At 51.4% G+C, this 136382-nt stretch overlaps 1 protein-coding gene and 1 pseudogene across 2 annotated transcripts; one reads left to right on the top strand and one right to left on the bottom strand.

Annotated features, from left to right (window-relative positions):
* The first annotated feature begins 15649 nt into the window (after nt 1-15649).
* Nucleotides 15650-48968, top strand: SDC1 (syndecan 1). 2 transcript variants are annotated; one of them, XM_066234443.1, is made up of 7 exons: nt 15650-15798; nt 24819-24975; nt 25547-25825; nt 44261-44342; nt 45334-45770; nt 46552-46693; nt 46828-48968. In XM_066234443.1, the coding sequence occupies exons 3-7, from the start codon at nt 25760-25762 to the stop codon at nt 46995-46997; spliced, it is 897 nt and encodes a 298-aa protein (XP_066090540.1). In that variant the 5' UTR covers nt 15650-15798; nt 24819-24975; nt 25547-25759; the 3' UTR covers nt 46998-48968. The 2 variants fall into 2 exon arrangements, with proteins under 2 accessions (XP_066090540.1, XP_066090542.1); XM_066234445.1 differs by lacking the exon at nt 15650-15798 and having other exon boundaries at nt 24666-24975.
* A 23111-nt stretch (nt 48969-72079) lies between these two features.
* Nucleotides 72080-72755, bottom strand: LOC136308552 (ferritin light chain pseudogene; annotated as a pseudogene).
* Between the last annotated feature and the right edge of the window lie 63627 nt (nt 72756-136382).

Here is a 136382-nt window from a genome sequence, read left to right as displayed (position 1 = left end):
CAAAGCTCCATTGGAGCAAAGATGGCCCGGGCGCTGGGGATGGCTCTGTGGCCTCTGCCCCAGGCGCTAGCGTGGCTCTGGTCGCAACATGGCGACGCCCAGGATGGGCAGAGCATCGCCTCCTGGTGGGCAGAGCGTCACCCCTGGTGGGCGCGCCGGGTGAATCCCAGTCGGGCGCATGCGGGAGTCTGACTGTCTCTCCCTGTTTCCAGCTTCAGGAAAAAAAAAAAAAAAAAAAAAAAGAAGCCTATGGAGACAACCGTGGGTATGGAATTCAATGGTCAAAAGGAAGACTTCGCACTCTCTGTGAATCAGAATGGCCCACCTTCGGGGTTGGATGGCCACAGGCCGGGACTTTTAATCCCCGGGTAGTAAGGGCAGTCTGAAATATCATGACCAGGGATCCAGGCTACCCTGACCAGTTCCCCTACATTGATCAGTGGCTAAACTTAACAATGAACCAGCCTCAATGGCTAAAAGCATGCTCAATACAGAAAGGGCGCTACGTCTTCCTAGTCCAGCCAGATTTACCTCTAGGACAAAAAGGGGATTTGAGAAGAAGGACGAGGACTCCGCTAAGAAAGAATCAGTGTGCATATTGCAAAGAGAAAGGGCATTGGAAAAGTAAATGCCCCAAATTACAAGCAGCCAAGGCAAGTTCTAAGGTTTTGAACCTTGAGGACTGATGGGGCCAAGGCTCCTTTTCATTGAACTCCCAGGAGCCTATGGTAACAGCAGAAATAAGGGAGAGAGGACTGAGAAATGCGCTCTGGGAAATGTTTCTCCAACCTCTGGGGGCAAAGGATTGGCAAGTGAGAGGTTTGGGTGAGAGAAGAGTGGGAGGCCGGGCCAGGACGTACTGTGTGCAGAGCCGCGGGGGAGGGTGCTGGAGTGAGGTGGCGGGACGACTGAGGGTGGGGTCACTGGAGGAAGTAGAAACTAGTTTCAAATATTCAGATATCCACCTATTGACCAAAATAAGTTTTACCCATTTGGGAGATACAGGGTAGGAATAGTATTAAAAAATTAGAACTTTTCTTTAGAAGAATCTTAAAGTAAGAACCAAACCCCACTAGAATTTATGCTTAAGAATTTCAAAATTAGATTTTCCAATAATTATAATGTAAAATTGTCTAAAGATACATTGAAAACTCTGTAAATAAAAATGGTCAACTTTTAGAGCAGACTACTATCACTGGGCACTTACCCACGAGCAGGTGGCATAGCCAGGATGCAGCTGAGTGCAGGAGCGGGGTGGGGAAAGTAGGGGCAGCCAGACTGCAGCTGGCTGCATGAGAAGCAGCAGGCTCCTCTCACAGCTCCGGGTACCTGCCCCTCCCCCTCGAGCACCTGGAATCCCAGGCACCCGGACCGATTTCCTTATATTGACTTAATAGTGTAAAGCACTGTGGGTCAAAAAGAGGGTTAGCAGCTCTTTGCCAGCTGAGTAGTTATGAAATAGTGAGTGCATTTTACCATTCCTATTTTTCTCATTAAATCAGTGGTTCATTGGGATAGTAGTTTACAATCCTCTTATTGTAAATTGTACTAAATATGTACTAATGATAAGGTATATAGAATTGTATAGTCTGCCACATACAAAGACCTCCTTTTTATAACAAGGATCCGTTGTTGTGGAAAGAAAATATTTTTTATGTTAGAAATGTATATGTGCCTGACCAGGCAGTGGTGCAGTGGATAGAGCATCAGACTGGAAGGACCCAGGTTCGAGACCCCGAGGTCGCCAGCTTGAGCGTGGGCTCATCTGGTTTGAGCAAAGCTCGCCAGCTTGGACCCAAGGTCACTGGCTCGAGCAAGGGGTTACTCAGTCTGCTGAAGGCCCACGGTCAAGGCACATATGAGAAAGCAATCAATGAACAACTAAGGTGTCACAACAAAAAACTGATGATTGATGCTTCTCGTCTCTCTTCGTTCCTGTCTGTCTGTCCTTATCCATCCCTCTCTCTGACTCTCTCTCTCTGTAAAAAAAAAAAAATGTATATGTTATTTCAAGAGTCTTTTGTTAATTCTTCTTTTTATTTGCTGTTTCATAGCCCTGTGATGTTAAAATCATGGTTTAAATATTAGGGGATATGTAATGACTATTAATGTATTGATTATTAATTATGTCTTTTTTAGATGGTGTATAAATGTTCAGCTTATTATCATTTTTGAAGCAGTATTGTTCAATGTTAGGTCATCAAACCCAGAGTGACAAATATTAGTATTGATTGGCTTAACAGAATTCTCAACATAATAGGTGGAAAGGAGAAAATAGAAAATAGGTGACTGCCTGACCTGTAGTGGCACAGTGGATAAAGTGTCGATCTGGAAACACTGAGGTTGCCGGTTCAAAACCCTGGGCTTGCCTGATCAAGGCACATATGGAAGTTGATGCTTCTTGCTCCTCCTTTCTGTCTTTCAGTCTCTCTCTCCTCTCTAAAATGAATAAATAAAAAAAATATTAAAAAAAAGAAAAGAAAATAGGTGACTAATTGTGGTAGTAGGAAACATTTAAATTTTGTGCCCAGATTAAAAGAGCTAAAGGATGTGAACAGAAATCTGCTTCTCTTGAGCGTTTTAGACATTATCTGTTAGGGTGCATAAAATTACAGCATAAATAAGGTATGTTTTCTTGGAATGTAAAAGGAACATGTGATTAAGTAAAATATAAGATTTATTTTATGAAATATTGGTCATTTCAGTTGGTGCTTTTAACTAGATCTTTAGAATTTGAGGCATAGATGTAATAGGAAATAGTTTAAATCTTCCCCCCCCCAAGTGACCTATAGAATTAGAGAACTCAAAATCCCCTTTCTCAGGAAGCCTCAAGCCCTGACAGGACTGTTAGAATCTGTACTGTACATATACTGCCCCACTTAGGACAACCGAGACCACCTCAAGAAAATGTTTCTGGTTGCCTAGCTTAAGGATTCTAGCACCCAAGCAAGTGAGAAAATTTTGGACACTTTCTACCAGTTTCTGTTAGCCAGGATCAGAGAAGATACTAAGGCAGTCAACTTAGCCTTTACTTAGCAATCAGCTCTAGAAATTAGAAAGGAAATGTGTTATAAGTTTAAAAAAAAAAAGGTAACATCATCAGCTGCTTTAAAATAAATAAATAAAACTAAGCATTTCGGAAAGCATATTGCTCCTCCCTCACTCACATAACTCTGTTTGGCCCCTAGGATGGCTGGTTAATCAAAGACAGGTAAGATTCCTGCAGGCAGGAACAACCTAAGACAGGCATAGTCGAAGAGGGGCCATCAGGAGAAGGCTTAAGAACTAACAAAAGTGGAAGGAACTGAAGATGGCAGTGGAGTAGGCAGACGCACAGAATCCCAGCTCTCACCACCAAACTGGAATGTAAATCAATTTAGGAACAATCAGCATGAAAAACCAACTCTGAACTACAAGAACAGCTCTCAAAAGCCAAGGAGCAAAAAAGAAGCCACAACAAACCTGGTAGGGCTGCTTACAGGAACGGAGGAGGGGTGGTGAGGCTGAGAGCCCAGAGGGGCTCTCACTCCAGGGAAAAGAGCAGAAAATACTGCTCACAGCCACTTGCCTGGTGACCAGGGAGGTGTGTTGAAAGGACTGGCTTATCTTCCGAGTGGAAAGGGGAGAGAGAGGGACAGATGGTGAGGGGCAGAGGAATGCAGGGGATGACCTAAAAAGCTGACTCATCCAGTGCTGGAGGCGGCCATAGCTGGGGGAGGGACTGATCCTTCCACAAAACAAAAGACTAAATTGCTTCTGGACTACTGATCTCCAGACATCTCTCCAGTTCCAATCAGTGCAACAAGACACAGCTGAAAACAAGAAGTGGGGAGGAGGGGCAGTAACTCAGGTCTCCATGGAGATCTGAGATATACCTCCCCCTACTGAAGCTGAGAAAACACCTTGCCCCCAGAGAGATTAATTGGTAGAAGAGGCCTTCAGAGTCTCAGGTTACACCTACCGCATTCCTGGATACAGTTTCAAGGAAGCCCCCTGATAAGATCAGTAAACAAGACAATCACCTGTTAAGAAAACAAACAAATCAACACTTCAAAGTGGCCCAAATCCGAAAGTGGATTACAAATAATAGCTGATGCCAACCCAAGAAGACCTAGAAATAACACAATTGAAAATTAGAGGCAGACAACACCAAGCCTAGACTCAACCAGCTCTACAAACAAAACACGCAGACATAATGAGAAGACAAAGAAGTACAATCCAAATGAAACCACAAGAGAAACCTTCAGGAGATGAACTGAGTGATATGGAAATAACCAAACTTCTAGATGCGGAGTTCAAAATAATGATTGTAAGGATGCTTAGGAATCTTAGAACAATGGATGGTCATTACAAACACCTTAATAAAGAAATAGCAAGTACAAAAAAGGATATTGAAATATTAAAAAAGAATCAGTCGGAGATGACAAGTACAATATCAGAAATGAAGACAACAATGGAAGGAATTAAAAACAGGATGGATACAGCTGAGGATCAAATCAGCGAGTTGGAAAACAACTTGAATGAAGGCAAGAAAGCAGAGAAGAAAAAAGAAAAAAGACTCAAAAAGTCTGAGGAAACTCTTAGAGAGCTCTGTGACAACATGAAGAGAAATAACATCCGCATCATAGGGGTTCCTGAAGAAGAAGAGAAAGAACAAGGGATAGAGACTTTGTTCAATCATATCATAGCTGAAAACTTCCCTAAATTAATGAAGGAGAAACTTTCACAAGTTCAAGAAGCACAGAGAACTCCATTAAAGAGAAACCCAAAGAAACCTACACCAAGACACATAATTAAAATACCAAAGCTAAGTGATAAAGAGAAAATATTAAAAGCTGCAAGAGAAAAAAAAGCTATCACCTACAAAGGAGCCCCCATAAGGATGACATCCTACTTCTCAACAGAAACACTTGAGGCCAAAAGGGAATGGCAAGAAATATTCAAAGTAACACAGAACAAGAACCTACAACCAAGACTACTTTATCCAGCAAGGCTATCGTTTAAAATCGAAGAGAAATAAAAAGCTTCCCAGACCAAAAAAACTCAAGGAATTCATTACAACCAAACGAATGCTGCAAGAAATGTTAAGGGGCCTGTTGTAAACAGATCAAAGTGGGAAAAGAATATAGCAAAATAGGAATACAGCTTTAAAGAATAAAATGGCGCCTGACCAGACGGTGGCGCAGTGGATAGAGCGTCGGACTGGGATGCTGAGGACCCAGGTTCGAGACCCTGAGGTCGCCAGCTTGAGTGCGGGCTCATCTGGTTTGAGCAAAAAAAAAAAGCTCACCAGCTTGGACCCAAAGTCTCTGGCTCAAGCAAGGGGTTACTCAGTCTGCTGAAGGCCTGCAGTCAAGGCACATATGAGAGAGCAATCGATGAACAACTAAGATGTCGCAATGCACAACAACAAAAAAAAACTAATGATTGATGCTTCTCATCTCTCCATTCCTGTCTGTCTGTCCCTGTCTATCCCTCACTCTGTCTCTGTAAAAAAAAAAAAAAAAAAAAAGAATAAAATGGCAATAAACAACTACATATCAATAATAACCTTAAATGTAAATGGATTAAATTTAAATGATCCCATCAAAAGACATAGGGTAGCTGCATGGATAAGAAAACAAAACTCATACATATGTTGTCTATAAGAGACACACCTTAAAACAAAAGATGCACACAGATTGAAGGTAAAAGGATGAAAAAAACATTTCATGCAAATGGAAATGAAAAAAAGCAGGGGTAGCAATACTTATATCAGACAAAATGGACTTTAAAACAAAGGATATAGTAAGAGATAAAGAAGGCCACTACATAATGATAAAGGGAGTAATCCAACAGGAAGATATAACTATTATAAATATCTATGCACCTAATATAGGAGCACCTAAATATATAAAGCAGGCTTTGATGGATATAAAGAGCAAGATCAATAGCAATACTATAATAGTAGGGGATTTCAATACCCCACTAACATCACTAGATAGATCCTCAAGAAAGAAAATTAACAAAGAAACAGCAGACTTAAAGGACACACTAGATCAACTCGATTTAATAGATATGTTCAGAACCTTTCATCCTAGAGCAGCAGAATATACATTCTTTTCAAGTGCTCATGGTACATTCTCTAGGATAGACCACATGTTAGTGCACAAAAGTGGTCTCAAAAAATTTAAGAAGATTGAAATCATATCAAGCACTTTCTCTGATCACAATGGCATGAAACTAGAAATGAACCACAACAGAAAAGCTCAAAAATTCTCAAACACATGGAAACTAAATAGCAGGTTGTTAAATAATGAATGGATTAAGAATGAGATCAAAGAAGAAATAAAAAATATTCCTAGAGGCCCTGGCCAGTTGGCTCAGTGGTAGAGCATCAGCCTGGTGTGCAGGGGTCCCGGGTTCGATTCCTGGCCAGGGCACACAGGAGAAGCACCCATCTGCTTCTCCACCCTTCCCCCTCTCCTTCCTCTCTGTCTCTCTCTTCCCTTCCTGCAGCCAAGGCTCCATTGGAGTAAAGATGGCCCGGGCACTGGGGATGGCTCCTTGGCCTCTGCCCCAGGCGCTAGAGTGGCTCTGGTCACAACAGAGCGACACCCCGGAGGGGCAGGGCATCGCCCCCTAGTGGGCAGAGCGTCGCTCCTGGTGGGCGTGCCGGGTGGATCCCGGTCGGGCGCATGCGGGAGTCTGTCTGACTGTCTCTCCCCGTTTCCAGCTTCAGAAAAAATACAAAATATATATATATATATATTCCTAGAAACGAAATACAATGAGCATACAACAACTCAAAATTTATGGGACACAGCAAAAGCAGTACTGAGAGAGAAGTTTGTAGCACTACAGGCACACTTTAAGAAACTAGAAAAAGCTCAAATAAACAACTTAACCCTGCATCTAAAAGAACTGGAAAAGAAAAGCAAGTAAAGCCGAAAAGTAGTAGAAGGAAGGAAATAATAAAGATCAGAGCAGAAATAAATGACATAGAGGCTAAAGAAATAATACAGAGGATCAATGAAACTAGGAGCTGGTTCTTTGAAAAGGTAAACAAGATCAATCAACCTTTAACTAGACTCACCAAGAAAAAAAGAGAGAGGACTCAAATAAATAAAATTAGAAATAAGAGTGGAGAAATAACAACTGACACAACAGAAATACAAAATATTGTAAGAAAATACTATGAAGAACTGTATGCCAAAAAACTAGACAACCTAGATTAAATGGACAAATTCCTTGAAACATACAATCTTTCAAAAATCAATCTGGAAGAATCAGAAAACCTAAACAGACTGATTATACCAAATGAGATCAAAACAGTTATCAAAAAACTCCCACCAAAGAAAAGTACAGGGCCTGATGGCTTCATAAGTGAATTCTACGAAATATTCAAAGAAGAACTAACTCCTATCCTTCTCAAGCTATTTCAAAAAATTCAAGAGGAAGGAAGACTTCCAAGCTCCTTTTATGAGGCAAGCATAATTCTGATTCCAAAACCAGGCAAAGACAACACAAAGAAAGAAAATTATAGTCCAATGAATATAGATGCTAAAATCCTCAACAAAATATTAGCAAATCGTATCCAACAATATATGGGAAAAAATCATACACCACGATCAAGTGGGATTTATTCTGGGGAGGCAAGGCTGTTACAATATTCACAAATCAATCAATGTGATTCATCACATAAACAAAAGGAAGGAGAAAAACCACATGATAATTTCAATAGATGCAGAAAAAGCATTTGATAAAATCCAGCACCTATTCATGATCAAAACTCTCAGCAAATTGGAAATACAGGGAACATACATCAACATGATAAAAGCCATCTATGACAAACCCACAGCCAACATCATACTCAATAAGCAAAAATTAAAAGCAATCCCCTTAAGATCAGGAACAAGGTAGGGGTGCCCCCTTTCACCACTCTTATTCAACATAGTCCTGGAAGTCCTAGCCACAGCAATCAGACAAGAAGAAGAAATAAAAGGCATTCAAGTTGGAAAAGAAGAAGTAAAACTATCATTATTTACAGATGATATGATATTGTATATAGAAAACCATAAAGTCTCAGTCAAAAAACTACTGGACCTGATAAATGAATTCAGCAAAGTGGCAGGATATAAAATTAATACTCAGAAATCAGAGGCATTTTTATATGCCAACAATGAACAGTCAGAAAAAGAAATTAAGGAAACAATCCCCTTCACTATTACAACCAAAAAAATAAAGTACCTAGGAGTAAATTTAACCAAGGAGACTAAAGACTTGTACTCAGAAAATTATAAAACATAGATAAAAGAAATCAAGGAAGATACAAACAAGTGGAAGCATATACCGTACTCATGGTTAGGAAGAATAAACATCATTAAAATGTCTATATTACCCAAAGCAATCTATAAATTCAATGCAATACCAATTAAAATACCAATGACATACTTCAAAGATATAGATCACATATTCCAAAAATTTATATGGAACCAAAGAAGAATAAAGTGGGAGGTATCACACTTCCTGATATCAAGTTATACTACAAGGCCATTGTACTCAAAACAGCCTGGTTCTGGCATAAGAACAGGCATATAGGTCAATGGAACAGAACAGAGAACCCAGAAATAAACCCACAGCTCTATGGACAGCTGATATTTGACAAAAGAGGTAAGAAAGTACAATGGAGTAAAGACAGCCTCTTTAATAAATGGTGTCGGGAAAATTGGACAGCTACCTGCAAAAAAATGAAACTAGACCACCAACTTACACCATTCACAAAAATAAACTCAAAATTGATAAAAGACTTAAATGTAAGCCGTGGAACCATAAGCATCTTAGAAGAAAACATAGGCAGTAAGCTCTCTGACATCTCTCGCAGCAATATATTTGTTGATTTATCTCTATGGGGAAGTGAAATAAAAGACAGGATAAACAAATGAGACTATATCAAACTAAAAAGCTTCTGCACAGCTAAAGACAATAAGAACAGAATAAGAAGACAAACTACACAATGGGAGAACATATTTGACAATACATCTGATAAGGGATTAATAACCAAAATTTATAAGGAACTTGTAAATCTCAACACCAGGAAGACAAACAATCCAATCAAAAAATGGGAAAAAGAAATGAATAGACACTTCTCCAAAGAGGACATACAGATGACCAATAGGCATATGAAAAAAATGCTCAACATCATTAATCATTAGAGAAATGCAAATTAATACCGTAATGAGATATCACCTCACACCAGTCAGAATGGTGCTCATTAACAAAACAACACAGAATAAGTGCTGGCGAGGATGTGGAGAAAAGGGGACCCTCCTGCACTGCTGGTGGGAATGCAGACTGGTGCAGCCTCTGTGGAAAACAGTATGGAGATTCCTCAAAAAATTGAAAATCGAACTGCCTTTTGACCCAGCTATCCCACTTTTAGGAATATACCCCAAGAACACCATAGACCTGCTCCAAAAGGAGAAATGCACTCCCATGTTTGTGGCAGCATTGTTCACAATAGCAAAGATCTGGAAACAGCCCAAGTGTCCATCAGAGGACTAGTGGATTAAAAAACTTTGGTACATATATATACTATGGAATACTACTCAGCCATAAGAAATGATGACATCGGATCATTTATAATAACATGGATAGACCTTGATAACATTATATGGAGTGAAATAAGTAAATCAGAAAAATCTAAGAACTATATGATTCTATATATAGATGGAACATAAAAATGAGACTCAGAGATATGGACAAGAATGTGATGGTAATGGGGTGGGGATGGGAGGAGATAGGGTGAGTAAGGAGAGAGAGGGGGTGGGTGAGGGGAGGGGCACAAGAAAACCAGATAGAAGGTGATGGAAGACCATTTGACTTTGGGTGAGGGGTATACAGCATAATCAAATATCAAAATAATCTGGAGATGTTTTCTCTCAATTTATGTACCCTGATTTATCAATGTCACTGCATTAAACTTAAAAAAAAAGAACTAACAAAGGTGAGGCTCAAACCCTCACCCCAACAATGCAGGAGCCTGCTCCCCTGAAATAGTGGCCATTATCCACTGTCCAGGCACCAAAAGAGGGAGACTCCCTAGAAACTCAAGAAGAACCACGCAGCTGATGATACTACCAATAAGGCAGTGCTAAAACCAGTGGGGTTTTTAGGAAATTTTAGTGACTTTACTAGAATCCTTGTTGCCAAAGGTTTATTTGCAGCCAATTAGAAAAAGATTTTGCCAGCAGGAAAGGAATAATTAAGAATAAGAAATAATTAGAAAAGCCAGACTTAGAATCTATTACAGAAGGCATAATGTCTGAGTGTTTAGTCTGTGCCCAAATAAATACTAAGCAAAGTGAAGAAAGTATAAAGAGAAACAGGGAGAGAGGAACTTTCCCAGGTGAACATTTAGAAATAGATTTTACTAAAGTAATTGACAAGTAGGTAGAAGCTTTTCCTACTACAAATGAGACCACAATAACAGTTGTTAAGAAATTGCTATATGAAATTCTTTCCAGATTTAGCTTGCCCATTATAATGATGAGCCTGCATTCGTATCCAAGATCTCATAGCTAGTGGGTAAGGCACTCAATATTAATTGGAAATTACATTGTGCTTACAGGCCCCAAAGTTCAGGGCAGGTAGAACGCATGAATCGAATCGTAAAGGAAACTTTAACCAAATTTTTTTTAAAAACCGGTGAAAAGTGGCCCTCCTTAAGGCGAGGTCACCTCCCTCGCCTCTCCAGTACCGACAGCACTGCCTTCCCTTCCATCCACGAGGGCGTGGGGTCTCGGCGCATTATTATTTTTTGGGGGGGGGAATTTTTCTGAAGCTGGAAATGGGGAGAGACAGACAGACTCCCACATGCGCCAGATCGGGATCCACCCGGCACGCCCACCAGGGGCGAAGCTCTGCCCACCAGGGGGCAATGCTCTGCCCCTCCAGGGTGTCACTCTGCCGCAACCAGAGCCACTCTAGTGCCTGGGGCAGAGGCCAAGGAGCCATCCCCAGCGCCCGGGCCATCTTTGCTCCAATGGAGCCTTGGCTGCGGGAGGGGAAGAGAGAAACAGAGAGGAAGGAGGGGGGTGGAGAAGCAAATGGGTGCTTCTCCTATGTGCCCTGGCCGGGAATCGAACCCGGGTCCCCCACATGCCAGGCCGACGCTCTACCTCTGAGCCAATCGGCCAGGGCTTCTCGGCGCATTATTAACGGGCAGCTGGGCAGGTGGCGGCGACGACCAGGACCTGGTCATGCAGAGCTTGGCCCTCTTTTGTTTGCTCAGTACAGAGCTAGACAAAGCTTTTGCAGAAGTGCAGTTGCGGAAGCTCAACCTGCTGTGCGGTGACCGAGGACAAGCTTGTCACCCACAGATGCCCCTTCACAGCACACCCCAGCCTCAAGTCCAGCATGAGGCAGCAGAGATGGCTCTAAGCCCAGAGCCTGCAAGCAGGTCCCCTGTGCTAGCTATGACAGGCAGCCCTGTGCCCAAACCATCCAGCCGCCCCCACGCATCCCTCAACTGTCTGTGGGCCAGCCTGACGGAACCCAGCTCCCTAGAGGACCTGGTGGCCATGGGTGCCATTGGAGCAGTGCTCTTGGTCATGGGCGTGGTAGGTGTGGTGGGCAACGTGTACACACACGCTGGCAGTTGTGTGCCGCTTCCTATGTACCTCAGCCTCCATATATGTCTATGTTGTCAACTTGGCGCTGAATGACCTGCTCTACCTGCTCAGCATCCCTTTCATTGTGACCACCTACATCACCCAAAGACTGACTCCCACGTGGACAGGTCCACACACCATGATCCTGACCACTCCTACTGCTGCCAAGGTAGAAGGCATACCACATGGGTCCACCACAGCTGGTTGAAGCCTGCAGTCCCAGCAGAAACACCCTAGTGGACAGCAGAGACCGACTTCGCCAACCCTTGTAAGTTGACCCTGAGAAGGACAGCATGCTCTGCTCCAGCCACAAACTGGAAGCTGGTTGATCTACGTACAGCTAATGCCTGAAGAAACTCACTGAGGACCTTCTTTTAATTAGACTTTGAGGAAGGAGGGAAACTGAGGAAAAAGGAAAGCCAGAACAAGTTGTCTTAAGGTTTGATGCATGTACTGCTATGAGTCATACAGAAGGGAAGTATAAGTCCCTTTGCTAGAAGGGAAACTACAAGGTAAATGGAAAATATATATGTGCTTATACTTAACCTATGAATACTAGCTACTTAGAGGGAGGATATCTCCAAAAGGAAGTATACTTTAAAGAAAAATTACTTCTTGCCAGCTTGGTTGTCACTAAAGGTTAAGATTTTTTAAATTAAGAGTTCTGACTAAAAAGGAATTGTATGGTTCCGATAATAAAAGGTATAAAATATAGAAATACTTTTGAAAGAAAAAGGAAGAAAGTTTATAAAAATTAAGGGTTTATATAAGCTGCAGGTTTGTGCAGGTTGTAAGACATTAATCAGTAGCATTTGTTTCTTCAGTAGACTGTACAGTGGTGCCTTAAGATACGAGCAGACCAACATACAAATTTTTTAAAGATGTGAGCTGCAACTCGGTCCATATTTTTGTTCAAGATCCAAGTGAAATTCCAATATACGAGTCATGATCCAGGAAGCTGCCGCAGTTTTAGTGTTGTTTAAAGTAAAGAAAATGCAGTTTTAGTTTACATTTAGTGTTAAGAAAGTGCAGTTTTAGTTTACGTGTCTACAGTGCCTGCATCCCTTCCTCCCTCCCTCCTCCTCCTCCATTCACCTTCGTTATCCACACTCGTCTGTCTCCAAGGTGAGAATACAGTACTAAATAACACTTTTTTCTTTTATTTCATATATTTTGTTATGCATTGGTAAAGTATACATGCGTGTTTCTTAATTAAAAACAAGTCTTTTTTTAATAATTTTCTTTTTTTTATTTATTTTTTATTTTTCTGAAGCTGGAAACGGGGAGAGACAGTCAGACAGACTCCCGCATGCGCCCGACCAGGATCCACCTGGCACGCCCACCAGGGGCTACGCTCTGCCCACCAGGGGGTGATGCTCTGCCCCTCCGGGGCGTCGCTCTGCCGAGACCAGAGCCACTCTAGCGCCTGGGGCAGAGGCCAAGGAGCCATCCCCAGCGCCCGGGCCATCTTTGCTCCAATGGAGCCTTGGCTGCGGGAGGGGAAGAGAGAGACAGAGAGGAAGGAGGGGGTGGGGGTGGAGAAGCAAATGGACGCTTCTCCTATGTGCCCTGGCCGGGAATCAAACCCGGGTCCCCCGCACGCCAGGCCGATGCTCTACCGCTGAGCCAACCGGCCAGGGCCTTTTTTTTTTAATAATTTAGGATGGTTTGGGGATGTTTCACAGGGCTGGAACAGATTAAATCTATTTCAGTTATTTTAAATGGGAAACTTTGTTTGATATACGAGTTGACTGACTTATGAGCTCGGTTACAGAACGAATTAAACTCGTATCTCAAGGCACCATTGTATTACTATTAATAAAAACATCAAGTCTACCTGTTAAATATCTGTTGCATGTTATAGGCTGATATTCCTACTCAACGGCCTCATGCACCTCTTTAAAATGAGTCAAGGATTTGACTCAGGATATAGAACCAGTGGGGAATGTGATAAGGTACCAAGGAACTGTAAAACTTAGTATTGGCAACACCATTTTAAAGAGGAAAAGTCAGGCTTCTTACCCCCTCCTTTCTTTAGAGAGTGGAGGGAGAAGGATGTGGGAGCTTCCTAGCTTACAAGAATGACTGGGTCATCTAGTTTAACTCTAGTTCTATGAAAGAATAAAGGTTATCTGAAGAACTTCCTTTTCCTTTCAATAAGAGACAATATTTACATATCTTAAACTGATTTTAACTCTTCCTCCCTTCCTGGAATCCTGAGAGTAACACATACCTCTAGATCAGGGGTCCCGAAACTTTTTACACAGGGGGCCAGTTCACTGTCCCTCAGACCATTGGATGGCCGGACTATAAAAAAAACTATGAACAAATCCCTATGCACACTGCACATATCTTATTTTAAAGTAAAAAAAACAAAATGGGAACAAATACAATATTTAAAATAAAGAACAAGTAAATTTAAATCAACAAACTGACCAGCATTTAAATGGGAACTATGCTCCTCTCACTGACCACCAATGAAAGAGGTGCCCCTTTCAGAAGTGCAGCACCGGTTGGATAAATGGCCTCAGGGGGCCGCATGTGGCCTGCAGGCCGTAGTTTGGGGACCCCTGCTCTAGACAAAGAAATGGGAGGTAGACACTAGAAGATTTGTAAATGTCTTTGATATGTAAAACGACATCACTATTGTGTTACCTTGTAAGTTTTAATAGGTAGGAATGTTTTTTATAGATCCTATAGACGAATGTTGTAAACTTGTTAATGATTGATTATTGTGTCATGCTCCTCCTTTTCCCCTAACCTATATGTGATCAGGTCTATATAACTAGCTTCAGGGCTATTTTGCACACAAACGATTTGAGTCAGCTATACCCCATGTAAGTCATATGCGGCCAGTTTATTAATAAATCTCCTCCTAAAAATTCTTCTGTATCTTGCCTTGGTGTCTCTACATAAACCTGCAGAATTAAGGTATGCTACTTTACAACAATTCTGCTAGAAAATTAGAAATCTGGCTTCTTATGTGCAATTCCCTCATGGAAATCTTTTTAAAGGGTAGATGTCTGCAGGCCAAGTGCAGCCCTGGCGGCTGTCAGTTTGCAACCTTGGCCAAATACAGTCTTGGGAATGGAATGCGAGTCACCTAGTTGTAGAGTGAATTTGCATATGTATCATGGGGCTGGAGGTCAGGTTCAACTGTGTGTGTGTGTGTGTGTGCGCGCGCGCGCCCGTGCGCGCACACCACACGCACATGTGCACATGTGCCACACACAGAAACCTGCTCCTGCATGACACCATGCTTTTTCTAGCCTGACTGTTGTGAGCTCAGGAGTCCTTCAGTGTCCACTCCAGGGTCTTCCCTGGGGGGCTTGAGAGTGCCTGACTTCTCTAAGGATTGTTTCTATTTACCTGTTCTGATGGCAGGAAAAGTGCTCAGTGTTTTGCATGGTTTCATTTCATCTCCACTGTCTGAGTTCAGAATGCTTGAAGAACTTGTCCCAGGTTGCCTGGGGAGAGGGCTGTTAAAGCTGAGCACCAAGTCTCTGCCTCGCCCAGTCCCATGGTCACAACACTAACATACAGGTAGCACCAGTGTAAGCCTTGCACCGTGCTTATTGAATAATAAACTTTTTGAGGTAGGTTCCAGGATTTTGCCAATGCATAGAGGAACAAATTAAAGCACAGAGAGGTTAGGTTACTTGCTCAAGGTCACACAGCTAAGGAAGCGCTAAGAATTTGCAAGAGAAAACTGCATACGATAGCTAACTGAGAGGGTGCCACTGCCATGGGTGAGAGAGAACTGGCCTGCAGCTCCCCTGCTACCAATGCCTGAAGAGCCATGAATCAGCACCCCTCCCCAACAGGGTGTGGAGTCACAGAGAGTCTGAGGCTTCTCAAACACGCGGTCAGCGGCCAGAGCCAAGCTGCCCCACCCTAGGTAGTGGCTCAGGGTGAATCAGCCTGACTACACCTGGGAGGGTGTGGCTGGCACTGGCACACCTGCCTGCGGGAGAGCTAGCTTCCGGTCCAAGCTTCCAACCAAGGTGGCTCCGGAGATGGCCCAGAACTGAGTCTCAAGCCACAGGGGGAGTGAAGCGAAGACTTCGGAGCTCAGCACGGCCCCAGGCCCGGCAGCCGCAGCACCACGGACTCGGCTTCTCTGACGCTGGCTAGGAACAGGAACCAGGTGGAAAGATCCTACTACCACTGATTTTCAAAATCTCTCACTTCCTCTCCCTCCTTCAGCTCGGAGCCGTCACGTTCTACCTCTTCCGTAGCTTTCAATCCTGCCCCTCCCCCCACCTGCCCATCTTCACTGCACCCCCCACGGTGGGCGTGGTCCTTTCTCTCTGCTGGCCTTCCCTCTATCCCACCTGCAGTCCTCCTCCCTGCTGTGCCAGAGGATCTTAATAGCAGGCAGAAAAGTCTTGAGTCCCTACCCTGCTCTGAAAGGTCAGTGATTCCTCTTGCCTAGGCCCGCCATCAGTGGCACACAAAGCTATCCTGGCTGTCAACCTGTGACCTCCTTGCTCTAGCCTGTGCACTTATGCTCCCTCCAGCTCCTGAATATTCTGAAGCTCTTTCTTGCTTCCTGGCTTGTTCTGGGTTTCCCCCTGGAACAGCCTCTCTCTGTCCGCTTGTGGTTGGTTAAAGAATGGTCTCCAAAGTGGCCATGTCCACATTCCTGGAATTTGTGTCTATTACTTTCTAAGGCAAAAGAATAAAAAGGAGATAAGGGAAAAGGCATCTTTGCAGATTTGTAGATGTAATTCCTTTAAGCAGTTTTAGATGGGGAAATTATCCCAGATTATACTGGTGGACCCTAAATGCAATCACCTGTATCCTTATAAGAGGGAGGCAGAGGGAGGTTTTATTACACCGGAGACAAGGCAATGTGAAGATGACACGGAAAGAGATTTGAATATGTTGGCACTGAAGGTAGGTAGGATGCTGCCACAAGCCAAGGAATGCTGGCAGCCACCAGAAATTGTAACAGCTAAGCAACAGGATCTCTCTTATGGCCTCTGGAGATCATGCATCCCTGCTGATACCTTGATTTCAACCCTGTGTAACAGATCTGGGAATTCTGGCTTCCAGAACAGTAAGAGACTAGATCTTTGTTATTTTTTTGTTTGTGTAAGAAATCTTCAAACCTATAAAAAAGTTTTATGAGTTTATCTGAGCCAAACTGCCAATTGCCAAGAGCAAAATCTCAATGGATTGAGAAAATGCTCCCAGAAATGGCAGTTTTGTAGCTCTTTTAATCCATCAGAATCAAAGGAGGGGAAATGGGGTGGGTGTTACATGAAATCAATCGGTGGTAGATTAAGGGGGTGAGGGAGAGCAAAGTGGGAAAATCTCTGGGATTGGATAAACAGTAAAATGTAGAAACACATACTTCTTTTACATGGTTGAGAACAGGATAGTTAATCATTATCAGTTACGGCACGTGGAGATGGCATCGAGGAACAAGTTAACCGTGGGGGATTCTGTGGTCTCCTGTTTTGGTGCAGTGGGTGTGCCCCGAGAGGTCTGGAAAAGGAGAGTACTCTGACATTGCAGAGGTCTGTTACCTTCATCCTGGCCAGTTAGTTTAGTTGGTTAGAGCGTCATCCCCATATGTCAAGTTTGTGGGTTTGATCCCCTGTCTGGGCACATGCAAGAATCAACCACTGAATGCATAAATGTGTGGAACAGCAGGTCGACATTTCTCTCTCTCTCCCCTCACCCAAAGTCTATTAAAAAAGTAAAATATTAAAAACAAAAACCAAAGCAACAAAGGTATGTCATCTTCAATGCAGAAAGAGAATAGGCGTGCTTAAGGTAAAGATTGAACTTTGTCATCCTGGCCGGGTGGCCTAATTGGTTGGAGCATTGTCCTGGTGCATCAAAGTTGCTAGTTCAGCTTCTGGGAGGGGCACGTACAAGAGTCAGCTAATAAATGCATAGAAAAGTGGAACACGTTGATGTTTCTCTCTCTCTCTCTCTCTCTCTCTCTCTCTCTCTCTCTCTCTCTTCCTCAATAACTTTTTTTTAATTAAAAAACAACAAGATTACCTGGCAAGTAGTTCTGTGATTAGGGAGTCATCCTGATCCACAGAGGTGGGTTTGATCCCCATTCAGGGCATATACAGAAACAGATTGATGATTTTGTCTCTGTCCCTGCCTCTTTCCCTAAAATCAATAAAAAATAATAATAAAAAAAGGATTGACCTTTGTCAAGGGAGCTACAATACTGGGTCACTACCAGCCATGACCCACCTTTAGTTAGGAATTTTAATGTTCCGACCTCCTATGTGGCCCCTTTTGGTCTCTGAGTTTGTAAGGCTCACCATGCAGGCCTCCCCTGAACTTGGGTTTATATTGTGGCCCATTTTCATCCACATTTGAAGTCACCGAATCTATAGTAAGTACTTTGTCCTAGCAGCCACGGGAAACAGACACGTTGCCCAAATCATTTTCATGTAAGGACAGGATCCAATGGCTTCTCTTCACCTCGAGCCCTGCTCTCATCCCTGAAATCTTTTGAAAACTTTTCTTTGCAATTCTGAATCAATTGTTCCCTTCAGTTGCCAGTATTCCAGCTGGTGTGACAGGCACTACTTGGTTTTATATTGATTGTATTTTAAAATGTTATTAATTTATTAATTTTAAAAAGAGAAGGAGGGAGGGAGAGAGAGAGACAGAGAGACAGAGAGACAGACAGAAACATCAATCTGTTCTTGTATGTGACCAGGCGATTGAACCTACTATCTTTGTGTATCGGGTCAATGGCCATTGTATTGTCTACATTTCTTTTTGGGACAGAGGTTGTCAGGTGCCTTGAGTCAAATCCAGAATTTAACAGGCAGTCCAGGACTGGGAAACTGGCTGGGTCATCTCCTACGCACAGGCATTTATTGATGGCATCTGCAGAGATATTTCTCTCCCTCCTCCCTGGGCACCCCATTGGTCATGTGTAGAATGCCAAATTGATAGTGTAATGTTAGGATTAGATTTGCTGGCAAGGGGTAGAAAACTCAGGCTAATAGTGTGTGAAACAAAGCAGAAGTCTATTTCTGCATATCTGGTGGGTAGTCCAGGGCTGGTGTGGTGCTTCATGGGCCAGAGACCCACGCTCCTTCTAACCTGTTCCTCTGTCATGTGTGGCCTCTGTTCCCAAGAACACGTCATGGTCCAAGGTGACTGCTCGGGCTGCATTCCAGCCAGAAGGAAAGAGAAAAGGAAAGGGGAAAGGCATGCCTCCTTTCCTTTGCCACTTTTCTGATGGTACATATACCAATTCTGCTCTTTTTCCATTGACACAACCCTGATGATGTGCCTTCACATAGCTGGAAGGGATGCTGGGAAAGGTCATATTTACTGCATGTGGCCATGAGCCCAGTTGAAGTTTAGGAGTTCTTACATTGAAAAAAGGCGAGGAAAACAGATGTGGGAAGCAACCAGTAGTGCCTGCCCAAGCAGTTCGCAACAAAAGGCTTCAGCAAAATGTTTCATAAAGGGAGAGCCATTCAAAATCAAATGACAATGAGATATCATTTTACCTCATTGCATCAGATTGGCAAAATATAAAAGGTCCAACAAATGCCAAGTCATAGAGGATGCAGAAAAATGCGAACTCTCACAACTCTTGCTGGGAGTGTAAGTTGCTATAAGCCCTTTGGAAAGTAATGTGTTTAGAGAAATTGCTTAGAGCTATGCCTAAGAAAGATGAAGATATTTGTACCTAAAACCTGGGAGCTCTAGCCACTCCTGGAGGAAAGTACAGAATTGACTGCAGCATTGTACGTAATATGGAAAAACTGGAAACAACCAAATGTCCAGGGATGAATAAATCATGGTATATGCATGTAATGAATTATTCAGCAGCAATTAAATGACCCAGAGCCACATGTATCAACATGACTATATCTCAAAACATAAATTTAGAGACTCCATTGAATCTTTAATGTTATATTTCATAAAAAAAATAAGAAGAAAAGCAAAGAAGACCTATTAAGATTTGATAAACTGGGTATTAGTGCACAGTTGTTCATTATTTTATTTTTTTAGATATTGAGGTTTTTTAAAATTTTCGTAAAATATGCTTTACATAAAATTTACCATTGTAACCATTTAAGTGTACAGTTCAGTGGCATGAAGTACATTCACATGCTGTGGATAAAGCACCATCATCTATATCCAGAACCATTTTCCTCTTCCCACAATAAAACTCCATATTCATTAAACAATGATGCCTCATTCCTCCGTCCTTCCAATCTCTAACAACCACCTTGCTGCTATTTTCTGTCTCTGAGTTAAATGACTTCTAACCTCACAGAAGTGGAATCAGATGGTGTTTGTGCTTTTGAGGTGGCCTTATTTCACTCAGCTTCAAGTCTTCGGGGTTCATCAGGGTTGTAGCATGTGTGACACAGGACTTCCTTCCTTTTAGGACTGTATAGTACCCTATTGTATATATATATACCACGTTTTGTTTATCCATTCATTTGTCACTGGACACTTGGATTGTCATTGTTTGCACCTTTTGGTGATTGTAAATAGAGCTGTTATGAAACTGGGTTTACAAACATCTATTTGAGTCCCTGCTTTTCATTCTTTTGAGTATACACCCAGAAGCTGAGTACTCAGAAGCTAGATCATATGATAATTCTATTTTTAATTTTTTTGAATAACATTATTCTTTGTGTGTGTGTGTGTGTGTGTGTGTGTGTGACAGAGATAGAGACAGAGAAAGGGACAGATAGGGACAGACAGAGAGGAAGGGAGAGAGATGAGAAACATCAATTCTTCGGTGCAGCACCTTAGTTGTTCATTGATTGCTTTCTCATATGTGCCTTGACCAGGGGGCTACAACAGAGTGAGTGACCCCTTGCTCAAGCCCAGCAACCTTGGGCTCAAGCTGGTGAGCCTTGCTTAAACCAGATGAGCCTGTGCTCAAGCTGGCAACCTCAGGTTTTTGAATCTGGGTCCCCCATGTCCCAGTCCGATGCTCTATCCACTGTGCCACCGCCTGGTCAGGCAAGCAACATTATTCTTTATTATATTTTTGAAATGGTTCGCAATGAAACAACTGTCTTTAAAAAAAAACCAGAGGCCCTGGCCGGTTGGCTCAGCGGTAGAGCGTCTGCCTGGCGTGCGGGGGACCCGGGTTCGATTCCCGGCCAGGGCACACAGGAGAAGCGCCCATTTGCTTCTCCACCCCCCCCCCTCCTTCCTCTCTGTCTCTCTCTTCCCCTTCCGCAGCCAAGGCTCCATTGGAGCAAAGATGGCCCGGGCGCTGGGGATGGCTCCTTGGCCTCTGCCCCAGGCGCTAGAGTGGCTCTGGTCGGGGCAGAGCGACGCCCCAGAGGGGCAGAGCATCGCCCCCTGGTGGGCAGAGCGTCGCCCCTGGTGGGCGTGCCGGGTGGATCCCGGTCAGGCGCATGCGGGAGGTCTGTCTGTCTCTCCCTGTTTCCAGCTTCAGAAAAATACAAAAAAAAAAAAAAAAAAAAAAAAAGAGCTTAGTCTTTATTTATTTATTATTGATTTTAAAGAGAAAAGAAGGGAGAAAGATCAATTTGTTCTATTTATGCATTCATTGGTTGATTTTTTTTGAGAGAACGAGACAGAGGTAGAGAGAGAGAGAGGATGAAGCCTTAACTAGCAGTTGCTTTCACTTTAGTTGTGCATTGATTGCTTTTTGTACGTGCCTGAGCTGGGGATCAAACCTCTGGTTCAAGCGGAGCCAGTGACTCCACCACCACTACCTTTCTCAAGCCAGTGACCTTTGGGCTCAAGCCAGCAACTTTGGACTTTTCACATCAGCGACCTTTGGGCTCAAACTGGCCACTGGTGACCTCGTGGTTTCAAACCAGCAATCTCAGCACCATCACCAGTCAGGCCATTGGTCTATTCTTGTATATGCCCTGATGGGGGATCGAACTCCCACAACCTATAACAGGGCTATGCTTTAACCAACTGAGCTAACTAGCCAGGGCCAATAACTGTCTTCTAAAATGCTTCATGATGGGAAAAAGTTCAATAAAAATACTATAGTTGTTCTGTACCATATTGAAGTAGAATGCCCTTAAATGCATCTTCTACTCTTTAAGAAGTGAAAATATGCCTGACCAGGTGGTGGCGCAGTGGACAGAGCATCGGACTGGGATACGGAAGACCCAGGTTCGAGGCCCCAAGGTCGCCAGCTTAAGCACGGGCTCATCTGATTTGAGCAAGGCTTATCAGCTTGGACCCAAGGTCGCTGGCTCGAGCAAGGAGTTACTCAGTCTGCTGAAGGCCCGCGCTCAAGGCACATATGAGAAAGCAATCAATGAACAACAAAAACCAATGATTGATGCTTCTCATCTCTCTTCGTTCGTGTCTGTCCCTTACTATCCCTCTCTCTGACTCTCTCTCTGTCTCTGAAAAGGAAAAAAAAAAAAAAAGAAGAAGAAGTGAAAATACTGCCTAACCTGTGATGGCACAGTGGAGAATGCATTGACCTGGAATGCCGAAGTTGCCAATTTGAAATTCTGGGCTTGCCCGGTCAAGGCACATACAGGAAGCACCTATGATTTGATGCTCTCTGCTCCTCCCCCTTACTTTTCTCTCTCTCTCTTAAGTCAATAAATAAAATATTTTAAAAAAAGAAGTCAAAATATTTAGTGGATATGGCATTGGCTCCCCCACATTCAGGACTGCATGCATGTGTGTGTGTAGGGGTGTTCTTCAGGGAAGTATTCCCTTACTCCCTAAAAATGACACTAGGAGAAGGTGGCCTTGTTTCTGGACATGGCTCTGTTGGCTGTCATGGCTGGAAACAATGTTGCCATCTTTGCCATCATCTTGAGGATGATGGAGCAACAGGTGGATGCAGAGTTGAAAGGTGGGAGGGGCTTCAATTCCAGCGTTGTGGAAGCTTTTGTGGTATCATGGATAATGCAGGTACCCAGACATGGAATAATTGTCCTATTATTCAAACTGTTTGAAGGGAAGCTGTTACTTTAGGTTGAAAGCATCTTCAGTGATTCAGAAAATAACTTCCAATTTAAAAATTAAACAAGTTCTATATTTTCATTATGAACACTTAAGTAAAACTGAAACACTCCTTCACTGTCCTCATTGTATTTTCCTGCCCTAGACCTTTTATAGTATATATAGAAGCTATGTACATTACACATACATTTTTTTAAGAAAAATTTGACCATATTATATATAGATCACTCTTTAACTTGTTCCTTTTTACCTAAAAATAGGTTTTGGAAAACAGTTCACCCTGGCCCAATAGCTCGGTGGTTGGGACATCCTCCTTTTGCACAGAGGTTGTGGGTTCAATCCCTGGTCGGGGTACATACAGGGACAGATGGATGTTTCTGTCTCTTTCTCTCTCTTTCCCTTCCTCTGTCTAAAAAAATCATTCAATAAATTAAAAAAAAAAAAGAAAGAAAAGCATTTCATGTCAGGACTTCCCATAACTTCCCATTTGCTTTAAGAACACAGTGTGGAAACACATTGATTTCACTTTTCCTTTTTTGATGAACACTTATTATTTTTTTAAAGGTTTTTTGTTTTTTTTTAAGATTTTATTTATTCAATTTTCAGAGAGGAGAGAGAGAGAGAGAGAGAGAGAGAGAGAAAGGGGAGGAGCAGGAAGCGTCAACTCCCATATGTGCCTTGACCAGGCAAGCCCAGGGCATCGAACAGGCAACCTCAGTGTCCCAGGTCAACGCCTTATCCCACTGCGCCATCACAGGTCAGGCACTTATTATTTTTTTAAAAGATTTTATTTATTTATTTGAGAGAGAGAGAGAAAGGGGGGTAGAGTGGGGAGCCTCAGCTCACAGTAGTTGCTTCTCACATGTTCCTTGATGGGGCAAGCCCGGGGTTTCAAACCAGTGACCTCAGCGTTCCAGGTGGAAGCTCTATCCACTGTGTCACCACAGGTCAGGTTTGATGAACATTTAAATATGCCTTTTTGGAGACCAGTGGGAAAACTTCTGGAGACTAAATTCACTGAAGCATAATTCCTGAGTTAAAGGATAAGAACATTTTAAGCTCTGATAGATGTCTTGCCCAGAGAACACATGCAGTTAGGTGCATCAGAGAGGCACCTGCGCCCAGCCCCCTGTTCCCCACAACTGCTGGCCTCTTCCTACCCCGTCCCCTCCAGGTGCCGCCCCAGGGGTGACCTCCTGCATTTCTCCCAGAGTGAAGCCAGTGTGTCCTGGGGAAGAATGAGAAATGAGGGGAGGAGACACCAGCCCTGCCTTCCAGGAAAAGGAAGCAACATTCAAGGCAGTTAGTGATTTACCAGGAATAATATCGAAACTATTTAACAACCTGTGTTGGGAATACAAATCAGGATACTGGCCCTGCCTTAGTGTCCCGGATGGGAGGCTGGAGGCTCCCTGCTCAGCCAGATACTAACCCTTTAGTTAGATCTACAAAGGTCTGGCGAGTCCCAAGGACAGGGCAGACAGGGCTGGTCACACTAGTGCAGGTAGGCTGATGTCACCGTATATATACGATCAACGGAGGCATCAGGCTCCAAGAACCCTGCTGAGGATCTATCATCCCCCCCATGGACACAGAGGGGAAAGTGAGACCCAAAAAGGGAGGCTGCCTAAGGTCAAACAGGTATTCAGGAACAGGGGCAAACAGGGTGGAGTGCTGTTTGGGGGGCATCACTGATAGTGCTAGGATGGGGATGTGGCTTGAGACGTGGATGCTGGAAGCTGCGAGGTGGGTGGGGGAAAACTTAGGGGCCCAGGCCACCTGTCCCTATTTGCTTAACCCAGGACCCAGGAATGCTTAATGCGTTTAAAGAGAAACACTGGAGGCTGTCTAAGAAGCCAAGAAGCCTCAGGAGACCCTGGTTCCCAATTCAGGCCAACCTAGGACAGCCCATCCTCTTCCTGGGAGGATGGGTGGGGAAGATGCCATCTTTGGTCTCCAGGTCCAGGTCCATAGGTCATTTGGCACCATATCTTGTACCCATTAGACTGCAGGCAGGGCCAGGCGGTTCTTCCCTCTTCTCTCAAGCCTTTTGCACCATACCAGTGATCTTTCATAGCTTTCTGTACTGAGGTGCCTGATTGGTGATGGCAACACGGAGGGCCAGGTCGCTCATGGAATCAGAAAAGAGCAGGGATCTAAGGGGCACTTCTTAGATCTGCAGGCTGGAAGAGATCACCTGGAAACAAAGCCATTTATTTTCCCTTTTAGCTCACAGGATGAAGAGAAAGGGCATCGTCTTCCATAGAAAGACGCCGAAAACTTAAAAACAAAAAACAAAACAACAACTACGCCTCCTGAGCTTGTCCAAATGTTTAAAGTAAGGCCCCGAGGATTCAGCACGCTGTGAAGTGCCGGCAGAACGCGAGTGAGTGCAGGGGGAACCTGTGCTGGGGGTGGAAGGGCGTAGGGAGCCCCTCTGCAGGTAGAGGAGAGGCAAGGGAAGGAACTATTGGTTTAAAGCCCTGTCATTTCGGGGGCCCACAGCACAGCCGCCCAAAGTGTTCCCGCCGGGACCTGGGAGTCCAGTGCACCTGGAGGACGCTCGGTGTCCACTACCAGAGGGCGCTGCAGACTGGCGCCCACAGTCAAGGGCCAACTACTGCCCCTCCCACCCCTCTTCCAGACAGCGCCTCAATGCCCTAGGCTGGGGCGGAGAGGGGTACGCCCCGGTCCCCATCACGCGGGAAAGACAGAGCTGAAAAGCCGGGAACCACTGCCTGCAGGGTCTCCGGCTCCTGAGGCTGGCGAGGCTCTGCCCACGCGGTGCGGGGGCGGGGCCCGGGCTCCAGGGGGTGTGGTGATCCAAGGGGCCGGGCTGGGTAGCTTAGGGGGCGGGGTTCTGGGGGGTGGGGACTAGGGCTGGCCAGGAGACCTGGCGAGCTGGGGGTGGGGGGCTAGTTTTTGCAACGGCTTAGGGCCTGTGGGTTTATTACAAGGCGGAGCGCGGCGGGAGAGGTGCTGGCGGGAGCAGAGCTGAGTCGGAGGGAAACCAGCGATAGAGAGCGGACTGCAGCCGGCAGACACCACAGCCCTAGCCCAGGACAGCCGCACGCGGGGCATCGCCCAAAGGGATCCCAGCGCAGTGCACCCAGCGGTGCCTTCCCGAGCCCCGCGAAGCCCGCCGCGCCCCCGCCGCCGGTCCGGGCAGAATGAGGAGCGCGGCACTCTGGATCTGGCTCTGCGCGCTGGCGCTGCGCCTGCAGCCGGTCCTCCTGGTGAGTGTGGTCAGCGCCGGGCGGGGAGGCGGCGGGAAGCCGGGGTTTGCATTCCCGCAGATGCCAGCGGCTGCACGTGGAGGGGGAGGGGAACTGAAGACTTCCCTTCTTCCCGCGCTAGCTCCGCGCCGGTGAGCCCCGAAACCCGGGCTGTCGCCCCCGTTGCCTCTGCCATCGGTGGAGGCCGCGTGGGTCCTGCACTACTGGGCTGAGGGCTCGGTTGCCCCGTGGAACGGAACCTGCGCTGGGGCCCTCCGCTCAATTTTGTAAAAGGGCTCCACAGGAGTCGGAGCCCGCCAGATTCCGACGGCACGCGGGGTCGCCAGTTCCCACCCGCGGTGGCCAGCCCCCCCTCCGATGACCCGGGAGGATGCAGTGACCGCGGCCACAACGCCCCTCCCGCAGACCCTAATTCAAACCAGACCCGCCGAGACTGGGCGCTCGGCCCCTTCCGCGGAGGCAAGTTTGGGCGTAGTGGAGCCCGCGCGGGAGCGGGAACCAGGGCTGCGTGGGGACGCGGGCCGGCGGGTGGAAAGCTCGTTCCGCTGTCTGCGGGGAGTCAGGCCGAGCTGGCAGCAGGAGGTTCCGGGAAGTTGGCCCCAGAGCTCTAGAGAGCCGCAGGAACCCAACTTCTGGGTGGAAGTTGTGCTGCCCGCGAAGGGGCGCGTGCCCGCGCTGGGGACGGCCTGGTGGGCGCGCGGCTTCCACGGGAGTAGACCCGGAATGGTCCTTCCCCTCCCCCGGCCCGGCTTTGTGCTGCGGCGGCGCGTCGGGAAGGCGGGTCCCTTGGCCCGCCCAGGGAAATAGGGACAAATGTGGAGCCCGAGGCTGGGGGAGGCCTTTGGGTAGGACTCCAGCATCCACCATTGATGATGGGTGGGTCCCCTTAAAAGAGGGACCTGGCTGACAAAGAGTATCTCAAGGGTCCCCAGAAAGTAATCTCCCGCTCTGGCCGCAGGCAGCTAACCCGCCTCCCCCAATGGGGGCGCTTTGTTCTCGGCCCCTGTAACCCATTCTTGGGAACCGCCCCGCAGTGCCGGCCTTGAGGTGGGCTGGGACCCGGGCCGCCGCCAGGTGTCAGCGCTGGCTGCCGGGTGCCCATGGCCACCCCTACAGCCCTCACACCCTGTGCTGGAGTCCCGAGATCCCCTCCGCCGATCGGGTCGGCCATCCCCTGGGATGGAGAGTGGAGGTGCGGAGCGAGGGGGTCTTTCCCTTCCGGAAGTGGCTGTCTCTGGCTACCACATCTGGACGGGTCGACTTCCCGGGCTCTGGCACAGGGAGGCACGTGGGCAGGGAAGGAAGGAACGCCGGCCGGGGGTGGGTCCTCCACTGGTAATGTGGAACCTGGACTAGTCTCTCAGCCACGCCGACCCTCTGAAAGCTCGTCCCACTAAAATAATAGGAGCCCCCAGTTATTGAGAACTTTAGGTATTTTACAGCCTGGCCCAGGTAAGGTGTTGTCCAGGCAGATTTGTGAAGTGCCCTCCCTGCTTCCCAGTTGACTGTTGTGCATGTCCAGGAGTGGGTCCCTGGTGCCTCTTGAGTTGCTGATGAGTTGGGGTGTGTGCCGGCTGCCCTATTTGGCGAGCCGTGGGGACAGACAGGATTTCTGAGCGGGGTCTTCAATGCAGTCCTGGCTTTCAGGTCTAAGAATTTGATGTCTGTCTTTGCACTAGGGTTGTGACTTCTGTGGGACTCAGCTTGCGCCTTGAATCATAGTTAATGTTCTTTAGGAGAGTGGAGGCGCTTGGCTACTTCCCTTGCCTACCTGCCCTTACCTGGCTGCACTACTGTCTCCAGGTCCAAAATGGGGCCTGGGCAGAGTTGCGGAGGTGGGGTTCTCCGCCTGTTTTCAACCACAATCAGGGAGGAGTGGTGGTTTCTTTGACAGCCTTGGGAGAGGCTGGCATGCCTATGAGCTCAGATCCCATAGTGACTTTCTAAAAATATTATTCATTAATTTTCAGAGAGAAAGAAAGAGAGGGAGAGATAGATGGAAATATCCATCTGTTCCTGTATGTGCCAGGACCAGGAATCAAACCCACAAGATTTTTCATAGCTGGATGACACTGTAACCAACTGAGCTGTCTGGCCGGGGCCCAGAGTGACTTTTAACAGGGAGAGGCAGATGGGATTTGAGATTCTCTGTGGACCCCATTCCCCAGAGTTCTTGTGCATTGGGAAGGGGCAAATGCAGCAATATGGGGCATTATTCTTTTCTCTCTTAAAAACTTTGACATGCTATAGAGACACAAGGCTCAGGGGCCAGTTGAGTCTCAAGGGGGAAAGGAGGGAGGGAAGGAGACTTCTTAGAGCTGAGCTGGTGCGAGAGCTTCCTGATGGGGGTGATTGAGCTGAGCCTGAAAACATGAAGCTTTGGGGTAAGACTGTGGCTTGGAGCTTAGGTGTTTTTATTCTTTCTTTTTTAAAAAGTTAAGTTTAGTTTGTTTTCTCTTTCCTAGCCCTGCCCTCTCCGTCTCCAGGTTTGGTTAAAAGTGGGGGTATATAAAGTGCCATAAAATACCTTTACAGAGCTCTCTCCCCACTTCCTAAAAGAAACGAGGTGGTGGGATTTGCCTACGGTGGGAGGAGATGTCCGTGGGTCGCACAGATCTGTCTCCAGGGATTCACTTTGGCCCCAGAGTGACGCAGGTCAGAACCCCTGCCCCTGCCCCAGGACTGGTGAGGTAGGGTGTGATCCTTGGGCACCTGACTTTGAATGGGCAAGGGATGGCTGCTAGCGCTGGAGGCTGCTCAAAACCACTCCCAAGGGAAGAGAACAGGTTTGTCTAAAAAGGTTTCTGTAGTGTGTGTGTGTGTGTGTGTGTGTGTGTATTTCCTGTGGTCTTTTGCTTCTGCAATGCAAAAAAAAAAAAAAAAAGGCTTGTTCTGGAATAGTTATTTGCTGTTTTTCTCTCTTCTCTTTCTTGAAAGGCATAAAATTCCTTTTCACCTTAATTATGGGGGCTAGTAGAGACACTTCCCCAGTCCTGGCTGAGTGGGTGGGGGCTGGGGGAGGCGCTAACTGCCTTTGCTTGGGCTCAGAGCCTTCCAGAGCTGATGTCACTTCTGGCTTCAGCTCCACAGGGAGGGTGGAGCCGGTTTAAGTCTCTACCTGTGGCTCATGGTGGGTTCCAATAAAACCTCATTAACCCAGATCGGTGGGGAAGGAATGGGAAAAAAAGGGCCTGGAAAGAATTAGTGAAAAGCTTGAATTTTGGAGTATTTTATAGAGGAATCTTTTCTATTGCAGCAGAATATGGGATTCTGAAATCCCTTGGGAATGAAATATACAGGTTTTTTTCAGGGAGCTAAGAATCCATATTACCCTCAAAAGTATTCTAACTTTGGGCAGGGCTCTCTGAAATATTGATTTCCCTTCCTTTATTAAGTGAGGAACACTAACCTTAATTGACTCTGTATGCTAGAGTCCTCACTATCGTCACTGTATTAGGTATGTCTCCTGGGTTTACTAAGCTCCAAAGAGTACTTTGTCCCTGGGCCTGGTGCCCCCGGGTTGCTACATTTTGAGTTCTGGTTTGTTTTTTTCCTCTTCTATCCCTGTCTGGTAGCAGCCAAAAGTGACATGGGTGTGCCTGTGTATAGTGAGCAGTTTTTTTAGTTCAGTCTTATTTTTGTAAGTTTGTTTTCTTTATTTTAATTTTTGTTTATTGATTGATTTGAGAGAGAGAGACACCAATTTGTTGTCCCACTTATGCATTCATTGGTTGATTCTTATATGTGCCCTGATCAGAGATTGAACCTGCAGCTTTGCCGTATCAGGCTGATGGTCTAACCAACTGATCTATCCAGCCAAGGCCCAGTTCAGTTTTTTTTTATTTTTTAAGTGAGAAGCAGAGAGACAGACTCCTGCATGCACTGCAACTGGGATCCACCTGGTAAGCCCCTTACAGAGCGATGATCTGCCTATCTAGGGCTATTGCTCAGCAACTGAGCTATTTTAGCATCTGAGGCAAGTCACAGAGCCATCCTCAGCACCAGCAACTTGCTCCAAGCAAGTCATGGCTGTGGAAGGGGAAGAAAGGGATGGAAAGAGAGAAGTAGATGGTCACTTCTCCTGTGTGCCCTGACCAGGAATCGAACCTGGGACATCCACATGCCAGGCTGACACTCTACCTCTGAGCCAACTGGCCAGGGACCAATTCAGTTCTAATTGGCACTTTTCTCCATTCTGAGAAACTAATCAGATAGGTTAGGATTGTTGATAACACAGGAGTTGTCAGCTCTAAATAATAGTCTCACCTCTGAGTAATGGTCATGCTCCTTGATATATATCTGTGCCTTCAGAGACCTTAGCTGGGCCCCTGCAGTGTCCTTGCTGGACCTAGATAGAGTAGCAGAGAGGTTGTCAGGGGAATTTCTTAGGGGCTCCTTCTGTGAACAGATATGAATGACCTCTGAGTGACAGCACCTGATGACTTCATGTTCCTCCCTGGCTTGAGTTGAAAGTGACTTGCTAATGGCTGGTGACCTGGACCCAGTGAGGCTAACTTGCCATAAATCTGGATTGGCAGAGACCTCGTTCGTAGCTTGGGACATGTGCCCATCCGTTTACCGTGTTGATCTGGACTGTCATTTACCTGACTTTGCGCACCCATGCTGTATGGCAGGCCAGAAGCAGCTTTAAGTTAAGTAATGCCCCAGGACTGACTCTCAACTCTGCTCCTGATTTACCATGTAATCTTGGGTGAGTCACTTCACCTCCAAATCTTGATGTCCTGGGTGAAGCAGGTAACATACCTGTTCTCTCTGGCCCCATTCTGTCATTTGTGTGTTTATTTCATAACAAATGTGTGAAAGTGTTTGGTAATGAAAGTGCCAGAGGAAAGTGAGCTGTCAATAGAATTAGTTACTCTTAATTGAGTGCCCACCATTGAACGCTCAGTGCTTTTCCTGCCTTCTTTTCATCTTTACCCCAAACCTCTGCAGTCTGTATTATTGCTGCATTTTGTAGATGAAGACTGTAGAGCTGAGCCCCTCCAAGGGACAGAACCAGGATGTGTGAGTGCGTGCGTGCATGTGCGTATGTGCGTGCTTGTGCGTGGCATGAAGAAATTGATAGATGGTCAAGTCTTCCCCATGAAGCCCAACATATGGGGCTGTCTGAATCCTGCAAGCCCTCCTGGGTATTTGCTGTTCCCTCCTGAAGAACCGTGTGTGTGTGTGTGTGTGTGTGTGTGTGTGTGTGTGTGTGTTTTGAATAGAGAGGTCATTGGGGTGGACTGAGCTGAACCGTGCTTTTAGGCAATATCCTAAGCTTGGGTTGGGTTCATCTGATGGTTATGTAGGGACAGGCAGGTTCTCCTCCCAGGAAGTTTAGGTCAGGAAACTGTGGGACCCGTGTCCTGAGGCCTGATAGGAGGCATACAGTTTTCACGTTTAGATGGCACCCTCAGCCTTGCCCCCAGGGTGACAGCTGGCCTGCACCGACTTTTATCTTGGGCACAGTGTGGGAGAACGTTTGCAGAATTAGTCAATCCCCTTTTTTTACGCCCAGGAAGCAGGCGCCGTAGCACGAGCTGGGTTCCCAGAACCCAGGACTCCTGGCTCCTGGTCCCCCCCGACCCCGTGCCAGTCCCGCTGCGGGAGCAGCCACGTGAGGAGTTGGTTAGTAAATGATTTCTAGTCCCAGAACCCTGGTAGTTTTACAGAACAAACTGTTTCCTGATTCTCTCCTTTTTTCAACAACCAATTTTGAAGTTTGGGGATGAAAGTGCCCCCTCCCATCCCCCCAGGGCCTGCCTAAGTGTGTCTAGAGAGAAGGGATGGGATTAAGGGAGTCTGGAAAGAGGGCTTTTGGTGCCAGGATCCTGCACCCTGGAACAGACTCAGCCCAGTCTCATTTTCCTTTCAGCTGTTCCAGCAGAGGTTGGGTTTTGGATGGGAGTGTGCATTCTGGAACCTCTCTCTGAGTGGGCTGTGAGCGCTCTTACAGTGCGGAGGGTAGGCAGGCATGTATCTGTCCCTTGATGCAGGGAGGCTTGTTGGGGTGCAGGCTGTAGAGCTTGAGGCCACAGAGGCAAGACCCGGCACTTGGAGTCACTTCGGCAACTGTGCACCTTCCAGCTCTGGGTTGACAAGCCTCCCCCCAGCCCCAGGAAGGGCTATATCTGTGATGTTACGGCTTCTGCCTGTCCTCAGGAGGCTGCACTGGATGGGGAGTGGCGCTGAACAGTCCACTGCATTCCCAGGGTCGGCAGGGCCCCCGAATCAGCTCTCGTGGGCTTAGTGCTGTGGGGTCCAGAGCTCGGGGGGCATGGGGTAGCCTAAGCGTCCTCTAGAAAGTGTCCTGCTGCCTGTCTGGCTGTGCAGGTTTGGGGATGGGATGGAAAGTGTTTGGAGGCAGGCTTGTGGGGCAAAGGGAGTGCAGTGCAGTAGGTGGTCTCGGGGCTGGGGCCATCTGGCAGAGGCCATCGGGCTGGGACCATTGGGCTGGAACCATTGGGCTGGGGCTATCGGGAGGGGACCATCAGGCTGTGGCCATTGGGCTGGGGCTATCGGGAGGGGACCATCAGGCTGGGGCCATTGGGCTGGGGCTATCGGGAAGGGACCATCAGGCTGGGGCCATTGGGCTGGGGCTATCGGGAGGGGACCATCAGGCTGGGGCCATTGGGCTGGGGCTATCGGGAGGGGACCATCAGGCTGGGGCCATTGGGCTGGGGCTATCGGGAGGGGACCATCAGGCTGGGGCCATTGGGCTGGGGCTATCGGGAGGGGACCATCAGGCTGGGGCCATTGGGCTGGGGCTATCGGGAAGGGACCATCAGGCTGGGGCCATTGGGCTGGGGCTATCGGGAGGGGACCATCAGGCTGGGGCCATTGGGCTGGGGCTATCGGGAGGGGACCATCAGGCTGGGGCCATTGGGCTGGGGCTATCGGGAGGGGACCATCAGGCTGGGGCCATTGGGCTGGGGCTATCGGGAGGGGACCATCAGGCTGGGGCCATTGGGCTGGGGCTATCGGGAGGGGACCATCAGGCTGGGGCCATTGGGCTGGGGCTATCGGGAGGGGACCATCAGGCTGGGGCCATTGGGCTGGGGCTATCGGGAGGGGACCATCAGGCTGGGGCCATTGGGCTGGGGCTATCGGGAGGGGACCATCAGGCTGGGGCCATTGGGCTGGGGCTATTGGGAGGGGACCATCAGGCTGGGGCCATTGGGCTGGGGCTATCGGGAGGGGACCATCAGGCTGGGGGCAGGATCTGCTCCTGGACTCAGTTGTCTTCCCAGTCATGTTTCCTGTTGACTCAGGAGCTCAGAGGCTTCCAGATGCCTCTGGAGCCCCGTGAGGGTTTCTCTCCTCCTGGCATTTATGGCTTTGTGAGCTGTTTAATTAATGTAGATACTGCTCTTCCTCTGTGTGTGTGTGTTCACGCGCGCGTGTGTACACGTGTATGCGTATGTACATGTGGGGGTGGAGAGGTGGGCCTGGCACGCCCTGATTGCAGCTATGACTGGGCTTTGCCTGAACGGTCCTGACTCCATTTCCCCTTTGGGCTTCCCTACTGGCAGGCTGCAGTCCGAGTATTTTGGGAAACCTGGTCATCACCTGTCTGCGACTTCCTCCTTGGAAACCAGGAAGCTGTCTTCCTCTCTCCCTCCCTTTCTAGCCCTCTTTTCCCTTTTTAACTGCAACTCTGTCTGACACTCCTCCGTCTGTGGCTTTAGAAGTCTGTGGAAGTTCTTCCTACTGAGAAAGGCAGCCAGGACAGCTGGCCTTCCTGGTCCCAGTCTGGCCCTGACTGTGGGGCTTGGGCAGGTCATCGCCCCTCTGCCTTCGTTCCCCCATCTGCTCAAGGGGCCTCCCTTCCCTTCTTCAGCTCTGACAGCCATGTGGTTGCAGAGAGACCCTGTTCCGCGAGGGGAGAAGGTGGCCCTGGGGGACTTGGGGTGGGCTTGGCATCCTCCCCCAGTATTCCTTTGGGGGAACGCTAGCTGCCTGAGGAGTCGTCTGTGGGGGTGGAGTGAGGGCAAGCTGCTTGGAGGAGGTGAACTTGGAGCTCAGTGTGGGAAACAGAGGTGGACGGAGGCCCCTGGGCAGGGTCAGGCTGGGGTGGGGGCCAGGTGATATTCTGCACACACCCAGGCTTCCTGGCCACCTGCCCCCGGTCCGCTCATTAGCAGGAACGGAAGCCATGTAGGGCAGGTTGGGGCAGTGGGGAAGGCGGATGTGTTTATCACTCACTCATCAGCTGAGTCATGGTGCCAGGCCCACGGGCCCTCCCCTGAGACTCACCCAACCAGCCTTGACCATGAGCCCACTGGGCACTGGCCACAAGGTTGGGAGAGTACAGTGAGGCAGACTAGGGCTTGGGGGGTTGGCTTCCAGCCCTAGCCCTCTTTACTGCTGAATGACTTTGTGTATGGGCCTCTTTTGGCCTCAGTGAGCCCATCTGTTAAATGGGGTGAGGGGGCTGAGAGGCTGAGGTGAGGACATGGCATCTGGGCATTCATAGAGTCTGATGGCTTTGTCACAGGGCTGGTTGGTTTCTGGGCAAGGCTTACTTCTGCTCCTGCTGTCTGGAAGAGTTCTGCCTCAAGCATGGGGGTCGTGAGCCCTACCTGGCTGGACCAGATCTAACAGCCCTGGGCAGGCCCTGGCCGGATAGCTCAGTTGGTTAGAGCATCACCCCGATGCGCCAATGGCTTGGCCTGTGGTGGTGCAGCAGATAGAGAGTCAACCTGGAATGCTGAGGCTGCTGTTTCGAAACCCTGGGCTTGCCTGGTCAAGACATGTTGACAAGCAACAAATAACCAATGCACAACTAAAGTGAAGCAACTATGAGTTGATATTTCTCACTCCTCCCTCTGTCACCTCTCTCTATAAAATCAATAAAATAAAATGTCAAAGAAAAGAACCAGTGAATGCATAAATAAGAGAACAAATTGACATTTCTCTCTTTCTCCCTCTTTTCCCCTCTCTCTTTCTTTCTCTCTCTAAAATCAATGCATAAATCTTTAAAAAGAAAACAGTGTTCAGATGTGGAGGGGTCCTTGCTGGTCCAGGGGTGCATGTAAGAGAGGGGCCATTACAAGGACCAGTCAGGGAGGGCCGGTTCACAGACAGACCGGAGGGGCAGCCATGGCGGAAGGTCATTCAGCTGGAAAAAGGGTTAGTCCTGGAGTCCCACAGCAGTTTTAGATCGGGAGCTCGGGCTGAAAGACGGCATTTTCTGGCCCTGGGAAGTTTAAGGGAAGGTGGGACCATTCCCTAGTGGGGACAGCAGGAGCAGCAGAGGCTGCCAGCCTGCTCTGGACCCATTGGGTGCCATTGATCTCCAGAGGTCTTGAGTACTGTCCCACCACGATGGTGTTGAATTCACTATCTCTCCTACTTGGGGCTACCTGACACTTGCTGTGACCATGTTGGTTGGCCCTTGCTCAGTGTCTTCTGGGCCCTCAGTAGGCTGAGGAGACAAGATTTTGGGGCCCGGCCCAGGGTGGATGGAACATGGGGATGTGAGAGGGGACTTCTTGAGGGCCGAGGTGAGTTCGTCAACCCTGGCACCTGGCATATGCTGGACACCAGGACGTGGACTGTTTCCGTGCCACCGGCACTGTAGTGGCCACTGGTGCCCAGGGCCTCGCCTGACCTGTCTGGAGACTTGACTATCAGTCCCATGGCAGGGGCACAGAGGCTGCATTGGCTCTTCTCTCCGGTAGCTTCTCAGCATCCTTGCTACCCAGGAGCCTATGTGGGGCTTGGAGTCCCGTCTTTAGGGAGTGTCCCGGGCAGATATGCAGGCAGGTTTGGACTCACAGGGCCCCAGGCTGCGGAGTGTTTGAAGAACTCTGACATCACTCCAGCTTCTCCTGGAGAAAGCTGCTGGGTGTGGGGCCGCTGCCCGTGGCGACCACATCTCCTCCGGCCTGGGCCTGGGCAAGGGGAGGTCCTGGGCGGCAAGACCTGCTGAGCTGCGGCCCGGCTAGGAGACTGGGACCCCTTGGGCTGAGCGAGATCTTCAGGTTCTACCCCACTTCCCTTTTCAACCCCCACAGGCTCTCTGAGGGGGACAGGGTTTGGAGGATGAGCCCAGAAACACAGTTTTTCTGGGACAGGTCTGGGAAGGCTCTGGCCAGAAAGCTGGCCCAAGGTCTCTGTGGGAGTCCAAAGCACTGGCTGGGGCATCCTGGGCTCTGGGAGTTGTTTGAGGAGCAGTGAGCCCCTACATCATGCCCTTTCCCCTCTGCCCCCTGTGGGCCAGGGTCCTTCTGCAAAACCCCCATCTAGGGTGTGCCTACCTTTGGGGCCGGTACTGGGGTCCTGATGCCTTGGGCTGGGGCGGGGAGGCAGGAGGGGGACCTAGAACTGACTAGTTGGCCTTGGTTAGTCCCACCTGGGGCTGGAGCAGAGAGAGGTGCTGTGTGTGGGGGGGCGGGGAGAGCACAGGACTGGAGCCTGGCCCACCCAGGTCATCACAAGTCTCCCTCACTTCCTGTGCAGTCAGGCACGTTTCTTCACCTGCCTCTAAGCCGACGTTTCCTCATATATAAACTGGGATTTTTCATGTCCTGCCTCAGTGGGCTTTTAGAAAGAACCAGTGAAATAAAATATGGACGTGACTTGGAGTCCCTTCCCGGGCTCAGAGGAGCAAGTCTGGGGAGATTTGAGGCTGACTCTGCTTGGAGGGCGCCTGGGAAGAGCCCCCCACTCTGCCCCGATGGCTACGACTGGGGGAAGGTACGCGGCCTGGCCTGGCCGGACCTGTAGTCACTCCGTGTGAATGGCCGGCTGGTCTTACCCTAGGGTGCTGACGTAGCAGGGTCTGCAAATGTGGCTTTTGCCCCTTCTCAGAAACCTGAGCCTCCCCTGGCAGACAGACCTTGCTCGCCTCCATCTGACCTCTGCCAGGGGCTGGCTCCAAACTTAAGGAGGTGTGGGTTGGGCTGGCAGGCAGTGGGAGGAGGCGCTGAACTCAGACACCAGGGCACCTGGATCGGGGCTCAGGCAGCTGAGCAGCGCTCCCGGCTGTGGGGACGGTGGCTTGTGTCCAGAACTGCAGACTGGGTTGCCCCACCCATAGGGTCTTCCTTCCTTCTGTACTTGTCCAGAAAATTCTGCCTTCTGACATTTAGGCCAGAAAGTGCCCATTCCATCTGCTGTGGGACCCCTTCTAGGACACTGCCCTTCCCGTGTCTGCTGGGCTTCCAGCAGCCTCAGTGTTGTCCTTGACTCCAGCGTCAGGTCCCCGACTAGCCCATTGTTCCTCTGCATGTGGGAGAGAAGCCATGTCCCTCTGGGGCTCAAAGCTAGAGCAAAGGGAATTCATAGTCTTTCTTTTTTGGATAGGGAGTTGACTGGCAACCACATTCTGACACAGGTTAAAAAATTTGCTCTTGGCATCTTCCAGTGTCCCTTTTGCAATCCTTTCCATCTCTCATAGCTTCTACTCACCCCTAGTCCCCCTGTTCCAAAATTAGCACCCTCATCTAGAGCTGATTCCTGCTCTGCTGTGAGTGACTAGCACCCCTTAACCTTCCTGAAGGCATTCTCATTTTAAACGGGACACCCTGGAGCTGCAGGGACATTGACAGGAGACTGGGGTGATAAACCACACCCCCTGCCCCCGCCGTGTACCCACAGCTGGCCCTGGCTGGCTCACAGGTGTGTTGAAAGCTGCAAGTTTCTGCCTCCAGTGAAACTGAGGAACACTTTATTTAGCCAGAGCATAAAGGGGAGGAAGTCTCTACAAGCCCCTATACCAGAGGTGACAGCCCCTCCAAACCTGCTGGAGTCCAGGATTAATCAGCTAGAGAGCAGTTCCAGGGGCCTCCTGGGGGGCTGCCTGTGGGGTCCCGCACTGAGCTCCAGCCTTAGCTGTCCTGTTAGGACAGCCAAGGCTGGGGAGGGACAAGGCGCTGGGGGCCCTGGGGCTCCTTCTGTCCCCGTGGGTTGCCAGTTAACATCCCCAGAGTCACCTTGGTTTGGGACATCTCCAGCAGTCTGCCTAGGCCGTAACAGCCTTTGGGAAGCCTAGGGGTACACCCCCTCAGGTGGCAGTCTGCCTCAGTCGCTGCCTCAGGCCACTCCTTGAGGGTGGGCCTTGACCCCAGCCTAGATTTGGAACAGGCCCCCACGTGGCAAAGCCCCTGTTGTACAGATGGGTGACCCGAGGCGCCCAGTAGGTTGGGAGCAGAGCAAGGGCTGTAGCCAGGTTTTCTGGGTACCAAGTCTGTCCCTTGTCCCTGCCACTCCTTGTCTGGCTCCCCGGGCAGCGCCAGGCTGGGGGACACCGCACTCGGCACTGAAAGGAATGTTTTCCATTCTGGCCCAGGTTCCGGCAGGTGGAGAAAGTGGAGGAACTGGTCCTCCAGCTCCCGGCCCTGTAGCCAGCCCTCCACCGGGCCTGTCCTGAGACAAGCCCCTGCACGCGGGCTGGAGGCGGCCCTCGCTCGCTGGAGGGGTGGGAGCGGGCGCTGGTGGCAGCGCTGACTTGGTTTGGGCATTAGAGTTGTCACTGGCTGCGGGATCCCCTTCTTTCTTTCTTTCTTTTTTTTTTGTTGTTAAACAATTCTTTTTTTTTTTTTAAAGACTATTTATTCACTTTAAGGGGAGGGGAGGAAAGGAGCAGGAAGCATCAACTCCCATATGTGCCTTGGGCAAGCCCAGGGTTTTGAACTAGCGACCTCAACGTTCCAGGTTGATGCTTTATCCACTGCACCACCACAGGTCAGGCCAACTGAGATCTCCTTTCAACACAGCCGTGACCTCTCGAGGTTCCCCAAGCAGGCAGCATGGGGCAGGGTGAAGGGCTCTGCGACCCCAACCTGGGGGTCCCATCTGTGAAGTTCGGCATTCAGAGCCATGAGAAATGTCACTGCAGAGGGGTTCTAAAGCTAAGCAGGAGAGAAAGAAAAGCTAAATAGGGATGCTGCCCTGCAGCCTGGCCCTCCCCTGGAATCTCCCTGTGCAGGTATGTCTGCAGGTGGCAGTGTGGGAGGGAGTGGAGGGTTGGGGTACCCAAGCTCATGGGGGTTGGGGCCTTTTTGGTGCCCTTATGGAAGCATATTCTTAGGGTGAAGGTGGACACCTACTTGCCCATTCCCCAGGCCCCTCCCACCCCAGGCCAGTCCCATCATCCCCTCTGCAGGTCCCAGCTTGACTCGGTTCTCGGTGGAGAGACACTGAGCTGATAATCACAGCCGGAAATGCTGATGCGGCCCTGAGCCACGGGGTGGGCGTGGGCGTGGGCGTGGGCGTGGGGGGCCCCCTCCTGGGAGTGTCGCACGGGGCTGGATTTCAGGGTCTGGAGGCCGAAGCCACACATTTGTGCCTCCTCAGTGGCCCAAGCTGGCCTCCCGGGCAGCTCCTGAGTTAGGAAGGAAGTCCTGAGTAAGGTAGTGGTTGATCCACTCCCACCATGATTTCCCGGGTGGGAGAGAGGCTGGTGTCTTCCCGGGTGGCCTCACCGATAAGGAATTGGGGCCTCTGCTTCCAGATCCCAGCCTAGCCTGTCAGAGCCCGAGGGGAGTTTAGGGTTCTCCAGCCCAGGTGGGAAGCAGATCCCGAGGGAGGCCGAGAGCTGTCCAGGTCACCCAGCCAGGGACCGGAGAGTGGACCTCACCTGGGGCAGCCATGTGGTCAGGGCTCTTTTCCTGGCTCAGGTCCTTCCCCAGAGATCCTGCTCCCATCCCACCCGGCCTTGGCTTCACCTGCCCCACCCCCCAGCTCCTGTTGCTTTCAGGCTGGCTGGAGGCCTCTGCCCGGAACACCTGAGGGGGAGGGGTGGGAAGGGGTGGGGAGAAGGAGAGGTGGTCCTGTTCTGCGCCCCCAGCCCAGCAGGATGGGGGCCCAGCCCAGCATCAGAACAGATGTTCCTTGTGTTTCTTTGTTTCCTGCCTCTTGAACTGCTGGGAATAGGGCTCCCTGCCTCTGGAAGTTCAGGAGTTCCCCCAGCATCACGGGCAGGGCAATGATGACCAACAGATGCCTAAACCTCAGCAAGGTTGCCATGCTTGTGAGCCCACTGCTGCCAAAGTCAGTGACTCGGGGCTGAGGGGGGGTCTTGTCTTCTTCAGCCTACTCGGGAGTTCTTAGACCTGTCCCTAATGTCCCCTGTAGGGGGATTCTCTGTGCCCCAGCCTCCGCAGCTTCCCTTTCTGGAAGCCTCCTGGCGTGGGGTGCCTGGCTGTAGGCCCTGGGAGCTCACCAGAGCCAGAACCAGACCATTTCTTTCCTACTTTTCTCCCCAGAGCCCTTGGATGATAGTCCCCCAAGTTCTGAATTTGAGGGCCTATTAAATAACAAAGTCTGACTGACCGCCTTACACATGGACTTTCCATGTGTGTTGGCTGAAAAACGCTACAATCCTATGAACTGGGAAATGCTTTTTAAAGGATCTGTGTTTAATCGGTCACTCAAGTCAAGCAGCAGGTGACACATAGTGACTCAGGGTATGGGATGGGACCTGGTGGCTTAGGTGACAGGGTGGTAGGGATGGGGGAAGCAGCCAGCCGAGAGTTAGAGGTCTCTCTGAGGGATGCTCACGTGGTGTCCTGCCTTGTGACCCTGCCAGGGGCCTTCACACCCAAGGTGTTTTGGAGGGGTGCTGAAATCCAGCCCCAGGCCCCCCTCGGATGGAGGTCCCCAGGAGAGTGGCCCTCTCTGTGGCCAGTGCATGGGGAGAGCTGCCAGGACTTGGCTTGAGGCTGCCTCTGGAAGCTTCTCTGCCATCTTCCTAGCCCCAGACTCTCAACTTGCCCTTGGGAATGCCTGGCAGTTGGGTGTCGAAGACTCCGCCCCTGGTAGCTCTGACCCTGTGCTTGTCCTGTCCGTGTGGTCCCCTCAGCACCTCTGGGATATGGGCTGACACCTTCGTCCCCTCCGCCCCTGGGGCAAGGTCAGCAGTTCCTACTCAATGACTGCTCTCTGGAGCCTAAGGCCGTGTTGCTAAGCTTTAGGCAAGTTTCTCTGAAAACAGATGGGCCAGCCAGGGAAGGTGGTCCTTTGGGTCTGGGGGGAGGGGGAGAGATGGCAGGGGAAGCCAGAAGACTGCAGACACATGCTGCCACTGCTCATGGCCCTGGGCAAGGCCGTCACTCTGTCTGCCCCCTAGATCCTCTGTAGGAGGTAGAATCTCAGCCCAGCCGTCTCACCTGCAGGAAGGAAAGGAGAACAGGCAGAAAGTGGCCATTGTCGGAGGTGGCCTCATTCCATGCACACCCTTTCCCGCTCTGCTGGAGCCCCGACCCCAGGTCTCCCTGGGTGTGGCCAGGAGACCATTGTGGCTGAGGCAGAGATGGGCTGACTGACTCACATACTCGCTTCTCCCAGCCTCTTGCCTGGCTTTGGCCCCAGGACTCTCAACCCCCACCAGAACCGTACCTGGCCTTGTCCTTTCAGGGGGCTTCCAAGGGTCTGTGCTGAGAATGGAGAAGGAGCAAACTGGTCCTTGCTTAGAGCAAACTGAACACGGGGTAGTTTAGACTTTACCACAAGGGTTTTGATTTGTCTAAGAAAAGCTGACTTCCCTGGGATTTGGAGAAGTTAAAGGGTCTCCAAGTTAAAGGGATGGGCTAGCTTTCCTGTCTGGTCCCAGGTAGGGTTCCTGCTGGGCCAGCCCATCCTGAGCAACCCCAGGTCATGGCCAGGTGCCTGTCGCAGGCCCACAGTCAGCAGAGTGCCGAGGGAAGCCCACGACAGGCCGCACACGCGCTGGCCACAGCCCCGCGGCACACAGGACTGCTAAGTGAAACGGGAAGTCGCACCTCAAACCTGAGCCAGCTGGCACCTGGCAATCCAATGCAGCGGTTTCTGCTAATGTCCTCCTCCTCCGGGGAGCTGAGGCCACCACTGGAGGGTCAGGTGCAGGGACTTAGAAGGTCACTCTGGCCCATCCCTGTGTTGGGGACCCGGCCCTCAGGGAGAGGCTGCCCTGAGGCCTGGGAGCGGTTTCAGTGGAGAAAGTGTTTGCTTAAGAGCTTGTTGTGTAAACAAGATCCACAGAGAGATAAGCCGAGCAGCCACTGAGGAAACAAATTGTTTTCAGGGCCCCGGCAGATCTGAGGGTTTATCTAGTCCTGAGAAAGGCCTGGCTCTTGGGAAATGGTAACCGGTTGGGGCTTCTCTGTGTGCAGGTGAGAGGCTGGCCTTGCTGGCGTTCTCCTGGTTCTGGTTCGGGTGGTGCCTCAAAGGTGGGCAGGATGCCTTCTGTGGGTGGGGGCGTGGCCTGGGGGCTTTACCTGCTGCAGGAGGACTCATCACAGTGAGGCACAGTGAGGGTTGCCAAGGGTGGTGGGTGGGAGTGGGTGGGGGAATCCCCTGAATGCTTGCCCCCCAAGCTGCCCAGTTGGGAGCAGTCTGCCCTGGGCCTGGATGGGATTATGTTGGGGTGGAGGTGCCCCCTCTGCACCTGTCTTGTGGGCAATAGCTGTTGTTACTGACAGGGACAGGCTTGGGGAGGCTGGGGCTCTGTGGAGGCCAGACAGGTATATGAAATATCACTGGGGACAATAGAGACAGGATGTGGCCCTGGGTTCAGGTGGAGGTCAAGGACGATGTTAGTTGTAGATGGGCCATGACAGCTCAGATAGATCCTTCTGGGGTCAAAACCCTTTCCTTGGGAGGGTTTGAGGGAGGTATAGTTTGGGTTTTGCATTTTCACAGGAAGCTCAGTGTATTTCTAGCCTTGCAGTTTCTACACGAGTCTGAGGCTTTCCTGGATGGGAAGTCCCCGCCTGGTCCAGCTCTGCCCCGGGCAGCCTCAGGAGGTCACAGGGCTTGTCTGTCCCTCCTCCCTGCACTGCTCCACTTACGAGTTGAGACTCTGAGGCCGACCTGGCAAGGCCTTGTGGGCTGAGGAGTCCTGTTCCCTGGAGCCCGGCCTTGGGTGGGGCCTTCATCCTGACAAGTCTGCACAGAGCCTTCTGTGAACCTCCTGCCCCTCTTCTGCTGAGACTCCACCCACCTCCATCCCAGCCCTTCCCAGGCAGACCCCAGAATCCTCCTCCCCGTGTTGAGTGGCTCTCGCTCCCGGAGTTCCGGCAGCCACCACTGTTGGTGGGCTGCTTACTGTCGACCAGGCTCTGTTAGGTTCTTCATGTGCATGGTCTCAGTCAAGTTTTGTAACAATCCTGGAATGTAGATATGACTATTGCCCCATTTTACAGATGGGATGACTGAGACCATAAGAAGGTTAGTGTTGCCCCAAGGCCAATCAATCATCTAGTAAGTGGCAGAGGTCAGGTGTTCTCTAAAGCCTGTGTGCTTTGGACTAAAACCTGGTCTGCTTCTCTGTCCCTTTTTAGTTCTGGCCCCTGATATGGGGCCCTGTCGAAGTGGACTGTATTACAAGGTTGTTTGGGTCAAAGTCTTGCTGCTGAACAGGACACTCATAGCTACCCTTCCTGCCACGTGGCTGCTGGGTCCTCCCTTCCCCACCTGCTGTCCTGGAGCCAGAGTTTCTGCACACGCCCCCTTGTCTGAGTGTGGCGTGTCCCGCCTCCTTCTGGCGGCTTCCCACCCCTGCCTCAGTCCTGTCTCTACACAGCCCCTGCCTTGGGAAGGCGGGCACCTACAGCCTCTGGGCCCGCAGGCAGCATTCCCTGGGCCGCTGTTCGCACACAGGGCCCAACCCAGGCCCACAGCCCGCTTGCCAGCGCCTTATTAACACAGGGCCCCTTGGAGATCAGCTTCATCTGTCCCCGTGTGGGCCTCAACCCAGTCCTTCCTGTGGATGAGACGAGAGGTCAGCTGGGGAAGGAGCGTCGTGGCCAGACCTGCCTCGGCACAGACGACCCAGCCTGCTCCCTTCCCTGCCCTCCCCGTGCAGGCCCTCCCTGCCCACCCTGGGGTGCCCAGTCCTTCCTGTGGATGAGACGAGAGGTCAGCTGGGGAAGGAGCGTCGTGGCCAGACCTGCCTTGGCACAGACGACCCAGCCTGCTCCCTTCCCTGCCCTCCCCGTGCAGGCCCTCCCTGCCCACCCTGGGGTGCCCAGCCTGGAGGCTGCCTCTCTGGAGCCAGGTCCTGTGGGGTTGTTCTGGGGACTCTTGAAACCCTGATCTTAGACCCCGAAGCTCTGGGGCCAGTGGCCCTAAGGTTTGATTCTCAGTGTAGGATAGGCTGATGGGGTCCCATAGGAGCCACAGCCTGTGTTCCCAGTAACGGTGTCTTCTGTCTGCTCTTCTGAGAGGCCCGGGACTCTTACCAGACTGAACTTGGGGCGAGGACCCTGTCCCCTCTCACGTGTTCCTGCACCCCCAGCAGCTGACACAGGGCTGTGTTGTCATAACATTAGGGGGCGTGTGGGGGACCAAAGGGCTGCCCAGACCTGAGGGTCCTGAGCCACCCACAAGGAAGGAACTGTGCTGTGTGTGGTGCAGAGGGGCTTATTCAGCTGTGTAGGGCAGGGACCTCGGAACGGCAGGATGCTGGCAAGCCTCCATTCATACTCTTTTCTGATCTTTTTCCAGCAAACTGTGGCTACAAACGTGCCCCCTGAAGATCAGGATGGCTCTGGGGACGACTCTGACAACTTCTCTGGCTCAGGTGCAGGTGAGCTGGCATGAGGGGCCTCTCTTAAGATGACAGTAGGCCATGTGCTGGCACAGTGGTCAGGCAGCGCCCTGGCTGGGCCTGAACGGAGATGCTGGGGAGAAGCATGGGGTCCGAGTTTCCAGGTTGCAAGGAGAAAACGCATGTAGATGGGGAGTGACAGCTGTGGGTGTGGAAGGCCCCAGAGGTCACCTGCTGCAGACAGACTGGGGCTCCTGCTCACCTCTTTACTCACTGGGCAACTTTTACAAGCTTGTTTGACTTCTCCAAGCCTCTGTTTATTTCCTCATCTGTAAAATGGGAGTAATACCTTGACTTCATAAGGTTGTTGGGAACTTGCTATAAGGTTACATAGAGGCTAGTGGGGTGTATATCTTTATAAATATTCTCTTACCTCCCCCACTTCCCTTTTCCCCATGGAAATGAAGTCCCTGAGATAGAAGTGGTCGGGGAGGCCCCTCAGAGGTGGCGCTTTGGAGCTGAACCTCAGAAGAGGGCTGAAGCCATTTCTGAGGAAGGTGGCCTGGGCAGAGGCCGGGAGCTGGTGGGTGGGACACGGGCCTGTGTTCTGGAGGAGTGGGGGTCTTTCTGGGAAGAGAGCAGATATAACAGGGAGGGGCCAGAGAGGTGTGTGCACAGGGAATAATGCCCATGATGAGGCCCCAGCCAGGGAGCGGGCTCCAGCCAGGACAGGAGAGGTTTCTTCCCAGACGGCCTTAACGTCCCATGGCTCCAGAGACCAGTCTGCCCCGAGGCGCAGGCAGCAGAAGAAGACAGCGCTCCTTGTCTCCTTGTTAATTTTCCAAAGTCAGGTTTAGCTTCAGCTAGCTCTACCCTGGGGCACGGAGCTTCTCATGGGAAGAGTTTGCTATGCTAGCCTGGAACCGGGCCCACGGGTCCTCACGCAGGTTGTCCTCACAGCCTGAGCTTGGCTGGCCTAGAGGTTCTGAGGTCTTCCTCACCCCAACAAGCTCTGCTTCTGGCCCTGCAGGTGCTCTGCAAGATATCACCTTACCACTGCAGAACCCCTCCACCTGGAAGGACATGGGGTTCCTGACAGGCATGCCCACGGCCCTAGAGCCCACTGGCACCAGTACCATCACTGTCTCCACCTCCGTCCTGCTAGCTGGCCAGGGAGACCAGGAGAGAGGCATAGTGTTCATGAACAAGGTGGAGCCTGGCGTTACTGCCCAGGAGAAGAGCACGCCACACCCAACCACCCACCGGGCGTCAACAGCAAGAGCCACCACTGCCCAGGCACCTGTCACCTCCCATCCCCACAGAGACATGCAGCCTGACCACCATCAGACCTCAGCGCCTGAAGGACTTGACCAGCACGACCCTCACACTCCCAGCATGGAGGACAGAGGGCCTTCTGCTACTGAGGGACCTGTCAGCCAACTCCCAGGAGAGGGCTCTGGGGAAGGGGTGAGTGTCTGCCTTCTGTAGTCCTCTGTGTTTTCTGGGATGATGGTTGTTCAGTGGGTTTGGTAGCCCCAATTGAATCGTTAAGCACAGTGCCTTGGGGTGTGGGAGACAGTAGTTGGTCAACCGGCACATCCGATGGCCTGTGCCCTATGAATGGTAATAATATTCACTACCATTAAGACAGGGTCATAAGGTCCCACCTTTCCTCACCCCAGGGCTGGTACCCAGGGTATGACAATGAGACCCAGAGCATAAGAGTCCTCAAGATCACCAAAAAAGAGGGCTTCCTGCCCCGGCCGGATAGCTCGGTTGGTTAGACTGTTAGAGCATCGTCCTGATGCTCCAGGGTTGCAGGTTCAATTCCTGGTCAGAGCACATAAGGGAACAGATCAATGTTTCTGTTTCTTTCTCTAAAATCAACCAATTAAAAAAAAAAGAAAAAAGGAGGACTTCCCAAATTTGAACAAGGCCCCTGCTGCAAGTGTAAAAGTTCTACCAAGTTTTATGTTCATCTAATAGGGTATGGCAATTTTATACATCTCACCAAACTATATACAAACATGTGCTCTGTATCACTGGACATATATATCTCTGCCCCAGTCTAGGGTTTATAGTGATGTGGTGAGAGGGACCTGACATTGGAGTCCAGAAGTTTGGATTTAGGAGTGTCCAAGCTGGTGGCCACTATGACCCGGGAGGCCTGGCCTGCTCTGGGTTTGGAAACAGCCCTGGATGCTGCAGCCCCAGCCTGATCCTGTCCCTGTTCCTCTTCCTCCTGTAGGATTTCACCTTTGACCCACCCACAGAAAGCACAACCGTGATTCCTGAGGAACGGGACGAGCCCCAGCAGAATAGACCCCCAGTGGAGCAGGGTGCCACTGGGGCCTCCCAGGGCCTCCTGGACCGGAAGGAAGTGCTGGGAGGTGAGTTTCTCCTGGTGGGTGGGGTGGGGGCGGACCACTGCCCTTGGGGTGGGAGGCTGTCTTCAGCCCTGATGCAGGGCTGACAAGTGGGGGAGGAGCAGCAGAGCCAAGCCAGCCTCTGTCTGCCCACCCAGGGGTCATTGCCGGAGGCCTGGTGGGGCTCATCTTTGCCGTGTGCCTGGTGGGCTTCATGCTGTACCGAATGAAGAAGAAGGACGAGGGCAGCTACTCCTTGGAGGAGCCGAAACAAGCCAATGGTGGGGCCTACCAGAAACCCAGCAAGCAAGAGGAGTTCTACGCCTGAGGGGAGCGGTCCTCCCCAACCCCTGCCACTTGCTAGGCCCCCGCTCACCTCCTCCATGAAGAACTGCAGGCCCCGCCACCCTGGCTCCATGCCACCTCCCCAACGCGCCCAGCCCCTCAGCCCACCCCCCATGGAGCCTTGGGGCACGCTGGGGGCTCTCCTCTGCTTCTCTGACTTCTGCCTGGAGACCCGGGCGTGAGGGCTTTCTGCATCTGACCTTTCCACCACAGCCAGCACCTGGCAGCTCACTCTTCTGACTCAGTTTCCCTAATCTGGGACAGCTCTGGAGATAAGGGCGACCCCAAGGCTTTGGACCTGGATGGCCCGCTGTGGCTGGAAGCTGCCCGGGCTGAGGGCTGACACGTGGTAGCACTCACTGGTAGAGACCAGCAGCCTTGGGGCGTGGCCACGCGTGGCAGGGAGGAGCTTGGGCTCCATCCGAGTTCACTTTGTTTTGTGGGGGCTCTAATTTAGATATCAACTTGTTTTTGCACATGTTTCCTCTAGTTTCTTTGTTCATAGCCCAGTAGAGTTTAATACTTTTGAGGTAAATTAAGTTGATTTTGATTAATCCCCCATCTTGCTTCCCTAATCTATGGTCAGGATGCAGTGTCAGGGTTAAGAAGTTTTTTTGTTTTGTTTTGTTTTTTTTAACTAGGAGAACCAAATCTGGAAGCCAGCATAGAGGCCTAGTCTATGTGTTGTCTCTTAAGTTTGTCACTCACGTGTGCAACAGGGTATGGAATGTCTGGGTGGCCCCAGTGGTGGGCTGGCCAATCTCAGCTGCCGTGGGCAGTCACTTCCTCTGAGCAGTCACGTCCCTGTCCGTGTCCGTGTCCGACCCCAGGGCCGCGCCTGTGGCCTGGGCTGCTGCGATGTTGAGGAGCCCCTGTGTGAATGGAGGCCTGGCACCTCAGGCTGGGGGACAGACAGGACTGTGGGCCAGGCGGTGGCAGTGGGCCCTGAGACTCTCCCACAGACTTAGCTGTTTCTTTGACACCATTTCTGGAGACACTTTCTCCTGCAAGGTGACGAGAGGGGTCCTGGGCACACCTGGCACTGAGCCATGAAGGACCAGGTTCACCTTTGATTAGCTCCTGTGGCCCTGCCCTGGGCTGAAATCAGGAATTTTCCAAAGAGATCTTTTGCTTTTGGCAAAACTCTACTTAATCCAATGGGTTTTTCCCTGTACAGTAGATTCTCCAAATGTGATAAACTTTAAAACTTTAATATAAAGTAGTCCCGTGAACCTCTGCTGCCTTTGCTCCCTCTCTCTGCTGGCTGCATGGATGTGACCACCCTTTTCTCTAAACACTGTGACCCCGGGCAACTAAAAGCTCTGTGCTTCCATCTTTCCCGTGGGGAGGGATTCTGGGGCCAGAGTCTCTCTGGTTTATTTGTTTTTTTGTCTTTTTTTTTTTTTTTTTAGCAAAGGCTAATATTCTCCTGAAGGTTGGTAGGTTCAGCCAAGGTTATATAAGTCCTGAGGTAAATTTCTGTGTTGCCAAGCTCACAGCACCGTCTGTCTCCTAAATGGGAGGGGAGCTGTGACGCGCCCAGCGCAGCGTGACCTGAGGCCCGGCCGCTGGCTGCACGGAGGCCTGGAGCCACACCTGCCGCTCAGACACCCTGAACAGGCCACCCTCACACCTTGGTTAGGGGCAGAGGTGCTCCGCAGCTGGGCCTTCGGGGAATCCCTGTACTTGCTTATTTAATTTGACGACGTTCCAGCTGCTCTGCTGGCCGCTCCGAGAAGGGGGACATCTGTGACTCAGAGAGACGCACCACCAAACGAAGGGAACCTGTGCCGTGTTCAGTACTGGGACTTGCTGCCCGGAATGTATGACTGGAAATGACTCGGGGGTGGGGAAGGGGTCTGTGACTGCTCGTCTCTGCTGGTCCCTGGGACAGTGCCGAGCCTATGGCTGGGCCCATCCATGTAACTAATAAACGGTACTTGTCATTCCGGGCTGCAGTGGTGGTTGAGTGTTTTCTTGGTCTGGTGATGTCCTTCCCTGTCACCTGGGGGTAAGCTGGCTCTGGGTTGTGCTGTGGCTTGGTGAAGGACAGCGGATGAGCCCGGTCCCTCTGCTTTAAGGGAAGGTGTGGCCACCTGTGCCCCCCCCCCCACGTGTCAGCCCTCACCATCTCCCTCTTCCCAGGGTCCCCGGCCTCACTCTCTCCTAGACCATTTCCTTCCTTCTTCCTACTGTCAGCCCTTCTCTTTGCTCCTTGTTGTGGGACCCTAGGAAACTCACTAGCAAATCGTCTAAAGTGTGAAAGGTCTCCAAAAATTGCCCGTTTAGAGAAAAACGGCTGTGGAAATTTGTGGGGTTGAAAAGCTCAGCCCACTGCAGGAGCCCAGTGTTCTCAGGGTGCGTGGCAGCCCTCCCCTGACTCAGTCGAGCAGGCTGTGGACCCCCACCTGGCCCTTCCTAGCAGGTCGCCCTGCCCAAGGCCTTCGGCACCTGACCTGAAGTCGGGCTCCGGGCAGCTTGGCAGAGTGGAGGGCGCTACTCTGCCAACACCTTGTGCTCCTAAGGTTTGGAGGCTGGGACAGTCCTCAGGTCATTGAACAAACACTGAAAATACCAAGTCCCTGGGTAGTCAGCGAGGGCCCAGTTGTGGAAGAGGCCACCTAGAGTTAGTTAATGCTTTTATTGAGTTAACTCTGGGCCAGACACTAGACAGGGCACCTGGGTTATTTCATTCACTATCGAATGCCCCTGACCCAGCCGAGATGGCAGTGCTGTATAATGATCCCCGCTTTACAGACCAAAGTGGCCATCAGGAGGAGGGATCTTGCCCAAGATCACATGCCAGTGAGCAGGTGGCACTAGACTGGGGAGGGCATCCTCTCCACTAGAAAGTTTTTGAGACCCCAGCCTTCTGGGCCACCTGCTCCTGCCATACCCGAATAAGTTCAACTGCGCCCCAGTCCCACCCCATCCCCCCTGCTGAATCCTGCTTCCTGCTTCCTGCTCCTCCTGATCACACCCTCGTCCCTTCCCCAGGACACCGCCCAGGTGGGTGGTGCTGTAACAGGCTTTACTAAATGTTTGAGACAGTAAAGCTAAAATTTGAAGGGGAAGGGGTTTAAACACCGGCTTCAAGTCCCTCGGGCACCCTGGTCTTCAAGAATTTCTCGGCCCGTCTCTCTTCAGACCTCACCTTGCTGCCCTGTTTTCCACGAGTCTTTTCTGTTTCCCCGGGACTCCCTGCTCCCCATGCCTAGAACAGAGCCATTGGACACAGGCTCCATTTCCCCTTTGCCTTCGGATCATGTCCATGCGGCTAGAGTGTGCGTTCCACGTTGTACAGGGATGAGGGACTCACTGACTTTTCCACTAAAAGTTTCTTTATGTTATTTTCTAAACGAATGAGCCATCTTCTCTTTGATTGTACTGTTGTCTTAATGTGCGGCCAGCTCCTGCCAGAAATTGTACCTTCTGCCTGCTTGCCTCCCGGGCTTTGCTCAGGATAGCACTGGGTTTTCACATCCAGAACAAGATAGAGGCACAGCCCTGCTCTTGGGGAGTTTGTGGTCCAGGGGGAGGCAGACAGGTGAGAGCAGTTTCAGAGCTAGTGCTCGGTGGGGACTGGGACAGATAGGCACCACACCCTGCTTGGCGTCTGGGTCACAGAGGTGTTTCCACTGGTCTTGAAGGACAGATTCAAACTGGCCTTCCACACAAGTGCTAGGAGGCATTCTAGGCAGACGGAACAGCTTTGGCAGAAATGGGGATGCAGGAGGCTACCCTCTGGATGTGAACGGAAAGCAGGTGTGTGGAGAGAGGAGGCTAGGATGTGGGCAGAAGGCAGAGGTCGATCTGCCTGGAACCTCTTCGAGGCCTGGGAGAGCCAGAAGCCTCCAGGTGAGGCCGGAAGGATTAGGGACCACAGAGGATGGAAGTCTCAGTGATGGTGCAGAGGCTGGCGGTGAGGCGGGGAGTGGAGGGGTTGGGTTTGAGAACTTGTTAAGAGTAGAACTGGCAGGACCCGTGAGGCTGGTCTCCACCCTTCCCACCGCACACTGAGCGGAGCCAGAGGGAAGGTACTACTGGTGAGGGCGTCCTGGGAGCTGGCTGTCAGGGGCGGGGCTGCGGGACAGTAATCCCAGAGCTGGGCCTCCAGGTGGGTGTCCTGGGTTAGGACCCCAAAGCAGCACCTGGGGGAGAATCTTTTCAGTGGGTCTGCCCATTCCTTAGAGAGGAGCACCAGGGTCGTGTTCCTACTGGGGAGGCGTCCTGCCTACCCCTTTCTGCTCAGCCCCACCTTAGCCTGGTAGAAGAGAAAGGTGGGCAGAGGTGAGCCCCAGGTCCCACGCAGGAACTGGGGGAGGGCCTGGGCGGGGAACCTGGAGGGGCTGGGGTCCTGCTGCTCTGCCTGGCTGCCACATGGCCTTTACTTGGCTTTCTCCCTCCCTCCCACTCCTTGGCACACAGCACCCCCACCCAGTGCCTATCCTTGGGCCACGCCAGCTTTGCACCTACTCAGGGCGTACGGGTGTGAATATGACTGTGTCCCCAAGTCAGGCCCTCGTCAGGGCTGCATCCTACTCTGCTCAGAGCTTCTCTAAGGAGAGGCACTAAGTCCTCTGCCCATTGCCACTTCTGAGTCACTCCTCGCACCTCCCCTCCTGTCATCGCAGGTGTCTGTTCCCACACTGGCTTCCTTTTCCCCTGGATGTGTTTTGAAAGCAGACACTTTATTATGACCCAGCAGGAGACAGGGGCTTGCTGCAGACATGGGAGTCCCTGCCTTTGGGGTGCTCACTATGATCACCAGGTAGGTGCTCTGCAAGTCAAGCCGTCTTTCGAAGTTTATTAACAGTGCAAGACATCACCACACACCCACCAGCAAGGCTGATATTAGGACAACTGTTGGAGGGTGTGTGGAGCAACCAGAACTCTCCTGTGTATTTGAAAAGCGTGCCAGCTGATATGAGCTGTTCGGAAACTGACGTTAAACATCTGCCGATTCCACGACCTGAGCCCATGTCCACTGGCAGGCGTGCCTGAGCACGCTCACTGCAGCCGCCTCTGTCATAGCCCAGATGTGGAAACAAGCCAAACGGCCATCAGCAGGAGAATGAAGAAACAACCTGCGGTACATTTGTGCAATGAAATAGTACTCAGCAACAAAAAAGGACAAACCATTGCTTCATGTATGGCCTAAATGAGTAGCACAGGCAATATATTCATGTGTAAGAAGCCAGACACAAAAGAGCACATACTGCATAATTTTATTTACATAAATCTAGTAACAGGCAAAAACGAACCCACAGTTACAGGAGCCAGTGGTACCTCTGCTGGGGGTGTGATATTGTCTAGCTCGGGACTCAAAGGAACCTTCTCTGGAAGGTTCTCCTGGCTTGATGCTGATTACAAGGATGTATGTATAGTAAATAAATCAAGTTATACACTTAAGATGAGTGTCCTCTGTGTACGTTATTCTGTAATAAGAAAGTTTAAGGTGGGGTGGGGAGAACTAATAAAAGGACTTCTGAGATTCTGATTAGTTTCTCTAAGCTCCGCTGTAGTTTTTTCAGCAGAAATGAGGGAGGGCCACATGGCCTACGTTTTCTTCAGGATCCCAGAGGATTCTGATTTAGGGGCAGAGAGGCCCAGGGCACAAGCCTCGCGCGCAGTGCTGAGCAGAGCACGCCGCTGCATCCCGGCCCCCTCAGCCGGCCGGCGGGCAGGGTGGGCACAGCCCAGCCAGCAGCCCTGATGGCTCCCCTCCCCAGCTGCAGCCAGAGCCCACTCTTCCTCTGGTCCCTGGGTCCTGCCTGCCGTGGCGGTGTTTCCAGCACTTGAGGCGGGGAGCTAAGCCTCTCTTCCACTCCAGGAAAATATTTGTTCAGGGACTTGGCACCCACAGAAGAGGAAATAAAAGCCACCTTGGAGCCGAGCTGGTGGTGCAGCCGCCTTGCTTTGTCTGCCCCTCCAGATTGCCTCTGGGGCCCACGGCCTGCCGTCTGGGGCCCGGCCCAGGACTCCCACCCCACCCCCAGGCCGGCGTGGGGATGAGCCCGGGGTGCCGGCCGTGTGCCCCTCCAGTTCAGGACTCATCTGTCAGTGCAGCCGGCAGATGTGTACGGAGCCTGCTCTGCGCCAGGCACGGCGCTGGGCCCTGGCTGCCGTCAGTGACCCGAGCCCTGCCTTTACCTTCACGGCTGTTGTGCGGCAGTGAGGGAGGCTGACTGGTGGAAAGCTCATTGATGGCATCTAGGAGCATTGGCCAGGATGCCAGGAGCCAGTCTGGCAGCCCCTCAGGATGGCCACTGGGGGGAATTCGGGCCAGCACCTGGTGTCAGGCTGAAGGCTGAATGAGGCAAAGATAAGGGGCCATCAGGGCAGCGTGTTACAAGTACATGGAACAGCATGGAACAGCCAAGTCCCAGAGGCAGGAGAGAGCATGGGCCCTTGGGGTGTGAGAGATGGGTCCAGTCGGCTATGGGAAGCCTCAGAGTCAGGACCCAGGAGGGGAACCAGCCGCTGGTGCCACAAGACCTCTCAGCTTAAGTTCAGGAACGTGGACTTTATCCCCCCGGGCAGTGAAAGTTTTTATTTTGCAACATTTAAACACATTGATTTCATTCTTTTGATATAGATAGGTATAAAGAAGAAAATAAAATTGGCCTCAAAATACACCACCCAGAGAGTCCCTGATGGCATTTAAAAAATTAAAATACTCTGTGCACATGATGAGAAATCCAAGCCTGACAGAAAATTATAATCAGGGAAAAGTGAAGGCCTCTCCCCACCTGTCTCTCTCACCCAAGGCGATTCCGTTGAACAGACTTTGTCGTGTGGCTCCAGAAACTTTTTCCAGGCGTGTGTTTCTGAAGGTCAGTCTGCTCTTCAGTCGCACCGAAGGGCGGGTTCTACAGGCAGCGCCCTCTCCGGCTTCCTTTCAGCCCGTGCGGTCCGCCCAAGCCCATTCTTTCTAAAGTCAGCAGAACATTTAGCTTTGCGGACGGTGGTACTGACTTGGCTTTTCCCTCACTGAGCTGAACGCTGAGCCAGAGCGCTGCGTGTTCGGGGCCTCCATCTATGAGAGCTCTGGTCAAGGTCACGGAGCGCCAGAGCCACAACCAGGCTGGGTCCTGGGTCTCCATGTCCCAGAGCCCTATGTGTGTGGGCTGGGATGGTTTGGTGGGCGTGCAGGAAGGATGAAGGAAACCCCAGGGACCAGCCCTCACCTGTCACCACGTGTATCACCAAACAGTTCTATTTCCTTTTCTCCATTGTTGGGGTGGCTGGGGATGGAGATGACATCACATGCCTGCTTTGATTTTCATTTAATTGTCAGCGAGGTAAGGAATCTGTTCATAAGTTTTTGCTGTTCATATTTCCTTTTCCATAGGGGAGCTGTTTTGCATATTTGGGGGGCCCGTTTTTCTAATGGGCCGTTTGTCTATTCCTCAAGGATTGGCGTGGATTCCTGGTGTGCTGGTGATTTTGAGGGAGTGGCTGGGGTCTCCGAAATGCCACTCTGAATGTGGTGTGGGGGGACAGCGGGGCCCCTGTGAGAGGCGCTTGGCTCGCAGCAAGCAGTGGCCGTGGGGAAGGACGCTGTGAAGACCTTCAGAAAAGAAGACCCACAGCACCAGCCAGGGGATTTTTTTTTGTGTGTGTGCAACAGTTCAGGGCCCTTTTGGGTCAATGAAAAAAAAATATTGCTGACTGCCCTCCCTAAGAGTTGTGACACAGCATTCATATTCATAAGCCAGAGTTGGGCCTGAGCCCCTTGGGCTACCTGCCTGGTGTCTATGCCCTTCCCTGACTGTGTGGGGCACAAGAGGGGTGGGGTGACAAGGAGCAGGAAGGCATCAAGGACAGTTCCCAGGTCCCCACTTCAAATATTATGGTCCCATAAACCATGGAGATGTCTCAGAAATTCCAATATTTCAGCACACAGTTGCCGGTGGACCCGTCAGTCAGTGTTAGGCTGAAGTGATCCAGACTCCTCCTAAAAGAGAACTCGGGGTGCACTGGGCCTGAGCACGCATGTTGGGATGTGGGGGGAGGCGTGGGCTGAGGACGTGGCAGGGAGGGCCAGGCGTCCCCGAGTGAGCGGAAGCTGCTGGGTCCCCCTCCCTTCTCTGTGTGGCGCGGAGGACTTATACCCAGGCGGTACTTTAGAAATATCCATGAAGTGAAATCTGTTAATATTCCAATTCATGCTAAGGTCAAAATGCATGGGACAGGGGGCAAACTTTGAAAGAGATTTTTAAAAAATTCCATCTCATGGTACCTGTTGGACAGTAGGGTTTTGGATAATCACTAAGAGTAGCTACCTCTACTATGTATCTAGAATGTGCCAGGCCCTACACATACCTGCCCTCTGATTTTAGGGACACAGAACAACATAGTGTCAGGATCAGGCGCTTTGGAGTTCGACCCCACTTTACTCGCTGTGCAGCTATAAACTCCTCAGAACCTTGGTGTTCTCATCTGTGAAGTGGGGCTAACAGCTCTTACCTCATGCAGCTGAGGGGGGACTACATGAGATATGTGAGTAAACTGCATCACAAAACTGGCATCTTGCTGTGGGCACTTTGCAAATACTCCATAAATAGCTATTACTCTATGTTCACAAATACCTTGAGAGGCAGGTGCTACTACCCCATTTTACAGACGGGAAAATAGGGGCCCTAAGCCGTTGCTTTGTACAGCTACTGAGTGGCCACGCTGACACGCAGACATGTCTTTGTCTTGGTCACTCAGAAGCCCATGGCACTCCCCTGACACTGCTGTTTACTGTCTCACCTGTTCTGGTTACAAAGGACCACCTGGACAGAACGGGAGGGAGGCTCTTCTAGGCCGGCTGCCCCAGCAAGCCCGGGGCTATTACCAGGCATGGGAACGGTGGCCTCCCTGAAATGCCTGGGTGCTGGTGCCAAAGTCAATAATGATAACCTGTCCTGCAGGAAACCATGGTCACAAGAATACAAACAGCTGGGAGAGGGTGGAGCTCACTGTCCCCCAGCCCCAGCCTGCTCAGGGCCCCTCTATGCTAGAGGGCGGGCTGGGGGTGACACCCATGCAGCTCAGATCCAGGATCTGGGGTAGGAAGTAAGCATGGGCAGTGCCCTGTTCCTGCCTGCAGTTCTCCTGGGAAGCTGGCTGAGAAGGCAGCACTGGGCTCTGCCAGGAAAGGCCCCAGAGAGCCATTGGGGCCCCTGGGGCAGCTCTTCCCCTGGAGTCCTGGGCCCTGAGCGCAGCACTGTATGCACTTCACCGTCAACACAATCACTGAGGCCTCTTCTGGGCCAGGAGAAGGGACCCAGAGACTCCAGAACACAGCCTTGGCCTCTGCGGAGCCCACAGTTTTAGGGCAAGGACAGACACACATTATTAAATAACACCGATGTCCAAGGCAGTACTAGGGACACAGATGAAGGGCACTAATGCAGCTTGGGGAGTTAGGGCAGTGGCCTGGAGGAGGTCACTAAATAAAGTATTATCCAAGGAGCTTGTCAGGCGGGGACAAGGAGACGGGTGTTTTGGGCAAGTGCCATGCACTCAGGGACCCACAGGTGCCATCCAGTGTTCAGTGTCTGTGTTGGGAGTGGGAAAGCAGTGGGACAAGAGGCTGGAGGGACAACTGGGGCCAGTAAAGCAGGGCTTTGTAGGTCAAGGTTAAGGGCGAAGGGAATAGGTGGTGGTGAGCTGCAGTCACTGTCCCGGCTGTGAGAGACAGCTGTGCACTGAGCTCTGTGTGAGCTGTGCTAGCAGTTTGGAACTAGCCGTGATGGGAATATTTACACCATGGGAACTGGCAAGCGCTACAAATCAGAGCCAGTTGTTTAAAAAACAACAAGAACAAAACCAAAAAGGACAGCCTTTGGTGGATTTTAAAGAAGGGCATGAAATAATTGGCTTTGTTTCTCAGAAGGACGCTCTGGCTGTTGCAGTGTGGATGGTGGGAGGGAATGGGAGCCTGGAGCTGGGCCTTGGGTGACCTCTGGAGAGGCTGCCCTAGAAGGGCTGGTGGTGGGAGAGGACAGGCCACGTGGTCACCTGACCGCTGTGCTGGCTCTGCCTGGGGTTGGGGTGGAGGATTAGGTAGCTCCTGCAGCCTTCCTCAGCCAGAGCCTGAGAATCGCAATAAAACCCTTAATGAAAAACACCTGGGCTCTGGCCCCGCCAGGCTGTGAGCTGGGGAAGGGTGGGATCAGGGGGTTGGAAGTGAGAGAGGAAAAGGAGGGACCTTGTGCTCCATCCATTCATTTGCTCGCTATTCGGTAGTGCAGGTCTCCCTCTGTGTCCTGGGCCTCGACCTGGGTGAGAGTGGGCACTGGAGGAAGAGAGTAGAATGAAGACACAGTGATGGGATCACTGAACATGGGCTCTTGGTGATCACTGAGCCAGAGTGCTGATCACTTTGGGGCTTAGTCTAGGAGTGCTCTGGTCAAGGTCACAGAGTATCAGAGTCACAACCAGGTAAGGTCCTGGGACTCCATGTCCCAGAGGCCTGTGCGTGGGGGGTGGAATGGATTGGTGAGCGTGCTGGAAGGATGAGGCTGCTCTTTCCCTCCCAGGATGCATGAGGCAGGGAATGTCTGAGACCCCAAAGGGGAGTCTTGGCTGATCCCACAGGCTTCAGTGCCCGGAGGCCTGCGGTGGCTATGGGGGCAGCTGGGCTTCAGGCCCTCCACCCATCCTTCTCCTGAGGGACACAAGGACAGGATGGGACTTGCCTTGGGTGGGAGGGCACTTCCAACCAGGCAACATTTCTCTGTGGCTTCTCAAGATGGCTCAGGGCTGCAGAAGCAGCCATTGGGCTTCCAGGCCCTGTGCTGATGGGTAGAGGCCGATTCCTGATGGCAAGTGCCAGTGGTTACCAGCCAGGTGGGTCAGAAATTGGAAAAAAGATGTTCTGGCTCTGGGAAGAGTTCCCCCTGCTGTGCACCTTTCCAAGCCCTCCTTCTCATTGAAATTCTTCCCAGGGACTGGTGACCCCAAGTATAGCCTTCCCATTGGGAACACATGGAGCATCTCTGTGTACAGCTAGTGCTCAACTTATAACCACGATTGGTTCCGACAGACTGGTAGTAGCATGATTTGGTCATAAGTGGAGTAGGCTATATGTACAGAACTGTAAAATGATGTTATAAAAATCTTTAAGTCATATTTTATCATAATTTTCTTTCATTATTATTATATATCATAATTTTCTTTGTTCATTTTATGCCATTTGTATTATCTCTACACCATTTTGTTTCTTATTTTTACATACGTCAGGTTTAAGTAAAACACTGCATTACCAGTACAACTGGTTTAATATTTGGAAACATACAAAATTACAAAATACAGGTGCATGCAAAAATACAAAATACAGGTATAAAAAATACCATAGGAAACATTTTCCCAATTGCAAAACATATCAAAATATATAAACATGTATGAAACATTGTATTGGCCGCTGGTGCTTGGCTGCAGATCGTTGATGTCTTCATCTGAGGCAGCAGATGGGGTTACCGGAGTTGGTTTTTTCATAAATATGTGCGATCAAATTCACTTTCTTTCCTCCTTCGTACTTGTTCATTGATTGCTTTCTCACATGTGCCTTGACCAGGGGTTTACAGCAGAGCGAGTGACCCCTTGCTCAAGCCAGTGACCTTGGGCTCAAACCAGCGACCATGGGGTCATGTCTATGATCCCATGCTCAAGCCAGCGCCCCTGCACTCAAGCTGGCGAACCCATGCTCAAGTCAGATGAGCCTGTGCTCATTTTTGTGTCGAGATCAATGGCCTTTCTTTCCTTCTTGGCAGGCTGAAGCGTAGACAAAGACAATTTCCTCTTGGTAGACATCTTGGGAGGGGTTTGATGAAAAATATCCAAGACACAAAACACCAATTGCTGTACCGAGTCTGGGATAACAGTTGAAATGGTGCATGTGGAGATGGTAGTGCTGCCGGAAGCTGGTCCGCACTGTCGTACGCCCACCTGGGCAACGCTTGCGCTGCCAGATGTGGAGCAGTCGTGGCTAGCGATTGTGGTCATAAAGTCAAATGGTCATAAGTTGCATAGGTCATAAGTCGATCAATATCTGTACCTAAGAAACAGTGCTTCCTCTAGGCAGATCCAGCACTGTGGGCACATGGCTTGGTCAGTCACCATGGCCTTGGCTACCGTTAGAACAGAGGGCACTGTCGTCAAACAGATGCAGCCCTTGTGAGGTGACCAGTAGCACAGAGGCACTCACTGGCCACAGCGCTCCCTCCAGCGGCTAGAGAAGAGGGCAACATTTGCACACAAGCTACCATTTTCATGACCTCCCTCTCTGCCCTTCCCCCATCCATGGGCCACTCCAGCCCTTGTTAATAAACAGCCCAGAAATGGATGGCAGGGACTTGGAGGGTGGGGAGGAGTGCTGTGAAGGCAGAGAGCCTCACAATACACTTCAAGGGCTGTGGGAGGCATAGCTCGCTCTAAGCTCCATCCTAACCACCCACCTCCTGCTGACAGTTCTGCTGAAGGCCAGGCCACTCCCAGGAGGGGAAGGCCCACACACCTTCTGGGCACCATGTGGGGAGGGAGGCCTCAGCATCTGGAGATGAAAGGCACAGGACAAGAGGCCCCAGCCGCCGCCGAGGAGGCAGCCCCGCCCAGCAGTCCCTTCGGGATTCCCTGCAGTGCCAGTGGGCCCATCTGGCCCCCACCCCACGTCCAGACACACAGTCACCAGGGTAGCCACAGATGCCCCTGGGTAGAGGAACCAGCCTGGCCAGCCGGGATAGGAGACGTGGTCACCTTCGTATCTCAGTCCTTGAAAGCCGAACACCCTCCCCGGTGCCCTGGCCCTCCTCTGGCCGTCGCCCCTTTCGGGTGAGTCCTCGGGGGAAGAGGGGCCGAGCGCAGAGCTGGAGCCAGCAGGCCCGGGGACTCGGTTAGTGCTCGGTGCATTCCTTTCCTCTTGGGCCTCAGATCACCTCAGCAGTAAAACGAGGTCAGAGAGTTACATAATGGGCCAGAGAGAGGCAGAGCTGGGACCAGGACTCAGAGCCGTCTGGCTTCAGAGCCTCCTCGCGGCACCGCAGGGTCCCCGTGCCAGCCGGCGGCTGGGGCTGACAGCCACACACAGGCCAGGGGACCCCTTAGGACATGGCCGGCCCCTTGGCACTTCTCCACATACATGGATTTCTGGAAGTCACAAAACTGAGGATTCTAAAGGTTCTTGATGCCACACCCTTGAAATTGAGGTTCACAGGAGGAGAATGATTTGCCAGTCGGAGGCGGATCCAAGGCCTCCTTTGCTGCCAGCCCAGTGCTCCCTCCACTGCTCAGGATGGCTGTCTGGAAACCCGTTTGGTTAGACTGCAGGTGCCTGGACCCCGTGTCGGGACTGGGACCTCCTTCCCACAGAAGGAGAATGTCCCCCAGCAGAAGCAGAAGCAGACATTCCTCTGTGACCGCAGCTATCACATGAGGCGCCCCTCTGTTTTGTCCCATGACTGACTCACAGAACAGCAGTTAGCTCCTTGAAGGGAGAGGAGCAGTGGCCAGTGACCGCCAGGTGCCCAGAGCGCCCTGGCTTGTGCAGCGTGGAAGGAGCCGGTTGCTGCCTGGGGCAGGGCTGAGCCCACAGTAAATTCCAGTGGCTCTTCAGGCCCCCCTACCCCCCCCCCCCCGGCCAGCAGAGTGGGGCATGAGAGAGGGTGGCTGGATCTGGGAAACCGGTCCTTCACTGGGTCCCCACTGAGCACCTACAGAATGCCTGGGCTCCCCTCTGGAATAGGTACTCTGCACGTAGGGTCCCTTCATCCCCAATCCTGATGGGAAGACACATCAGATTTCCTGCACTTGGCGCTCAGCTGGACTCTATCCCAGGAGTCCCCAAACTTTTTACACAGGGGACCAGTTCACTGTCCCTCAGACCGTTGGAGGGCCGGACTATAAAAAAAAAACTATGAACAAATCCCTATGCACACTGCACATATCTTATTTTAAAGTAAAATTAAAACAAAACGGGAACAAATACAATATTTAAAATAAAGAACAAGTAAATTTAAATCAACAAACTGACCAGTATTTCAATGGGAACTATGCTCCTCTCACTGACCACCAATGAAAGAGGTGCCCCTTCCGGAAGTGTGGCGAGGGCCGGATAAATGGCCTCAGCGGGTCATAGTTTGGGGACCCCTGCTCTAAGCCCTGCAGGAGGAGGGAAGGAGGGAAATGCCTGCTGAGGGCTGTGGGTGTCAGGGAGGGCTCTCAGGCTGCCTAGAAGAATCCCCCCGGGGAAGGTGTGTATGTCTGAAAGGAAACTAGGAAATGACGACCCGCAGGGGCAGTGACATGGTGGGATGGGGTGGCTGACCCTGGCTCTCGGGGTGGTGCTGGTGGGGCTGCCAGCTTGCCCGGAGCAGTTGCCCTATAGCAGCCGGTGCAGTGGCCAGAGCGGGCCACACCGGGGACGTGAGGGGCTCAGGGGACTGATGACATGACCTCTAGTGAGTCCTGACTTCTGGCGCACCCTTCTTTTTTTTTTTTTTAATTTTTTATTTTATTTATTCATTTTAGAGAGGAGACAGAGAGGGACAGAGAGAGACAGAGAGAGAGGAGCTGGAAGCATCAACTCCCATATGTGCCTTGACCAGGCAAGCTCAGGGTTTCAAACCAGCGACCTCAGCATTTCCAGGTCGATGCTTTATCCACTGTGCTACCACAGGTCAGGCCGTGGCGCACCCTTCTTGCTTGAGGATGACTTCCTTTGGGGGTTAGTCAGCTGTTCGGGTGTCCCCAGGCAAGGAGCTCAGACAGCAGAGTTCATGGGTACCCCACCCAGCCACCCAGCCACCCAGCCTCCTCTCTGGGCTGGAGGGCAGCTCCCTTTGTCCCATTCGGGAGGGCCTTCCCTCTCACGCTGCCTCTCCTCTCAGCTCCCTGTGTGCCACCGGAGGCCGCCAGGAAGAGGGAGCCTCAGGATTTGGAGCCACAGAACAGGGAGCCTGCCTCCTGGGGAGCAGGATGGGCCTTGTGGCTTCCTCTCCCTCTAAGACTGTCCGAGCTCACGGAGTGGGCTTCCGGGAGGAGGTGGTCACTGAACTGGGTCCTGGAGTGCAGTAGGATCTGTCTGTGACTCTAGAGCAGGCGTGGCCAACAGTTTTTGCCCCCGGGCCAGATTAGAAAGAAAACTTTTTTCACTGGCCAGACGAAATATTAAAATTAAAAAATGTTAAATACAAAAACAATTTGTTTAAGTAAACAAAATTTTATTATGTAATTTGTTTATGAATAAATGTGAGTGAAAAAAATTTTAATATACAATATTATTTTAATAAAAATATAATTACATACCGTATAAATATCCAAACTGTATCATAATCAATCGAAACAATATTTAATTAATAGAATGAGCTTGAAGGGGTTATATCGCAAATAAAACAATTATTTTGTTTTACAAACAGCCTGGACACGTTTTCAGTCATCAACTGCAGCTATTGTCTATGCTACAATGCCACTTGATTCAGCACACTTAACCACAAAAATAATGAATTGTTTGACCTTGGGTGCATACTGGCAAATTCCTCCTAAAAGAATGTGGGTTACATATTGCCGCTGAACGTCAAACAGTTCGTATCGAGTACAGACAAGTACAAAAGTTGTAAATCTTTATAATGAAATTTTTTTAAAAAATAAAGAAGTATCGCGAATCCATTTGACCAGTTACTGGAAGTTAACCCCAGATTAGTCACATGCGGAATTCTTTCCCGCATATCACTATCTTATTAAATATCTCGATTTCCAATAATCAAAGACGCTTCTGCTTCTGAGTAGCTGAGATTTTAAAGTAGCAGAGACTATTAAAAATTTAATCGCGGGCCACATAAACTTATTACGCAGGCTGGATCTGGCCCGCGGGCCGTATGTTGGCTTCCAGGAGTCTCTGGGAGCCTTCCAGGGGAGGGCTGGGGCTGAGTGGAAGCAGCCTGGCCCCTCATTCCCTGCATCACTCTGACCCCACAGTTTTTCTTTAGGCAAGCGGGCGTGGGCGTGGGCGTGGGGTGTGGGCAGCAAGAAGAAGGGAGGACTAAATCAAGGAGCTCTGCGTCTGTGGGATAGAGAATTTTGTCTTCCTGGTGGATCTTCAGGCCCAGCCACTGCCTGGGGACACACAGAGAGGATTTAGAACCCAGAGAAAGAGAGAAAGGGATGGGCACAGAGTGAGCCGGTGTGTGTGTGCGTGCGCGTGTGGCCATTTCTCCTAACGCCTTTACCATCCTGAACACAGGTGCCTTCCTGGGTCTCGCAGCAGTGTCTGCTGTAGGGCACCCCTTCCTCTCTTTTCTCTGAGGCTCCTGGTGGTTTTAGGACCAGTGGTGCTCACCCCCAAGGTAGCCTTGTCCCAATGCTGTGCACTGTGGGCACAGCTGTGGGGATCCAACTGCTAGTGCCCGGGGCAGACACCCGGCACTTCTGCCAGGTGCACTGACTGGAGGGACAGCTGATGCCACAGACTTGTGACAGTTACAATGCCACGCTCCTCCCCCACCCTGCCAGTGAGACTGATGACTTCCTGAAAAGGGGTTAAATGGGGGGTTTGTGACATGGAACATTTGACCTGAGCACTTCCTGTTCTAATAACCCCTGGGGCTCCTGACCTTTGAAAGTGTCCCATGCACAGTCAGAATGAGCCCTGAAAGTCACACTTTTGTAAGCAGAGCTGTTTTGGGGCTATGCCCTGCCCAGCGTACCGGAAGCCAGGCTCCCCTACTCCGTAGTCTTGTTTGAGTTGCTGCCACAGAAGCTGCTTGGTGGCCTTGAGTCTCAGGACGTCAACAGGGAAATCCCAACAGAAAGTGGATCTCCCCATAAGAAGGTGGTTTAGTGTCCCTTCCCCCTCCTTGTGGCATTTGTTAGGAAAATAGATCTCGAACAGAGCCCTGGGAGACCAGCACCCAACCCCCAGGCCCTAAAGACTCCCATGTGTGAAACAGCCCAGGGCCCTGACTTGGGGATAGTTGGGGGTCTCGGGACCTCAGAGGGCACACTCTATTGGGACACCTGTGTCACCCTTTTTAGATGAACCAAAGTCCACCCAGCCCTCCTGTTAACTGTGTGACCCTCTGATTTGACCAACTAGTTGGTCAAACCCGGATTGCTTAAAGCATTAGCTGTCTGCCCGCTGGGCTGTCTGTGAAGCTGTTGGCTGGATCAGGCCCCGACTAGACGTTAATAAATACCAGACTGTGGACCGAGGCTGGAGGTGGGGGCGGGGGGCTGGAAGGCAGGCAAGCATCTCAGGAGAGGGAGATGTGGTAATTCACTGTGGGAAAGTGGGGAGCAGCATTGTGCAAACGCCCGCCCCCTCAAAGGTGGGGGATGTACGATAAGACTCTAACTGCCAGGTGGTCCTTGGGTGAGAGAGCCTGGAGAGAGAGAGAGAGAGAGAGAGAGAGAGAGAGGGGAGAACGCCCATCCAGGAGAGGGGAAAGCGTGGCTGTGGCCAGAACCGTGAAGAGGCAAACCCAGAGTGTTAGATTTCCTGGGAGCAGGCAAACTGAATGGTGACTCAGTTGAGAACTATTCCATCAAGTGTTTGTTTCTGAAAAGACAATGTAATAACCGGAAGGCATCCAGTTATGAAGGAGATGGAGACCTGGAGAGGTCTGAAGAGGTCGTTCCTCGTCCGCCCCCCACCTGTGGCTTTGCTCGGACACCAGGACCCATTCTGGAGGAAACCTGAATCTGACCTCCTGACTCTTGCCAGCTGCGAGAGATGGGTGGTTAAAAGGAAGACAAACCAAATGTCTCCCAAATGGAGGGACCACATAATGTTCAGCCTTAGTGGCTGAAGGGCCAAAGCTTCCATTGTCAATATCATTGACTGGCTGCTCTGGCTTTGTTTAACCCATAGCCCTGGGGATGGGGTCCTCCAAGACGTTTCCTGGGGGGCCTAGCATGTCCCCATCACTACTGCAGGCTAAGTTCACGTGTTTGAGAGCCTTCTCTATGCATCCGGGCTAAGTTAACGTGCCTGAGAGCCTTCTCTATGCATCCGGGCTAAGTTCATGCACCCGAGAGCCTTCTCTATGCATCCGGGCTAAGTTCATGCACCCGAGAACCTTCTCTATGCATCCGGGCCAAGTTCATGCACCCGAGAGCCTTCTCTATGCATCAGGGCCAAGTTCATGCACCCGAGAGCCTTCTTTATGCATCAGGGCTAAGTTCATGCACCCGAGAGCCTTCTCTATGCATCAGGGCCAAGTTCATGCACCCGAGAGCCTTCTCTATACATCAGGGCTAAGTTCATGCACCCGAGAGCCTTCTCTATGCATCAGGGCCAAGTTCATGCACCTGAGAGCCTTCTCTATGCATCAGGGCTAAGTTCATGCACCTGAGAGCCTTCTCTATGCATCAGGGCTAAGTTCATGCACCCGAGAGCCTTCTCTACGCATCAGGGCTAAGTTCATGCACCTGAGAGCCTTCTCTATGCATCCGGGCCAAGTTCATGCACCTGAGAGCCTTCTCTATGCATCCGAAAGGGAAGGGGAAAAGGCAGTGACCATTTATGAACTGACCACTTCCTAGGGCTCCCAGGCCATTTCTGACATTATGGCTCATCTGGAAAAAAGAGGGTGGGTAGAAAATCAAGGCTGCAGGTACACCTACCTGTGCATTTAGCTACCTGCATATCTTTCCTACGGTCACCACTTGAACACATCGTTTTCATTCCAGATGCCTGCCTCTGCCCCTGGGCATCCTCTCTCAGCACCTGCATCCTCCCAGCTACCCAAGCCAGGCGTGCGTGGCGTCTGGAGGTTCCTCCCTCACGCTCCACATTCCGCTTGTTTTGCTTCTAAATACACGGCCTTCCAGCTCTTCCTTCCCTGTCAGTACCATGGTCACGGTTCGCTGCTTCATCTCTCTTCATGAAGATCACAGCAGCGGTCTCCTAACTGGTATCTCTCTCCGGACTCGCGTTCTTTCACTCAATCAGCCAGGTGGCCCTCAAGTTAGGATAAGTTGAGAAGAGTTTTGTGAACTCACGGCAAGGGGTAGGAAGACTGTAGAACTGGAGAGGTAAGTCTGCCCTGCGCTGTAGTCTCCCTAAGGGACACAGCCAGCTTGTGGGAGCCCTGCAGAGAGGGAGCAGAGGTTAATGCCTGAACCTCACTCTCCTCTCTCCCCCCTACCTTCTGCTAGGTCTCCCATGGGCAGAGCCTGTCCAGCAGTGGGGGAGGGCAGAGGAGCCCTTCGATGCTGTCCACACAGGTTGGTCTTCCAAGCCCAGGGCAGAGGGGAGAAGGGTGAAGGGTGGCCAGCTGGTGCCACTCAGGTGCTAGCCCATTCTTCACATGGGACCAAGGGAGATGGTTCTAAAACCAATGTCTGAACAAGTTTCTACCTAAAAATCTTAAGAATAATCAAAACAGCCTGACCTATGGTGGCGCAGTGGATAAAACATTGACCTGGAATGCTGAGGTCACCAGTTCAAAACCCTGGGTCTGCCTGGTCAAGGCACATACGAGAAGCAACTACTACGAGTTGATGCTTCTCTCCCCCCACAACTTCTTTCTCTTTCTCCTCTCTCTGAAATCAATAAATCTTAAAAAAAAATCAAACCAATTTAATAAGAGCTACCATTCTCCTTCCCTATGTTTGGTCCCTTTAGCAGGACTTTTGATGTTCATGGCACAGAGAGGCAGACCCCTAGGTCTCATAGCCAGGGCCTGGTGACACTAGACCTGAGCGCTGGCCCTACTGTGACAACACCTCCTCTTAGGGCCCTGGAAATGCCCCCAGGGATGGCCCCAGGCCCCTCTGATCCTCTCCCAGTCCCACTCCCCATTCCTGGGGCTCCTGGGCTCTGGTCAGGCTTCAGAACCAGTTCTCTGAAGTCCCCACTCGCTCTCAGCTCTCCGAGCCTCAGGGGCAGGGACCAGCGCACTGCAGCCCAAATCCCTCCCCAGCCCTGTTTTCATGTAGCCTGTGAGCTAACAACACTTCTTACATGTTCAATGGTTTAAAAAAATTTAAAGAACATTATTTTGAAAATCATGCAAGGTTTGAATGTCCTCAAATAAAGTTTTATTGGTACACACCCTCACCTGTTTGCTCACATACCCTCTGGGGCTGCTCTGGGCTCCAGTGGCAGAGTGGAGCAGCCATGACTGAAAAAGTAGGGCCCGTCAGCCTCCCAGACTTCTCATCTGGCCCTTTGCAGGGAACATTTGACAAGCTACTCAGTCTTTATTGTGTTTATGTGAGCATTTAGATTTCACCTATAATACGTGAATGTAGAAAATTCAAATGGTGCAGGGATTGGGGGTCCGGGAGCCCCTGTCCTCAGCTCCTCGCTGGGGTGCTCGCTATTAAAGGCTCCCCGCCTTACAGGTTCCATTTCCTCTGTGTAGGTTGCCCCCTGCGGCTTCTTGGACAATCTCCCATTAAACCTCAAGCCAGGTGGTCTGGGAGGCTGCCCCTGGTGGCCATCTCCCCTCACTGTGTCAGCGGCAGCCCAGTGTGGTGGCAGAGCGCACAGGTGCCCTGGCCTGCTACCCGCGTCCTCAGGGGAGTCTTCAGCTTCTCTGCACTTGGTTTTCCCTCATCAGTGACAGTGGGGGGCATGACCTCATCTCCTTTCTATCTTGTTGTGAAGCCCACGTGGTAGAAAGCAGTGAATACACGTGGCCTGCTCAGGACAGGGCCCAGCATACAGAAGGTGCTGTCTGGGGGTCAGAGCTCGTCACCCCAGCAGCCGGGACAGGCCTTCATCCTGGAACATCTCACCTGCTCTGCACCATTTTATCATGTTCCTGTCTCCTCCACGAGGCCATGCTCCTGGGGGCAGTGGCATATTCTATTCTCTCCATGTCCCTGGGAGGGGTCAGGACAGGGGTCTCCCATGGCCCTGACAGGAGGAGACCTGGGCCCTCTTGGTCCAGGTTGGCGGGGTGGTCCTATGAGGGAATAAACGGTGTGGTGCCCCAAGTCCCTGGCCTAGAACTCGGGGTATTTGAGCCTGGGCAAGCGAATCTGGGACAAAAACAAGGCCTGGCTTGTCAGTCAGAGGAGCCCATCCTTTGTTTACTGCTGAAGTTTTTGGAAAGCTAGGGAGTCACAATGTCCCTAGGCTGTGAGGAGGGGCTGGGAAGCCCAGTTAGGCTCAAGCCTTTCGTAGGGCCTGGATGTAGTAAGGTGGGGGCAGCTCTCTGAGGGGCACCTGCTGAGGCTGACTGACCCCTCAGATGAGATAGGCCCTTCCTCAGACCAACAGGGACCAGCCTTTCTGGAATATTGAGAAATGAGAGTCGGGGTTGGCAGAGGGGCGAGCTTGTTGGTGGCACCTGCCACCCCCTCCCACTTCAGAGACAACCATCTTTCAGTCCCCACATGACCTCCCATCCACACAGCCCCGACTTCTGACTCCTGGAGCAGCAATCCCGGGCCCGAAATGGGCGTGGAGTTTATTTAGGACACAAAGCACTTCAATGCTCTGTTCAACAAACAAGTAGAGGCCCAGCCTCGGACGAGGGTGTGGGGACAGGGCTGAGTGTGGAGTCAGGTCTGGCCCAGTCCAAATGGGGGTTCACAACCACCATCACTCTGGGAACGGGGGTGCTCCGGGGGCAGGGGCCGTGGGGGCGGCTGTGAGTGGGAACCTCTCTGCCTGGAGCACGGAGGGGACCAGGGCAGGGGCCGCAGAGGGGCCGGCTCTCTGGAGCCTGGGGGTGGTGCCCAAGGGGGAGCTCCTGTCCCTTCCAATCCAGTCTGGGGTGTGTGGTTTTGTGGCTGAAGCAGAGAGGCAGGCTCCGGTGACACTGTCAGAGAAAAATCTTCAGGAAGGCTGATCCCACTGCGCCCTGAGGCTGAAATCCCTGCCTGGGGAATACAAGAGCTCCCAGATGGGGCCCCGGGAACTGGGGGCTGGGGAGGGGCCAGAATGTGGTGACAATCGGGTCTTTGCATCCAGCTAGGCTATCCCTTGTCCTTCCTAGGGCCATTTCCCCAGCTCCTGGGGGCCTGCCTGGCCCTGTCCCACTGAGTTGCCCCTGAGCCGGCAGGCGGGTGTGGCCGCAGCCGTTGTGTAAGGGGTGAGCTCACTTGCCATGCCCGCCCCGGCCTGCACCAGCCTGTTCGCTGCAGTTAATCATTGTTCAAATGTCCTGCCAGGTGAGCGGGCTGCCGAGGAAGACGTGACAGGCAGGGCTGCCTCTGCCAGTTCTCAGCAAAGCTCCCAGTGGACCTGGGGCCGGAGTCGCTCCCCAGTACCCGGTGGTGGGGCTGAAACCTCCTCTCCTTATTCTTGAGTGGGAGCTCAGCAAGCATTTTTGATTGCATCACACAACCTTTCTTTGTCGATTTCCTCTCTTAGACAGCAGGAACTCAAAGTAGTGCCGTGGGGCAGCTAGGAGGACCAGCACCAACACCCAGGCGCCTTGATTCAAGCAGCAACTCCGCCCACTTATCCGCTGTGTGATCTTGGCCAAGCCTCGTAACTTCTCTGTGCCTCAGTTTCCTGGAGTATAAAAAGTTATTGTTGTTGATAATGATGATAATATTTTCCTCAAAGGACTGTTGTGAAGATTAGGATATATATAAAGTGCCTACTGTGCTAATAACACAGAAACCCAGGAGCTCAGAACCGAGACTAAACCACTTACTACTGGGCTCAGCTAATCCCTTCGAGGAAGATGTGCAGCCCCTAGGTGCTGGACTGGCTGTTCGTGCATGTTATATAATCACCCCCCACCCGGTCCCTTGTGAGTTAGGTACAGATGACCACCCCCATTTCCCAGAAAAAGACACCAAGCTCAGGGGAGTAAAGCAACTGTCCAAGGTCACACGGTGTAAGGGACAAAGCCGGGATCCAAGCCCAGGTCTATCTGCGCCAGAATCCTGAGTTCTCTCCGCTACCCTACTCTGCCAGGTTCGCAGATCAAAGATGCGTATCTGGACTTGTCAGGCAATTAAGTTCTGCCCACACTCATTGATGTCCTCCAAGCATGGGGGCAGGGATGGGGATGGGGCCAGGGGGTTCTGGGCTGAGTTCTGCTGTGAGACAGAGATCAACAACGCTCGGGCCAGTCCGCATGCTCAGGGGACCCCAGACAGAGGAGCAGACAGGAAGAGCTATGCACAGGCCACGGTGGGGTTAGGATCTGGAGGGGGTCCAGGACCCCCAGACTGGCGGAGCCTACGTGGTAGCTGCTGGGGAAGGGCCTTGAAGGCGCATACTGGATTTCTCTTTTTTTTTTTTTTTGCAGTATATGCTTATTTGTCATGGTTTGAGGAAGGGGAGCTATAGAGATTGCCAGAGGCCGGGGACCCCCTTTCCCTTCCACTCCAGCCTTCTGTGCTGCAATGACTGTCTGGAATGGAGGCAGAACAGCCACAGCAGGACTGTGCCAGAGATGGTGCTGAGTAACCCCGGTGGGCAGCATGTGCCTGCGCGAGGGTCTCCACCCTCCCTCTGCAGGGCTTTCTGTCTCTTTCAGAGGCGCACCATGAGGAAGAGTCCCAGGAGGCAGGTAGCTTGTCCCTGGGCTGGTGGGAGCATTTTGGGGGCCCCATGGGAATCAGCACACCATGGGGATTAGCAGCTAGAAAGAATCCATGTCATCCTTGTCGGACCTTGTGAAAGAAAGGTCCACGAGGCCAACTAATGCAGCCCAGGAATATGTGTGCATTTGTGTACGCACATGTGTGCATGTGTGTGTATGCACATGTGTGCATGTGTACAGCGTTTAGGACTGGCTAAGGCAGCGATGCTCCTTGTCAAAATGGTAAAGTTAGTGAAGTTCATCACATGTTGCTTTAGAAAGCTCCCTCTGGGCCCTCCTGTCCCCTCGGGGTGCTGGCAATGCCCACGCTTGCCCCACTCAAAAGCACAGTGCTCCACCTCTCCACCTCTCCACCTCTCTCCAGCCAAACAGGCTCTCAAAATATGCTTTGATAGCTTCACTTCCCTTGAGCTGTTGATGGCTGAAAATAAGACTTCTTTAGTGGCCTCTCTCAGCCACTGTTGCTGTCCACTGACTGTACCCTTGCCCCTAAATGCATGGCATGACTGGGAGCTCAGCCCCGGGCAGGAACTGTGATGTCGAGCAGCCGTGCCCCCTGGCTTGCTAGGGCACAGGGGCAGCCTGATTCTTACGGGCTGCAGCTGGAGGCCGAGGAGGGGAGGCTGAGGAGGGTGGTCCGTTGTTGGCCACCGTGACAAATTCCAGCCCCCAAGGCCAGTCTCAGGCCATACAGTGCTCCTGTGTGTTTATAGCGTGCTTTGGAGGCCTTGGGAACACATGGACCATTCCTGGTCATGGCGGAAGCCACAGATGTAGGTGTTAGGAGACATGGGTGAGACCCTGCAGGGTGGAATGAGGTGTGTACATGATGTGGGTGCCAGGGAGCATGAGGAAGACCCTGGAAAGATCATGAAGGAAGTGAAAAAGGTCTCATCTCTCTGATCTATCCTCCACATACACCACCAGCATAAGCCTACTGGTCTCAGCCAACTTGGCTGTTTAAATGATTATCAGGTTGTTAGGTAAACATTGGTGTCCCCAAGGATTAGGTGGGGGCTATGAGTCTTCAGGTGATGCCCTTGCTACAAAGAGGCAAGTTACAATGAAAGCAAATTTCAGATCAGATTTCGTCACAATATTTTTAATAGCAAGGAGACACAAAAACAGTCATTTGACCCTTTCCACTAAGCTCGAGGGTATCCCCTTTCTTTGTCCCTCAGTGTGCCAACGAGCACTTGCATGAAAGGTTAGTGTCCCCAAGATAGATCTATATGCTGTCAGCAGGACCAGCCCACATTCTGGTTGGACCAGGAAATAGAGCCTTCTATCAGAGTTGGGGGTGGGGAGTTGTTGGGACACAGAGGAGGACCCAGGACCAAATGGGAGCATACCCAGAACACTAGTTCCTGGTTGTCAGGCAGCCAAGTTTGCTGGATTCTTCTATGTTGCTCAAGCAAAGACATAGGTGCCCGCCTATACCATCTTTCCAGCTAAACACAGTTTTTAAACATCACTTACTTCACCAACGACCACTTCTGTAGGACACCTCTTATGCTAACTAATAAACTTGAGGTAGGATAGATTTATTTATTTGTTTGTTTGTTTTTAGGGTTATTTTTTTTGCTGCAAAAAGCTTTATTTTTTCCATTTGGTCCAATGGATGGGAGAGGGCTCCAGGGTGGTGGTTAAAAGGATGCCTAATGGTTTCAGGGAGAAGCTCAGGCAAAAGGCAGACACCAGGGGAATGTAAAGGGGCCCCTCAAAGATCTCTGGGCTCCTAAGGCTGCTGTCATGCTTGAGGGGGAGCCTTTCAAAAAGACACTCCCCCAGCCCAGCCTGGAGGCCGCCAGCCTGTGGAGGTGAGTCAGGTGTAACCCATCTTCTTGATGAGTTTTACCTGCTCATCCAGGAAGTCAGAGAGATGAGGGTCCGTGCTGGTAGAACCCAGGGCAAGTGGACCCAAAAGGGCCCGTTTCAGGTTCTTCTGCACGACCACGGCGGCTTCCATGGCATCCTGAGTGTCACCCCACTCATCCTGTGAAGGCTTCAGCACGTCCTGGGAAAGAACGCAGCCACTGCGCTGGCTTTGCATTTTGAAGAAATGCTCAGCCAATACAGAAGAAGTGACCCACGCCCCCCGGAGCCACGCCATCAAGGTTGAAACAGAAGCCCAGAGAGAGGTAGGTGTAGGAGGCTCGCAGACACAGGTTGACTAGGTGGTTGACGGCAGCTTCCGCCTCGGTGGAATAATTCTGACAAATCTGGGAGTTCATGGTTGTTTGGTGATAAGGAGTTAAGGTTTAAAAAACAATGGTGTTGGCTGGTCTCGGAGGCTGAGGATGGCTGAGGTGGTTCCAAACGCGGCCACAGGAAGGGAGGCTGGAGGGTAGTCGGAGGCTGGAAGAAGGGGCGTCCCTTGGTCTGTTCCATTGAAGTAAGAGGCAGATCTGCAGGCCCGCCCAGGGCACTGCCCGGAAAGGAGAGTAGATAGCTATGTTTGAAGCCCTTGCTAGCTACTCCTAGAGTGTGAATATTTTTGTGTTAACAAATCACCCCTAGAGCATAAATTATAGTGAACTCACACACAGACTCACACGCTACCCCTCCTGTTCATACAGTGGGGCTTTCACCTAAGTCGCAGACAATTCTATCAGCACTTCCTCCTCAAGCTCAGCACTTCTGACACTTGGTCTGGACAGTGCTTTGTTGTGGGGGGCTTCCCTGAGCACTGTAGCATTTAGCAGCATCCCAGCCGGCCCGTACCCAAGAGGTAACAGTAACATACATTCACCCTCCCAATTATGACAACTCAAAGTGCCTGCAGACACTTCCAACTGGGGCAAAACCCCTCCTGCTGATTGAACTAGAGTGGCTACATTTATTGCCTTCAAGACATTTTAAACGTTTTATGTCATAAAATTTCAAACGAATACATAAATAAACTAGGGTAAAGAACCCCCATGGATCCACACCAAACCCAAACAATTGCTAACTCAGCTGATCTCGCTTCATTTCTGCTCTGCCTTCTGTCAGCCCACGATTTTTTGGAAGCAAATCGAGAACAGTATTTATCTACAAATACTGGAGTGTGTATCTCTAAAAGAGAACTGTTTTTAAAGCATAACCACAGTGTTATTGTCATCTTAAAAATAATTCCTAAATATCATAAAATATCCAGTAAGCAGGTGTAGGATGGTTTGAGAGTGTGATGGGGAGGTAGAGAGGATAGCAGGCATACGTCGGGACTGTCCAGGGAGCCAGGACAGAGCCAGGCACGTGGGAGCGTTAGGTCTCCCTTAACAGAGCCCTTCTAGTAATGTGTGTGTCTGAAAGCCCTTTCCCCGCACAGCAACCTCCAGTCACCCCCACCCCCCGCCGAATACAAAGCCCCAACTCAAGCGGACCCCCAAGGCTCCCCGATGTGACCTCACTTGCTCCTGCCTTATCCTTTGATAGTCCTCTTGCTGCTGCTGAGGTTTCATCCGGTGACTCAGCCTCTCAGAAAGGCCGGGCCCTGCACCCAGCTGCCCGAAGGCCATGTTGGCACGTGGGGCAAGGGGCTGGGCATGTGGAGAGGCGCTGGGAGTCACCTGGATGGGCTTTATCTGTTTGGCATTTGCCACAAAACAGTTCTGGGTTAGAGGTGGCTCAGCCTGGCTTGAAGTTAAAAAAAATTTTTTTTTAAGTCTATTTCCTCCTTTCTTCCCTTTCAAATATCTATCCAGGGCCTACTTTTTTCTTGCGGGACCCAAACAACTTACTGCCAAATGCAGAGGCCTCCTGTCCATGCTCAGCCATGTCCACAGAAGGGCGCAGAGCTGGGGACCTGGCCGAGGGGTGCAGAGGAGCTGCTGAGAGCGGAGGCGCCGTTCTGCCAACACAGACACACAGACAGACACACAGAGATCTTGTTTGACTGAAGTCGGCTCCCTGCTTCCCCGACAGGCTTCTCAGAGCACAGGGCTCCCAGGAAAGGAGTCTTGCTCTCTCTGCCTGAAAGAGGCAGAATCTCTTTCCTCTCTGGCAATCCAAGTCCGCAGGCAGGCCTCTCGAGTGAGACCTCATCTCCACATGTTTCCCCAAACTCCTGCAGGTGGAAGTTAGGGGCTTCTGGCAAAACACAACTCTGAAGAACGAAAGCAAGTTGTACTGCTTAAGACGAGAGTGAAGATGAGCTGGAACACTCCCCACATCCCGCAAGGACACCATCCCCGCTCTGCCTCCTCCCACGTGCCCAGGCCTGGCTGGGGACTGGCCCGTACAGTTCCTGGCCAGCATCACCAGGGTGCCAACAAGACAGACTGTGTCCTGGTGTGTCCAGAACGCTATTCCTTGGCTTCTCTCCCACTAGAGGGGGTCCCCCAGTAGATGAGCTTCCCTCTGTCCACCCAGCAGGGAAGCCTCCTTTGTCCAGCTCTCTAGCCAGTCCCTGGAGTACGCAGAGCCTGGTCTAGTCCTTGTGTTGGTTGGCTTCCTGTTTGCCCCATCCTCCTGGAGGATACCCTTCTGGGCCCTAGGAGTCCTTCCCTACTCATATACCTTCATTCATTTACTCACTAAACAAGTATCTATTGAGGACCTACTATGTGCCAGGTGCAGTGGGTGCTGGGGCACATATAAGCAATACAAAGCAACCCCTGCCTCCTCCTCCCAGAAGCCCTGGGATCCCTTTGTAGATGATTCCTCTTTCCCACAGGGCCAGATGTGTAGACCGAGGGGCCTGAAGAGAAGGTATCAACCCCTTGCGCCGGGCAGCGGTGTCTCTAGCCCCTACATTTCTGTAAGAGATTGATCTGTCAAGAGGCCTTTCTCTGAGGAAAGGAAGTTGAGTTCAAGGAGACTTGTTTTCCCGTTGGAGAGGACAGGCCAGGACTGGGGTAGGGTGGGGGGCAAGGGGGCGTGGCAGCAGGGTTTAGGCTCCAATGAGCAGTCTGATGAATTCCATGAGGATTTTATGTGGCTTTCAAAAGGATTCTATGAAACTTCTACATGGATTCTGTTAAGATCTCAAGAATTTTATGCTCACCCACAAATTCTATGAAGATTCTAGGAGGTTTTGTGTGTCAGACACTGAAGCCTTGAGGTGTGAGGGAGGAGCAGGACGTGGCTTCTTGCTGGATCCCAGCAGCCACACACGGGCTCCCACTGTAACGCCACGGCATTTCTCCCCCTGTAAAATATATAATATTTCTTTTCTGCTGGGTTGCTTCTTTTGCCCTTTATAGAACCAACTGAAGGGCACAACTTTAAAATGTAAATAAAAGGAAAACCCCAGAGCAAACAGCACACGGTGAGCTTGGCCAGGGATATTCTGCAAGATCAAAGTCTCCAAGGTGCATCAAAGATTCGGAGAAACACACACACAGTGCCCGCCTCCTTCCGGGCCAGTCATGATGACAAAGGCAAGTGGCTTCTGAAAGGCACACAGAATGGCTTCAGGCCCCCAGTCAGCTCCCTTCCTGAGCTTAGGTTTCTATCCTCAAAGCTGGGGATTCAGGCAGGTGGGTGGTGCTCTTGTGGGCTTCCCCTGGCTGGGCCATAGCCACTGTGGCCGGAAGGGGGCTCAGCGGCTCCCACAACTGCTGGCTCCTGGTCAGCACCTTGCAAGTCCCCACAAGCCCCATTCTCCACCCCTGGGTGGTGGGGACAGCCGCAGCTATGCCTCCAGGCAGGTCAGGCATCCTGAGAACATGCTCAGGCCTGGGGCTGGCGGGGAGGAGTATGGGGAGGTGGAAGGCCTCAGCCTGAGGCTGGGGCTCTGCTTGTGGTAGTTTGGTCCTTCAAGGCCTTCTCCCTCCAAGAACCACACTCCTCCATGTGGACTGTGACTTCCTGCTCAGCCCAGGGCTGTCAGTAGAGTCCGCTGTGATGGAGGAAGCGTTCTCTATTTGCTCTATCCAGTGCCATCAGCCCTAACCAGATGTGCCCACTGAGCACTTGCAGGAACAGAATTTTAAGTTCCACTTAGTTTGAATGAATTTAAAAATATATCATCAAATGTGACTAGTGTCACCGAATAGGACAATGCAGCTGTGAGCAGGCTCGTTTGGTCTGCAGCTGCTCTCACAATGGCAGCACTCCCTGCCCTCCCCACCCCCCAGGGCCCTAAATGGGCCTGGGCACAGCAGCCGGGGCTGATCCTGGCATCTGAGTCTCATGGCGCTTCCAGTCCACATCCACCTGCAGAGGTGGTTCCTCTTGGCCCGTGCCCACTGGGCAGGGGGCTATGGATATGCCAGGCCTGGGAATGACTGTCGCACTGCAGTGAGGGAAGAATGCTTGATGGTGCCCGAGGTGCCATGACTCTGCTGTGGCCGGGACACAGCCCAGCAGGTCGTTCTGAGCCCACCTTCTGCTTCTCTTCCCCGTGACTAAGTGAGCTGCTTTCCAGAGCCACAGGAAACCGAGGAAGATGATTACCCAAATGTTCATGATTAATAACTCGGCTTTGGGGCCAGCGTATTTTAAAAGCTCAACTCTACTACTTACCACCTGCAGACCTCCGGATGTTTGGCTGTGTTGAGTTGGGAGAAGAGTGTGGGCTTCCGTGTCAGAGGTCCTGGGTTGAAATCAGTCGTGTATTGTACTCATCCGTCTTGTATATGTCACAAGAACTGATAGTTAAAGTTCCACGGAATGTGGGGATCAGGTTGAGAAACATTACCATTATTAACAATTAAGTAACTTTATAATTGAATCAATCATATTAAATACAAAGATAAGCCTGTCCAGGTGGTGACACAGTGGATAGAGAGTCAACCTGGGATGCTGAGGACCCAGGTTCAAAACCTTGAGGTTGCTGGCTTGATGAGTGCGGGCTCAGCTGGCTTGAGCGCAGGCTCATCAGCTTGAGCGCAGGGTTGCCAGATTAAGCATGGGATCATAGACATGACCCCATGGTCGCTGGCTAGAGCCCAAGGTCACTGGCTCAGCTGAAGACCCTCCAGTCAAGGCACATATGAGAGAACAATCAATGAACAACAAAAGGGCTGCAACAAGTTGAGCTTCTCATCTCTCTCCCTTCCTGTCTATCTGTCCCTGCCTGTCCCTCTTACTCTCTCTCTCAAAAACAAAAAAAAGTAGTAAGTATTTAAAAATCACCACTCCTTATTTATTGTACTATTATCTTTACTCTGAGGTTATTATACCTACTGTATCTGTACTTGGAAAGACTATGCAATAGTTTGCACTGCACATCTGTTCCCAACTCTGTTCAGTGACATCACTTTGATAGCTTGAAATCAGTCACAATGAGAATATTTATACCACATAAAAAAGCAATAGAGAAAATGTTAATGACACAGGTACAACTTAAAGTGTATGGTATCTGTAGTTATGTTGTGAGTAGCAAAAACTAAGGAAACACTCTTCACATCTTTGAAAACTCTTATCTATTTCAGCAAAGAAGTCACTCATGTCATAGATGAAAGAGCTAAGTTCCAACATGTCTTTGCTGTTTTCCTCATTAACCTAAAGAAAAAGTATTAGCCAACATTCATGTTGGGATTGCACATGGAGAACTGGTTTGTAAATATTTGCTAAGACTATACTTTCAGGGATCATTTCTATAGTTTGTAAATATTTGCTAGCGCCTCACTGCTTTTAGTGCAGGCTTTGCCAGGTGCTGGCAGGTGACTCTGTTTCAAATGCTTCTCCTCTTTAAGCCCCAGTGTCACCATCTGTAAAATAAAGACAATGTGTCAGATTTGATAGACCATGAGCATCCATTTCCACCTCCCAATGTGTCTTCTTTCCATTTACTAGAGTTGAGAAAGATAAAACTCCATCGATGGGCTCCCTTGCAGCTAGAGCTCTGGGGGTGGATTCCATTCTGCCAAGTAAGCACATTCACAAGGATCTAGAAAGCAGACGTGAGGCAGAGCCCTGGTCTGCTGCTTTCAGCAAGGTGGTGCAACATGATGTCTTGAGTTCATGAGGAAGGTGTGGCAAGCTTTTCTCTGGCTCTTCTTAGAAGTGGTGTTAGGCAGAGATGTCTAGGCTCTCACTGAGCCCCAAGGGAGACCCCCAAAGACACAAACACTGAAGACAGGGGCACAGGTATGCACAGGTGGGCTCCCAACGCTCAGACCTGCTCCCAGGGTTTTCAGGTCAACCTCGGCCACACCCAGTGTGACATGAAGGCCGCTGGCCCCTCACAGGGCTGTAATCACCCTGGGCCGTCTTCCATGGGCAGATGTCCCCCAGGGAACCTTGACAGCCCTTCAGTCCAGGCCAAGGCTGACTCCCCTTCTGCCCACCAAACCCTCCGCTGTTGGGTCTGAGGACAAACTTTTCCCCATCTCTTATACTGGGAATGAAGTCACACTTCAGAAGATGTCTATGCCAGTCCTTAGGGACAGTTTCTACTCTTAGAAGAAGGCCGGCAGTAACCCAGCAGCTCAGCCCAACAACAATGCCACCATAATTCTTACGGCACTCCCAGAGATGCCCTTGTAAGATGTCCTTTTAGAATCCTGTACTATTTCTTTTTTCCCCCTCCTATAATATTTCCATAGGACCCTGACAATGGCCATACTCAATGTGGAGAATTTTCATGTCCCCATATTGGTGACCCAATGTCCCTCCATCTCTGTGCGTCTCAGCACTTGGGGTCCTTCCGAGTCTCTGTCCCGACTGGATGTGAGGTGGTGCCGTCTTACTCTTTCCAACTTCATTTGTGCTTTGCACAGCTCTCTATTAAAACTTCAGCCAGTGTCCCCAGTGATTCAGAGGTCCTCAGCTCCTGTCACACTCTGGGTACACACAGGGAGCATGGCTATTCACCCCTGCCGTGCCACACCACTGTAGGGCTTCAGGGAAGTGCAGGGTCACCCTCACCCATGCTGTGTCGCAAGTGTGTTCACAAATGAGCTGCACCTGCTGGCACCCTTGTCACCTGCTCCATCAACTTCTGCCATCTTGCTTTGCAAAGCAACAGAACACTGAGACACTGGCCCGAGGGCAGCCTTCCCTTTAGACCCCACTGGATCGAGCCCCACATCAGGGTCCTTTCTCCTTCCAGTCTGTATCAGGGTTTGTCACTGGGCCTTACAGTAAGTGAGCTGCTAATGTCCAGGCTCTCATAAAGTCCTTTATTTCAAGATAATAACAGGAAACAAAACTATCTTCAGTTTTGTCTATGACCGCTCTCCCCAGATGGCTTCAAAGACTAGCCCAGGGGATGGGCAGGGGACCGGATGTGCGTGCTCCTGTCTCAGGTGAGAGCGGGAGAGGATGGCAGGGACCCGCTGTGCTACCACTCCTGTGTCAAATGCAGAACACACAGCCTCCCCTGGGAGGCCTGCTGTGTGGCTGCCATGGGGCCCTGGCCCAGCTGCTCCAGGGCGTAGGAAGGCTGCTGGCTGCTGGGAAGAGAGTCTGGGCTCTGCTTCTCTCCTTCTGGTCCCTGGAGTCTCCCCAGGTCAGGAGCAAGAAGGGGACTTCGCATTACCCTCCATGTGGAGTGTATAGGGGGGAGGTCCTGGCTGATGCAGCAGCACACAGACATATCCACAAGGTCTTCCCCAGACCCGGAGGCCGTTAGCCAGCCTCCGGGCTGCCAGGCAGGTATGGGGACGGAATCTGCTCCTGGCCATGTGCTCGCTGCTCTGGGTGTGGTGGCCATGCTGGGTGCAGCTGCAGGCCAGGACTGATTAGGCCAGCCTTATATCTTTGGTTGTATTGTTCTGCACCCCCACAGACTTCCTGAGCTGTCCTCAGCTGTGTCCAGTCTACTGACATGCCCATCAAAGGCAGTCCTCGTTTCTGTTAGTGTTTCCGATCGCTGGCATTTCATTATTAGAATTTCCATCTCTGCTCGCATCATCCATCTGTTTTTGCATGCTGTCTACTTGATTTATCAGAGCCCTGAGCATCTTAATCACAGTTGTTTTAAATTTCCCGTCTGATAACTCCAGCATCCCAACCATGTCTGAGTCTGGTTCCAACACTTGCTCTGTCTCTTCAAATTGTATTTTTGCCTTTTAGTATGTCTTGTAATTCTTTTTCTTGGTAGTCAGACATGATGTACAGGATAAAAGGAACTGCTGGAAATAGGCCTTCAGTGATGGGGAGGGGAGCTGTTTTAGCCTTGTGATTAGGTCTTGGTCGTTAAGGGAGCTTGTAGCTCTGGACTGTAGCTCAGACTGTCAAATCTGAACTTGACACGTGCTTCTCAGCATCTCCCCCTTTGGTGGGTCAGGAGGGCTAGAGCAGGCTGGAGTTGGCTATTTCCATTCTCCCAGGTCAGTGTGGCTCCGGTGAACTAGTTTCTCCCAAGGACAGCCTTGTTAAGAAGAACAGAGGACTCTGGATATTTAAAAATGGTTCCTCTACCCCCTTCCCTGCTAGAAGCATGAGCGGGTTTTCCTCTGCTGTTCACTCTGGGACCCTGGTGGGTGCTTGGAGGGAAAGCTCACGAAGGTGTGGGAAGCCCTGGTGACTGGGTCCCCCTGAAGTTTCATCCCTCAGCCTTGTTTTCATGGAGCCTCCAGCAGCTCGTCAATGACAGCTCAGGTGCCCAGCCCAGCCCTGCTTCCCACGGAGCTTTGCTCTGGCCAGCAGAGACTACGCATTCACCTGTTGGTTTCTCTAATCTGGGGTTGGGGCCAGTGGGTTACACTGTGACTCCCCAACCCCTACCTCTCTGACCAATCTAAAAAGAGCTGTTGATTTTTCAGTTTGTCCCGCTTTTTCTTATCAGGACGAAGTAGCGACTTGCGGCCTCTTGCACAGTGGGCCAGCAGCAGGAAGTGCCTCCGCACACTTACAGACACACATTTTTAGGTGTGCTTTTCTTTTTTCATCCAGGAAAATTGTCTATATATTTTTTTTATCAGATGCTCCAAGGGACTCTGAGCCATTTGTCACTGAGCCAGGTGGTCAGTCGATCGCAGGAGGGCCTGAGCTCGGAGCCAGAAGATGTGGCTTAGACTTCTCACCTGGTTCTGAGTTACTGCGTGAGCTGGACAGACTACTTTATTCCAGCCCCCTGTAAAACAGGACCGTAACCCTTATCTTGTATGACGAGTGTATAACATGTTCACAGTCATGTTCACACATTCTTTGACACGCTTCCCAGCAAAAGACAGAATCTATATTTGTCTTCTCTTTCTATGGGCCAGCTTTGATGAGATGCTACTAATTACTAGAGGCAAGAATGATGCTGTGTGACTCCAGATTCTAGATTAGAAAAGGGGATAGAGACCTGGCCAGATGGCTCGGTTGGTTAGAGCATCGTCCCAAAGCACAGAGGTTGCCAGTTCAATCTCTGGTCAGGGCACATGCAGGAACAGATCAATGTTCCTGTCTCTCTCACTTTCTCCTCTTCTCTCTCTCTAAAATCAATCAATAAAAATTTTTTTAAAAGTGTGTGAGAGGGGCCCTGGCCGGTTGGCTCAGTGGTAGAGCATTGGCCTGGTGTGCAGGAGTCCCAGGTTCGATTCCTGGCCAGGGCACACAGGAGAAGCGCCCATCTCCTTCTCCACCCCTCCCCCTCTCCTTCCTCTCTGTCTCTCTCTTCCCCTCCCACAGCCAAGGCTCCATTGGAGCAAAGTTGGCCTGGACGCTGAGGATGGCTCTGTGGCTTCTGCCTCAGGTGCTAGAATTGCAACAGAGCGACGCCCCAGATGGGCAGAGCATCGCCCCCTGGTGGGCATGCCGGGTGGATCCCGGTCGGGCGCATGCGGGAGTCTGTCTGACTGCCTCCCTGTTTCCAGCTTCAGAAAAATACAACAAACAAATAAACAAACAAAAAAGTGTGTAGGAGGGATACAGCATCTGTATGGCTTTTGCTCACCCAGGACACACGCCCAGGAGTCCTGCGGCCAGGTGGCAGTCTGGCTACCTAGAAGCTGTGGTGCTGGAGAGACAGGAGGCGTGACTACAGGGAGACAGAGAGGTGTATAAGGGGCCCAGCTGTTCCTGCCCCCGGCTGCCAGGGCTTTTCACCCGGAGTCAGGCACGTGGGTGAGCACGTTCGGATGACAGCTGCTCCAGCCCCTGCAGCTGCCCCACTGAGGCCAACGGGAGCGGGGACCCGCTGGACCTGCCTAGCCCTGCTCACCTTGCACATTCACAAGAAAAATAAATGTGGCTATTGTTTTTAGCCACTAAGTTTTGGGGTGATTAGTTACCCAGCATTAGCTAATAATCCAACACCCTGCCTACCTTCAAAAGAATTGTAAGCCTCACCTAGCACAATAACTTCTACATGGTAGGCACTAAATAAAACAGAATACGTGTGACCTGAAACTTGGACCGTGTGAGCGACTGCTGGTCACGTGACAGGATAACCCGGTCACTACCTGACAGTTCTATTTAACTGAGCGAAGTCACTCTGGGCTTTCTGGAGGTGCACAGGGTTAGTCACCCCAGCCAGGCCAGTCGGTTGGTTCTTCAGAGAGGGGTGTGTGTGTCCTCAGACCAGAAACAAGCTCTGTCGGGCAAGCGTCGAGAGGGAGGGCGTTCTTCTTCCTGTTGGCTGTTGGCCACGATAGGCTTCCCAGGAAGGGGTGTGGGGAGCAGGGAGGGTGTGGGAGCCGTGGGCTGAGGCTGAGCTGGTGACAGTGGTCCCTGTGGGAGGCACAGCCTGCCCTCCTGCCGTCTGTGCTCTGCATTCACGCCAATGCTGGGGCCTCCCCTCTGTGCCCCCAAGCCCGCTGTGCGTCACGTTATCTTTGCACAATTACGCCGTCTGTCCACTGCCCCTGCTCCCTCACACGCAGGAAGGCCTTCAGGGAAAGACCTCCATGTTATGTATTGTCACCCCAGAGCAGCGCACATGCTGGTGGGACTTCAGTGTCCCACAGGTGCATGTTGAGGGCCCTGAGCATCTCAGTGAATAACCCAGGACGAGGCAGAAGGTGGCCATGAGGTGAAGTGGCCCCCTATAAGCTTGCAATGCAGGTGGCTGAGGGCCAGAGTGGGGATCCCCCAACCCTCCCCGCCTCAGGGGTCTCTGACCTGCTTTGTGCGCCATAGTCCGAGACCCACCGCTGGCTGTAAGCCACCCAGCGCCACCAGTGCTGCGGGACGGTCCCTGGCTGGGCTCCCGGCTAGCTCTCTGCCCACGGCTGGGGCCTCTGCTGCGTGAGATCCGCGGCCGCATCCCTGCGCCGTCACAGCCAGCAGTGACGTGCCCTGTCTCCCCGCCTGGCTGGCTGGATGAGCCACGGTCTGGTCTCAGCTCTGACTGCTGTTTTCCCAGGAGGATGGGCCCGGACCCAGAACTCAGAGGCCACATGAAGATGGCGCTGAAGAAAAGGCTGAGTTGCCAGAGGCCCTTAGACCATAAAGGAAGGAGCCAGGGGCCCTCCCTAGCCTGCATTTCCTATCAGACGCTGAGCTTTACAGCAGGAAGGCCTGCCCGCCAGAGCCTCGGGGCTGGCGCTGCAGCCGCCCGCCTGCCCTGGGCCTGGATGTCTGCCCAAGCAGATGGGATTTAACTTGCTGCAGGAGAAATATCTATAAAACATTAACTATCAACATAAAAGTGGTCTGTCAGACCCAGGGCTGGGCTGCTGGAGGAGCACCAAGCAACTGGTCAGTCCCACTGTGGAGGCGGCTTTATCGGTTACACTCATGTGTCTCTTTCTTCATCCCCCCAATCCCACCACAGGAAGATGTCAGGGCCCCTGATGTCATGGAGCTTCCCTGACGGGAAGGCAGGTAAGCCTTGTGCTGTGTGTCACGGGCATGCCTCAGGGCCCACAGCCATGCCTCAGGGTCCACTCCCATGCTGAAAGGGCCCCAGAGCCATGTGCTCCTGAGACAGGGACCACATCATTGTGGGAATGGGGTGTGGTCCGTAGCTGGTGCAGCCAAAGTGCAAGTTGATTGACTGCACCTGGCGTTCACTCTGGGGCCTCTCCGTGGAACTGGAAATGAGGGAGATGGGGCGATGGCGTGCCCCAGCTATGTGGCTGATGGCTGTCCCAGGGTCCTTCTTCAAAGAGCTCTGTCTGGAAACTGTAAGTGCCAGGACGCCAAGGGCGTGGGCTTGATGGCAGGAGTTGGGGGCATCTTAGGGGAACAGCCCCTGAAGAAGCCCTCCTGTCCCTACGGGCCTCTGCTCCTGGCCCACCTGGGCCTGGCATTTCCGCAGAGCTCACAGGGAGAAGGAGGTTGAGTGTGGGGGGCGCCTTATAGCCTGGGAGGGTTTTTCTCAGTCCGCTGCTGGTCACAGCCATAGTGCTCCTGTGCGCTCCATCCTCTGAAGGGCTAAAGCGAGTCCTCCAGGGCATACCCCTTCAGTCGGAACACATACCTCATGCTCAGACCCAGAAGACCAGGCAAGGTGAGCTGGGCAGGCTGGGGGGGCCCAACATGCCCAGGTGCCCCCATGTTGAGGCATTGGGTTTTTTCTTTCCTTCTACATTGCCCACATTCCCCTTTCTGGGGCCTGGCAGGTACCAATGCCAAGGTGATTCACGGGGCACTGAACTCAAGGTGAAACGAGAGGGAGGCTGAGCAGAACCCCACAGAGGATCTGCGCTGAGAGCAGGCCCGTCATGGCAGTGTGAATGGGGGACCCATCCTGTGGGCGCTGAAGCCCACCCCTCCCTCTGGGTGCACTCAGAGACAGGACAGATGAGCAGAGCGGCTGCCGACACCAGGCAGGGTCCAAGGTCAGCATCCCGTCAGCGGGAGAGTAACAAAGGGCCTGAGTGGCCAGAAGAGAGAGGGGACAGACGAGAGAGGCCTGAGCAGGAGGGCTTAGCTCCCTGTGACCAGCAGAGGAGGATCCTGTGAGGGGTCCCCCAGGACCAGGGGGTGAGAGGGGTGGGGTGGAGGCAGCATGCGGGACCTTCCCAGCCGGGCCTCCATGTGGGCTGGTCGACGTCACCTGGAAACGAAGGGCTGTGTGGGTGGGCTTTGGGGATCTCTGTGTGCCTGACAGACAGATGGTAAGGTGTGCAGTGGTAACAAGACCACTAAGAGCAGATGTGGGGGGTAGATGGGGGGTGTGGGTTGGTCTGTGCATGCACACCCCACCCCACACATACATGCACTCTGTCAGAGCGGGATCTGCTGGAGACAGAAGCTCTGAACAGGGCAGGCAGCTACCATGATGCATCTATTGTATCCCATGGAGGTACAAAAGAAGAGAATCTGTCCCCACAGAGGGCCTCCCTTGTCTGGGAGGACACCCCCACCCCCACGCCAGACACCAAGGGGATAAGCAGGGTGAGTAAGGACTAGACAGTGGCTGTGTCACCCTGGCTGTGGTGTGAGTAACGGGGCTAGAAGTGCCATGGGACACACGGAAGGCACACGGGGTGCGTGAATCTCTTTCTTCAGGGCGTGGTGTGAATCATAGCCGTCATTTCCCCGATGGAACCATTCATAGCTGTTGGAGGCCTTTCTCCCTAGAGACAGTGATGTTTTCCTGCTGCCTGGAGAGGATCCATGTAAATTCAAGTCTCCCCCAGTGTCACTGGCAGCCCCCAGGAGGTCTGGAAAGTGGAGCAGGTCTGCCCAGTGCAGGGATGTTGACGGAGAGGGAGAGGGATCAAGTATCCAGGCCTGTGTGCTTAACAGAATCTCTCCTTGCCTGGGATTGCTGGTTCTATTTCTGGAAATGACCAATGGACTGCTGTCATCCCAGAGAACTGGATGATTGCTTGAAACTCTTGGTTTGGAGATCTACCCGCCTTCCCCAAAAGAGCTGAGTCAGCAAATAGAAGTGACGAGGCATGCTTTGCTGGAGTTGACGCTCTGTGTGTGTAAGGATCCTGCTCAGCATGGCCAGAGAGGGTGGGTAAAGGAAAAGGGACCCATCCAGGGCCCTGTGCTTTGGGAGAACACGGGCCAGGCTCGAACCCTTCTAGGGACCGAACAGGTTCCCTGGCCTGGCTCAGTGCAGGCAGGGAGAGGGGTAGAGAGAGGGAGGGACGGGTTCAGCCCGAACACTCGTAAAACCTCTTCGTCTGAGTGTTTATGGCCCAGGTCCCTGCGGTAAGCCTTTAAAGTCACATAGCAGACTCCCGTGTGTTCATAAGATCCCCTCTGTCTGTAACGTGCTGCCCCAGCAATGGTCCCTCCTGGGCCACTGCGGGCCCCTCCCACATCGCAGCCACTGGGAGATGGGGAGGCAGGGGTCTGCTGAGTCCACCCCAGGTTGGGGGGAGCGGGGGCTGCTCCTAGACTGGGGTTCTCCAGCCTCCCAGGATCCTCCGCCTTCCCCAACTAGCCTCGGCCCAACTCCCTGGTGGAGGGTAGACGGCCCTGGTGACACCCAGGGTCCCCAAGCTAGGTCCCAGCTTGCCCAAGGACATATTTCCAGGGAGAGCGGGAATGTGTGTGAAGAAGGGCTCCCTGATAAAACTCTTACAGCTGCCATGATGAATCCCGAGTGAGACAAACACGAAAACAGACAGAGAAGCCAAGGTCACGCACACAGTTATGCTCCCCTGGCCCACTACTGACTCAGGATGTGGATCCTCAGCTTCCCTGCCTCCCCAGCTCCCATAGCATCCCACGCCACACGGCACCTCATTCAGTGGCTGCTTCCCAAGCTGCTGGCCGGGCCCCTCGTTCCCAGCTGCAGGCCTGCCTCCCCACGGAGGGTGTCGTCCTGCACCCTGGAACTTGAGGCTCTGGCCTTCTTTGTTCGTGGGTCCCTTTGCTGCCCAAGCCAGGCATCCTGGTCCTGACCTTGCCCACCAGGCCCCTCCACGCTCATGTCTCACCTCGTCCTCGGGAACCGGCCAGCAACCTGCCTCCAGTTAGTAATCCCCTGCTGTCATGACCCTAACCTGTTAATGATAGAGCATTTTTCTTCTCAGGTTGGACCCTTGGACCCACATACAGCAGGCCTTGGGCACAGAGTCAGGCACTCGGTTTCCGAGAGACAAGCTGCAAAGCTCCAGGGAGCGTGGGGCGGGGTGGAGGGGTTGGTGCATCAGGTAAGTCTCCTTGGAGCCCCACTGGGAGAGAGTCAAGTTAAACAGAGCGAAGAGCTCTCTGCTACCTCCCGGCTCAGCAACTAGAAAGGAGACCCCTGCAGCCCTACTGCCCATGCCCCTCCCATCCCAGAGCTTTCTGGGAAGTGCCTGGCACTTTGGTGAGGGGGACAAAGGACTTGCACTTGGCCCTGGGCTTCTCTCCCTGAGCTCCAGTTCCTGCTTACATAAAAAGGTCCCTGTGAGTATCCTATAGGAACATTCCTGTGAAAAGGCTTGGTTTCCATATGATAGAGTCCAATTTGAAAATATATGTGAAAAAAATCTTCTTCGCAATTAAAACTCACAAAAAATACTGCTCACGAAAATTAGGGAATATTTCAAAATAAATATAAAGCAATAAAAAAAAGCATTTTTTTTTATTAAACAAGAACATCAGAAAAGCAAACGCAAGTCAAAGAAAGTTGTTTGATTATGCAGATGAGATGCAAAACCAACTTTTATTTCATTGGTGAAGATGCGCCAGACAAAAGGCTGAGAGTCCTGGAGTGTCTGCACGGTCCCTTTTCCCTGATTTCTGTGAGCAGTGTATTTAAGATGTCGTAAAAAAGAAACTGAGAGCCTTACGTAGAAAAAACCATAAAACTTAATAACAGACATAAACAAAGACCCAATTAAAGGGGATATACACTCTATTGGGAGATCTCAATGTTATGAAGATATCCATTGTGGAAGCTATAAATTCAGCACAATCCCAATAACAATCTCACTGAGATTTCTGATTAAAATGAACAAGGTGATTATTAATATTCACACGGGAAAAAATGTACAAGAAAAGAAAATTTTTAAAAAGAAGAACAATGAAGGAGAACGTTTATCCTGCCAGAAATTAGAACATATTTTAAAGTCATAGAATTAAAAACAACGTAGAAAGTGTGACTGGCATAAATAAACATTTTTAAAAATAAAGGTAAATAAAACAAAGGAATAAAACACTCCAACAACATATGAATAGACAGACCAAGGGAATAGAACAGTGAAGGCAGAAACAGGCCCTTGAATATATAGAACTTTCATGTATAATAAAGTTAGTACTTCAAATAAGTGAAAAAATATTTAATTTAAAATGTTGGGAGAAATGACTGCAAAAACTGAAAATCAAGTTTGATCCCTACTTTGCATGATTACAGTGCAAAACTATAGGTTATTTAAAGAGCAAAACATGTAAAAAATACAAAAGAATTAGAAGACTTCGTTTAGTTTTGTGGTTCTGAGATAGAGAAAGCTTGTGAAATAAAATTTTTCTGTAGACATAGACAAAGTATTCTAAAATTTATATGAAAATGTAGAGAAACTAGAATAGGTAAGAATAATTTTGCAACAGAAAAATTAAGTGTGAATTAGTCTACCAAATTTTCCAGACGTTATTGTTTAATTTGGTACAGGGTTTCTGTTTGGGATGATTAAGAGGACCTGAAAATGGTGATGGTTAGACAATATTGTGAATGTACTTCCCATCACTGGATTGTAGAACTAAAACAGGTGAAAAATGGTAAATGTTATGTTTTGTCTATTTTGTCCCCTCACATACATGTGAAAAAGTGAGATTTTATCATTGTGTTTCTTGCTGACAGGCAGGACCTACCCAGCCTACAAGGTATGAAAAAGCCTACCTTTTGTTCAAAGACTTTCCCATCCCAGTCAGCACCAAAACAGAGGTGACAAAGAAGACATCTGGCCGCAGGAGCCAGTAGCTGCGCTGAACGAGTAGGAGCCTGGGCGCTTCGTGAGCCTCAGCTTCCCTGGCACCTTGGACTCTGCACGCTCTGGGCCCCGTTTCCAGGAGCCCTGTAGTACGCAGAGCCGCAGAAGGCCGCGGCCTCCTGAATCTGTCAGCACACCCATGATAGAGGTAGTCCTTATGTGGGCACAGATGACAAAACTTTTGCCAGCAAAGAGGAAGTGGCAGGGTAGTCTGCGGGGGAGCTTGTCACTGATGGTTTGCCCCAGCCCAGTCTCTGGATTCCACATGTCCTCGTTTGAAGCCTGCCCCATGCAACTGAGGTCTGCATCACAGTCTGCCAGGCAGGCAGCCCTGCAAAGCAGGCCATGAAAACGAAACGGCCTTTGGCTCCTACGAAGATTTTATACATCCCTCCAGGCTTGCACAGCCCACAGCTTCTGCCCGCCACCACATGCTCTAGGAAACACAAGAGCAGTAAATCAAATTCTCCTCACGAAGGCTCCCGAACTTAATGGGGCACATGCACTCCATCAAAAATGGCTACAAGGTGATGGACTTTTACGTGAACCGCATTTTCCCACCGATTTTCACTCTAAAATTAGAAATGAGTTCTTCTGGATAAAAATAATTGGCCATTTAGATGTGATTTTTGTTCCCAGCTTTATTGAGGTATAATTAACAAATAAAATTGTATATACTTAGAGCGTACAACGTGATGATTTGGTATAAATACACATTGTGAAATGATTACCACAATCAACTTAATTAACACATCTGTCGCCTCAAATATTCCTTTTTTTTTTTTTTTTTTTTGTAGTGAGAATGCTTAAGACCTACTCAGCCAATTTCAAGTATACAATACAGTATTGTTAACTAGAGTCGCCGTGCTGTGTGCTAGGTCCCAGGATTTATTTATTTTATAACTGAAAGTTTGTTCCTGTGATCATATATCTCTCCAGTTCTTCCAGCCCCTGGTAACCACCAATCTGCTCTCTGGTTCAATGAATCTGACTTTTTTCTTACATTCCACATGTAAGGTTTACCATACAGTATTTGTCTTTCTCTGTCTGGCTTATTTCACTTAGCGTAATGCTCTCCAGGGTCACCCATGTTGTTGCAATTATCTTCTTTTTGTCAGAATAATATTCCATTATAAATATATAGGATGCACTATAAATATTTATTATCATATATCTCACATTTTCTTTATCTATTCAGCTGGCAGGGGACTCAGGTGGATTCCTTGTCTTGGCTATCGTGAATGGTGCTGCCATGAACACGAGGGTACAGACACCTCTTTGAGGTCCTGCTTGCATTTGCTTTGGATATGGACCCAGAGGGAGGATTGCTGCACCATTGATGCAGCAATCTTTAGTTTTTTGAGGAACCTCATGCTGTTTTCCATAATGGCTATACTAATTTATATTCTCACCAACAGTGTATAGGGTTCCTTTTCTCCACATCCTTGCCTATACTCATTATTTCTTGGTGGTTTTTTTTTTTTTGGTTTGTTTGTTTGTGTGTGTGTGTATGTTTATTTTTATAATAGCTATCCTGATCATCCCTGTTGATCAGCCCTGATGATGAGAGATGTTGAGAACCTTTTCATGTATCTGTTGGCCATTTGGATGTTTTATATGGAAAAATGTCTATTTAGCTCCTTGCCCATTTTTATTTATTTATTTTTATTTTTATTTTTTGTATTTTTCTGAAGTTGGAAACGGGGAGGCAATCAGACAGTCTCCTGCATGTGCCTGACCAGGATCCACCTGGCATGCCCACCAGGGGATGATGCCCTGCCCATCTGGGGCGTTGCTCTATTGCAACCAGAGCCATTCTAGCACCTGAGGCAGAGGCCACAGAGCCATCCTCAGCGCCCAGGCCAACTTTGCTCCAATGGAGCCTTGGCTGACAGAGAGGAAGGAGAGGGGAAGGGGTGGAGAAGCAGATGGGCGCTTCTCCTGTGTGCCCTGGCTGGGAATCGAACCCGGGACTCCTGCATGCTAGGCCAACACTCTACCACTGAGCCAACCAGCCAGGGCTCCTTGCCCATTTTTAAATCGGCAATTTTAAAACTGCTTTTTTCATCTATTGATTCCTGAACCATTTTTTTTCTCAGTTCCTCTGGGCACTTTATTATAGAAATAGCTTAGAAAGATTTGGCCTTCCTAAGACTTGGTTGGCCATTTATTCATCCATCACATATTTATGGAACACCTACAATACACCTGTCACTCACAGTATCACGGTGAGCAGAGCAGCTATAGCCCTTGCCATCATGGAGGTCTTCTGGGAGAGTCAGGCATTGGACAAATAATCATACAGATGGATATACACAATAAGGAAAAAAGTAGGTAAAAAATCAGAGCATTAAACAAGGGGCTGTGACCCCGAAAATCCCACACTGAGGCAATAAGGTATGAGCCAAGGTCCGAGACATTATTTATCAATTAATTTATTCAGTTGTTCTCTTGAAAGATATTTGTTGAGTGTTGACTATGTTTCGGGCTCTGTTCTAGACTATGGAGAGGCAGAGGTGAAAGAGCCCACCAAGTTCCCCGGCCTCATGACGCTTCCCTCTAGTCACAGTTGACGAGTGGAGTTGGGGTCATGAGGAGGGCAGTCAGAGGGAAAGCAGGAGCCAGGGGCCTGAGGCAGAAAGGAGCACGGCACCCTCAAGGGACAGCCATGTGCCATCCTACTGGAACCAGAGAAGAAGGGAGAGGCAGCTACAATTTTGGCTGGACTGGTAGACAGGGATCCAGCTCGGAACCTGGTTATTTAGGATGGCAATAGTGCAATGATTTATGCGTGTCTGCGCTAACAGTTCCATTCCCAAACACAACCCACTGGTTTTACGTCCAGCGAGGAAAGTGGTGTGCTGGGCTTGACAAAGAGCTGGATGCTTCGATGTTGCCCGCTGAAGTGGGCGTGGCTTTCTCACGTGCTTGTAGAATTCGCAGCAGCCTGAGCAAGCCAGCCACCACGAGGCGGACTCATAGGACGCCTGCATTCTGCAGAACTCATCTGTGTTCTTCCTTTGCGGAGGTCTTTCACTTGACGTAACAGTGCCACCTACTAACTTGTGACCATGGGGAAATGTAGGTACCCACACCGAGCATCAGATTCTTCGGTGTCCTGTGGGGATGATAATAGCCCTGTGGCAGGGTTGTCGTGATGACTCATTGAATGAAATGAGAAAATGGATGTGAAATTGCCCTGCACAGTACCCGGAACTCAGGGGACATTCAGCACCAGTGTTATTCCTGCCTGCTTATCCCTTATTCAATTTGGAGTTTTGTTAAGTGAATTTCTGTTAAGCAAGGGATGTCTGTTCTCAAATTACAGTAACTGCTCCTTTCCGGGGCAAGAGGTGATTAACAAGACTTCCTCTTGCAGTGGTTCAGGGCCAGCCAGGGGAGATGGCAGAGAGGGTCCGTTTGAGCTGTTGGAATGAGACTTCATTCTGGAACAAAGGAGCAACAACGATACAACCCAAGCCACTGTCTTCCCCTCTTTTGGGGGGGACCAAAGTCATGTGCACGTATGTATGCGAGAGCACACCACATGACCAAGTCAGCTTGAAAGCCGGTGCCCCTGAACACCAGCCTCAAAACAAAATAATTGCATACAGACATTCCTTTTGATCACATTCTAATACCGATTTACAAGTCTGCTTCCTTGTAACTCCACAGAAAGCCCTAATCACGGAGCACATACCAAAAATTAGAATTCTGGTTGTGGAGGAGTGGGTGTCTGCTAAGTAGGCATGTGTGCAGGGGCCTTGAGCGGAGGCTTTCTGGGTTTAGCTCTCCCTTCCCAAATTAGGCACTCTATGTGGCTAGTGGGACATTTTCATCTGAACAGCTTGGTTGAGCACTGGAGGCAGAAGACAATTTTCTTGTGGTTTGCTCGAGGCCAGGCAGTTTTTCCATTCTGTTCTTTTATTATGATCATGATTACTTCATTACCTACCCCTGATGGGGTTTCTTTGGGTCCCAGTCTGTTTTTAATAAGAAGCAGACTAAAAACAAAGTTTCGGTTGTGTTTGAAATCTTCAGCCTTTTTTTTTCTTTTCCTGAAATAATAGGTTCAAGAATTTTATTTGTCTTCTGAGGTTCTGAGGTTGGCTCCTAAATACTCTGACCCAAGTCCTTTGGGAAGCGGGGAAGTGGCACTTAGAATACCATCATCAAATGCAGATTCCTGGGTCCTGCCCCCATCTGCTCAATCTGGAGCTCCAGGGGGAAGCCCGGGAAACTGTGCTCTGAGCAAACATTCTGGGGGATTCCTGTGCATGTTGAAGTTTGAGAACAGGGTCAGGGAGGAAAACTCCGTCAGCAATATTTCTTTTTAATTGCCATATAGTTCAAATACCATAAAATCCATCATTTTAAAGTGTACAATTAGGTGGTTTTCAGTAGAGTCGCAAGGCTGTGCAGCCAGCACCGATTTCTGGACATTCTAACCTCCTACAAAGAAACCCCGTACCTGTTAACAGTTAGTCCCACTTCCTCCCTCTCCCAGCCTCTGGCAACTGTGAGTCTATTTTCTGCTTCTGTGCCTGTTCTGGACATTTGCTATAAATGATATCGTAATTTATGGCCTTTTTTGTCTGGCTTCTTTTACTTAGTATAATGTTTTCAAGGTTTATCTATATGGGTTGTATGTATTACTACTTCATTTTTGTTGCTGAATAATATTCCATTAGAAGGATATATCTCATTTTGTTTGCTCATTAATCAGTTGATATCAATCAATATTTACTGAGTACCATTTATGGACAACACAGTCTGATGGAGTGCTCAGGGGTTGGAGAGCTATCCTCCAAATAGTGCAGGAAATCAAGAAGAGAAGATGGGGGGACACCATCAGGCACAAAGCAGAATGAATGAATGAATGAATGGGAAGCCACATACACAGGGAATGAAAGTTAACTTGTAGAGGCAGCACGGTGCCCAGCTGAGTGGTGGTTGGTGCTGCCCAGCTGAGTGGTGGTTGGTGCTGCCCAAGTTCAGGATGAGGAGTGACTGTTGCTCAGCGCGGTGCAACGGCCTTTACTGCAAGTTGGGTCTGGGCCCTGGGGCTCCAGAGATTAATCAGATATGATCCACCCCCACAGAACCCATAGACTATGAAGGAGGCAACACGTGGACCTAGATTTTGGCTTAATATAGCATAGTGGAGAGAGAGGGCAGGGAGGGAAGACCCTTCCAGCTCCGGGGTTGAGACAGATGGAGGAGGCAGCATTGGCACTGGGCGTGGCGGCTTGTGTAGGGCTCACATGGTGATAGACGATGAGAGCAAGTCCTGGAAAAAGTCGGAAACAGCAATGTCTGAGACAAGCTCAGAGATAGAGTTACAGGACACCTGTTTGACTTCAGTCAATTGTCTTCAACCCAAGGTGCACATCTGCATCACCTGGGGATTAAAAAAACACACAAACCCATCCCAAAGCCTGGGCTCTGCCCCTAGAGTTCTATTTTAATTAAACTGCTTTAAGGTGAGCCCGGGCAGAAGTATTTATTAAAAGCTCCCCAAGTGATTCTAATGAGCAGCCAGAGTTAAGAACCACGAACTCATGGTATTCAAGGAGAGACAGGGGACACGAGCCTGGAGCATCAAGTTAGGTTGACCACATCATTTATTGTCCAATATGGGACACATTTTTTGCATAAAAGGATATGCTCTTATTAATTATGCCAGAGCAGCAGGTAGAAACGAGACTGTCCTGCACAAACAGACCTTACAATGCAGGCTGTGGATTTGAACTTCACCTCATCAAGAGTGAGAGCCAGGGAAGGTTCAGGAGCAGAACACTGACGCCTAGTCAACTTGGTGCTCTCCTTAAGGAGAGAAGGAAGCAGCAGGCTCGGGTAGGCTGACAGACGGAGGCTGCAGGCAGGAAGGCAGAGGAACGTGGGGAGCATTGAACTGGGAAAATGAGACGGTGGATAAAGCGTGAGAAGTCCGTACAGTTTCCTCTGCTTGTTTGTTAACCGGGAGAACTCCGGGAAGCCTCTGGGAGAAGCTTAAGGGGATGGTGTGTCCAGTTGTCCTAGTGCCCTGCTCTAATGTTCCTGGGAGTCTCTGGATCAGCAGGACATGCTGCTGGCCAGGCCTCTTCTCTCCCTTTGTTTCCTGCCTGACAGAGCTTATCAGGTGAGATATACACCTGTCCACCAGCCTGAGGCAGAAACTGGATGTGTTTGGCTTTGAGTGTAAGAACTTGGGCCAGCCTCCGTGCATGGGCACTCTTCCTCCCAGGATTGGGTGGGCAGGGGGCACCTGGCCTTTGCCTTCCACGTTCCCTGACCCTCAAAGCAGACGGTATTGGCCCAAGACCTGGAGTGGGGGGAGGAAGATGCAGAACTCCTCTTCCCCCAACCCTGGCTGTGCTTCCTAATGGAATACACACAAAGGGGCTCTCTAATGCCAAACACGTGGTACCCAGCTGGGCTGGGACGGGGGAGGGGGAGAGGAGAGGAAGCTGGGGAGCAGAAGGACCAGCCCCCAAGCACTCCGGCCCCCTTCATTTTTCTCTTTTCTCCATCTGGGAAAAATATATTTAAATTTATCTCAAAAAATCTCAGAACATCAGTATGTAAATACATGCCAACCTGCCCACCCTCTGCATTCACGGTGGCCAAGGAGGACACTGGCTATCCAGACGTCCCAGCCCAGCTCCTGCCATGGCCCTGAGTTGATGAGGTGCCTCCCCGGCCCAGGCAGCGGGGGACAAAGTGCAGTCATCTCTGGCCTGGAAAGGAAGTCCTCCCTGTCCTTGGACCTGAGCAGCGATCACAGCCGCACCTGGGCCCCATCAGTAGTGCGAAAGGTCAGCTGTGGTCACATGGCCCGGGGTTGGGACCAGAGGGGAAGTCCATTTCTTGGTTTTTCACAAGAGAGGCTTCCCTGAGGAAACTTTGCAATAAAATCTTCAGTGCTGGAGGCTGGTGCTCTCAAGAAGTGGATTGTCCCAGCGTCCTCATCTGGAGAATGGGTGCACGGCAGTCTGGTAGGTCAGAACTTTTATTTTTCTTCTTAATTCAAGGTGTTCTTCTTTCCCTAGACCAGTTGTATGAAGATTATGGAGTCTATAATCATTGGGTCTATCACCTTTATACAACATCAGGGTGACTAACTCTTTTGCAAACTGGTAAGAAATTTCTGGCAGACCGGCACTGGTCCGCGGACGGGCGGTTGAAAACCACTGATCTAGACAACTGAGTATTCCCTTGAGGGACCTCTCTTGGTTAAGCTAGTGCGCCTTGATTTCCCAGGGGAAAGGGCGGCACAGGGTCCAGGGGACCTGACTAAGGCAGGCTTCTCTATGTGCCTGCATCGGGAGCAGGAAGTTCATTTGCTTGGGTCCAAGGAATACTCAGGAAGAAAGGGATGGAGACAAAGGCCCCTCCATGTTAAAGTTGGAATTCCACTGATGAAGTTTGGAATGAAGTATCGCAGCCAGAGGCCCGTCGCCCCCAAGGAGAGGGCACTAGGAAGAAGGGGGGGGGTCAGAGTTGGTGACCTGGCTTAATCTCAGGGTCTCTTTGCGCCTAGGCCCAGAGTGTGTCTGAGGACAGACGCCTCCCTGAAGTCAGCTGACTCTGCCATGGTCACACTCAGCTTGAAAATGTGGCTGAACTTGGAAGTGTGACATGTAAGAGTGGTAACCTTGGAGCCTGACTCTGGGCAAGGGGCAGGCCCAGCGGGGCATGACCCCAGCAGGCTTCGCAAGGCCGTTTCCATAGAGATACCATAGTGCTGTGGCACCGCGTGGGAGTCAGGGCTTCCGGCCCTTCTGGACTCTCTCCGACTGCCATTGACTCCCCTAGGACCCAGGATGCCCCCAGTTTTCTTGGGGGAGTGGGCATATATCAGTGGGTGTGGAATGAGTCTTGGGGTGCCAGCAATTATTGAGTAAATCAGAGAGATGGAATTTGTGTCCCAAACTGGTGAACTGTGTTTGCTTAGGAAAAAATCCAGAAAGTTATACAATGAAAGTCATTAGTTATTGCCTCTAATTGGTAAGGTATCAGGTGATACTATTCTTTTTTTCTTTTTATTTATCTGTATTTTACCTTTTTCTCCTACAGTGATCATAGGGATTATTTAAAACACTTTCTTGGTGTTTCAATAAAGAATGATTATTTAGAGTTCCCAAGAGAAGCTTTTCTGATGACTGCTTTTATCTGTCCCAGGAGGTGGGGGAGAGTACGTTTTGTTTCGGAAAGATTTTTCTTAATTCCATGTGGTTGAAGCAGAAGAGTTATGTGCCTAGAGGTGTCTGTTCAACTCTCTGGGAAAAAAATCAGTGAGCAGAACTAGCAGAGCGGAGTGTGGCTTGCAGTGACAGGAGAGACCGGGTGCAGCGCGCGGTGTATGTATGTATATATAAAGTTGTATGTAGTATGTACATCTAAAGTTGGGGCTTTGCGGGCCCTTCGGAAGTCAGGGCCCAAGGCACTTGCCTGGTGGGTCCGCTGTTAAATTCGCCTCTGGCCACAGTGGACTAGTTCAAGAGCAGGGAGGAGGCTCAGCAGGCATGGAGCTTGGTTTTCAGTCTCTGAGGTCTGTGTGGGGCAGAGGGAGCCCAGGGCCCCTAAAACGCAAAAACAACAAGGGACAAACCATCGGGCAGGCTGTATAAGGAAGGCCTCTGCAGCACAGCCATTAATGGGGTGTCTTAGGAGATGCTGTGCTGCAATGAAATGACCTCAAACTTCAGTCGACAAAGATGTTTTGTCCGCTGGTTATTATGTCATCTTAAACAAGACAGAGATGCAGTGGGGTGAGCGGCGAGGAGAGAAAGGTATAACAGCTTATCCAGCCAAGAGGCTCCAAAGAAAGGAGACAGTCAGGGCACGTGTGAGGCCAACAGGCACGCCGGGCTGGGCGGGTGGTTCCAGCTGGTGGAGACAGGAGGCATCAGTGGGGGTCTGGCTAGTGTAGACGTGGTGAGGGGAGGGGAGTTCAGCTCAGAGGCAGAGGGACTTCGGGGAAGGAGGAGTGTGACACTCAGGTCCTGGTCCACAGTATGTATTTGCACAAATTATAAAAAGGTGCACCTTGCACTAGGGGACATGAGTAAGTGAAATGTGAGCTGGATTTCCTACCCCCAAATGGCTCCTCTGGCCAGCTGCCCTTGTTCAGTAAACAGCTTACGTGTTTGTGCACAGAGGTCCTGGGTGACCGCAGTGCAGGTGTGGCTGGTTGTCCACAAATGACCCAGTTTTTACTGGGAAGGACAGAAGCAGGACATGGTACCCTGTGAGACCTGCTCAGTGCAGAGCATGGTATAGGGCCCAGTGGAGTGGGTCGAGGTTCAGGGCAGAGTTCTAAGGTCAATGGTGAGCTGGAGTGTGAGGCAGGGAAACTGAGGCAGAATCTTGTTTGTAATAGAGGCGACAGTGCAGGCAAATGGATGGGGATGTGACTTTGGGGAAACCACATCTCTGGCCGTGAGACTCATTCCCAACCCCTCTGGAATGTCCTGCCTGTGGAAGTCCTGACTGATTTGGTGGGAGGGGATCACAGCCAGGGCAAGCAGAGGGCATTGTGGGAGCCTCAGTGAGCCCCATTGGGAGTCAGGGATGGGCAGGAGCAGACCTACTAACTGCTTCAGCTGTTCTTTATTCTTGAGCATGCGTTTGAATCATCCGAGAGCTGGCTGGGCCCCCCTTCTGAGTATCTGATTCAGTGGGCCTGGGGTGGTGATGGCAGATCTGCCTTTAGTATTGCTAACAAGTCCCCAGGGGATGCTGGCTCTGGTGAGCCAATGGCCACACTTTGACACCTGCTGCTCTGCGAGCTGTCCTGCCTCCCGAAGCACAGGCCTTCTCCTAGGGCTGGCCGACGTCTGGCTTTCGCCTGCTCCTCTTTGTCAGCTCTGAGTCCCTGGAGGGTTTCCTCACCCACCATCCCTCCTTCTGAAGCTGTGGTGCGACCCCCACTTCCTGCTGGGATTTACTCCCTTTCTTCTGTTCTCCAGTCTCCAAATCAGACGTCTCTCTGGGGAAGAACTGGCCACTCCCCTTTGGGCCGTGGGAAGGGCCTGGGCCATCCTTGGACATCTTGCTGCTTCTGGAGCCTCAGTGCCCCAGGCAGCCAGGAACCCAGGGAGTCGGGACCCTGGTTTCCAGGCCCCGCTGGGCAGGTGTAAGGGGTCAGAGCTTATTACTGCAGAGTGGTGACTGTTCCCCTAACGTCCCGATGGAGCCTAAAATCAAACCCTTCCAGTCGAAGAACCAAGTTCTAGATCTCCCGTGGCCTATGAACTGGAACGATCTCCTGGCCCTCTCAGGGTGTCAGTTTCTTCAACTGTAAAGTGAGGCCACCCAGAGAGTCCCCAAGAGCCTGTCCAGGTTGAGTGTTCAGGACTCTGAGGAGGAAGATGGATCAAAGGGAAGGGAAGACTCAGGGTTTGCTGGAAAGGGGTGGGGAGAAGGTGATGTCAGCTGCGGTGAGCGGGGCCTGGGAAGGCAGCTGAGTCACTGGGCATGACAAGGGCCGATGAGGAGCCGGGGAGGCTGGAGTGGGGAGTCATGTGGTCAAACCACTGGCGAGAGGGCTGGGCTTCTGGGACAGTGGGGCTGGTTAGCCTCTGGCTGAGGGGGCGGAGCCCGTGGGCCGCCTATGGCTCTGGCTGGATCATCAAGGCTTTGGGCTCTGGAGAACTGCAGCCATGTGGGAGTGGCCATGGGGCAGGAATGGCTGAGGGGGCCCTGGCCCTGTGGCTGAGTGACGGTAGGCCTCTGGGTAAGCCTGCCTGACCTCTTTGGCTCTGGGCTCCAGTCCTGGGGCCACTTCACCGCTGTGTTCCTGCTTCTCTGCTGACTCTTAGTGCCTCGTAGACAGGGACCAGGACTCCCCCTGTGGTGGCCATTGTGCAAAGCTTAGCTTAGCATGGTCAGAGTACACAGTGCAGACCCTCTCAACTCTCCCTCTGGCCCAAAGACTTGGAAAGAGGGGTGGAGCCTGAGGGACTGACCAGCCCTCCTCCCCCCCTCCCCCCATCCCCCCCCCCCCCCCCCCCCCCCCGTGGCTTTTGCTCAAACCCTTGGTGCTTTGAGCGCTGGTCGCCATGCTGGTCACCATGGCCAGGAGACAGGACCTTAGCCTCCCAGGCTCTCCCAGGCTCCAGCAGCTCGGACAGCAAGCAGCCCCGTGCCTGCGGCCTAGGTCCCCCTCCCTGAGGGACCAGCTCATGTCTGACAGGCCTCATCGTGGGTCCAGCTCTGCCACACATAGTTCTGTGCTCTTGAGGTCTTTTTTTTTTTTTTCTTTTTTCTAGTTTCAGCTTCCTGACATGTAAGTTAGGAGCAATTATTCTTGAGTGGCCAGGATCCCTTGCAGGGTAGGGCTTCATCAGCAGTTCTGTTGTCGGAAGAATCCTAACCGTGGGGGACCAGAGGTGCCTGTGTCCCTGGATTCCTGGGGGCTGGGCCCAGAGCTGTGGGGAGACGTTTGGTGGGCTTCAGGCACTGCTGGCCTTTGGGGAAAGAAAGGGGAGTATTGGGAGGGAACCAGAAGCAAGGGTGGGTGGGTGGGAATGGGGGGCTTCTAGCCCATCTTAGGCCATGGTTGGGGGAGGCACAGCTCCCTATGCAGGGGCTTCTGGTCAGGTAAGGGCTGGCTTGGGAGGTTATCTGAGGGCACAGGAAATATCTGGCATCTATGGGAATAGGAACTCAGGTCAGGGGTCACCTCAAATTAAAATTTAAAAAGCCCTCTGTGTGAAGGGAATCAAAGGAGGTGAAGACATTTGCTCTTCCGGAGTCTCCTGAACCCAGATGTTAACGGTTAAAATTCTTGTGGGGCCAGACAATGGGCCCTCTGGGGGCCTGCGGGGCTGGAGTGCCCGAGCACGCAGCGGGATTTGCAGGTCCCCTTTGGGACACTGACCCCAGTATTTACTGAGCAAAGCCACATGCTGGGGGGGACAGGGTGCTCTGGGGGCTCAGACCTCACGGGCCCCTCACTTTGGGCGGGCTGCTCGCTAGAACGAAACAGGATCCAGGATCCTGCTGGCCTGAGTCAGAGCAGTTCATTAGCTGGAGGCCTGAGTCCTGCAGATTTATGGTCATCTGGGGGAAGGTCTTTGATCTGAGCCCAGGGTGAGGGGCAGGGGATTCTGGGTCTTAATTGGCATCAGTCAGGCTGATGATGACCAGGACCCCATCCTGACCAGCCTCTGCCCTGGCCTCTGTGACTTACGCTGACTGGGGTGCAGGAGGCTAGGGGAAGACAGTGTGTATGGCATTTATCCTGGCTCTTGAAAGGGGAGAATTAACAGCCCCAAGGGTCCTTCTCCCTGCAGCCCCTCCCAGCCTTGACCCAACCTTGACCTCTCCCCCTTCCTACTCTGACCTCGCCCGGTCCAAGGGTCACATCCTTCCTCAAAAGGTCACCATAGGCCTGGGCCTGTGCTGGGCACTGTGAGAATGTAATTCTAGCAGAAAAGCAAGATTGGAACCCAACAGCAAATTGCAGATGAAATGACAGGCTGCGCTGTGAAGTCTTAGACTTGCTCAGCCCAGCGGCGCCATTTGCATGAAGCTTTCATTGTGTTTTATTCTTTATTTTCTGGCTGAAGAGGAAGGAAGAGGTACATGTATGGGACAGTAGAGGAAGACAGAAAGAGGGAAGGGAGAGAAGGGGCGGAAGAGAGGGCAGGAGGAGGACACGCTGAGCTGGGGGGGGGCAGAGAGAGGCACAGTGAGGAAAGGTCGTGATAGCAGCACGCACACGAGAGGACAAGGGAGCTCCAGGGAGGCCCCGTGGCCAGGCAGGAATCCAGCTATGTCTAAGCACAGCTGCGAAGGCCAGGGCTTTTTGGCTCTGTGGTCCCATACGTTCTCTCTGGGCCGAAACAAGCTGGAGCTGGGCCTCTCTCCTGAAAGTATGTGCAAACAGCTGAGTGAATGGAGGCGTTAATGTGCAGCTTCGGGACTGTGCCCAATCCCGTCCCACCCTGGGCTTTTGTGAGAGGCGGCGGCAGGCAGGAGAAAAAGCGTAGCCGCTAGGACAAGGCTCCTGCCCCCTGAGAGTTGACCTTATGTCCAGGAGCCAACCCTCCAGAGTGAAAGTTGCTGCAAGATGCTGTCTGTTCTGGGACAGGGAAGGCAGAGGAGGAGGCCAGAGATGAGCTGCCCGCTGCGGAAGGCAGGAGGGTGGCCAGGCCCAGGGGACAACGGGCCACCGTGTCCTAGGTGGCCTAAAGAAGGCTCGGGAACAAGCCGAGGAGAGGGATGCCACTGCATCCTGGGTTGGTGACTCAAGTGGGACAGTGCCTTCCCCAAGCTGAGTCAGGGGGACACAGAGTATTATTATCTTAAAGGAGAGCTTTGTACTATTCAGGAAAGGTGGGTGCGATTTCTTTCAGGTAGAGCAAGCAGGCGTGAGGATTTCAGAGAAGGGGTCAAGGTGGTAGGTACTTCAGGCAGAAACACGGTGGAGGAGGCACTGAGGCCTGAGTCGCTCCGTCTGCAGGGTCCACTGAAGGCCAGTGGCTCTGTGATGTCCTGGCTTTGCGTTTCTTCAAGCCCACCTGCATCTTCCCCTGCTGCTGAAGTTCTTATTTCTGTTAAGCACCGAACACTTCTGAAGAGTTCTCTAAGTAGAGAAATCTTTCCTCATGTGTGTGGCCCAGCCAGCAGTGGTTGCATCTCAGATCCTCTTTTACGGACTAGACCTTTTCCCATGCAGCTTGATTGCCGTATAGTTTACATGCAGTAAGATGCACCTGTTTTAAGCATATCGTTAGATAAGTTCCACCAAATGAAAATAGCCACATACTCACCAGTTAATAAGATAGTGACTATTTTTATCACCCCATGATCTCCCCTCATGCCCCGTTGCCATCGGTGCCCACTCCTACTTCCCACCCTGCCGTCTGTAGACTGCCTTCTGCAGCTCGTCGGGCCTTCTCTAGACTTCATGTGGATACAGGCAATCGGTGTCCGTGGCCTTGGCCGTTCTTCTCTCATCCTGCCGTTACAGTTTAGCATGAGCTCTTCAGATTCTCCCTCAAGTTTGTTCCTTTTAATGGCTGAGCCTCATTCCCTTGTATGGGCACACCCGTCTGTCCATTCGCCAGCCGGTGACTGCTCGTTTTCCCCAGTGTGAGAGACGATAGAGAAAACAGCAGGAAGGCAGGTGTCTGTCTCCAGTGAGGGGCCCCCTTCATTCTGACCCTGCTCAAGACGGGTGGAGAGAGAGGCCAGAGCCTGACCCCACAGCATGCAGGGGACAGTGACAGCACCAAGCGACCCCAGGGAAGGGCAGGGCCTGGGAATCTGAGGGTTGGGGTGTCCTCACAGGGACTTCCTAGACATCTTTAGTAATAATGGCCACCGTGAGTTAATAGCCCACTATGTGTGTGCGTCTCCAGTCCTCTCTGAGACCACACAGAGAGCCGTGTGGTCCCACTGGACAGCCTGAGAAAGCTCATTCATAAAGGGCAGGTGACTTGAGACCACAAAGCTATAGATAGCCAGTTAGAATTCAGATCTCCAAAGCCTCTGCCTCCCCATGCTGTCTTCCTGGAGGAGGTGGGCTTACCCAGGGAGTTCCGCAGGTCAAAGGCACTGCAGAAGAGAGGGAGGGAGGAGGACATGCTGAGCTGGGGGGGGATGGGGGACAGAGGGAGGCACAGTGAGGAAAGGTCGTGAAAGCAGCACGCATGCGAGAGGACAAGGGAGCTCCAGAGAGGCCCCGTGGCCAGGCTGGAATGCAGCTATGTGTCAGAGAGGTAGGTGGTGGCACGCTGAGGTTGGTAAGGACCCTTTAAGACTTCAGAGTAACCAGGTAGTGAGAAGGCTGTCAGCTTCCACGGCCTGCAAAAGAAAGTGGGAAGCTCTCCTGCCTCCTGACTGCTCTGGAGATGTCTGAGGTAAGCTCTGAACGGGAAAGGGGACAGCTTGGGAAGAATTGGGCCCAGAGCCTGGGAAGCTGACCCTGTGCAATTCTCTACCCTGCTGCCAGCTTCCTGCCTTCCCCACGGGAACCACAGTCCCAGGAGTGTTAGGAGCAAGGCCATTCCCTGGGGTCTGGTGGCCTTGACTTGATAAGTCCCCCCGGGGAGAACGGCTTCTGTTCTCTCCAGCAGCCTCCTGAGGCACCCAGCTCACTCCTCCCAGCCCGTGCCACCGAGGTGCAGGGACACAAACGGGCTGGAAGTTCAGAAATCTAAGCAAAGTCTTGGCTCTACCACTACCCGACTTTGTGACCGTTCCCTTCCTCTTTCTAGGCCTCAGTTTCCCCATTCATAAGAGAAAGTGGTTTTAGAGATCAGAGGACATCTGATTCCAAGTGGAGTAGTCAGTGATGCCAAGGGCAGCGAGCAGACCCAGGGGGCGGGGTGCAGGGTGCTGTTCCCTCTCTGGGCACCCTGGGCCTCTCCTGGGAGAGCCTCTCCGGGGAAGGGGCTTTTGGGGCACCCCTCTCAGTACATCCCTTTGCTCTCGTGCTGCAGCTCCCTGGGGCCTTGGTGAAGGCGCGGCCCCCTGCAGAGGGCAGGTTGCGAAGGCGGGGAGCCAAGCAGCGGCAGAGCCAGCCTGTGCCAGCGCTGCCGCCACCACATCATCATCGAAACCAGGTCAGCTCCTGACTGTTCACCCAGCGAAACTGGGAGAGCACTCACCTGGGGCCATCTGCGCAGGCTCCTGGTTTTACGATTAGAGTGCCCAGAGGAGGAAAGAATGAGCTCACTCCCGATTGCCCGCCCCTCTGAAGGGCTGGCTCTGTGTGGCCCGGGCTGTGCCCCTCAGCCTCTGCAGCCTGCCAGGCGCCACATCCACGGAATACAGGAGGTGTCTCCTCAACCCTGGCCTGTCCCAACTTAGCCCACGGCTGCGGCTAATGGGGAGAGGCTGCCAGTACCTGTCCTGGTCTAGGGTGGGCTGGGGAGGCCTGTGGAAGTGGAGGTGACAGGAGGGCAGAACGGGGTCCCTCCATTCCTGTCTCCCCCAGTACCTGTCTCAGAGCGGGGGCACTTTCTTTCATAGACTGGGTTGGAGTCAGAGATGGAATACAGGTGACTCCTACCTCTCCTTATTTCCTGGAGGTGCCTTTGGAAGCCCATGGACACTTCTGCATCCTAGAGGTGACCTTCCCTGCCCACCCCCTCCTCTCCCCACCAAGTCACCCTCTCTCTCTCTGGGCCCTGACTCACTGTTGTTGTACCAAAGCCCCCAGCTGGGTAGGACAGACAGACTGCAGGAAAGCAGAGCCCACTTTCTGAAAGCCTTGGGCACAATCTGGTCCAGCAGTGCCCTTTGGTGGTCGTTTAGGACTGCCCCCCACCCCCACTCACCCCGCCGGATCAGGCCACAGGTGTTCTTGGAACCATGCTTGTGCTTAACCCCAGCCCCCCTCTCGGGGACCAGCTCTGCCCAGCATCTCACGGGCCTGTCCTCGGACCCTGACGCTCTGCCACGTTCAGAAAGCTCTCTCCCAGCTGCACCACGGGCTCCATCAGCGGCTCTATCGTGGCTGTCCTCCATACTGTTCCCTCGCTCAGGACTTGGGAGAGGCTTCTGGGCCCGAGGTCACGGGGTGGGGTGGGGACGAAGTGAGATGAAGGAGCGACGACCACGGCTGTGGTCATGGTGGCTGGCTGTGAGGGGTGCCTCTCCTGGCCCCTGCAGCACCTTTGTGGGGATTAGACAAAGGAGCCTCCACTGGAAAGACACAGCCCCATGCCTGTGGGCTGGGTGGAGAGAACATGGCTGGCATCTGAGCCCCAATGTGGCCTCTTAGTCACTTTTCTGGCTCTCACAGTGCCAAGGGGGCAGCTTGTATCAAAGTTTAGAGTGATAACTGCCCCCAAAGATGTCCACATCCTAATCCCTGGAACCTATGGACATACTACCCACACAGAGGACTGAGTAGGTGTCATTAAACTAACGGACTTCAGATGGAGATCACCCTGGCTTACCTGGGTTGGCCCTAAAAGCAATCAGAAGGGCCCTTACAAGAGGAAGACAGGAGTGTCAGAGTCGGAACGAGAAGAGTGACCTTGGGAGCAGAGGTCAGAGAGAGAGATGGAAGATGCTGTACTGTGGGCTTTGAAGGGGAAGGGAGGGGACACGAACTGAGGAGTCGGGGTATTCTGAAGCCGGAGGTGAGGGAATGGATTTCTTCCTAGGGCCTCCAGAGAGGACACAGCCCTGCTGGCACCTTGATGGGAGCCCCTTAACACCCAGTTTTGGGCTTCGAACCGGTGAACCGGATGGTGAGGACTCTGTGCTTTGAGCTGCCATTGTGCCGGTCTGTTCCCACAGCCACAGCAGCGAACACGCAAGCCATGCCCGTCTGTGGGACGTTGTGCCTGGAGCCCGGGGTGAGGTGGCGATGGGGATGCAGGAGGCTAGACTGGAGGCAGGGACTACAAAGGGCCTCCCAAGTCACAGAGAAGAATTTGCCTTAGTCTGAAGGCAGCCCAGCAGACCTACGCACAAATGGGTGACATTTCAGGAGGACCCCTGTTGTGGAAGATGGACTGGTGGGAAGTGACTAGAGATAATGTGAAGAGGGCCTCCTGCAGGTGTGGGGGACAATGACATGACTTGGGCCCAGCTAGTGGCAGTTCAGAGAGGCATAACCTGCTCCAGTGGACACCTAGAGACCTGAGACACAGCACATGGCAAATCCCTCCTCTGCCAGCCCCTGACGTTCCTGTCCTGCCCCTCCCTGCTCTGCGACGAAGGCTCCTAAGGGCCCCTGAGATGAGGTAGTGACTTTGGAGGAATGGTAGATACTGGAGGATATTCCCAAGGGCTCAGTTAGAAGGGTAAGTGGCATCCTGTGTATGTGCACACACATGCAGGGACACTCATTCACATGCGCGCGCACATGCACACAGGTGTGTATGTGCACACCCATGCAGGGATACTCACTCACACGTGTGCAAACATGCACACAGGTGTGTATGTGAATACCCATGCGGGGACACTCACACGCGCGCACACATGCACACAGGTGTGTATGTGCACACCCATGCGGGGACACTCACACGCGCGCACACATGCACACAGGTGTGTATGTGCACACCCATGCGGGGACACTCACGCGTGCACACATGCACACAGGTGTGTATGTGCACACCCATGCAGGGACACTCACTCACATGTGCACGCACATGCACACAGGTGTGTATGCGCACACCCATGCAGGAACACTCACATGCACACACACATGCACACAGGTGTGTATGTGCACACCCATGCAGGGACACTCACATGCGCACACATGCACACAGGTGTGTATGTGAACACCCATGCGGGGACACTCACGCGCGCGCACATGCACACAGGTGTGTATGTGCACACCCATGCGGGGACACTCACATGTACACACACATGCACACATGTGTGTATGTGCACACCCATGCAGGGACACTCGCTCACATGCACACACATGCACACAGGTGTGTATGTGCACACCCATGCAGGGACACTCACATGCACACACACATGCACACAGGTGTGTATGTGCACACCCATGCAGGGACACTCACACGCGCGCGCACATGCACACAGGTGTGTATGTGCACACCCATGCGGGGACACTCACTCACATGTGCGCGCACGTGCACACAGGTGTGTGTGAGCACACCCATGCTGGGACACTCACACGCGCACGCACGTGCACACAGGTGTGTATGCGCACACCCATGCGGGGACGCTCACACGCGCGCGCACGTGCACACAGATGTGTATGAGCACACCCATGCTGGGACACTCACGTGCGCGCGCACGTGCACACAGGTGTGTATGAGCACACCCATGCGGGGACACTCACACGCGCACGCACGTGCACACAAGTGTGTATGTGCACACCCATGCAGGGACACTCACACGCGCGTGCACGTGCACACAGGTGTGTATGCGCACACCCATGCAGGGACACTCACTCGTGCACACACATGCACACAGGAGGGGTTCTAGCATGCCCATGGCCTTTCTCCTTGGCAGCCTTCTTTCTCACCCTGCCCGTTCACAGGTGCCCCAAGGGAGCCCCCCGTGGCCTGTCTGATGCCAGGTCTCCAAGGGTGACTGCCTTTTGGGGCAGCCAGACTGAGGAGCCAAGGGGTGGGTGACAGAGGTCTGAACCCTTGGTGAAGACACACAAGGGGTGCAGCAAATGCATTTTTTTGTCACACCTGTGATTGCTGCTATGGTCACTCCATCTGAGAGCTCAAGGTGAGTCTTACTAGTCAGACGGCACAGGCCCGTGGTGCTCCGCCCTGCCCTCGTCCACCCCAGCTCACAGGGCAGCGCCAGCCGCTCTCAACCATGGAATCCTGGGCATGCCTCCTGCTGCCTCAGCTCCCCGACGTTGGGCTCTTTCTCCGGGCACTTGTCCCTGCCAAGGTCTGCCTCGCCAGCCCCTCTGCCCCTGCCACTGTCACGTCCAGAAACAGCGCTCCCCTTGCACTCAGCCTGGGTCTCCCATCCCAGCTGTGATACCGGGTGGGCTCTCCTGGAGGCTGTGACAAAAACGCCACATGTTGGCTTATGAGCAGGCGCAACCCAAGGCTGGGCTTGCTGGAGGCGAGGCTCTATCCAGGACTCGACCCAGGAGCCTGGCCGGGCTTCCCGTCCCCCCTTCTCCGGCAGACGGTCCTGCGGTCCCAAGGCGGCTGCACGCAGCTACAGGACCACCGCTCCCCTCACGAACTGTACAGCTAACTTATATATAGATTCCATACTTGTATTATTGTATTACTAAATTTTATTTATACTTAAAGTATAAGTTTAATATATATGGACTTTATATATCAGTGTGTATATTAAGTGATATTAAATTTAAAAGATAAAGAAGGAAAGAGAGAAGCATTTTAAAATGAAGTGCGAGCTACACAGTCATTCAGCTGCTGCATTCAACTATTATTATAGCTCTTATAAAAACACACCGCTACACACTGCTGGGTGTGTGTTCCATGGAACTGCCTGGATAGTTCATCAAAAGAAGTGATGTTCATAATAAATCTCTTATTATTGTAAAATTGGTAAATTATAAGATGCATATACAATTTAATGCTACAGAACAATAAAAGACATGCCCTAATGCTGCATGCTTAACACGGATGAACATCACAACGGTGCTGAATAAAAGGGTCACACATACAACAGTTTGTAAAGTTAAAACACTGCAAAGCTTAAAAATAAAATGAAGTGCTGTCTCCTTCCTCGTTCTCTGCCTGCATGGGTCTGCTGGCCATGCAGAGGGCGTTCTGGTAAGGGACTAGTAGAAAAGCATTGTAAAGCTTGGTGGTGTGTTATTGAGAACTTAAATGTGAGGTGGAGGGTAGCTACAATTTAAAATGCACCTGCTCTTGACCCAGCAGTCCCTTGGGATATGAATTTATCCTGCAAATATATGACACTTTCAAAATCACATAAGCACAAGGTTATTCGTTGTAGCATTAATTGTAATAGTGGACAATTAGAAAAAGCATGAATAACTATTGAGAGGTGACTAGTTAAACAAATGATAGTCATTCATGTGATGGAATACTATGATACCATGCAGTCATTAGCCAAGAACAGTGCTAGGGGATGAGCCTCCAGGTATGCTAAGTGAAAACAAAAACAAGATGTAGAAGATTGTGTGACTGTTTATGCAACAACGGTGTGTGTGTGTGTGTATGTGTGTATAGGCAAGCGTGCATGTGCAGACTTAAGCATAAAATGCAGAATGTCTGGAAGGTAAACAATAAGGGGAGGATGGGTTCCTCAGGGTGGCATCAGCACCTTTGAATTTTGGGCCCTGGCCAGTTGGCTCAGCAGTAGAGTGTTGGCCCAGCCTGTGGAAGTCCTGGATTTGATTCCCGGTCAGGGTACACAGGAGAAGCAACTATCTGCTTCTCCCTCCTCCCCCCACCCCCCATCTCTTTCTTCCTCTCCTGCAGCCATGGCTCCAATGGTTTGAGCAAAAGTTGGCCCCAGGCTCTAAGGATGGCTCCATTGCCTCGGCTAAAATAGCTCGGTTGCTGAGCAATGGAGCTGTGGCCCAGATGGGTAGAGAATTGCCTGGTAGGGGCTTGCCAGGTAGATCCTGGTTTGGCATGTGCAGGAAGAGTCTGTCTCTGCTTCCCCACCTCTCACTTAATAAAAAAAAATTTTTTTTTGTAGTTTGTCCACATTTACCTATTCTAAAATAATTTTCTTTTTGAAGCACTTCAAAACAATGAAAACGGAGAAAAATGAAGTGTTTACGCCTGACCTGTAGTGGCACAGTGGATGGGGCATTGTCCTGGAGAGATGAAGTGCTTAGAGTATAATAATCACTGGTGAATTTTATCTCACGTGCATGTGTCTCTGTTCCCACTGCACTGTGTGCACAGCCCCACACTGGCATTGTAGTATTGCTGTGTAATCATTGCCTATATACCTGTCTGTCCAACTGGATCAAACATGACTCCAGGGCAGGAACGATAGTTTTCACTTTATGTCCCTGTACCGACCAGAGACATTGGCATATAGTAGATTGTTGAGTGAATGACTGACGGACTGAATTCACTATGAATGTGTTAGAAGGAAAAATGAAGCCATAGTTTCTGCTCTCTAGAATCTCATGATCTAGTAGTGGGGCGGGAGTCATACATGACACATTTCTGGCCACTGATGGCAACGACCCTGTCATCCTGGAGATCTGGAGGAGAAAGAGGGAAGGATTCCCAGCGCAGAGAAGTGGTTACAGTTGTGGGAGTGGTGTCCAGGCCCACAAAAGATGAGAGCTGGGAAAGAGCTGGTCCAGGACGGGCAAAGCATGGAGGCCGCCGCAGGGGGTCGGGTCTGCTGTGGTGGGAAACGTGGGGAGCCTCGGGGAGGCTGGGTGACACAGCTTGGCTCGGCTGACCCCTTCCCTGTGAGCCGGGCTGGGAGGTGGCTCAACCATCCTGTGCTGTCATCCCACAAGCTTCAAAGCAGAACCGTGCAAGGTCATCAGAATGGCACCTGAGTCTTACCATTCTGCTCCTTTGGACTAGCACCCAGAAACAGAGCTGGGCAGCTACCCCGTCCCCTGCTTGGGTCTGCAGCCCTGTAGGAAAGGGTTTTTGTGTTTCTGGAAGCTTAGTCTTAGAATCTGACAGCGTGTGTGGTCCCTTTCCTGCACTGGGCCTGAAACTGCCCAGCCTGCTCGGAATGGCTGTCAGTGTGATTATTCTCTTGGTCACTCACCAAGACCTGACTTAATCATATAAGATTTGAGGGCAAAAAGGAAGGTGGCACAAGACGGGCATCTCAAACAATCTGCCCAACAGAAACATTTTTTGTTATCTGTTACTGAAAAACAAACTCCAAAACTCAGTGGCTTTTAAACAACTGCTATTTTATAGTTTCTTGTGATTCTGTGGCTTGACTGGGTTCAGCTGGCTGGTTCTTCTGCTGGTCTTGCTTAGGGGTCTTTTGTGGAGGTGCATTCAGATAAATGCTGGGACCGGAGTCATCTGAAGGTTCAACTATGATGATGGGTCAGCTGGGCCTTTCTTCCTCTTTATGTGGCCTCTCCACATGCATCTGTCAGCAGGCTAGCCAGACGTCTTAAACAATGACTCAGGGATCTCAAAAGTGAACCTTCCAAGAAAGAGGACGTAGAAGCTACCATTCCTCTTAAACGCTAAGAGGATCACTTCTGCCACATTCTGTTGAATATGCCATGTGTCACAGGTCAGCCTAAGTCAGTGTGGAAGGGGACTACATCGTGGCATGAGTGTCGAGAGGCGTGCATTTCCGGGGGCCGTCCTTGGACACTAGCTTACACAGTCCTGTGGCATGGTAGAGTGAGTGGCAGCTGAGACACCCAGGAGAGAAGACATCCATGGTCAGCAAGAGATCCTGGTCTTTAGGTCCTCTCAGCTGGGCTTAGGAGGTCCTGGACTGACGTTGGCTCTCCCTGGCACCGAGGCAGCATGTATAGGCAGCTCTCCTGGCATACATCACTGTCCCCACCCCTTGTCTCTGCTAAGAGCTTTGGCTCCATGTCCTCTGAATGGGTGCACCCTGACTGGCCACTTTAACACAGGGTATAGGAGCTTTCAGTGTGGCCGTAGGTATCGGCTATTGCAGGGGAAATGGCAGTCTCATATACCCAACTGCTTCCTGGGCACTTCCACCTGGGTATCCCAAAGGTACCTCAAACTTAGTGCCTCAAGCACTAATTCTCCATTTTTCTACCTGCCTCCCTTCTGAGGGAAGCTCTACCCAAAAGCTCCAAGGTTATTAGTCCTTCTAAAGGAGATGGCCCATCGGACTCCAAGGTGATTATCGGAAAAATTAAGTTCAGTGTCTGGAAGTGTTCTTGCTCTGTAGTCAAACAAGGGTGCTAACCATACCTGCCTGGCTCAAGATAATCTCCTGATAAGCAAACTGAATAAATTATGTGGAACTGTAAAAAAATGTGAAGTACTATATAACCAAGGGAGCGACTGATGTTTACGGCAGGGGTGTTGGACCTCTGTTGAGTACCCATTCCCTACTTCTTCTGATAACAGAGGCCCCTTTTCCCCTTAGGAAACTCATTCCATGGGGGTTGGGCAGGGCCGGAGTGGTAGGAACATTCCTCAGAGAATTCCGTATCTTCGAACACAAAGGTTGGTTCAGAAATGGGCACGTGACCTCCGATGAGGCCTGTTAGAGTCCTCCAAGCCTTTTCTCCTAGAGTTCTCAGGAAGACAGCTCTGGGCACTTGAATTGACAAGTTCACTCTGGCTTCCCATGTGGTGGGATCCAGTTGGGAAGTGTCTGCTGAGGGACAGAGCCCTGTTGACATCCTGCTAGCCTCTGAGGCCAACCTGCCTGAAGCCAGATCAACCCTGACTTCAATACCATAAGTCAGTCAATGCACCATCTTTTTTGTAGCTCGAAGAGCCTGATTAATTCACTGTCTTTAAAAAACAGAGCAAAACAACACAACACAAAACAAAACCCTTGGCCCTGGCCGGTTGGCTCAGCAGTAGAGCGTTGACCTGGCGTGCGGGGACCCGAGTTCGATTCCCGACCAGGGCACATAGAAGAAGCGCCCATTTGCTTCTCCATCCCCCCCCCTTCCTCTCTGTCTCTCTCTTCCCCTCCCGCAGCCAAGGCTCCATTGGAGCAAAAATGGCCCGGGCGCTGGGGATGGCTCCTTGGCCTCTGCCCCAGGTGCTAGAGTGGCTCTGGTCGCGGCAGAGCGATGCCCCAGAGGGACAGAGCATCGCCCCTGGTGGGCAGAGCGTTGCTCCTGGTGGGCGTGCCAGGTGGATCCCGGTCGGACGCATGTGGGAGTCTGTCTGACTGTCTCTCCCCGTTTCCAGCTTCAGAAAAATACAAAAAAAGAAAAAACCAAACAAAAAAACCCTTTTCTGTTAATTCTCACTATTCCATGACTTTCTTCATGACCTGGCTCAAATTCTCCTCTTCTACTCTTGAATTACCCCATCACACACACACACTCACACACACACTCACACACACACACACACACACACACACACACACACACAGTTCAGATTACCTTGCGCTGGTTTGTTAGAAATGTTTAGGGGAGAGAGTGTTTCTGGAACCCCTGTGGTCCTGGTAGCATAAGAGCTTCCAGAGGGCAGGAGTGTGTTGGGGGCCTTGTAGTGTCTGAAAACTGCTTCATTGCTGGGGTGGGGTGAGTGAGTGTGTGTGGAGTACATGCTTATATGAGGTCACAAGGCAGGTGTGTGTGCGTGTGTGACCAGAGCAGAGGTGACAGAATATCTCTATGTGCACTGAGTGACTGTGAGTGCATGAGCAGTAAGACATGTTCTTCAGGCAGCAGGACCAGTTCAGTGACAAGTCCCTGCAGGGCTGGCAGGAGTGTCCCTGCTGCAGCCAAGACGCCCAGCACGCATGGGGCTGAGGGCCCCAGCAGTGCCCTCCTCACTCAGTGGCTGGGATGCCCTTCACCTTCAGAGCTCAGCTTCGCCTCTTCAACCACAGAGACCTGAGCCTGTTCATGTCAGCCTCCCCAGCACATAGCACAGGCCCTGGCACGCTGTCAGAGCCCAGTGCTCAGTGTTAGCATAGAATAAATGAAAGAATCAATGATCTGATCCAGATGAGGGACCCCTCCTCTGAGCAGCCCAGAAAGGAAGTAGGACCACCCTTCTCCTGCCAGGCAGGCCAGGTGGTCTGCAGGTGCTGTTCTGGGAACCCCCTCACTGAGCTCTCATTCACATCTGGCTCTTTGTAAGTTCAGGTATTCCCACCAAGACATGGTCCTCTTCCTCCCTATCCTGGCTTACTGTCTGGTAGACCTCACCTTGGATAAGACACGACTTCCCCGGGAAGCCCACCCCACGCATGCTCACACACACTGTGGGTAGGTGCCCCTTCCAGGCCCCCACAGCACCTGTTCTGGCATTTATGGAAGTACTTGTCACATTGCATTATAAATGCCAATTTGTCTTCATCGTGCCTCCACAGCTGAGCCTGTGGGCCTGTGTGGCTGGCTGTGTTCCAGGTGCAGGAGCTACGGCAGTGAACGTGACAGGTTCCCTGGTCTCACGGATCACCCACCTTCATGGGGGAGGGACAGCAAGCGGGTACACAGACACGTGGAACAGATCGTTTTGATGATGATGAGTGCTATGAATAAAACCAACCAGGGAGATGCAGAGAGAGCCCCCAGAGAGGTCAGAGACTGCCTCTTGAAGGAGGTGATGTTCTAGCTGAGACAGGCAGAGATCTGAGAGAGAATATTCCAAGGTGACACTATGCCCTTGTCCCCAAATGTGACAATGGGAAGAAGGTCATGTAGAGCAGTGGTCCCCAACCCCTGGGCCGTGGACCGGTACCGGTCTGTGGGCCATTTGGTACCGGTCCACAGAGAAAGAATAAATAGCTTGCATTATTTCTGTTTTATTTATATTTAAGTCTGAACGATGTTTTATTTTTAAAAAATGACCAGATTCCCTCTGCTACATCCATCTAAGACTCACTCTTGACGCTTGTCTAGGTCATGTGATACATTTATCCGTCCCACCCTAAAGACCAGTCCGTGAAAATATTTTCTGACATTAAACCGGTCCGTGGCCCAAAAAAGGTTGGGGACCACTGGTGTAGAGGAGGAGTGGGGAGAGTTGAGGTCAGAGTAGCAGGGAGGGACCCAATTTTGTATAAAATTTTAGGCTGTAGTAAGGCATTTAGGTTTTATTCAAATAACAGTAGGGAAGGGACACGACCTTATTTCAAATCTTCAAAGATCAGGCTGGCTCTCGTGGTAGCCGGTTTGCTGGGGACAAGAGGAGGAGTGGGAGTCTGTTGCAGTCATAGGGCGAGACTGTGACAGCGACGGAGAAGCAGAATGGACTGGGGTCGGGTGCACTGAGGTGAGTTTACAGGGCTGGGTGTTGAAGCTCATGGAGCTAGCAAGGGGCGGGGAGGCAGGAGGATGCTTAGTCTTGGGAAACTGGGTGTGTGTGTGTGGGTGCCAGTCATCAAGATGGGAAGGATCAGATCGGGGTGGGGACAGAAATGGAGAGTTTGTTTTGCCTCTGTTAATTTTGAAATGCCTGGTAGAAGTCCAAATGGAGATGACAAAGAAATACGAGCCCGTAGTAGCTCAGCAGAGAAGCCACAGCATACATCTGGTTTGAAAGCCTTGATGGTATCATCTAGGTAGAGAATGTGTACAGAGTAATAGAAAGCTTGTGACCAGGCTCTGACGCATGGCAACATGTAGAAGTTGATTGAAACTAACAGAGAAGCCTGAGATAAAGGGGGAGGGGGGAAAGACAGACAGACAGAAAGACAGAGACAGAGGAGGGAGGTGATTTCCACAGAAGCCGAGAGAACATGCAGTAAGGAGACACAGCCAACCATTGCAGGGCTGCTTGTAGGTTCAACAAGTGGGCAGAGAAGTGACCACTGGCTTCTGCAACGTGCCGGTGGCTGGCGGCGTTGACAAGAGCGGGTCAGTGGAGTGGCACAGAGGAAGCCCGGCTGGGGTTGGTATGTGGAGAATGGAGGTGCAGAAGGATAGCAGCAGGTAGAGAGCTTCTTCAGGAAGTTTCTCCACAGGTGGAGAGCAAGCCCCTGGAGCAGTGGCTGCTGGAGGGGAAAGGGCATCTAGGGGGAAGTGTTTTGTTTGTTTTGTTTTTGTTTTTAAAGAGACAGGAGCTCCTGTAGCTTTATGTATGCCGATGGGAAAGATCCCACAGAGAGGGGAAATTATGACAAAGAAGGGAAGATAATAAAATATTTTCCTGACCAAGGATATTGAGAAGGTAGAAGGCACAGGACCCAGAGCTAAAGGCAGATTTGGCTTTAGGTGGGAACTGGGGTAAGTGGGCGGGGAGACAGGTACAGATGTGAGTAGGCAGACGGTTTCGGTGGTGGGAAAATGAAGCAATTCCTCCCAACATTTTCTATGTTCCCAATGTAATATGAGACAAAACGACGATCTGAGGGACAAGTGGCATTAGAGGACAGAGGACATAGAGTGAACAATGCCAGGAACGGGCAGAGAAAGACCATGCTGGGTACCTATTCAAGAATCCTGTTAGTTGAGTGAGATCAGTCCGCTTGGTATGTGTTTCTCTGCGGCCACATTCAGCCACATGGGTGCAGGCACAGAGGAGAAAGTTAAGACGTGGTCGCCGGGCAACCCCAAAGCTTGGGCCTAACTGAGATGATGAAATGTCTCAAGTGTCCCAGCTGATCTCGGCCTCACCAGCTGAGAAGTCTGTCCCACCACAGCCAACGCCTGGTGTGTTCAGCACTCAGGAAACATCCGCCCTTTCAATGGTTGGGGAACAACTTGGGGTTGGGATGTGGGATAGAGGGATGACATCATTGTATGGGATGCTCATTTCTGCTCGCCCAGCCCTTGTCACATCCCTGCTCCAGCATGACATGGAGTAACCATTCCCATGTGCGAGACTTGGAAACAGAAAGATAACCAAGCCCTGGCCACCAGGCGGCCCTGGGACCCAGCCCAGCCACAAAGCGCTTCTCAGAGGAGTTTTATTGGGGTGCGTGTGTGTCTCTCTCTGCCTCATTGTCAGGCACCCACTTGCCTCCAGAGAAAGGGCTCCTTCATCCCTCACATTAGTCATCCACCCCTGCACAAACAACTGGCCCTCTCCTCCATGTTCTCACCCACCCCAGGCCAGAGCCGAGCTCAGCAGCTGGCCCAGAAAGATGCCTCATAATTTCTTATTTAATGAATGAATGAATGAATGGACACACCAAAGCATCCATCATGCAGGGGAAGAAAACCCCTGCCTTCCACCTGGCCAGACTGAGCAGCCCCTCCACAACCCTCCCTGCAGCGCTGCTGGGTGATCAGGGCCAACCTGGGCAGAGCCAGAAGGTCTCCAGGTTCAAAGTTCATCCTAGCAGGAGACGGCAGAGAGCTCTTGGGGGCTGAGGAAAGAAAGCAGGACTTTGCCTTTCCTGAGTCTAGTACAAAAGGGCCTGGTGTCGATTCAGTTCCGGACCCTGGATGGGACCAGCTGGGCTGCCTTTTCTCGTGACCTCCTGGTCCCGACCTCTCTCTTGGTGGCAGGGGCAGCCTCAGGCGCACAGGCCTTGGCTCCTCCCCAGCAGCTGGGAGGCCCCTGACTCCAGGCTGAGGGCACTCTGAGCAGAATGGCCACTTCAGTGACTGCAGGGCTAGGAGGTCAGCAGGTCAGGGGTCATGCCAAGCAGGCATTGCCTTTTCCAACAGGGCTCCAGTTCCGGTTCAGGCAGAAGGGAGTGCTGAGGAGGACGTGTCCCTGGGCATCCTGGCCTCAGGGGAGACAGGCCATCACGCCCATCGGTCCTGCTCCTCAGCCTGTTCCCCCTGCCCCTTTGTCTCCATGACGCTCCTGAATGTCCTGGTTGGCTAGATGAGGCATGGAAACCCCAGCTGGATTTCTAGAGTCGGTCTGAGAAGCCAACCTCAGGGAACACTTGTGAGCCCTCCTGGAGGGGTTCTCTTTCTGGCTGGGAGCCAGGAGAAAGCGTAGGCCATGAGGGCTGAGGGCCTCGATGTGGGCAGCTGAGGGGTGCCCACTCCCGGCTCTGGGCTCCTGCTGAGGGGCCGGCAAAGCCTTGCTGGGCAGGAGCCGGCCCAGCTGCCAGTCTGCTGACCACAAAGAGGGCGAATGTCCTGACAGGGGTTGGCCAGGGAGGAGCCACCCTTTAGGAGACAGTGAGGGTAACCCCACCCCAAGTGTGGGGGCTGGGAGAGGGGCATGCAGCTGGATGGCCCTTCAGGGGTCACCCAGTTCAGTACCCTCCCCAGCAGTGTGAAAGGTGAGGCCCAATGACTCACTAGCCCACACCAGCTCCGGGCTCTGCTGGGTTCGCTCACGGCTGCCACGCCCCATGGCGGCCATGGTCAGAAAGGTGGCGGACATTTGAACACACTTGTGTCTGTCGAATGAATAAATGAATTCAGGTCCCCAGGTAGTTCTACTGTGCTCCCCACCGCACCCACCAGGGGTCATGGTCAGGGACCTGAGACTCGGTCCATCCGTGCGATGTGTGGTGGACACATCTCCGCGTCCACCAGGGGCTCACAGGAGGTATTCTGATGGGAAGAGACGGCCGGTCTGTCTCGAGCGGTTGCTGAGAGCATGGAGCTTTTCAGGAAATAAAGAGGCATTGATTTGTGAGCCCTCTCGCAGGTAATTGAGACTGAGTCCCCCCAGACCAAGCCCTGAGGTGCTCCGGGCTCTGAGCCGGCAGACAGTGAACGGCGCTGACTGGGGCCTGGCCCAGCTCCAGCAGGAGTGGCGTGGGAACGCGGCCTCCAGCCCCTGCCCGGCCCTGCGTGGGGGGAGCTGGTGTGGGGCCAAACACCAGCACGGCCTCTGATGGACACTTCTGGGCCTGCCGGGGCTCACTGCTCCCAGAGCAGCCACTGCTGTGTCATTCGTCCCTCTCTCTGAGGGCTTTCCAGACTGTCTTTGGTGGTAGGCAGTGAGGACTCACGGTGGTCCCTCCTTCCCCTGGTAGACATGGGCTGTGTGGCTATGGCCCCTCCCAGGGGCAGCACGGGGCCCAGTTATTCTAAGACATGATGGTTAGAGTGGATGAAATAAGACCCGCGAAGGCTGGTTGGAGAAGCCTGAATCCAGCTATCCCGTTCTCTTTCCTCCAGATCTTCAGGAGAAGGTAGATCGCTGTTTTGACACATTGGTGACTATAAATGTGGGGGACGGGGGTCGTGGGGGGAGCTGCTCACGCCTAGAGGCTATGAAAGGGGCTGCCGCCCCGTGAGTGGCAGCTCTGGTGGGCAGCCACAGCGACACACGGGCCTGCTCTGCCGGAAATTCTTGGTCTGGCCTGGCTGCTCTGGAGCCCGGGGCCGGCAGGAAACCTGCCTTTCCTGTCCGCTGCTGCCAGCCTGTCAGGCACCCCGAGTGAGGGCAGGGCACGCTCAGCAGTTCTCACACACAGCTCTGGGGGTTGGGTTCCCAACAAACAAGGTCTTGCCCATGGGACCTGCTCATTTTTTCCTCCTTCTCTCCTGCTTGGTGCAACGGAAAGTGGCAGACCTTCTTGGGTTCAAATCCCAGCTCTGGATCTTTCTGACGGGGGCCTGGGGAAAAGCCATCTATTATTTCTAAGCCTGACTTTCTCATCTCTGAAACCAGAAGGGTGGTTGTGAGAATCACCTGGGAAAATGGAGGCAAGCATAGCTGGCATATTGGAAATAGTCCTTGGTTGGCAGTTCCCACCCTTACTCCATCTCCAGAGTCCTGAGCCCTAAGGTGTCTGTGTCCCTGGACTGACCCTGAGAGACAGTCACCCTGCCCAGAGTCTGGCCTGCCCCCTGCATCCCCCTCCTCGCAGCCACTGGCTTGGATGCTGTCCTTGAAGTCTGCTGGCTAAGTCCCATCTCTCAGCCTCATCTGACAGTTGGACCCTGCTGATTGGGGCCACCCTGCCTCCTGCCCGCCCCCTGGACCCTGGTTTGACTGGATCCCAACAGCTCTCAGGCTTGGGACTGAGACCACAGCAGAGGGTCTGGGGAAGATGGAGGCATTTCCTGGGGCTCTGGCTGATTCAGGAACTTCAAAAGCAAAATCACTTCCGGCTTTTGTCTGCATGAAAAAAAGCTGGTAAAGGGAGAATTGAAGTTTTGTCTGCTCTTGCAGAGGGTTAGGGACCTGCACGATTTCCAGCAAATGGCTCTGTCCCAGAGGTGGCCAGGCATTCCCATCACATGTCCTGGCAGCTTCGCTGGTCACAGAAATGGCTGCAAATTACACATTGTTAAAACAGTCCTGATACTGAAGTCACTGCAGCCCTAATACTATTTATTTCATTGACAGCTTTAGCAAAGCAGTAAATTTTGCTTCCAACCATGTCTCTTGTGGCTGGTTCCCCGAAGGAACTATTGTCAGAGATGATTACAGGGAGAGGTCACTGTTAGAGGTCACTCAATGTACCATTCATCACTTTTTTCCTTCAAATGTCAAGTTCTTCCAGGAAAGCTTATCGTGTAGTGGACTGGAGTTTTCAGAGATGGTGTATCCTATGTCATATACTCTTCTCGACACTCTCCCACTGAGTATGCCCCTCTCCTTGACCCTGGGTGGGATTTTGTGACTGCCTTGATGAGTAGACATCACTGCAAAATGACACCATCTGACTTCCGAAGTTAGATAAAAATGCCATGCACTTTCACTGTATTTTGGGGGGACTCTTGTTCTTGGATTCCAGCCACCATGCTGTGAGGAAGTCCAGGCCACATGGAGAAGACACATGTAGATATTGTGGCCCATAGCTCCCACTAGGTCCTAGCCAACCACTCATATCACAGCTAGAGGAGGGAGGACACTTCCCCGGGGACTCTGTCCCCAGCCAGCATCTGACTGTAACTACAGGCCCCTGAGTGAGACCTACCCGGCTGGGCTCAGCCAACTCCCAGAACTGTGAGAGATAATAATACAATGATTGCTGTTGTTTTAAGCCATTAAGACTTGGGGGTGATTGGTGACGTATCATTGGGTCCCCAGAACACCCCTGAATGCTGATCATGGACAGTCATGGCCTCTCAGGCTTCGCCGTTGTTGGAAAATGGAAAAGCACTCCTTCTTCTCAAATGTACTTCCTTAGGCTCTGAACTGTAATATCTGGGTGAGTCAATCTCTCAGGACAGGATCTGAAAGTGGGAATTCCAGTTTTCAGAAGCTGTTAGACTGCTTTCCTACACTCACCTCCCCACGCAGGCTCTCTTGAACATGCCTGTTCAGAGAGAGGCAGTTGTGGTCTCGTGGGGAGATCGTGACTCAAATGTCAGGTAGACCCCACGTCTTCATCTGTCCAGGGTGGTATAACAAAATACCAGAGACGGAAAGCCATAGGAACAACAAACAGTTATTTTCACAGTCTGGAGGCTGGGAAGCCTGCAGTTGAGGTGCCGGGGGTTCGCTGTGGGGGGAGGGCCCATCCCCAGGGCACAAACGGCGCCTTCTAGCGGTCACTCACAGGGGGCAGAGACAAGCTGGCCCTCTAGGATTGCTTTCACAGGCGCTAGTCCCGATTAAGAGGGCAGAGCCCTCATGACCTAACCCTTTCCCTCAGGCCCCACTTCCTCATATCCCATCTTGGGGGGACACTAACTAACATTCAGACCACAGCGCCCAGGTACAAACCTCAATCCTGCCACCTCCTGGCTCTCTGTCTTTGTTACTCCTCTGCAGTTCAGAATGGTAAACCTCATGCCTACCTTACTGGGTTGGTACAACAATTCCAGGTTCTTTAACCAGGCTTATTCTTATTTATTTATTTATTTTTAGTGAGAGGAGGGAGGCAGAGACAGACTCCCACATGAACCCCAACCGAGATCCATCCAGCAAGCCCACTAGGGGGCAATGCTCTGCCCATCTGGGGGTGGTTGCTCCACTACTCAGCAATCAAGTCATTTTTTTTAGCACCTGAGGCAGAAGCCAATGAGCCATCCTCAGTGCTGGGGCCAATTCATTCAAACCAATTGAACCATGGCTATGGGAGGGGAAGAGAGAGAAAGAGAGAGAGAGAAAAGGGAGAGGGGTGGAGAAGCTGATGGTCGCTTTTCCTGTGTGCCCTGACTGAGAATCAAACCTGGGATGTCCACATGCTGGGTCGATGCTCTACCACTAAGCCAACCAGCCAGGGCTACTTATTCTTAAAAACAAAACAAAACAAGAAGAATTTGAGACAGGTCATGGAGATGAATTATGTGGATTGCCTTGCCGTAGCAATAACAACTGATATTTGTCAAATGCTTACTAAGTGCAGGGCCCATATTAACTTATTTGATGGTCACAGCAACCGTGTGAGTTTAACTAGACTATTATTTGCATTTTACAGATGGGGAAACCAAGGCAAAAGAGATTAAAGTAACTTTCTCAAGGCTACACAGTTTGTAGGTAGCCCAGCTGCAGTCTGACCCTAGAGCCCACTATACCACACTGCCTCCGTAACTGGCTAATTGTGGGTAGGGGTGCTGATGGCATCGTGCCTGGCCCATACCCTTTCTGAAGAACATATCCGGAGAGATCCAGGGCTTGGACCAGTATGTTATGAGGCAGTATGCTAATGGGGGAGACACAGTAAAGGTGAATGTCACACCCGGGAGCCCTGAGGGTGACAAACCAGGAGGGAGAGCAGTAGCTGAGGAAGAGGACCTTTTACAACATCAGGACAGTAACACCTATCTGGAGTCCTCGAGGGCCTGCACCCCCCTGGAGAGCGGCAGCCCTGGAGAAGTGGAGCAGGTGGAAATGTCAAGGCCACTTGACATTGAAACTTGTCTGTTGGGCAGATAAAATGTATTATGCTCACTTTGTTAAAAATGTCGCTGCCCATGTGAGGCCATCGCCCAGGTGATATTGATGTGAGTTGGGGATCATTGTAGCCTGGGGCTTGGTTTTGGGATTAAGCCTTTCCCACCCTTTTTGATGTGGGGCGGTACAATCCAATCATGCCTCAGAGAAGTGACTTTGTATTAGAGATTTCCCTATTTTGTATATTGGATTAGACTAGGTTGTGAAGCTAATATATAAAATGGGGGCGGGACGAGAGTTGGCGCTCTTGGTTCCTGAGATTATCATTAGAAGAGAGAGCAGAGGAGAGCAGAGAAAGGCCACATGGAGGAGGCCAGGAGAAGCAGCCAAGATGGCGGAGTGCTGAGCGAGATGCCAGTTTGTGTAGAGTTTGTATCTAGGATAAGGAAGGAGATGAGGAACAGAGGTGAATAAGTCTGGTGAGCTAGAAACCTTTGATTCTAGGAAACTCGGATAAGTCAGTAGCTTTGTGAGCACTGAATGTGACTGGGTTTTGGAGCCCAGTGTGTGTTTTTACTTGCCCGCTGGGTGCAAGCTAGAATTAAAGACTATGGCCCATCAGTTTTTGGCTCCGCTGTTTCTTTACCGACTGTCCGAATCCAATGCGAACCTGCATGTGAATGGCCATGATGGTGGCTCCTGGCTTTACATTGTCCTTTTACTTAGGCCAAGGGACCCTCAGTGAGTCACCTGCCCTTATCTCTGACATGATGATATATTGTGCAGCCTTCCAGCATGAGAGCTTGGGCACAAGTGCTTGGGAAACCTGAAACGGAAGAAGCTACCGCTAGTGAAGGCTATATCCTTTTAAGCTTCCTTTTAAGTAAATTTGAGCCAGTTGGAGGGAAACTTACTTCAAATGAATAGGGTGCTTCCTTAACTACTTCAACAGTGTCATGAACATCATCTAACTTTCTTCGTGACTCAGGGTTAATCCTGATGAACATTCATGTTCATACTGAACTGCAAAGAGGACACTGCCCCATCGAGGTGTGGCTTGGTGCCCCAGGCCAACGCCTCCAGCTGCTGGGCTCTCCAGCTCCTCCCGATTGCCCTTTAGATCATCAGACTCATCCCTCCCTGAGGCTGTCAGCTGTCCCGTAGCTGAGCTGTCAGGATGTCGGCCCAAAGCAGTTTAGCAGCACTTTGATTTGTTGTTCCTAACCTGCTGTGGATTTGCAGACCAGATGCCTGCATTTGTTAGAAATGTTCATAAAGGCAGGAATTCCTGAGTACATAGAACTGAGGGGTTCAACTCAGGGTAAAGTGCGTGAGCTTTAGTGCATGGAGTTTGTGACATCACTCTTGGCCACACAGAGACACTTTATGCTCCCTTTATGGATTTCAACAGCTTCGGGTCACGGAGGTGTTACTGTAGCCCGTGACCTGCCAATGATCCCCTTTTATTTAGTTATGCAATTTTTTTTTTTTACATAAAACTGTTTCTTTTCATTCCTGCAGTTGTGTTTATTGTCAGTCACAGTAACTCCAGGGTCACCACGGGCCCACAGCCTCAGTCAATGCCCTGCCCTCTCCAGCCTTGCCCGGCCTCCATAGGTCACACCTGGAAAGCACGTTCTCAGTGCCCCATGTGCCCGGCACCCGGCTCTCAGGGGGACTGCCAGAGCTCAGTCCGGCTGAGGAGTCCAGGTTAACGTATGGGAACTGCTAGGGGACACATAGAAAGGCCAAAAGTCGAGGCTGGCAATGACCCTGTGTGACCAGTATGTTAGTGCATGGGCGATCAAGACGGAAGGCCATCAGGAGTTTTGGGGAAGGCTGTGGGGAGACCTTTAGTGACACATGCTGGAGGGATAGCTAAAACTGAGCAATGCTTAGGTCCCAAAAAATGCTGGGGGGCATGAGATGTGGGCAGCGCCAAGCCAGGGTCGCCGAGCAAAGTGAGGAGCGGGAAGGTTGGAGAGCATGCAGGGAGCCCCTCAGGGTGATTGGCTGATGGAGAACTGGTGGGCAATGTGGGTGCAACCCACAGTCTCCCTCAGGAGGTTTGAGGTTGGGAGTGGGCATGGGAAGAACATCAGGAAACAAACGATGGGAGCGAGGGAGGATGGGAGACAGGAGGGCAGAGTCCAGGCTGGCAGAGCCCCGCTGTGTGGGGGGAGGGGGGCCAGAGCTGCCCCAGCATCCCAGGGCTCTGGCCATGGTGCCCATCACCAGCTTGTCTACATAGGCAGTTATCGAAGTGGAATGTAAACAGGAAACTTCTCGTTCAATCACCTTAAACTGGTTTGGAGCAATACTGCTGAGAATGGACACGCTCCTGGCACACCTCACCACAAACACCAGAATGAAATAGTTTCTTCTTTTCAAATTCACAAGCGATGGCCAGCGCTCTTGCAAGAGGGCTGGGAGGCCACCTCTTCTTCCTCCTCCTCCAACAAAGCAACTGGTTTGAGCGCAGAGATGATCCAGGAAACTTGATCCTCAAAGGACCCAAGGAAGGCCCTGGGCGGGTTTCAGGAGGTGCCTGTGCGCTCCTGACGTGGTTGGAACGCAGACGATCAATCAGTGTCCGTGAGGCCCGGCCCTGTCCATCATGCCCGGCTCCCACCCCCACTGCTCTGAGGGCCTATCGGTGACACAAGGGCGGGTGGTGGTCCTAATGGGGACTCTGGGAGGGCAGGGTCAGCGGGGAATCATGGCCTCTCTTCCAGAGACCTCATTGCACCCCCCATACCCTTCACCTTCTGTTATATCCTCTGGGTGGACTGATGCATCTCTGCTTTCTTCAAACAAGGCTGCCTAGGCCCAAAGTGCTGCAGCCACTGGTCTGGGGTCACACAGCTGCTAAGTGGCAAAGCACAGATTCAAGGCAGCTTTCAGGTGCAAGGTGATGGAGAGAGGCCGTCAGGTGGGGGTGAAGGAAGTAGGGGGCAAACAAAGGTGCTTCTCATGGTTTGGAAAGTGAGTACTGTGTTCCAAAAGGAGTCCACAAGATGTGAAGGCCTCTGGTCACCTCATGCGTCCCTCGCTGGGACCCACCCAGAGAGGACAACTCCCTGCCTACCCCCTCCCCTGATACCGGGCTTTCTAAGGACAGCTCCTTCCCGAGGAAAGGCGCCCAGGGCCTGCGGGACGTGCGAAGTCCGCGCTGGGAGCCCAGTGCCCCACCGTGCGGCGGTAGCGGGAACTGCAGCCACGCCCTCTTCCACCCCTCCCGCCCTGAGGTGCCCGGGCTGCGCGGACCTCCCTACCCGCAGACCCCATCTTCACAGAGCGTTACCCTGTGCCTCCTTCTCGCTGACACCGGCGCAAAACTGTTGTCAAATGACATAATGGGCCACAGAGTGACCGATGCCAAATGGGGACAGGTGCAGGAGTGTTGAGGAGTAAGGGGTCACCAGAGACCCAGGAGGACCCATCCCCAAGGGACAAGAGCCTTCCTGGGGCGAGATCAACAATGGGGCAAAGGTCGGAGGGCGCCCCAGGGTCCAGGGCTGGATGGAGCCAGGGAGGCCCTTCCCTGCTGTGCAAAGGAACTGTGTCTTTTCTTGAGTGGCGATTGTTGTTTCTCAAAAGAAAGGGGTTGGCACCCCCGCTTCCAGAGCCATTTGATGACATGCAAGGAAATCCAAAAGTTCCCCAATAAACGTGACTTGCTTTTCTCGAGTTTGCTTGAGTACATAATAAATGCATAAATGTTTTTAAATGACAGTTTTATGGAACCTATGATGCAAAGTCCCCATGCATTTAAAGCAGGGACAGGAGACTTCGGTGCCATTTGAGCCATGGTGGGCTGCACTGGCATGTGTCCCAGGTGAGGGAGACCACTCTCTCTGCCATGCAGAGTGGTGTCTATGGAAATGCTAGCAAAGCCCTGGGAAGTACCTGGCAGGGAGGACGGCAGGTGACCTCTGACAGAGATCACTCTGGCATCTCCCGTGGAGAAGAAGAGAAGGCCAGGAGTCAAGGAAAGAAGTTAGGGGGTGTTCCCAAGGTCCGGGAGTAGGTGAACTGACAAGGGCTCCCTGAAAGGTCTTGGAGACTCCCAAGAAGTCCCAGTCCACCTGGAACACTGCTTAATTGAGAATTTGGTCATGTGAATCAAGGGCCTGGTTAAAAATCTGGAACCTAATTTTTTTAAATGGCTATCTTTGGAACTCGGGGTCTCTATTCTTTGCTTATTCAGAAAACCCTGAAGTACTGTGCACTGCTGGACAGAGTCTGTGTTCCTGTGACGTTCCTCCTGCTGAGTCCGGAGCCATAACGGGGCTCTTGACTGCTGTGTTCAGTAATTCTTTAAAGACAGGTAGGCAAATGTACTCACAGATACTCTTTTATTCTCATTTACAAGTAATTTTCCAACACAGGGATATAAACAGACTTATGAGACATTAGAGCAAGCAGGACGCTGAAAATTCTAGCTCCAAACTCTTGTTTTAAAGATGGAAAAACTGTAACCCAGATAACCCAAATTCAATCCAATCCAACAAACATGGCGGAGCACCTACGATGTGGCCGTAGAATGAAGCAGAGTTAGATGCCAGGGACTGATGACATCTTCCTGGGAATCTCTGTTGACCCTGTCATGAGACCAGCCCCCAGGGGTGAGGATTGCTATGAACACATCCCAAAATCTCCTGCCCTAAAATGCCCCCTTTGGTGGCTCTTCCATTTGTCTGAAATCCCCGTCACTAGAGATTTCTCTGAGGGGTAAGGCACAGCAGGCCACTGTCTACCACGTGAAAAGAGTGATTCATTAAATCCTGGTGAAGTTTAAGGAGTGAAGAGTTAACCAGGAACCCTGGAAGTGGGGAGCAGAAAGTGGAGCGCCTAGGGGAGCCCTCTGAGCAGTGCTTTTGGGTGGCAAGGGCTGACTCAGGGACAGGTCTGTTTCTTGGGACAATCAAGAAATCTTTTTCAGCTTTCTTGTTTTAGAGGAAAAAAAGTGGCTGTCCCCCAATTCTGTTCAGGGGTTCAGGAGTAGCCTGAACTGAAGGTAGGACCGTCTGACAATGTCAGGCACTGGTGCTTTGCATATATTGTCTCAAAATCTCCAGGCTCTAAGAAATGGCCCAGCAGGGAGATGGGTGAGAAGCGCTGTGGGGAGTGCCCAGAGATGGCAGCAATGCCACCTCAAAGGCTCCCCCGCCTGCCTGGGCTGGGCTTGCAGGTCAGGACCCTCTCAGACAGAGCGAGGCCATTTCCTCCCTGCACATAGAGCATCATGGGAGCACGTACCCTGCCCGTCTCACTGCTGGTGTGGTCTTTGGATAGCAAAGAAAAGGGAACCTGCACGCCAAAGACTTTAAGTTCTAGATCTGTACATGAGCCTGCGGTTCATGTGACCATATTAATTCAGCACTTCACAAAGTGATCTAGGGGCTGGGGGGTTCCTAAGACCCTTTCAGGGGGTGTCAAGGTTGAACTGTTTTTATAATAATACTAAGAAGTTATATGGCTTTTTCACTCATTCTTTCACGAGAGTCCAGTATTTTCTAGAAGCTACATGACATGAGACATGGCAAGGGACTGATGCAGAAGTTAATATAAGAATCTAGCTCCTGCCGGACTGGTGGTGGTGCAGTGGATAGAGCATCGACCTAGCATGCTGAGGTCCCAGGTTTAAAACCCCAAGGTCGCTGGCTTGAGCATGGGCTCATCAGCCTGACCCCATGGTTGCTGGGTTGAATCCAAGGTCTCTGGCTTGAGCCCTCCTCCTCCTACCCCATCAAGACATGTATGGGAAGCAATAAACAACTACAAGTGACGCAACTATGAGTTGATGCTTCTCATCTCTCCTTTCCTGTCTCTCTCCCTCCCTCCTCTCTTGCTAAAAAAAAAAAAAGAATTTAGCTCTCTTCTACCAAACCAGACATAAAAGGGATTTGCAAAAGTGTAAAACAAAGCCACACTTTTTGCTCTTTTTAGAAAAAGTCTTCTTAATTTTATATTACAATGTTTTGTTAATATGGGTTTATTATTGCTATTTTAAAGAATTAATACATTTTTAAAATTCTTAGCTTTAGTTCCTAATATAGTATAAATCAATGGATGTCAGCCACATGAACATACTGAGATCCTGACAATTTTTAAGTGTATAAACATGTATGGAGTGTAACACAAAGTGCCCGAGAGGCCAGCAGGAAGGAGACAATAGCAAATGCAGGGAAGAGACACAAACCGCGGGAGTCCTACCGCTGCGAAGACCAAGTTGACCTTGCACTGTAGTGACACATGAGGGCGCCCTTACCAACCCGCAGATTTCTTGTAACGACAGATGCAAGGATTACCAATACAGTGTGTCCGTAAAGTCATGGTGTACTTTTGACCGGTCACAGGAAAGCAACAAAAGACGATAGAAATGTGAAATCTGCACCAAATAAAAGGAAAACTCTCCCAGTTTCATACCTATTCAGTGCAGTTCGATGTGGGCTCATGCACAGATTTTTTAGGGCTCCTTAGGTAGCTATCCCGTATAGCCTCTACAGACTCCTCACTGACTGATGGCCTACCAGAATGGGGTTTCTCCACCAAACTGCCGGTTTCCTTCAACTGCTTATCCCACCGAGTAATGTTATTCCTATGTGGTGGTGCTTCGTTATAAATGCACCAATATTGTGCTCGCTTCGGCAGCACATATACTAAATGAACCAATATTCATGTTGCACTTTGGTCACGGATTCGAATTTAGCGAGCCACAGAACACACTGAACTTTCCTCTGTACCGTCTATGTCTCAACAGGCATGGCCGTGGGCTGCTCCGCTGTATACATGGTGTTACATCATCATCTGCGCATGCGCACATGCTGCCACATCATCCTACAGAAACTGGGAGGGTTTTCCTTTTATTTGGTGCACATTTCACATTTCTATCGTCTTTCGTTGCTTTCCTGTGACCAGTCAAAAGTGCACCATGACTTTACGGACACACTGTATAAAGACCAGTTTTATCCACCACATTTGAAGAAAATTTAGTGAGACAACCGACTGCAAAGGTAGAACAAAGACTTTCTAACCACTACACTGGGCACCTGAAACTAATATAATATTGAATGTCAACTGTAATTGGGGGAAAAAAAAGAAAAGATTTTTCCAGATATTCAAATGTCAAAAAATGTGCCTCAAATGCACTTTTTCTGAGGATGCTACTAAGGGAGGTGCTCCAACAAAATATGGAGGCAACACAAGGAAGAGGAAAGCCAGGAAGCACTAACCTAGGAGAGAGGTGAGAGGAAGGTTCTAGCAACGGCTGTGCACAGGCCTCCGGGGGAATCTTCCAGATGGAAGCAGGGCTCGGGAGGGACGCCCAAGAAGATAGAACTGGTAGGACGCAATATGCTTCTGAGCATCTTGAAAGGAAATATGAATGCTTGACCAAAACTTTGAGGTTTAATCAGTGATAAGTACTTCAAAACCTAGACAAAGCAAACCAGTCAGCCAACCAATCAATCAAACAAACAAAAGAAGATTAATTTCAGGAAAAATAAAAAATAAGCAAGAAAGAAAAAGTTACATTAGCACACTATATCATTCAGCTGTGAACGTCACTTAGAGTAATCACAACGTAAATGCACAATAATGATCTGACTGAAATTGTAATGTAACTATATCCGAAGGGGTAGGAAATATGTTTATGCATAATGGGAAGGAGTGAATGACTCATCTTCTATAGCAGAAATTCAATGAATGACATTCATAACTAGAAAATCAAATAGCAGTAAGCAAGTGTAATATTTAGAGCTAAGGAGGTAAATCCTGGAAGAACCAGCTAAAAGCGTGGGGAGGAGGAGGACGTGAGAGCTGGGGCTGGGAACAGGGTCTTTAAGGTATGAGCATGTTTATCTGATCAAAATGAAGCCCCCCACTCCTGCCGGCTCTCAGTATTCTTTGTGCTTTGGCCACAGGCTGTTTCTCTAAGCTCACTTTTCACTGCCCTTCGCCTTACCCTCATCCCTATGACATTTCAGCCTCCACTGTAGCTCCTGTCCAGAAGCAGGCGCCTCTGTGTAGAACGCATTTCCATCTATCTCCTGTCAACTTCCAACCAAAGACAGCTTAACCCCACCTCATCCAAGAAGCTTTCTAAGATCCCATAGGTTCCTCCCACCCCCCAAACAGGAATCAGCTCTTCAGACTTCCTTATCCGTAAGTCTACTCAGCCTGCTCATCAGAGCCTGTGAATCGTGCACGAGGCTGCCCCCCTCCACCGGGCTGTGGGATCCTGGGAGGCCGTGATCCTTGTCACACCCCTGCAGGGCCCAGCGCACAGCGTCTGGCCCCCACAGACTTGTTCAGTCTCAGCTCTTGGCATCAGGACCAGATGCATGTATGCGTGGTTTGATCCAGGAGCTGCAGATGCCCAAGCTTTGGGCTGCGAGGGGAAATAACTATGACTTCCTCCTGCTTCTTCTTTTCTTGCTGAACTGACCAACAAGCTCCCCCTAAGACCCTCCCACCCCCATCCCCTGGCCAATCCCAACATGCCCCTCAGCTCTGGCCCTATGCCTCTAGACTCCCACCCTCATTAGAAGGCAAGTTGGTATAGCACAAGGCAGAGGGACAGTCCATTGAGATATATGTATTCCCCCAGCATTTCTCCTCCCCGTTACAAGCCGGTAGACAGACCCACGGGCTATTCTTCCCTGAGAGGATTTTGCAAAGCAGGCCTGATGTGCCTCTAATAATTGTCCAAGCCCATGGAAGAGATAGTGCCAATGTCCTGCAGGGGGCGCCTTTGAGAGTAGCATGGAAGAGAACTTTTTCTGCCCCCCTCCCGGCCTGAGGGATAGCACAGTGAGGCCTGTGTGAACTGAAGACGGGCCTCAGGGTGCACCTGGGCCTCCTGGACCAAGAGCCTGGAGCTCCCAGCATCGCTCGAACTCCTGCACTGGGAACACTGAACAGAAAGCTCAGCAGCATCAGACCTGAAGGGTCTGTGCCAGACTGCTGGAGTCAGTGGGTGTCCTGGTGATAAACAGCAGGGCAGGTAACTGAAAAGCAGAAAGCTCCTTAAGTGTCCACACAGTCCAAGTGGGGGTGGGAGAGTGCTGGGAAAAATTGAAGATACGAGTCAGTAAAGAAGAGTGAAACCTTCCCATTTGTGACAACATGGATGGACCTAAAGGGTATTACGCTAAGTGAAATAAGTCAGACAAAGAAAAAAAGTACCATATGATTTCACTCAGATGTGAAATCTGAAGGACAAAATAAGCAACTAAAGAAAATTGAAACAGGCATAGACACAGAAAACAGACCGGCTGACGGTTAAAGGGGGACAGTATTTGGAGGGGTGAGTAAAAAGGGGAAGGGATTAGGAAGTGCAGACTGGCAGTTACAAACTGGCTCCAGGGACATAAAGTAGGGGGTATAGTCAGTAATATTGTATGTCACTATGCATGGTGCCGGGTGGTACTGGAAGTATAGGGGGACCACTTTGTAAAGTACATGATTGTCTAACCACTATGCTGAACACCTGACACTAATACAGAATGATATTGAATGTAAACAGTAATTGAAAACTGAAATAAAATGTGTAGCGCCTATAATTACATACCGTACATAATACTTGATAATGATGATACAGATTTTTTTAAAAAAAATAATTTACATTATAAAATAAACATTTTCTAAAAAAAAAAAAAAAAGATGTAATTCAGGGGAGCCATGCACGCTACATGGTTCTCAGGGCCTGCCTGAGTGAGGAAGACTTCAGCTCCCGGACGGCTGGGCCCCGGGGGGATGGCTGGGCCGCCTGAACCCTGGATGCCAGGAGCACGGAGACCACCGGCAAGGGGACAGGTCTGACCGCAAACGGGTCAAGCTTATTAAGACCCATCTGTTTTGTCTTGAGTGAGGTCCTTGAGCTCAGGGCCACCGGATGCCCGACTGAGACAGAGAGGTGGACAGAGAAGGCTGCTGGGAAGGAAACCGCCGTGTCCGCTTGTTCACACCTGTTTGCTTGCCTGCTACCTAGAGACTTTCCGGAGTTGGATGTGTTTAGCCATTTACCTTGAAAGGAAGAGAGAAGGGACAGAAGACCAACCTGTTCTTTCTGATGATAAAAGTAACACAGGGGGGGCCCTGGCCGGTTGGCTCAACGGTAGAGCGTCGGCCTAGCGTGCGGAGGACCCGGGTTCGATTCCCGGCCAGGGCACACAGGAGAAGCGCCCATTTGCTTCTCCACCCCTCCGCCGCGCCTTCCTTTCTGTCTCTCTCTTCCCCTCCCGCAGCCAAGGCTCCATTGGAGCAAAGATGGCCCGGGCGCTGGGGTTGGCTCTGTAGCCTCTGCCTCAGGTGCTAGAGTGGCTCTGGTCGCAACATGGCGACTCCCAGGATGGGCAGAGCATCGCCCCCTGGTGGGCAGACCGTCGCCCCATGGTGGGCGTGCCGGGTGGATCCCGGTCGGGCGCATGCGGGAGTCTGTCTGTCTGTCTCTCCCTGTTTCCAGCTTCAGAAAAAATGCAAAAAAAAAATTAAAAAAAAAAAAAAAGTAACACGGGGGGAAGGAGCATGGCTGCCCCGGAGCCAGGGACAGACGTGTGTGGGCCGGTCTGGGTCGCTGGCGGGGAGGGCCCCAGAAGTCTGTCTGCCCCGGGGACAGAGGAGCCCCTGAGAAAGGATTCAAACTTGAGATGGAGCGTACCCTCAAGAAGGGAGCCCAGACATGGCAGGTCTGAATCAGTACGAGTCCCCCAGTCCTCAGAGAAGAGGAATGCTTGAAGGTCGGCACAGCGGCTGTCACTCAGATTTATTCCTTTGCCCAGCACCCCTTGTCCTCAGTGGTTAGCAATCCCATAGTTAAGTTAAAATGGGACGTGTGGCTTCACTAAAGCTCAGAGTGGTTGAGGCCCAGGCTTGGACATCGTGTGCCAAAGTCTAGTACTTTCCCTCAAATGACGGGGCGTGGAGGATCCCAGAGAAGACAGTGTCACTGTGCCACCTCATGGAGACCCTGCTCACTGTCAGGGTGGTGTCCTGAGGTGGCAGCCATGCTTCCTGCAAAGGCAGCTCAGCCCATTGGGATTTGACAGCATGACCCAGACGTCATGCCTCGGGCTGTACCAACCTGGCTCTGCCGCCCCCCTGGCCTCAGCTGGCATGTGCAGTCCCTTCACAAGCATCCGTCTGGGCAGACAGATCATGGAGAGGCTCCCTTCCTCTGCTCTGAAGAGGGCTTCACAACTGGGGCTCAGGCTGAATTCTGGCCTCCAGGCCAGGCATTCTGAACAATGACCCTGAGCATCGGTGAAACATCATAGTGAAACATCATCGGAGAGCCAGCTGTGCAGGGAAGAGAATGGGGGATGTTATGAAAGGGCTGGGAGGCCCTGGCTGGTTGGCTCAGCGGTAGAGCATCGGCCTGGCGTGCGGGGGACCCAGGTTCGATTCCCAGCCAGGGCACATAGGAGAAGCGCCCATTTGCTTCTCCACCCCCCCCTTCCTCTCTGTCTCTCTCTTCCCCTCCCACAGCCAAGACTCCATTGGAGCAAAGATGGCCCAGGCACTGGGGATGGCTCCTTGGCCTCTGCCCCAGGCGCTAGAGTGGCTCTGGTCTCGGCAGAGCGACGCCCCGGAGGGGCAGAGCATCGCCCCCTGGTGGGAAGAGCTTCGCCCCTGGTGGGCGTGCCGGGTGGATCCCGGTCGGGCGCATGCGGGAGTCTGTCTGATTGTCTCTTCCCGTTTCCAGCTTCAGAAAAATACAAAAAAAAAAAAAAAAAAGAAAGAACAGAAAAAAGGGCTGGGAGCTGGAGAAACACCCCAATTAGAGCAAAACATTTGTAAAATCCAGAAAAATTTAAAAAAAATTTAAATCTCCCAGCAGTCTGATATTTGATGTTCAAGCCTCAGAAAATTTGATGCAGAACTATTAAATAAATCAGATCCAGAGGGTCCTTTAATGCCCTGCCTTTGAACAACGATGCTCAGTTTTGCTGGCCAACCCTGGGCCTTTGCTGGACGCTGGACCCCCTGGACAAACTGTTCTCTCACCAGCCTGGGGCCCAGCCATGGTGACACACAAGTCAGGCTGTAAACCATGATTGTCTCCTCTGCAGTCTAGATGCAGGAATTCCATTTCTCTTCTTAAGACTCTATGTGTTGGAGTCCTGGGGTTCACAGCCGCTGGCAATCCCCCAACTTCTGGAAAATGACTCACTGATTATACCCATTCACAAATATTTCTTGAGCACCTTGTCTGGCCCATTCCTACCCTCAGGAAAAACCATCCCAGGGTGTAAAACGACCCCTTGAGTCCCTTCCCCGTCTGCCTGCATGGCCAGCGGCTCCACCTCCCCGAGCAGTCCCTCCTGCTCAGTGCCTCGCCTCCCTTCGGCTGCGTCCAGCAGAGGGAGGATGTTTTAGGCACAGGGGGCATTTAAGCAGAACAGATGGACCCTTGGGGCATGACAGTGTCACTGCACAGTGTTTCAACACATGTAATTCTCATGTGCATGCTAATGTCACACAACCGTAGGTTCACGATTGTGTACAGGGCTTCTACCTAAGGCTAAACTCTAATTGCTTTCACACTTCCACAGTGGGGAAGGGGAGGAAAGTAGCTTCTGATATCAAAGGTGACAGCTTCCATTTGCCTTTAGGGCAGATCTTTCTCCCTTCTTCTCTTCCCTCCCTTCCTACCTTTCTTCTTTCCTTTCTTTCTTCCTTCCTTCTTTCCTTCCTCATCCAAAAGGGTGAGAAAGAGGAAGAGTCCCACAAATATACTATGACCATTTTTCTTGAGGAAAGCTATAAAGGATTGTGTATGGATGTGTCTGGACTATGTCACCAAAACTTATGGCAATGTGTGTGTGGGGGGGAGGGCAGTGAAGAAGGAAGGGAAAATAAAGTTCTGGAAGCATGCAGAACAGATGACAACCCTGCACCTTGCTTGCTTATGAGAAAATAGGGGATATATTGCACCAGACATTCAGTGATAGTTTTAATAAGTCCTTTTTTTTAATCAGGGACATAAAAATTCAAAATCTATAAACACATACATGCTAACAGATAATTGCATAACATTGTTTTGATCTAAAAGAACTGTTTCTAAAAAAGAAATATATTGAAAAAGCTGCACCATCAACAACATAAGTTAATGGCTGATGTGTATACTGATACATTTCAGCCCTCCGCAAGCTGGTGTGCTGGTGTGTCTGATGACAGCTGACAACTGAAGTGGGACGAGCAGGGGACAGGCTGGGGCGGCAGTGGTGCCAGAGCAGCTTCCCTACACTCTTTCAAAGAGCTCACAGACTGCTTGAAAGTCATGCAGGGACCCAAGTTAAGAACAGCAAAAACTAGGGAAAATGCACCATAAATCATTTAAACCAACAAGTCCTTATAAGAAAAAAAAATAATATGAGGCCCTGGCTGGGTAGCTCAGTTGGTTAGAGCGTTGTCCCAATATATCAAGGTTGGGGGTTTGCTCCCTGGTCAGGGCACATACAAGAATCAATCAGGGAATGTGTAGATAAGTGGAACAACAAATCTATGTTTCTCT

This window comes from Saccopteryx bilineata, chromosome 6 (genome assembly GCF_036850765.1).
Source record: "Saccopteryx bilineata isolate mSacBil1 chromosome 6, mSacBil1_pri_phased_curated, whole genome shotgun sequence".
In the NCBI taxonomy this organism is placed as follows: domain Eukaryota; kingdom Metazoa; phylum Chordata; class Mammalia; order Chiroptera; family Emballonuridae; genus Saccopteryx; species Saccopteryx bilineata.
Note: the sequence above shows the minus strand (reverse complement) of the source record. Positions and strands in the feature narration are given on the sequence as shown.

Coding starts and splice junctions, on each gene's coding strand:
- SDC1 (XM_066234443.1), top strand. CDS start 25,760: ATGAGGAGCGCGGCACTCTGGATCTGGCTCTGCGCGCTGGCGCTGCGC. Junction 25,826..44,260: donor GCCTGCAGCCGGTCCTCCTG/GTGAGTGTGGTC, acceptor ATCTTTTTCCAG/CAAACTGTGGCTACAAACGT. Junction 46,694..46,827: donor CCGGAAGGAAGTGCTGGGAG/GTGAGTTTCTCC, acceptor CTGCCCACCCAG/GGGTCATTGCCGGAGGCCTG.